Raw genomic sequence first — 113,701 nt, forward strand, 5'->3', positions numbered from 1 at the left:
GTCAGAATATTATTGTAATATTTTTTTTAATTTTATGCTCGGATGATAAGAAAAACATCCAAAGAGCACAACTATCACCAAAAATAGGCACATCAGCCTTCATTTCAAACTTTTTTCCACTACATCTCAGCGCCTCTATGCTGTGACGTCATTTAGTGCATGGAACTAAAAAATCTTCCTAAAATGTCAGAATATTATTGTAATATTTTTTTTAATTTTATGCTCGGATGATAAGAAAAACATCCAAAGAGCACAACTAAAAAAAAAAAATAGGCACATCAGCCTTCATTTCAAACTTTTTTTCCACTACATCTCAGCGCCTCTATGCTGTGACGTCATTTAGTGCATGGAACTAAAAAATCTTCCTAAAATGTCAGAATATTATTGTAATATTTTTTTTAATTTTATGCTTGGATGATAAGAAAAACATCCAAAGAGCACAACTATCACCAAAAAATAGGCACACCAGCCTTCATTTCAAACTTTTTTTCCATTAAAATGCACCTGGTATGGTCAGCGAATAAAAACACTTGTTGTTATTTCTTCAGTCAGATAGGGTAGGACCTGATTTAGTGGTGTGATCCCTTAACAAGGGAGCAAAAATTGTTTTAAAAGATCATTTTACATGATATTCAGTCTTTCTTAGCATATCTTGACCAATTAAAAGTGAAATAATTTTAAATATAATTCTGAGTCACATTAATGCAGTATGTGCATTGCTAATCATGCGCTATCTACTGAAGATAGCAACATTAAGATATGATAATCAGGCAGGGCCTATCTTTTTGCTTCTCAACCTTTCAGATGTTTTTAATTTAGTCACAGGACACATGTAAAAGTTGAGACAAATGTTTATATGGTCGAATCCAACCAAAAGTGTCCACGGGCCAAAAATATAAGTCCGAAATAAAAATGTCTCCACAATTTTTTCCTTTTGCCCATTGATTGATGACATATTGGCCTTATAGGAACCAAAGTGCCATTGCTAATCTTGAAAAATAAATCCAGGCCGTGTGATAGTAAATGTGATATCAAAACCCAATGTTACCTACGAATACCACTAGGATGCTTTCACTATCGCAATACTAATCAACCTAAAACAAATGGAATATTCCCATTAACGCTTTTTTTCGTGTAATGTAAACCACAGGGTGTCAGGAAAATGCTAGCTTAACCAGAAAATATTTGTTTTTATTTTTATAACGCGATCAATATGATCTTAGTCAATTTATGCTAGTTTAGTTTTGAAAATGAAGTTTAGGTCAGTTTCTGTATTTTATTTATCAAATGAGTATGAATCAATTTACACATTGTATTAGAACGAGTAGGATATATGTTTTCAAGAATATTAGGAATTATACGCATACACCTAACACTTTATACAATGAAAAGGTGAAGAAACCCGGGTATTCGTAGGTAACATGAGGGATTTAACAATATCTATATTGAGTTTAGAGGTTTAAATTTTGCTATTATGGTAATGAATTAATAAAATGGTAGTTTTTAGATCTCTTTCAGATGGTACGTCCAAATGAATAAATGCTATTACCTTAGATCAAAAAATTTTGATGCTTTTAGCAAGATTTTGACCACTTCATTTTGATATACAAGTAGTTAATCAGCAATTTTACATAATAAATAATTGTTGAATGAATCCGTATATGGGTAATAATAGTGTCCTGGGGTACCGCTTAAAGTTTTGACAATTAATTTCCATTGGTAGAGACACTTCATTACACATGTCATGTATTATGCTGTATTCGTAAGTAACATTTCAGTATTTGTAGGTAAGAATTAGACTTTTGGTGGATATCGCAATCAAAACTTCATTTTATTAAGCACTTTGAATGTATTATTATTTTATGTGCGTTTATTGATACTTTAGACCCTATCATGTATTAATGATGTCGGTTCACAGCGGTTGAAAGAGGATTGAAGTAAGAAACAAAGACACTAAAGTGACTTTAATTTGCTTAATTGCACACAAATCGCTTAAAACCGTTATTGCAGACTTGTGAAGTCCATCTTGGAGTCAGTTACGTCTTTGGCCTTTTGTTTGAGGGCAACTACAATTAGCTTTATACCAGGGTCCATCAATGTGTTGTCTAGATCATGAGACAATGAGAACAGTCGTTTTTCCATGGTATTCGTAGGTAACCTTAACGAAAACGTCAAAAGTTACCTTCGAATAAATCAATTTGGACACAAATTACTTAAGAAACCAGAAGGTCGGTAAACATTTAAAATGAAGCACACATGACACAGTTGACAAATCGAAGTATTTATCCCTTCTAATCTTCTTTGAATCTGATTTTTCTTTCAAATGAGCAGACCGTCGTCTATTTCAGTACATATTTTTCACCAATTAAGCCGTATTCAGTTTTGCATGGTGGGCATGTATGTGAATTCGCAACTTTCATCGACATATGATTTGATAGCAAACATACAGGCCTTTGTTATGTACCAATATGGGCATTGGCATGAATGGCGGTGTTTCACAATACTGTTATGATGTCAAATTGTATTCGTAGGTAACATTCGGTTACCGAAATTTACCTACGAATACTTGCTTTTATTGTTGACATCTCAGAAATATTTAAACGCAGGCTATTGAAACTTGGTATAAATAAAGAGTGTATTACCCTGCACCTATTGCTTAACTATTGTTTACTATTCTCTCACTTTGTGGAAATGGCACAGCTTTTAACATGTATTCGGAGGTAATGCATATTTTTTACCAAACCTACCTTTGTGCCATTTAGAATTTCTGGCATCTAAACACAATAATAAAAATGTTCGAATGCAATGCATTTCAGTATTAGACATATCAAAGCTTGTATCAATTGCGCATTTATTAGTGATTTCCATTTTTAAAAGATATATCTATAGTGCTATGAAAAATTGTATTCGTATGTAATGTAAAAAAATACCACTCGAAAAATTATCACAAAAAATTCATAATTATGTACAAATATGTGAAAAATTGAACCGGCAATCTTTGAATACACACCTTTCAGGAAATCAATTTAGATTCAATCCAATGACTTCTTTTCATAACTGATTTATATGTTTTTAAAAATACTTTAAGAAACATTTTGAAAAAATGGGTAAAAATAGCATGTTTTGGGGTCTCTGTCAGTGGCGGATTTAAGCTGTCAGCAAGTCAGCAAGTGCTGACAAGGCCCCCCTGTTATTTTGGCCAAAGGCCCCTCCCCTGCTTTTTTTTTTGCTTTAATTGTTTTCTGCAAGGTTCAAAGGTCCGGTGGGTAGAATAGTACTGAAAAGGTTATATGCCAGTGCATGCAGAGGACATTCTATTTATGCCTGCATTTATGATTCTTGAAAAGTTTCATTAAATTTAGCCCGTTTTGGCCACAGCCCCGGGGCCACAGCAAGAGATCAAAAGTCAAGGGCCCTAGCTGCCCAAATTTAATATTTGGGAATACAATTTCTATAGAATCAGGACTACGAATTGGTGCATTACACATTCTCAAAATACAAGTAGGTCATCTAGTATAAGCGTACCATCAAAGCTGGCTCTAAAACTACAACGGACTCCGTATGTGGACCGTGATGCACTTAAGCCTGAAGGTCTTTCCCCTTAGAGATATGAATTTTGCCAATTTTGGCCCGGATACCCAAGATCAAGAGTTCCCGGGGGCCCAAATGTCAATACAAAGGGTCTGTTGTTTCTCAATAACTATTCATGAGGTCCAAAGGTCAAATATTATAGGTCCCTGGGGCCTAAAATGTGTTTAAAAAGTAATTTAAAGCAATAACAGTTCATGGTTCAGCACTTGGGCAGTGTACCTTTACATGGGTATATGAGCCTCATAATGTCAAATATTATTGGGCCCAGCCAGACCCAGGGCCCCCAAAATGTGCCTCCCTCCCAATTGCCCTGTGCACCTTCCTTTTTAGACCAAAAACACCATGTTTTGGGCCAAAATAGGGTAAAATTGCATAATTTTGCCCGCGCGAAGCGCCCACTGGCCCTATATTACAGCACAATTCACCCTTTTTTCGTGCTTCACCCGCAAATGTCATAGTAAAATCGGAAACAAAATATGCCCGACTCTCTCTAAATTGTTATGCTTGCAATCTTATACGTAAATCAAATTAAACTAAGCCACTTGAGTGCATAGGGGATTTGCCATTTGGTCTAATACCATTTAGTCTAATATCCATTTCGTCTACATCCATCTCGTCTAAACCCATTAGGTCTATATCCACTACGTCCAATAATCATTTGGTCCTTTAGCCATTTGGTCCGATAACCATTTGGTCCGATAACCATTTAGTCTAATAACCAATAAGTCTAAAACCATTTAGTCTAACAACCATTTAGTCTAATACTCATTTGGTCTATAACCAATAGGTCTAATAGCCATTTGGTCTAATAGCCATTTGGTCTACACACCATTTAGTCTTACAAGCATTTAGTTTATTAATAAATAGACGAAATGGTATTAGACTAACTGCTTATTAGACCATACGAGTATTAGACCAAACGGTTATTAGACCAAACGGTTATTAGACCAAATGCTTATTAAAGAATTATTAGACCAAATGGTTATTAGACTATATGGTTAGTAGACATATCGGTTATTAGACCAAACAATATTAGACTAAATGGGCATTAGACTATATGATTATTAGACTAAGTTGCAATTAGCCTTTCTGGTAATAGACCAATTGAATATAGACTAAACGGGAATTAGACGAAATGGTATTAGACGAAATGGCAATAGACCAGTGCATATATGCCTTCCTTACAGTGAGTTTGGGCCCCTCCAAATTTGGCCGGGCCCAGGGCCCCCAAAAAGGCAAATCCGGCCCTAAGGTGCATAGGCGTAGATCCGAGGGTGTGGAGATGGGGATAAATCCCCCCTTTGCACCATATTTTAACAGTTTAGTTTAAAAATGGCAACATTTTTCGCGCGCTTCTTGCGCATTTGTCTCATAAACTTAATTTGTCGCCAAAAAGTCCTGGATTTAATGTCAAAATTCACGCGTACCAACGTATTGGCTTCGTATTCCTTGATTCATGAGATCAGATTATGACCATTAATATGGGATTTTGCTTGCTTCTTGACTATCAAGCAAAAACAGAAAAAGGAAATATTCCTTGTTCTTTAGTACCGTTTAAACACTCACAAATCTGATAAACCCTCGAATTGGGTATAGAATAGTGTGAAATTGCAAATTTTCGCGCGCTTCTTGCTAAATTTACCGAAATAATATAGGCCTATAGGCCTATCAACTTTTACTTCAAATAATTATATAGTATGAAATGGAATGAATGTTTGCGCACTACGCGCACGTATCTCATTTTTTTATAACATTGGGCCGAACTAATGATCACTATCAAATTTTGTCCTTACTCTCCTCCTTACAAAAATTCAGGTACGTTCCTGATTTCAACTCTTTACCATTGGGCCCCCAGGATATTTTGCTGACAGGGCCCTTTTCCTTAAATCCGCCTCTGGTCTCTGTGTCTAAGTTTTTCACAGAAGGGGTCTTATTATATATGGCGCGAAGCGTATGATCAAGGCGAATAAACACAATACAAAAACGAATGCCAATTGATTAATACTTTTAAGTTATGGCCCTGAACATGCCGTGTACACTTTTCATTGGATTCGACCATATACTAATATCCAGATCTAAGTAGGCAATGCCATGTAGTTGAAATTACTAATGAAACCCAGCATCCCTTTTCAGCAATTTGTGTTTGGATTGGTATAGGCCTACAACTTTAGGCCGCCTAAGTCTATATTTTTACCATTTTAACGTTTCATATAGCACCTAAATTCTCATGTGCCGTAAAAAGCATTATCTTTAGGTTAAATGATAGGCTATAGGCCTATAGTGAGTTTTTTTGCGCAGAATTTTTTTCAAAGGAGATCCATGATATTTTCTTACTAATTTTCTCACGAAAAATATTTAATCCTGTGCGTAAACATCTAGGCCTATCAGAATGCAGTTACTCACATGACAGTGATGACACATATTATCATTCATGCTCACATCCTCACATCCAAAACCAGTAGCGTAGCCAGGGGGGGTGCAGGGGGGACAGAGTGCCCCCCCCCCCGACAAAAAAATGAAAGAAAAAGTGCCCTCTGACAAAAATTGAGAGAGAAAATCAGGAGGGCAAAGGAAAAGAAAAAGGGCAAATACAAAATTTTCCGTGCTACGAGCGCACATTGTAACAATAAAGCCCTTTTTTAGCCAGATAATGGGCGAAAATAGTGTAAAATATTATATAGTGTAAAATTTTTTCCTGGCTACTCGCGCACATCATCCCAATAAGGCCCTTTTCGGGAAGCTCGAAGGCATGCAGTCTCTATGTATTGTATGGTGCAACTGCAATTTGTTTCGTCTGTGCCCCCAAAATTTTATTTTGCCCCCCCCCCCCCCGACCAAGAAAGCTGGCTACGCCCCTGTCCAAAACCCCCAAACCCAGTACAGTAGGCCCGCACCAACCAGTGCAGTGTCCGCATCAAGCTGATCAAGTCCCGTGGATTAGGCGGCAGGCCTAAACTGTAGGCCTACATGCTGGGACAAATTCGCGCAAAGCGCGAGAAAATTTTAAGCCAAACTAATAAAATAGGACGTCAATTTTACTTATTTAAACGGTGATTTTTTTTCTACCCTTGACGTGAAATCTTTTCTTTGCTCAGATGGCGAGACAATTATTTTTTCATAAAACTATCAAGCCCCCTTTATATCTTATGGTGCGTCCCTTATTGGTCTTCTCTTGCATTCGTTGCAGTGATAGAAAAAAATTGAGATACAGTTGCAATTTTATTGTTTCCCCAAAATTTTACTACAGCCCTATTATCACCAAACATGTCAATTGACCTAAATTAGTAAGATAATGTAAAGAATCAGTATTTCTGGGCCCCTCCCGATCACATTTACTGGGTTTTACCAGGGTTTTACGTAGCCGGGTATGTAGCCTACTACTATACTAGTACCACGTACGTGTGATGCCTGATACCATTGCATGGGCACTTCATGAACTGTGGATTGTGCGAGTGAGCAGCGAGGGAGAAAAATATCGTGCCAACTCTTCTAATTGTCTCTACCAATTACCTGTGCAATTACCTTGTAATATTATGAACTAGGCCTATTATTTTATTTTAAACCAAAATACCCAGCCAGAAAAACCTACTCGGAGACACCCCATCCATCGCGCGCGCGCCATGGGCGGATTTTTCTCCCTCGCTGCTCACTCGCACATGCCACTAGCTGTGTCGCCTGTCAATCAATCAATCTTGTATGACGGGCTCATTTTGCGCAGCCGCAAAAGGTTTTTTTTGTAAAATACTTGTTGATTGGTTTACACGTTTCGACAAGCGACCGCCGAGCTATGAGCGAATGGAACACTCAACATGATGACGTCGATTAGTCTCGGGCCCAGACCGCATACGGTCATCACGAACAACGACGCGACGAGTGTTAGAATGACGTATATGAACCGGCTGTGAAGGAGACAAAGAACGAGATGAGCAGCTCCTTGGCAAGTTGGCAGCTCTTTAATTTCTCCCGCGAATTTTTAAATGCTCAATCAATGGGCGGCCATTAATGAATTAGAAGCCAATTTCTCTCTTCTCCTTGCTTTAATACGTATTGCAACTTAATTTATTGAGTAATATCGCCCGGTAATATCGCATGGGCTAAGTTACATACCGCACCGTCACGATTCTGGATTCTAGGACACTCCCCCAAAATGGTAAGCTTATAGGCCTATCAAATCGTATCATTTATATACTATAGTTACACTGAGTAAAGATAAACACTTGTGCTGAGCATGAAATTGGTCACTATATCGCTCACCACCGGCGTGTCCAGGATCTTTTCCTGCGGGGGGCTCAGCCCCTCTTTCAGATTTATGTGGGGGGCTTGATGGCTAAAATCGCCAAAAAACGGCTGATTTTACATGATTTTTAACAAAGTGCGGGGGGCTTCAGCACCCAAAGCTCCCCCCTGGACACGCCACTGCTCACTGTTCAAAATGTGACATCTACACCAATTACAGTCCCCGAAACTGTCTACTTTTTAGCCGACCGCAATTCCGAAACATTTAGTGATAGTTAAAAATGCGATCCCCAACCCTTTGGACGAATTTGCAGAAATCTCCGCGGAGTCTCCGTGTCTGAAATTCCCCGGTACAAATATCGAAAATGTCGCATTCAGTCCCTGTGATGATACTATATCCGCATCGCAGTTTTCATGCTTGTTTGAGTGATAGTAGGATACGGGATGTAGGCTAGTCCCCTGTGTTTGACCTTCTCCGACGTCTGAATTCACGCGGAATTATTCGTACCTGCTTACCAGACAGCAATACTGCGTATTGCTGTATGGAACCAGACATATACTATAGTTAAAGCCATATTATAACATTTGCTGAGGAGAACGCCCTCAAAAATTTGTAGATTCTGGTTTTTGTAATGTACTTTAGTAAACAAAGATACTCAGCAAAAATCAAGACTTTTTCTTTAGGTGCTGTAGTTTTGTCAAAATCTGAGATTTTGAATAAAACGCAGGAACCATCGTTTTATTATTATGATCATGATGATGGAAATATTAGTCGAACACGTATACGATGTTCATAACGCATAAACACAGTACGTACACGATGTGTGGAACACGCATACACACACATCAGACCCAGAACAAAATATTAATTTTTGACATGATCCTGTTCTGGGTCTGAACTGTTTCCATATGAAATCTTGATGGCAAATTGGACAATAGAAGCACATGGTTCTACGTGACAGCTTTTTAATCCCTATTCATGTTACGTGAATCACGCTATTGTGGACCATCCTTCTGATACTTGAGTGTTTGGACAAACGGAATGGTCTTTTGTCTACCTCAAACCAGGAGGTCGAAATCGTCCTCCTCGCCGAATACGCAAGTCAGCGTAATAGTACGGCACTGACATTCCAGAGGGTCGTCCTGTATTACAACTGCTGCAGTGGCGTGGCTGTTGGGGGTCGGGGCTGGTGCCCCCCCTCCCGCTCGTTATGGCCGTCGGTTCATGTAAGGCTGTTGGTAGACGGAAGGCGTTGGTGAAAAAAAAAATTGTGTTAACAATAGACTATTTTTGCCCCAGGGTGACAGAAAAAAATGGGAGAATTATAAAAAAAATGATTAAAAATTGTGAATGAAATTGAATTTTACATAAAATTTGTTTTTATGTTGGTACCGCCTAAAAGGCGCCTATAATCCTGTTTTTGTTTGTTTTTCTCTTCACTTTTTCAAACCATGCAAAAAATATTTGGGTCAACAAATCACAACTTCCGTCGGTAAAAAATATTTCTGTCGGTACATTTACAAGTTGTGCCCTCTCGGTTCCAAAATCCTGCCTACGCCACTGAACTGCTGAAGTAACATGCATTGGTGCTAGTAGTAGTAAATTCCAATTTTCTTTGCTTATAATCTCACTTGTTGTTCGGCTCAAAATTAAAAGGGGCATATCTGACAGTAAACATTTTATGGAAAATAAATGCTAATCTTTTTTTACAGAAATGTTATAATACATGTATATGGCTTTCAGGCCCCTACGAGGATTTCTTTTGGGGTGCTGATTTTGAAAAAGTGGACTTTTTTTTTTTTTTGTGGGGGGCAATTTTGTGAAAAGTGGACTTTCTTCCCCAAATTTGGACTTTTTTGACCAAAAAAGCGTAAAAACCTGATTTTTAAATTTTGGGACTTTTGTACTTTAGCAAATTTGGGGAGGTGCGGGCACACCCCCTGCGTACAGGCCTGATGGCTTTAACACATTTGCTTGTCATCCAAATTGGCCCAAACCGGGGCCCTTGAAACACCCTGCCCAAACACAATATACATATTTTACATAGAAAATTATTAAAAGAAAAGATGGGTCAAGGAAAAAAAACGGGCTATTTCACTTGACCCAAATATATGATTTATTTTTCTGATGAGAGAATCGCACATGGAATTTGGGATTTTGATAGCAGTTCCACTTAGAAAAGTTGCTCAATCATGAGACTATGCTGTTTGTTTTGTTTTTTAATTGATGCATTAAATGCTGAATATTTTTGATGAAAGTCAACCTTTGACAAGATGTATAACTCTGTTTTGGCTTTCTTCACTCAAGGGCTTATAAAATGATGTAGTTTCAAACTAAGTTTGATGGCAAATTTGAATTCACCTTTCATACCTAATTCATTGAAATCATGAAATTGAATTCAGTGCTATTGTACAATTACATTGCAATTTTGCCAATCATGCTACCATTTATAATGCACGTCTATGTTTTAATTTACGCAAGAAGAAGAAGAACTAACTTTGAATTTCATGATAGTATACTAGTTATCATTTAATTCAGGCTAGAGACGGCTTTGCTGTGCTATATTGCTTTTTGGAACCGTAATTTGTCCGAAAACTGAAAACTGTCATTGTTTGTATGGGCATGTTAAATTTTCTGTTGATGTTTAAAATTGAATGTCAAGTGTTGCCTATTATTTGAACAGTCTAGCATTGAGTTTTTGATGCGTTCACACATTGTGATCTGCTGTGTAATATTATTTCCGAACATTGTTTTACACAAGTGTCATGCTTCATCAATTTCTACAAGATTTCTATAACATAATAACTTGAAAGATAGCACAGGATACATAATTTACGCCTGATGGTGGGAGGTTTGTGAAAATGGCCCGGAGAAAATGGTGGGCAGCTGTCGATCCGATGATATCACATGTGTCTCTTAACACCAGGCGAAGCCATATCCAATTGAAAAAGATCCAGGATCTGTGCTTGTATCAAGGACAACCATGCGTCAATTGTAGCCAGGACCCGCGACTTGGGTAGTCTAAAATCAGATCTACAATCTGACATTTTCTGATTGTATTTCAACTATAGAGTGCCATAAAAACCTGGGGCAAAATGGCACACTGCAGTCTGTAATTTGGTGGGTATGTTCAGCTGATAAAAGGGGTCTTTCGAGCTGCGAACAAGTAAAAATGGGTACTTTTGATGCTGCAAACAGTCAAAATCAAGGGTCTTCCTTGGCTTTCTGGTTGAAAATTGTCAGAAAAAACGTCAGAAAACATGTTGAAAATGCATGTTTTTGGCTCTTTTTTCAAGAAATTTCATTTGGCAGAACTTGATAACATTTTTTTAATCCCAATTTTTTTTTCTGGAAGTAGTGTGAGTGTTAGTATAGTGCGAGTTTAGACACAAATGTGCTCACCAATAGCTTCACTTTCAAGGCTAGAGTCCATTGCATTAGAAATTTTGTAGAAATCAGTGAAGCATGACACCAACAGCCGATCACGATGGGCAATCGCATCAAAATGTTGTTACAATTGCACTTAAAGGCCCATTCAGTGATTTGCTCATCCGGACGATCGTAAAAATCAAAATTCAGATTTTGGTACCTTTGTAATTGGCATAGATGTGCTAACATAGCCTGCTAGTGGTTCGGTCGAAAGTCGTGTATTTTAGACAAAATAAAGCATTTGCATGATTCTGGACTTTTGATACTGACAGTACAAAAGTCCGACTCGAGATCGAAAGAAGCTCACTCTCCATCGCACTAACACGGCTATGCGTATTGTTTCTACTACTTATTACATCAGTAGCTACTATTTTAAACAAAATACACAATTTTAACAGCTTTTAACTGTTTTTCATATTTGAATTGACCGTTAGTTTGCCTCGGTGACCTTTAATTGCTGATTTTGTTTTCTACTACAAAAATTAAGCGTCTGTTTTAAATCAATTTAGACTCTACTTCCCCCGTGTTAGAAACACTGGACTAGGAAGTTTTTCCAGTTGATTGGTGGCGCACTGTACGAAAATCTCGATTTTCTCGAGTCGATCTGAGTTGAAGTAGAAAACCTTTCTAAAACTTCTGTTTTTAGACTAATTTGTCGATGTATTCAGGGAAAAGTGGTTTAATGAAATTCTGTAGACTTATTCTTTATTTCTAAGCAACTCTGACAAATTTCCATTTTTTTTTATTTTCCTGTGAAATCACTGAAAGGGCCTTTAAGCTAAATTTTAGAATACAAAATAGACAATCTTTGCTCTTACCTCTACATGTATATATCCAAATTTGAACATCAATAGAATATTTTAAGCGTTGCAAAAAGTGCAATGCAGGCCTGGTGCCCTGAAAATCCTACATGCAAAATGGCAATTTTGTGTTACAGAATATTTTGAACAAATAGACCCTCGGCCCTTGAGATGCATTGCACTACATTGAAACCCCTGTTCATTTTCTTTTTTGGGGGAAGGGATATGATAAGGGGATGGTCCATATAATGTATGTGGGTAAATTATGATCAGTTGGTAAAAACCCTGTTCTTGATTTTTTTTACATTACAGACTCCGACATCGAGGACTCGAGACTTGCACATTGGGAACTCAGATCACAGGACACCAGGTTGAGGTGAATTATGCAGTACCGCTGACATTTAGTGGATGGTAAGTCACTTAGAAATCTGATCAATTAGGCCTACCACAGTACTATAAAAAAAACTTAACTCAAATAATAATAATAGGCCAAGGGGGAGGGGACAAAATATCCAAACAATCCTGCTGACCCATTACTAAAAATGACTTTATGGGCACAAAAGTGCTATTTTAATGTTATATTGAATCCAAATTTAGACAATAAATTGTGGTCTAAAACTGTTTAAGACAGTAAAGGTATACACATCCTGCACAAGAGCATTATGGAGAATGATTGGTTGCTACAAGAGGAAACCAAATATACATTGTAATTAAAACAAAGACAGTTTTACCAACCCAAAGAGTTACAATTAACAAGAAAGGAAATAAATACAATATTGTATTTGCATATATCGACTGCCTACAATGTACATTAGTACCCAGTTTCAACCACCGTGTATAAGTGGTAGCTGGTAGCTTAATGGTTAGAGTATCTGTCTAGTGACAGAAAGGTTGTGAGTTCAAATCTTGCTTTTTGAAGTTAGGTTGTGTGCTGGTCCTGATTTGTGTTTATTTGTTGCCTTGTTTAATTGTAACACATTGGGTTGGTAAAACTGTGCTTTCTCTAACACTGGACCAAATTGCACCTTACAACATTTGGTCAATGATGTCACAGTATTTTGAGGAGCAACTTGTCCAACCGTTCTGTACACCTCTGTCCTACATGTGCAGCAGATGAGAAATAATCAAAATCACTTTTTTTCTCAAAGCCTTCATCAAATTAGTAAATAATCTGTTGATCCTACCCCCCCCCCCGCTTTTTACATTCTCGAGCGCCGTGGCTCAAATAATCATGGTACAAAATGCACATTGGGAGTCGGCAAATCCCGGTACGCCTCTGTCTCACGCCCAGCAGTTCTAAAGAGTTGACAGCCCAGCGTTAGGTGATAATTTTGAACTACAATGATAATATCAGATCTTTGGATTGTACATTGAAATGGAAACCGCAGTTTCAGGTTGGTCTGAACCATGGAATTATGAAAAACGTTTTGGTCTTGTAAATTCTAAATTGTTGATCTTAAGTGTATAAAAGTATTTAGAATGAAAATGACCTGATAAATCCAACGGTGACGTCAGATTTATAAAAAAATGCTTACTTTTGGAGAAAATCATCCAAAAGTGTGATACAATTTATGTATACCGTAACTAATTATTTTTCAGTAAAAAACTTTTCTTTTGATTTTCAAAAACTAGGTATCCGATTTTTTATTTTTTTTTTTTTTAGAAATATTCGATAAAAATGGTGGAAATTTGACAGTTTCAGCCTAATTTAGGCAATACTGGTATAAATTTTGTTTTTGACAGAAATGTGATCATCTTGATTCCTACAATTTATGCAGCTCATAGTCATAATTAAGATACACCTTCCGCATATGTTTTACTAAAATCCATATATCAACCAATTATTTATCAATCAATGACTGCTCACTCAGTTAATCACTCAATTTAATTAATTAATCAAAGTTATTTCTATTTATCTATATCTTATTCTGATATTCTTGATCTGTTATAGAAACCAATTAATTGAATACTTCTTGAAACAGATTCATCAGGATCGTTCATAGTTCATTTGATTGATAAAGGTTCTTATTCAAATCCAATTAAAATGATACTATACTCACTCAGAAATATTTCAATTCCTATCAGGAATCTTGTTCACTCTGGTACTGGTGTTTCTAGATGTTTTAGAACCGCAACACTCTTGTCTGGTTTTGATGACGTCACCAAACTTTCTTGTTGCCGAGTATTTATGACCTGGTCATAAATTTTGTCCAGTCGGTAGGACATGTTGCTCACAAAAATTACGTCATTGGGTGGGAGGAGGCTCAGGTCATACTCATAGACCAAGAATCCGACAAAACTACACGTTGGCTAAAGGAAGCTATCTGGATCAGGAGTAGAGGAAAAGACACTATGAATAAGGATGAGGGGGCCTACCGACTGGACAAAATTAGTAGCAACAAATCGCTTCAATTGGGTCTTCATTTTGCAAAAGTTTCTAACTTCTGATGGGGGCACATCCCCCCTCAGACACCCCCCCCCCTGTGTCATATTGGGTCCGTCTATTGGGCACCCCACCTTTATACGCCTTGCTACGCGCCTGGCATTTACAAACTAATATCATATGAGGTAGCAATATATTTACACAATGTATACATGAGATATCATCAGATAGAGTGTTCAACACACTATGGGCAATTCCAATTGAAATCCATGCACCCCTATGGAAAAACTGACCTTAATCTCCCACTCAAGGAGCGTGAATATGGGATTATCTGACTTTTTTCACTAATAGGGCTAAAATGGTCCACCAAATCACTTCAGTTAGGTCTTCATATTGCAAAAGTTACTTCTGAGGGGAACATCCCCCTCACACACCCCCCTGCATAGTGGACAAACAAGTGGCAATTTTTGCTTCTCCTTTCGACATTTGCCAATTTAGGGGAAAGTGGGGTAATCCCGGGCATCTTTCGTTAAGGCTACACAGGTACAAGATTAAATGAAGTTCATCAGTGAAAATCATATCAATGCAAAGTAGGAGTAATGTTCTAATAGTAGCTAGTTTTTAAAAACTCAACATCTACAGTTAATAAGTTATAATTAAAAACCAAAATGGTAAAAAATGATGGGGTAATGCCGGACGCGGGGTAATCCCGGACACATGATTGTTGCCAAGAGGGAAAGTGGAGTAGGATGATAATCACCTATAATGTATTAGGTACTTCTGTTACCTCAAGCATACAACTATGGGGGCTGTTGTTGTTGTCTATATTTTGAAATAACAAGTGTCCGCATTACCCCATCTGTATAGAGACGCATGTGTGTCCGGGATTACCCCTCACGGTCCCGATTTAATTTTTCAGTGCTTGTTCTACTAATCCATTTTTAAGATACCAAAATTCATACATCCAGCTAACAATCAAGTATCAAACATAATTTTCATCCATACTTCATCTGTGTCCCTTGTCGCATTAACTGTCACCCAGCTATACTATAATCAGCTCTTAATAGGCAGGAATTATTCGGTTTTTGTTACTGCGCGAGTCAATAAAGTTCCAACTAACGTACACGTAAATCCACAAAAGCACAGGTCTTCACACAAAACGCAAAGCGCAGTTCACGTAACTGCTGCGCCTAGCTGCGTGTACGCCGTTCTATATCAATCCACGATGTTATGAGTCCCCGCCTATTAAGAGCTGATCAGAGTATAATAATCATTTTTCAGATAAAAAGTCAAAAATGACAATTTCTGTTTTTTCGTAATTTTAACAAAGAAAGACGAAACCCAAAGCACTGGTAGTATAGTACATGTGAGGTACACCTTGAGGTAGCTAATACCCTAAGGTAGTATAATAGTGCCACCCTTCTCCGTTTAGCTGCAATCAATGTGTCCGGGATTCCCCACAGTCCGGCATTACCCCACTTTCCCCTATGTTTCAACACAATTTATAGGCCTACAATAATAGGGAAAACTTTTCCACGAAATTTGCGCCAAATGCTTCATGGAACGCTCATTTCACAAATTTTTGGCTTTCTCAAACTAAAGTTTTACACAGTAGTAGTGCTAAAATGCATGGTCCAACAAATCGCTTCAATTGGGTCTTCATTTTGCAAAAGTTTCTAACTTCTGATGGGGGCACATCCCCCCTCAGACACCCCCCCCCCTGTGTCATATTGGGTCCGTCTATTGGGCACCCCACCTTTATACGCCTTGCTACGCGCCTGGCATTTACAAACTAATATCATATGAGATAGCAATATATTTACACAATGTATACATGAGATATCATCATATGAGATAGCAATATATTTACACAATGTATACATAAGATATCATCAGAGTGTTCAACACACTATGGGCTATTCCAATTGAAATCCATGCACCCCTATGGAAAAACTGACCTTAATCTCACACTCAAGGAGCCTGAATATGGGATTATCTGACTTTTTTCACTAATAGGGCTAAAATGGTCCACCAAATCGCTTCAATTAGGTCTTCATATTGCAAAAGTTACTTCTGAGGGGAACATCCCCTCACACCCCCCCTGCATAGTGGACAAACAAGTGGCAATTTTCTTGCTTCTCCTTTCGACATTTGCCAATTTAGGGGAAAGTGGGGTACTCCCGGCACCTTTCGTTAAGGCTACACAGGTACAAGATTAAATAAAGTTCATCAGTGAAAATCATATCAATGCAAAGTAGGAGTAATGTTCTAACTATAGTAGCAGTAGTATCATTATAATTTGATCTGAATAAGAACCTTTATCAATCAATCAATTAATTGAATAGTTGATTGTTTGATCATTTAATATTCAGATAACTAACAGTCACCCATCTTTCGCAGGCACCGTCTTTAGCGGTCAGTCTTTTCTTGATGCGGTACTGATATTTTATATAATTTTTTTAAACCATAGGTTTTGCAAACTTGATTAATTTATCCTTCAACTAAAAAGCTTCACTTACAAACTAATTCAATAAACAAACACTCTACTGTTGACTACAGGTTCTCCATAAAAACAGACACTGTTGAACACAGAATACATGCTAATGTTGACAAATTAGTTGATTTAACAATACATGTTAATGAGTTTCTACTATATCATGTAATAGTTGGTGCAGGGACCGGAGCAATGAGACAAAATTGAGTGTGCAAATGAAAAATGTGGCATTGTTATTTTAGGCTGAAAGGCATTTTCAATGCTTTTGGAACTAATTAACTTAATTTGACCCCTTAACGTAAACAAAAACAAAATTTGATGTTTTATTGAAGTGCGCATAACCTTGTAAGTTGTTCTTCACATCGCAAAAGTCTGTTTCCCAAAATAATTTAAACTGCAAAAGTTTTTAGCCTCACCAATTCACCAGTTTCAGTAATTTATAATTGATTTTACTGATTTATGTCATCATTGATGAAAGCCATATTGTAACATTTCCATGAGAAATAGAATTGTAGTTTTTTTGCTATTTTTATGCCAACTCATATGTCGCCATCTGCCATGTACTATACGTACAGTGTTCTGAACGTCGTGTCACAGAATTTGATTAATATTTTGATCATAAAAATTAAATGTCTTATTCAGTCATTTTATTCAAAATCTTGTCAAAACTACAACACCTAAAGTCTTGATTTTTGCAGGTTTATGTTAGTTTACTAAAGTACATAACAATTGTGTAAAAACTGAATTTTGAAAAATATTGAGGGTGTCCTCCTCAGGAAATGTTACAATATGGCCAAACTTTACCTTCGTTAATGGAAGGACTTAATGGGTTTGAAATTATGATCAATTGGTAAAAACCCTGTTCTTGATATTTTTACATTAAAGACTCGTACAAGGACATGGTGGACTTGTGACTCGGACATCAGGAAGTGGCATGCGACTTGGTAACAATCCAGCACTATCTTACATGAGATGGACTCCATTGCAGTACCGCTCACAGTCACATGGGATGATTAAATAGATGGTAAGTCATGTCTCTAATCATTGGTGATAATACATGCAGCAAGATGAGAAATTATTTAATAACTTTGTTCTCAAGACCATCTGCTGTTGATAACTCATATTGTATTTGGCCATTTGCCTATTACACGGTTTAGGTATTATGGTCTCAGGTTCTGCCATATGCGAGGAGAGCCTTGAACTGGCAATAGACATGAAAGGAAGTATTGCGTAACTCTATGCAATGTTATATTACTGGTTCAATCAATACCCATTCATGCATGCCAGATCGAGGCTCTCCTCACATATGGCGGAACCGTGCAATGGGTGAATTCCAGTTGTAATCCATATTCCCCTTATGAAAGACGTATACAGAGGCTAAACTTCAAATGGAGTCAGTCAGGTAATCCCATATTCATGCTCCCTGTGTGGGAGATTAAGGTCACTTTTTCCATAGGGGTGTATGGATTTCAATTGGAATATAGCCCATAGTGTGAAGTTGCTGAACACTCTGATGATATCTCATGTATACATTGTGTAAATATATTGCTATCTCATATGATGATATCTCATGTATACATTGTGTAAATATATTGCTCTCTCATATGATGATATCTCATGTATACATTGTGTAAATATATTGCTATCTCATATGATGATATCTCATGTATACATTGTGTAAATATATTGCTATCTCATATGATGATATCTCATGTATACATTGTGTAAATATATTGCTCTCTCATATGATGATATCTCATGTATACATTTGTACATTGTGTAAATATATTGCTATCTCATATGATGATATCTCATGTATACATTGTGTAAATATATTGCTATATCTCATATGATGATATCTCATGTATACATTGTGTAAATATATTGCTATATCTCATATGATGATATCTCATGTATACATTGTGTAAATATATTGCTATCTCATATGATGATATCTCATGTATACATTGTGTAAATATATTGCTATCTCATATGATGATATCTCATGTATACATTGTGTAAATATATTGCTATCTCATATGATGATATCTCATGTATACATTGTGTAAATATATTGCTCTCTCATATGATGATATCTCATGTATACATTGTGTAAATATATTGCTATCTCATATGATGATATCTCATGTATACATTGTGTAAATATATTGCTATCTCATATGATGATATCTCATGTATACATTGTGTAAATATATTGCTATCTCATATGATGATATCTCATGTATACATTGTGTAAATATATTGCTATCTCATATGATGATATCTCATGTATACATTGTGTAAATATATTGCTCTCTCATATGATGATATCTCATGTATACATTGTGTAAATATATTGCTATCTCATATGATATTAGTTTGTAAATGCTGCTACCATGGCTACCAAAGATGTACATTTCTTATTCAGTGGGTGTGGCTTGAATTCACATGATTTGATTGGTTTTTGGGTGTATAATGTCACACAATAATGGATAGTGATATAAGACAGCGCACACACGACCGGGCAACATCGGCGCTTGTTGATCCTCAATGATCACGCAATAGTGCATTCGCGAACTTTGAACATGGTTCTCTGGCGTAGATGTTTGTGACGGTTTCGTTCATTTAAAACAACAGGCATATCCTTACAAAAGTAACTTTATTTTTGATGCAAAAAAGCAGTTTTACTTTTAACTAGAGCAGTTACCGCACCGTAGCTGAATGAACCATGTGGCTTGGGCAGATTGTGGTATACCACTGTGCACTGTCACCCGGGGTCACACCTTGGCATTTTGAGATACACTGCGCACCCTCTACTTACCTCCCACGACCTGATCTATGCACAAAACGAAGTTTGGGACCACAAGAAACCCCCTGTACCACAGAAAAAGGTTTTGGCACCCCCGGAAGAACGGGGATGACAACGCCCAGGTGTTGGTGTCGCCCAACACTAACGAGATATCGCCCTCACCAATTCGTTTCTTGCGACCAACAAGGACGTGTTTACGCAGAGCTCCAATTTCTGTTGAGAAATATCGTAGCAGCGTGAGGCTTATTTCCGAGTAACGGTTACGCAAGTATCAGTAATCACTTCGGTGATATTTTCTGTAACTTTAGCAAGATTTTTTTTCCATTTGTGATGTTTTTTTCTTGCTAGTTTCTCGTAGTCTCTGTGGCCGAAGTGAGACCGCCCAAGTAAAATATTCATAGGTTTTCACTCGGCTCCCCCCTGGTAATTCCACTGGGAGGTCGCCGGGATTTTTTCTTGGCGATCTCCCCTTCTGGCCCGGCTACTTTGGCTTTCGGAGTCGGTGTTTTGATTCATTTTTCCCTCGCACATGTGGTAAGCCTAAAATTCGCGGTTTTTTCTCTTAATAGTGCGGGGGCCTATGTCAAAACTGTTCCCATGCGCACTCTCTCAGTAGTAGGGGATCTCGTGTTCACTTTTTTGGATCCCGTGCGCCTTTTCATGTTTTGGGTTCTCTGGCGGTAGAGGAGGGGGTTCTCCCCTTGGGGGAGTATGTGACCCCTTACAGGTTGACACTCTTGCTTATCCCCCTCCTCTTACGCCGGGGTCCATCCTCCAGTCCCTTCGGAGACGAGAGGGAGTTTACATGTTTTCTTGCCCTTTCTCCATTACAGGTAGTTATCAAAATGTCTAAAGAGAGTACTCCCTCCAAAGGCGTTGGGGACCAGAAGCAAACCTCGGCAGTGTGTTGCGTGCAAGGCATTCCTTGGGAAAGACGATGCGCATGAGGCATGCCTGCTTTGTAGGTCGTGCTCACCGGACCAACCGTGCACCATTGACCGTGACTGGTCCAAGGAGGCCTGGGCTAGGTCCCTGGCCCATAAGGTGAAACTACAGAAGTCTCACCAACGTAAGGTGGAGAGGCCTAGGGACAGGAACCGCAAACGCCGTTCTTCTTCAAGAGGAGTCGCCTGGCTCGGCGAAGAAAGTGTCCCTAGCCCCGCCAGCCAGGGAGTTTGTCCTCCGTCCCCTGGGTCCTCTAGCTCCAGGAGACCAGGTATGAGAGAGTCAATCTCTCTATCTGTCCCTCGGTCGGGCAGTCCCTAAGCCTTTTGGCTCCGCCCGCCCTTATGCTAGGAGGCTCGTGCCCTCACGGCGGCTCCCTGAGCGCTTCTGGCGTCCCGGTCGAGTGCCGTGGAGGTGGGTATCGGCCCGCATCCTCTGAGCAATGGGCTGGCTCGCGCCCGAGCGCCACTCTCGACGGCACCAGTTGCGGTCGGGTTGAGTGCCCCGGCGTAGGCGCTGCTCAGGCGTCCTCCCGTGTGCGGTCGACCTCAATGGTTCCACGGCTCGACCGTCCGGAAGGCCTCCCGTCCGTCCCAGGATGGTAGAGCGACCCCGGCGGCAGCCATGGTCCACCGGTCAACCGCTGGATCCCTTACGCCGGCCCCTGGCCAGAGCGTGTTTCGATCCCTCCTCTGCCCTAGCTGCTCCCTCGATGGTTGAGCATCCGAGATCCCAGAGCAGTCAATGCTCGGCATCTCAGGCTGAGGCACTGTCAACGCTCATCTCATCACTTTCGGACCCGTCCGGCGTTAGGGACCGCATGAACCAACTCATTGGTTTGTTAGGCAAAGATCCCGGTCAGGTGCCCTCGGCGGTAACCCGACCAGTGGGTCCAGGTTTGCCTTCAACAGGTCCGGATCCGCAGTCCGATGCGATTAGCATAGAGGCTAGCTATGATGAGCTTTCAGATGGCTCTCAGAGTCAGACGGAGGTAGAGTCTTTTTCGGGATTTTTCGACTCCCCAGGGCTGACAGAGAGGGCTCTGATATCCCGTTGGGGTTCATCGCGACCCGTCCAGTCATTCAGCGCCTTTCTCGGTCTCCCTCGGAGCTTCCCAACAACCCCCTTCGGTCGGTATTCCCTTGCAGAGCCAAGCACTTTGGCCAGACACGTTCACCGTGGCCGACCAACAGGGTCGATCCTACTCTCTCTCGCGTTTGGTCCCAGGCCCCTCGTCGTTTCCTCCGCCAGTAAGTATGACCCAGTCCTTCCTTCCGTCAGGCTCACAGGCTCAGATTCCACACCTTCCCCCGAGCTTAGCTGGCTCGACGTTCGCTGCAGAAACTCAAGGTTTCTCCTTACATTCGACCGCAGAGCGGTCGGGCCGCCTCGGTCCAGAGCGTGGCCCCAATCAGGAGCGATCTCGGTGGGGAGGGGTTCCTCAGCCCGACCCGGCTCCACCTGGACGGTACCAGTGGAGTTATGATCAGTGTCGAGGCTGGGGGGACCCTTATTCATTCCCAGCACCGACTCAAGGCTCCGAGGAGGACCAGTTGCGGAGAGGCTCCTTACTCCTAAGGTCTCGCTCCTTTTTTCGCATGCGGCCGTCCTATCGGACGCTAAGATGCGACTGGAGTTCGAGACACCTCCGCAACTGGCTTCCGACTTAGGATATGCGGCAAAGCCAGCTAAGCCCCCCAAGTCAATGCCCTTCATCCCCTTATCGCGTGACATCAAGGCACTCACCACGGCCGTACAGGATAAGGGTGAAGTAGACCGCCTCCCGTGGCTGGCACGGGCGTTCCCCCACGTTACAGAGGATGTGGCGTTCTTAGAAACCCCCCTCTGTCCGGAGGCGGCCTATCGCCAGATGGAGCGGGATAAGGGGACCAAGTGTCGCCCGGAGAGCTCCCTCCCCTCAGGAGTTGAGGGAGCCCCCAGGCAGGCTGGACCAAAGGCGCCCCACAAGGTGCCTCCTGGGATAAAGCCCGGGATGAGGAGCTACGGTCCCTGGAGTCTCTCGCCAGAGACGGGCTCCGCATTTCCAATGTCCAACAGCTCGTCAGCGCTCATCTAGCACGGAGCTTGCTGGACAAGGAAAGGTCCTTGTCTCCTGAGGCGACACTGAGGGCGGTACATGTGCTGGCTGACCTCAATCATCTCTCAGCGGAGCATTTCGCTCGGATTTCAACTCGGTCTGTCCTGGCGCGCCGAGCCTTGGTCGCCCAGGCGCTCAACTTCTCGGACAAAAGAGAGTTGAGGTCTGCTCCGTTGGTACTGATCTATTCGGCGGGGCCTTTCCCAGGCTGACCGAAGATGAACGTACCAGACGGAAGGCGGCTAAGGAGGCCAGCCAACCAAAGGCACCGGCCACATCAGCGCCCAAGCGGTTTCGGTCCAAAGGTCAGACAGCCAACCCGACCTATATCCAGGTGCCCCAGCAGCAGCAGCTGGTTGCTCAGCAATTTCAGCAGCAGCAGCAGCAGTATCCTTCCCTCTTGCAACCGTTATTTCCGCCAGCCACCCATGCCCCCTCTGGCCCCGTGGCGAGGTGCAAGAGGCGGCAGGCGGAATCACAACCGCAATCGCAGTCGCAAGGGAGGACGAGGCAAAAGTGACGGTGCCGGTCGTAACGACCCGTCCGCCTATGGCGGACGCGGTCGGGACGCCGGTTCTGACTCCTTCCGGGACCCGACCGCCCGCTCCCAGTGGGTGGTCGCCTCCTTGCCAGGGCTTGGCGGGGGTGACCTCAGACCGATGGGTCCTAGAGACAGTGTCTCTAGGCTACCAGATCGAGTTCACCTCCCGTCCTCCTCGGTTCCGGGGGTTCGAGTCACCCGTCACCGCTGGATCCCTTACAGAGGGAGGCCTTGGTGGGGGAGATCGAAGCTCTCCTAACAAAGAGAGCCATCACACCTCTCCCCAGGGCCTTCCAGACAGGCCATTACTCCACGCTCTTCCTTACCACAAAGAAATCCGGGAGTGGCGCCCAATCCTCAACTTGAAGCCCCTGAATGCCTACATCAAGGCCCCACGCTTCCGGATGGAGACGCTGGGCGGTGTTATCTGTCCTTCAGCCAGGCTGGTGGGGAGTCACCCTAGATCTGAAAGATGCATACCTCCACGTACCAATCTGCCAGTCAGACCAGAAATGGCTTCGCTTCGTGTTCGACGGTACCGCCTTTCAGTTCCGGGTCCTCCCCTTTGACCTCTCCACGGCCCCCGGACATTCACTCGACTGGTCAAGTCGGTGGCAGAGTTTCTCCGGAGGAAGGGGATCACGATCTTCGTCTACCTAGACGACTGGTTGTTGGTAGCCCCTCTCCGCAGTGTCTGCGCCAGGATGTTCAGGGGTGTGCAGGCTGGTAGAGTCCCTGGGGTTTATCATAAACCACCAGAAGTCTTTTCTCTCCCCATCTCAGTCGCCTCAGTTCCTAGGGGCGACTATAGACTTCGCCAGGGGCCGGGTTTCTCCTATAGACTCGAGGATCGCCGACGCTCGGCTCTGCGCTCTGCAGATCAGGCAGGCAGCATCGGTCCAGGCTCGGTCGTGGCTTCGCCTTCTAGGGCTGATGGCCAGCCTCATAGATCTGGTTCCAGGCTGCCGGCTATGCACGAGGAAGATACAGTTGTACTTCATCGGACGGTATCGAGCGTGGCGCCATCCTTTGAGCCTCGGGATTCCGGTCCCTCGGCATCTCCTCCTCTGCCTCTCCTGGTGGATAGGTCAGCCGAGTGTTCAGATAGGCGTTCCATTCCCGAAACCCCGCCCTTCCCACGTCCTTACCACGGATGCATCCAAGTCAGGGTGGGGAGCCCACTTTCAGGGCGCCAGGCTCTCCGGGCGTTGGTCGAGGACTCAAGCTCGGAGACACATCAATCTCCTCGAGCTATGGGCCATTTTCCTCGCCCTCCGCCAGCTGGGTCTACGGATTCACGGCCTGTTCATCCTGGTCAGATGCGACAGCATGACAGTTGTGTCCTACATCAACAGGGAGGGGGGCACCAGAAGTCCCAGCCTTTGCAAGGAGACGGTGTCCCTCCTCCTGTGGTGTCTACGGAGGGATATTTCCCTCCGTGCGGAGCATCTGGCCGGGGTAGACAACACCCTGGCCGATTCACTGTCCCGAGGGGGCTTCAGTCATCCACGCGCCTGGCCCAGAGGGGAGCGTCCAGTAGAGTGGCATCTTCATCCAGCAGTCTGCGTTCTATCTTCCAGAGGTTAGATCGCCCGCATAGTCGACCTGTTCGCGTCTCATCGAACCACCAACTTCCGACCTACTTCTCCTGGGGCCTAGACCCCAGGCGATAGGCAGAGACGCCATGCGGGAGAGCTGGGAGGGCGATTGCCACGCCTTCCCTCCCATTGCTCTGATCCCTCGGGTGCTGGAGAAGGTAGCCCGCTCTCCAGGCTGTATTCTCCTTCTAGTCGCTCCTCTCTGGCCCAAGCAGTGGTGGTTCCCCCGCCTCCTGGACCTCCTAGTGGGGGAGCCAGTCAGCCTTCCTCGCCGTGGGGATCTTCTGTCCGTTCCGTCACGCCAGCAGGTTCAGATGGGAGTGATCAACAACCTCCATCTGACTGTTTGGCGTATTTCCGCCAGTCCTACCAGGCGGCGGGACTTTCTGAGTCGGCTGCGCGCCGCTGCAAAGGCAAGGCGACAGTCGACTCGACAGACTTACGATTCGCGACTTCGCCGGTTCTACAGGTGGTGTGCCGGTCGAGAAATCGACCCCCATTTTGCCCCTGTAGGCGAAGTCGCAGACTTCCTTACAGAAGTTTTCCACGGCGGCTGTATGCCTCGGACCGCCCAAGCGTACAGGACGGCCATAGCAGCGGTCCATCATGGCTTTGGGGAGGCATGACTGTCTCCTCTAGTCCAGCCCTCTCCGCCCTCATTAAGGGCATGTTCTCGGAGAGGCCCCCAGCCCGTTCCCTGGTTCCGGAGTGGGACCTCCCGTTGGTGTTATGATATCTAGCAATCCTTCGAGCCCATGGAGGACCTCTCGCTGCAGGACCTGACACTAAAGACAGTGTTCTTAGTGGCAGTGGCCTGCGGTCGGCGTTGTTCTGATATTCATGCTCTGTCGATCGACGAGCACCATCTACGCTTTACCAACCGGGGTGTCTCCATCCTGCCTAGGACCGGTTTCTTGGCCAAGAACCAGACCATGTCATTTACTCCTTCCCGGTGTTCCTCCTGATCTGGTCCTGGTCGCAGGACAGGCGGAGAAACCGTCATGTCCCGTTAGGGCCCTTAGATCGCATTAAAGCGCATCGAGAAGATCAGGGGGACATCAGGCAGCTTTTCATTACATCGGCCAGGCCATTTAGGCCGGCCGCTAGGAGCACTATCAGCCACTGGGTTGCCTCCGTCATCCGTTGCGCCCACCAAAAACATCACGAACGGATGACGGGTCCTCAGACACAGTCACAGTCACAGGTCAGGTGTCACGACATTCGATCCCAAGCAGCATCTTGGGCTTTCCACTCTGGGGTGTCCCTGAGGGAGGTGCTCGACGCAGCAGGCTGGAAGAGCCCCACCACCTTCCAGTCGACCTACCTCAAGGACGCCCTCGCAAGTCATTCAGCTGTAGGTACTTCAGCACTGCTTGCAGGCCGCCAGGGATCGGATCGAGGACGTTAGGTGAGTCTTGGGTTGGGTGGTTTTTTTTTTTTTTTGAGCGGAGTTTGCACTGTGTGCCCTCCTTACCTCTCACGACTTTCTTCCACCTCCTTGCTCTCAGTGGTATTCTGTGCATAGATCAGGTCGTGGGAGGTAAGTAGAGGGTGCGCAGGGTATTCCCCTCTCAGAAGTGAGAGGGACATACACAAGCGCCATCGATACTTACCTCCCACGACCTGAGCCCTTCCCGCTTTTCATGCGTTCCACCCCTCAAGAAAGTCATACGTTCTCACACGTGAGGGTCGCAAGAAACGTGTGTTGGTGAGGGCGATATCTCGTTAGTGTTGGGCGACACCAACACCTGGGCGTTGTCATCCCGTTCTTCCGGGGTGCCAAAACCTTTTCTGTGGTACAGGGGTTTCTTGTGGTCCCAAACTTCGCTTTGTGCATAGATCAGGTCGTGGGAGGTAAGTATCGGGTGCGCTTGTGTATGTCCCTCTCACTTCTGAGAGGGGAATAGAGACCCAAAATAGGAATATTTACCAGAGTATAATGAGGATTAGCACCCCCGGTGGGGAAATTATTTTGAATATGTTCTGTACTTTTTGGGGCGCCCTCTACGGAGGCGCCCACAATATAGGCATGAGTTTGTGAAAAGCTTCTAATTTCACTCTTACTAGATTTACTCCGCAATTGCTTTGCTAAAATTATGCCCTTGCTCAGAAATAAAACCACAATATGCTTGGATTTTATTTTATTATTGTTTTCTGATATGCACGGGATAAAATGGTGTGAGTATATTCTTTGTTTAAAATACAAAATTAATGGATTTATAAAAACACCAAATAAATCGAGACCTTTGACCTTTGTATGGCTTAACCAGTTTAGCGCCTCTTAGAACCCCATAGACGGTGACCAACATCATGGACTACAATAACCTAATCTCAATGGCATAGTCCAATAACCTCAAATAAACAATCATAGTGCAAAATTTGACATAACTTGCAGAGTATGAGTTTATGTACCCAAAGTTTCAAAGTCATTCAATGAATGTTGTATAGTTGTCCTTGTTTAATATGCTGCAGCATGGTAGACATCTTATCAAGATCAAGATAGTGATAGTGATAGTGACATAACAATTAACATGCTTATCTTACCAAGGTCTTATCTATCTGCATGTAATTGAAAATATGTGTATTTGTTTTAAGTATGAAAGAACTGGCTCCTTTTGCATGGAAATTAGAACAAATTACTATACAAGCTGTATCAAAAAGTTTGGTACCCAGCAGTTTTGATATTTTGTCAACACTTAAATAACATTATGTTAAAATATCTGCACCTAGCAAACACAGAAATATTCTTACAATGTTTTTTACAAAATGTTTTAATAACATTTAAATGTTGGGTTATATAAAGGTCGTGAAAACATTATAAAACTTTATTTAAAATATTTTGGGCAAACCAAAATAACATTCTGTTTAGAATGATTTGTACCAAGTTTTCACAAATGTTTTTGGAATGTTATTAAAACGTTTTTATACCCTTTATATAACCCGACATTTAAATGTTTTCTGTAAAACATTTGTGTTTGCTGTGCAGTAAATTACCAACAAATGTTATTTAATGCTATGAAAACGTTTTATACTCTAAATGTACCCTTTATATAACCAACATTTAAACGTTTTCTGACAACCTTTTATAACCTTTTGCGAATGATGTTGAAAACGTTTTGTGTTTGCTGGGTAGCTACTTTTATGAAGAATGAATGTTCTGACACCAAAATTGTCTGATTTTTCATATTTTGAACCGTAATTAATACAAACATTAGAAAAAGAAGAAGAAAAAAAAAAAATCCCACGGCGACCGACCCAATTTTGACAATTCATTTGAGAGCAAGCAAACAATTTTTTTTATTGGCCTAAGATCAAACAAGGCAGTGACTATGTACCCGAACGGTTTTAGCTTCTATTTATATTATTTATTAACATAGGACTATTTGTTTGTGATATTTCAAGTGTTTTAAAAATTCAAAATAATCCCATTCAATTACCCGGTTAACGATGGAAATTTACTGAATTTAGAGAATGCACGCCATTCACCACCTGATTGGGTCATGAAGATGTTTGCTTATCTTAATGGTACAAGACAGAAAGGGCAAAGAGACAGAAATTTAGAGTTTTAAATTAGAGAGTTGACAGGAAGTTGTAAGAGTTAAATTGTTATGGACATGATTGGTGTAAGCGCTTGAAAATGTTGAATGTCAGGTCAAAGTCATCCGAGGTGAATTAAGTAATGTCGATCACAATTCTGCGCCAAAATTGTTACAGGTCATCTGAGGTGGACTAAGTATATATATTTGGATTGTCAGAACACCTTCCCCAATCAAACACATTTCTCGTGCATTTGATTATCTTCTACTCTTCCCTAGAAAAATCATTATAATACCAAATCTACACACCATGGAATTCACCATCACATCCAAGCTCACATTTAAAGGAATTTTTATTATCTTTGTCATTTCACCCCACTTGGGTGGGGGTTCATACCTTCTTGACATTTCAAGATATGAAAAGGACCCACAATATGAATATTAAACCAGGTCTAACGAGGAGTGTCACCCCGGTAGGAAAATTATGTTTATATATTCTATTCTTTACTATTTTCTCTTTCATTTGACACCACTCGGGTGTCATATATGGAAAAGGACCCAAAATAGAAATATTGACCTGGGTCTTATGAGGAGTGTCACCCCCGGTGGGGAAAATAATTTTAATACATTCTTGCATATATTCTTGGCATTTTGAGATATGAAAAGGAACCAAAATATGAATATTGGCCCAGGTCTTATGAGGAGTGTCACCCTGGTGGGGAAAGTATTTTATTATATTTTTTACTCTGTTCTCTTTCATTTGACACCGGTACATACTTTTTTTTTTTTTTTGAGATATGAAAAGGACCATATGAATATATTGACCCAGGGCTTAATATGGGTGCCACCCCCGGGTGGGAAAATAATTTTATTATATTCTTTACTTCTTCCTCTTTCATTTGACACCACTTGGGGGTTCATACCTTGGCATTTAAAGATATGTCCATTTCAGACCAAAAGGTTGGTAGTAAGTAACATGCACTAATATAGGCTGATACCATTTCATGGTTTAGCAAAAATTCCACTAAAACTGAATAAGAATGAGAATGAAAGATAGCATTTTGTCTTTTGCCTATCCAATATCGTGTCAAAATGGATGGGATGGACAATATTTTGAGTAGTGGATGCTGGCGCAGTATATACCATCTACTGAAGATAGCTCAAATTACATCATGTGCATGCTTTTATCTACTGATGATATCCTGATACACAACGTGGACAAAAGTTCAAATTGGGTATCACTGTAACAAGGTTCATGAATTGAACAGTATTGCTGTTTATACTTTTACCACTGAGAATGCTCATTCATATAAATTGTCACAAAATGAAAGGTTCATCTTGTATAATCATAGGCCTATTACTTTTTAAACTTTTAATTTGAATTTCTTTGATCTTTACAAAAATGTCTCTATGTGAGTTGACCCCAAATAATGTTGGGCTTATGTTATCATTTAAATGGTTGCCTGGTTATTTCTTTCATTTTTTGCCTGTCTGGTTCTTTGGCTGTCCCGTTCTTCGGCTGTTCGGGCAGAAGCAAATTCATTAATCCACTGTGCAGCTCCAATGTAATAACCAATCAACTTAAGACTTGGTGTATTGTGATAGGATATGGTGGCCTGATAATTTGCTGTATAGTTTTGTATCATGTTATCAGCAATAATTATGTTTATGAATTAACGAGCTTATTTGCATATTGTATTTACAAACCTTTGTTATTACACACCTTTGTGTGGGGCCACCTTAATTACGAACCACTTAATTCTAGTTTAAAGTTGTGTGTGTACCATTCAGTGGCAGCGCGTAGGGGGCATTGGGGGCAAAGTGAATTTCAGGGGTGGGGGGAAATCATCAAATTTTGCGCACAAATGCCGTAAAGTGGAAAGTTTTGTAATTTTGGGTTTTGCTGGGGGAAACAGGGGGCAAGAGTTCTGACTGGGGGCATTAACTCTGAAATTGAACATGACAATGCAAATTGCACCCAAATTGTAAATTACCTATATGTTTGAGATTTTTTATGTTTAGAATAAAACGGACCATTTTTAAATTTCGTTTTGACCTATTCAACCTTATAACTCCTGAACTAAGCACCGTAGAAAAATATGACATTGACTTTTTTGTACCCTGTGAAGAGAGGAACAATTTGAGATACACTACACATGATAGGACTATTTTTATTTTTTTTCCCCTTGTGGGACTACCACAGGGGCATAGGAATTGTATCCTTTCAGGTTTAAGGATGTCAAAAAAACATTGGTTCCACAAATGTAGCAAAAGAAAATTCCAAGCCATAGTGCCCTATACCTGGGGGTGCAAAGCAAATCAGTGTGCTATCTCCTGTCTATAGGATTAAATCTAGACAGATTTCAATGGAAAAATGGCCAGGCTAAATTTTTGGGCAAAATGTTCTCATATTCAAAGCCCGGGGGGGTCACTCTTGCACAAAAGTGCTACCCACCAGCGTTCGACCACCTCTGAAATGCACCCTTAATGGCGAATTTTCACATAACCAAATTGCACCCCTTAATGGCGAAACACATGCAAAATCCTACACTAAATGGCGTAGCACTTGAAAAACCATACCCTTAATGCCGTCAGCTGAGAAATATCTACCGTAATTAATGTCAAATTGTATTATATATGCTATTTAATTGTTTTTTTATATTGTGCAATGTATTGGCTGCGATATGCATTTTAATAAACCTTGAATAATAATAATAATTATACCCTACGTGGCGTAAACAGGAAAGTGAGCTAATTTGATACCCAAGGTGTCTTTTTGATGTTGCAGACCTAGAGATACTAAAGAAAATATGCACAAAGGTAACAAGAATCAATTAAAAAAGTGGTGATTTTTCTCAAATTAGTGCAAACTCACTCAAACAATAATATTACTAACCCTAAACGTCTAAGGATTTTGGTGAAAAACGACCCCTAAATGGCGATGCCTACTGAAAAAGTACCCCTTTTTCAAAAAGACGTTGATGACGCTGTGTAGTCAAAAACATACCCTTTTAGATGTTTTTCTTGTACGCGGGTGTGTAGCAAGTCAAGTAGTGAGTGACCCCCACCCCCGGATTCAAAGCTCTCGCAGTTAAACGCCAACAATACCAGATGAATCTAATGATTTAGATGCCAAATTATCGAAATAGGTTGACCTGAGAATTTTCTTTTTTAAAGGCACTCAACCGTTAATAACTTAAAATGGCATGGCTACATCACTGGAGGAGGAGCGGGGTATGAACAAAGGAGGTAGTTATATTTCTTTTGCTGCATATTCAAGTCGACTTCCTCACAGGTCAGATTTAGTTTCTGATAGTTGTATAATTAGCATATCATTCAATCACTTCCGGGATCACTCTGTGATTCAGTTTTGGTTTTAACAGTAAGGTGACAAAAAATAAAACCATGTTCTACAGGCCCGACCAACCCAGAATTTACATTTTCCTAAAATCATGTAAAATCTGCTGTCTTTGGGCCACTTGAAAGGTCCGTCAGTGCATGGGAGCAGATGTACGGTGTTTTGTGTATTTAGTATGCTCAGAAATTGGCTGGAAACTCTTCACTATATAGGCTGCACCAATCGGGAGGGAGGTGAGGGTTTGGACCAAACTTGGGGAATACAAAATCCTGGTTTGCAAAGGTCAAAATATTTTGTACACAAAAAAAATCAAATTTGCTCACCAAAGTAATTTTGAACATTCACTTACTACCCGCAAACAACTAACATATAGCATTATGGACTCATGCCCTCAGTTCTCACCCTCCCCAGTTTCTTTGACTAGGTGGGGAGGGCTCAACATTTCCATTCTTAGCAATTTTTTTACAATGTCACTGAAAGATTGTTTCAGTCAAAATCTGTCTCAGAAACGGAATTCTAGATATGCATCAAGGTGTGAAGGTGTTATCATCTCATCCCCAGTTCTGGCTCACTTAATAGATGGGCACTTGACTCTTGAGCTTGAATAAAAAGCCTTGCTAATGTTCTTTACATCTTTCTAGTTTAGTTTGTTACGATGTTATATAACAGCAACAAGCTGCTAATACTACCCATTCAGCCATCTTCTTTCTTTAGATCCATCCAATCAGGTTCTTTCTTATGCCCCATAACTTATCAGTTGTTTGTTGTTGCTGATGTGATATCAGTAGTCAAGTCAACAGAAACAAAAACTGTTGGCCCAGCTCTGCTCTGTTGTTATTCTAATAGCACTGTGGTGTCAAATCATAGATAGTGAAGAAAAATTTATGGTCAAATGCATGTAGTTCAGGCGTGCCAATTATAAACTATATACCAAAATTCTTCAGTGAAGGATACCAATATTGACAGGATTGAAACCCAAATTGCCCGGCATTCATAGTCTAGAGGAGCACGCAATTGGGCTTTAATATCAATTAATGGAATCCAGCTGAATCAGCTACATTGTATATACTTTTCTTTACAAGCAGGCAAGTACATATCCATCAAATATCTCTTTCATCAGTTTTGTGTGGGATAATATTTCCATTTTCATATCTCAGCTGTTATAACATTATTCCAAAGATGCATCTCATTATTACATCTATGTATATTTTGCTAAAGATTGGTTAAATGTGATACTTCTTCTTCTTCTTCTTCCTTAACATGCTTATCTTACCAAGGTCTTATCTATCTGCATGTAATTGAAAATATGTGTATTTTGTTTTAAGGATGAAAGAACTGGCTCCTTTTACATGGAAATTAGAACAAATAACTATACAAGCTGTATCAAAAGTTTGGTACCCAGCAGTTTTGATATTTTGTCAACACTTAAATAACATTATGTTAAAATATTTGCACCTAGCAAACACAGAAATATTCGTACAATGTTTTTTACAAAAAGTTTTAATAACATTTAAATGTCGGGTAAAATAAAGGTCGTGAAAACATTATAAAACGTTATTTAAAATATTTTGGGCAAACATTTTTTGTAAAAAAAATTTTCAACCCCAAAATAACATTCTGTTTAGAATATTTTTGGAATGTTATTAAAACGTTTTTATACCCTTTGTATAACCCGACATTTAAATGTTTTCTGTAAAACATTTGTGTTTGCTGTGCAGTAAATTACCAACAAATATTATGAAAAAGTTTTATACTCTTAATGTACCCTTTATATAACCGACATTTAAACGCTTTTCTGACAACCTTTTATAACCTTTTGCGAATGATGTCGAAAACGTTTTGTTTGCTGGGTAGCTACTTTTATGAAGAATGAATGTTCTGACACCAAAATTGTCTGATTTTTCATATTTTGAACCTTAATTAATACAAACATTAGAGTTTGCTAGTAATAAAAAAAAAGAAATCCCACGGCCGACCAACCCAATTTTGACAATTCATTTGAGAGCAAGCAAACAATTTTTTTATATTGGCCTAAGATCAAACAATTAGGCAGTGACTTTGTAAACATGAACAAGGCCATGTTTTTGAGTAGTATACTGATAATGATAATTGCAGTCACACACAGCACGCTAATTAAATCTGCATAAAAACCGCTTATTTTGTAAACAGATAATACTCTGTGATTATTTATGGAAGAAAGTTAATGGAACTGCTCTCATTGTTATTTATTAACATAGGCCTATTTGTTTGTGATATTTCAAGCGTTTTAAATATTCAAAATAATCCCATTCAATTGCACGGTTGACGATGGAAATTTACTGAATTTAGAGAATGCACGTCATTCACCACCTGATTGGATCATGAAGATGTTTGCTTATCTTAATGGTACAAGACAGAAAGGGCAAAGAGACAAATTTAGAGTTTTAAATTAGAGAGTTGACAGGAAGTTGTAAGAGTTAAATTGTTATGGACATGATTGGTGTAAGCGCGAAAATGTTGAATGTCAGGTCAAAGTCATCCGAGGTGAATTAAGTAATGTTGATCACAATTCTGCGCCAAAATTGTTACAGGTCATCTGAGGTGGACTAAGTATATATTTGGATTGTCAGAACACCTTCCCCAATCAAACACATTTCTCTGGCATTTGATCATCTTCTACTCTTCCCTAGAAAAATCATTATAATACCAAATCTACACACCATGGAATTCACCATCACATCCAAGCTCACATTGGGCGTCACAAAACAAAAATAAAGGAATTTTTATTGGATATACAATGTGATGAAACCATGCCTGCTTCAATAGTGAATCAGACTTATGCCCTGTATTGTAATTGACAATTGACAAATACACTATTTGATTGACAGTTGCTGGGCATTTTCAGTACACCAAATTTATCCAAGCTGATTTAGCCAGAGCCAAAATCACCTGCTTCATGCAACACCAAGCACGCAAACACGCTGTTTATTATACACAACAAATTGATTATTATTTAGTAATTAGTGCAGTATGGCTATATCGATCAAATCCTTATATGATATTACAATTACTTAAAATTACTACAAAGATTTCTTTATGCTATGATTACTAAGCCTGGAGATCTTGATTGGCTGACACATTCTGATGAGATTCCGTTGATGATCTCAGTTCCTTGCCCGGGTTCCTTGATCTAAGATCCGGCAATGTCCAAGATCCTGTTTATCCAAGGTAAACCCTGGTTTACCACAAAGTTCGATGTCCTGATGTCTATGGTCTCACTATCCTAGCTGCTGTGCTTTTGTTTTCCAAATGGTCTTCTCATATGTTGACCATATGCTCGTCTCTCTGAGATCTCTTGAGTAAGCTTTCTGCCCGGGATTTCTGCTCCACTTGTTAGTCCAGCAAAATACCACAGTTCCTTGATGGAGATTTTTCAGTCTGTCGCTTATTTGAGTTTCCGTAATTGAGCACTATTGGCTCTACTACCACCTCGACTGGATTATTTAATTCTCTCCAACACACACACAAGAACTGTGAACCGAAGTTTGAAGACTTCACACAATATTGGTAACTTTGTACCAATACTGCCCTGGCTAACATTAGTTTCACAGGGTTCCCTCTTAGAATTTCAATCTCCCATCTTAATCATTTCCAATCCAGGCTTTATATATCATTTCTTACTATTCTAGAATAATCTTCCCTAATTATAGCATATTACAGCATATTTATTTGTGTGTATAAATGTGACCCGCTCTGACGAAACCCGCCATAAGTTGCACTTAGCCATTTTGAGATGCGGCGAGTCAAATTTGGGAAAGGCTAATGATTAAAATTGATATTTTTGAAATTTAACAGTTCTCGAAGTAAATTGTATAAATGATATATACTTTAAGTGTTGTGTAGCTGGGATGAAAAGTGTACTGAAAATGTTGACCTTTTGTATTGAAGATTTTCTTTTAGTGTGTAAACTAGGCAGAATTTGTGTGTATGTGTATAACCTAGGAAGAAGTTTTTTTTAGTCAAGTGGGTGAAATAATTTTTTCTTTGCATGCATATATTCAAAGTTTTTTCTTCAAAAACCATGCCGCCTTAAAATAAGGAGCGCCCCTTATGATTGGTTTTCGTGTAACTTTCATGACTTCTAATATTGAGTCTCTTTGTATCATTACAGATCCATCACTTGCAGTGGAAGCAGTATTTGTTGTTGAGATGAATCAAATGAACAGGGATGTCTTCAGTATACCAGGACAATTAAAAGTAAGTGCACAATATATATATATAGCCACTCAGTGGTTTCACGGCAGTGGCGTAACTAGGGTTGGTAGCGCCCGCAAAATTGGTGCCCCTAGCCCCCCAGGGCTAAGGATACATAATGGCGCCCCCCAATTCTTGAATCAATTGCACAAATTTTTTGGACAAATAAGGCCTACCACTAATTAAATTTGATTACTGGAAGTAATTTTGATTTTCATTGCTTGTAGGGGAGCAGAATCGATGCTGAAATGGTCAATTTGGCGCACCCTAAGGGTGGCGCCTGGGGCACATTGCCCCCTGCCCCCTAGTTACGCCACTATTTCACAGGCTATCCAATTTCTCTGAGAAAATTTAGAAACATGTGCTTATGGAAATTTGGCGAAAAATGAAAGCTATTAAATTAAAGCCCATTCAGTGATCCCAGTGAAGTGTAAACAATTTAAATCGTTTATAAATTCAGAAAAGTAAAGGATATGTCAATAAAATTGTCATTGACAAAGCTGAGGCCCCATTCAAATACATGTAGGTAATTTCTCATTTAAATAGTTGTTAGACTAAAAGCTCTTACCCCAATGTGTAATGGATTTATTTTTTCTCATTTTTTTTCAATCGATATGGACAAGTTTTGGGGCAAGTTTGCTAGTAAAATTATATCTGTTGTGAAATGTTTAGTGCCATGCTTTTTATGGGAAAGATTAATGGACTTGTATTTTTCTTTTCAGTAATTAAATAAAAGAGGGGAGAAAAGTATAATGTGCATGATTTTACTAACGGGCAGGAGAGCTTGAGTCAAATGGTTTAATTAAGATAATTAAGATTGCATGGCCTGAGGTCTATCCTCCCGACAACGGGCTAGACCGGCAGCAGTAGTGTAGTCGTTAGGGAAAGCTCACCTGAGGTCTATCCTCCCGACCATCGGGCTAGACCGGCAGCAGTAGTGTAGTCGTTAGGGAAAGCTCACCTGAGGTCTATCCTCCCGACCATCGGGCTAGACCGGCAGCAGTAGTGTAGTCGTTAGGGAAAGCTCACCTGAGGTCTATCCTCCCGACCAACGGGCTAGACCAGGCATAATGCCACAGCGTAATGTAATGAAGTATATTTAATGTAAGAGAATATTAGGAATATCTATGTCTGTCAGACCAGTTATGAAACAACTGCCATTGGTATGTACATGTATCACCGAACCAATGCTGTCTGTGGTGAGGAAAATTAGTGGGCGGGCGTTAAATTTGTTTACTTTTACGCAATGTACCTATATGGTTTAGAAGATCCACATTTTGGTAAACTTATTCTTATTTCTTAAGCTCACCTGAGGTCTATCCTCCCGACCAACGGTCTAGACCGGCAGCAGTAGTGTAGTTGTTAGGGAAAGCTCACCTGAGGTCTATCCTCCCGACCATCGGGCTAGACCGGCCGCAGTAGTGTAGTCGTTAGGGAAAGCTCACCTGAGGTCTATCCTCCCGACCAACAGGCTAGACCGGCAGCAGAAGTGTAGTCGTTAGGGAAAGCTCACCTGAGGTCTATCCTCCCGACCATCGGGCTAGACCGGCAGCAGTAGTGTAGTCATTAGAGAAAGCTCACCTGAGGTCTATCCTCCTGACCAACGGGCTAGACCGGCAGCAGTAGTGTAGTCGTTAGGGAAAGCTCAACTGAGGTCTATCCTCCCGACCAACGGGCTAGACCGGCAGCAGTAGTGTAGTCGTTAGGGAAAGCTCACCTGAGGTCTAACCTCCCGACCAAAGGGCTAGACTGGCAGCAGTAGTGTAGTCGTTAGATAAAGCTCACCTGAGGTCTATCCTCCCGACCAACGGGCTAGACCGGCAGCAGTAGTGTAGTCATTAGGGAAAGCTCACCTGAGGTCTATCCTCTCGACCAACGGGCTAGACCGGCAGCAGTAGTGTAATCGTTAGGGAAAGCTCACCTGAGGTCTAACCTCCCGACCAAAGGGCTAGACCTGCAGCAGTAGTGTAGTCGTTAGATAAAGCTCACCTGAGGTCTATCCTCCCGACCAACGGGCTAGACCGGCAGCAGTAGTGTAGTCATTAGGGAAAGCTCACCTGAGGTCTATCCTCTCGACCAACGGGCTAGACCGGCAGCAGTAGTGTAATCGTTAGGGAAAGCTCACCTGAGGTCTAACCTCCCGACCAAAGGGCTAGACCGGCAGCAGTAGTGTAGTCGTTAGATAAAGCTCACCTGAGGTCTATCCTCCCGACCATCGGGCTAGACCGGCAGCAGTAGTGTAGTCGTTAGAGAAAACTCACCTGAGGTCTATCCTCCCGACCAACGGGCTAGACCGGCAGCAGTAGTGTAGTTGTTAGGGAAAGCTCACCTGAGGTCTATCCTCCCGACCAACGGGCTAGACCGGCAGCAGTAGTGTAGTCGTTAGGGAAAGCTCACCTGAGGTCTATCCTCCCGACCAACGGGCTAGACCGGCAGCAGTAGTGTAGTCGTTAGGGAAAAGCTCACCTGAGGTCTATCCTCCCAACCAAAGGGCTAGACCGGCAGCAGTAGTGTAGTCGTTAGGGAAAGCTCACCTGAGGTCTATCCTCCCGACCAACGGGCTAGACCAGGCATAATGCCACAGCGTAATGTAATGAAGTATATTTAATGTAAGAGAATATTAGGAATATCTATGTCTGTCAGACCAGTTATGAAACAACTGCCATTGGTATGTACATGTATCACCGAACCAATGCTGTCTGTGGTGAGGAAAATTAGTGGGCGGGCGTTAAATTTGTTTACTTTTACGCAATGTACCTATATGGTTTAGAAGATCCACATTTTGGTAAACTTATTTCTTCAACTAATTTTTGTAGGTATAATGGGAAGTTAGACACATATTGCAACAAATCTAATTGCTTCAACTAGAATTCCTAAACCAAATCAATATAATTGAATACCTGAGTGGAAGAAGAGCCCAACTCCATCAAAACTGTTTTTGAGATATTAAGGAAAAAACTTAATATTTGGACAAGTTTTATAGACAGAATGTTTTCATCTTCAGGGACTTTTAATACATGAACATACAGTATTACATACATTCAAAATCATTTATGTTTCCATGGCAACTGTACAGGTCTTAATAGGAGCTGGAGTTGGGCCCTTCTTCCACTAATATGCTGCAAGTGTCAGTTCGTAAGCAGATGTGTTATAAATAGCTACAGAAATTTGGAAATTATCCATTAATTGCACAAGTATAAGCATGTAATATGTTAGCAAGAAAGTTTATTGTAGTGAGAAGCAGATTTCATGGATGAACAAAATTCCTCTTTTACCCAATATTTGTGGAAGAAGCTTACGAAAATGGCACGCAGTTTTTGAACGCATGCAGCATGCAAGCAGCATGCGTGCCGCACCGCATGCAGCACGCGTGCAGTTGGTAGCGTGCGGCTGCGTATATTTGGAACGAGGCACGCATGCAGGGAAGCGTGCAGATGCTTGCTGCATGCGTGCAGGTCATGAGCGTGTGCAGTTTGCATGCAGCATGCAAATCCATTAGCGTGCACTGCATGCGTGCAGCACGTACTGGCCATATATATGCGAGACAAAATCATGAAAAAAAAATCAAAAATAATGGTTAACAGTGTATACTGTCCTTACAATTAGTCTTATACAATCCTGGCTATCCATTTTACAATGAACTAAAATTGCCTAGCTTAATTTTATACAAGTCACCTATCTAACTTAACCTACCTGATTTTGAACCTGGGACCTTCTGCATGGGAGTCTGATGCTTTACCATTTGAGCTATTGTGATATACACATTTGAATAAGTGTTTAAGTTAATATAAGCAATATTTTGATGACTAAACCGGCCAAAGTGCATCATTTTATGAATATTGATCAAATTTACTGTGAATATTGATAACATTCACTATAAAAATTTTGAATTTTGTTTTAATTTTTTGCAGTGCCAATTAACTGTTGATTCATGAATGGCATACCAACATTGGCCCCATATTGCAATGTCAACTATTGAAAAAGAAATGGCATTCCAACATTGGGCCAATGATGCAATGCCTACTATTGAAACAGGAATGGAATTCCAACATTGGCCCAATGTTGCAATGTCAACTTTCGAAACAGGAATGATATTCCAACATCAGCCTAATGTTGCAATGCCAACTATCGAAACAGGAATATGGCATTCCAACATTGGCCCAGTGTTTCAATGCCAACTATCAAAACAGGAATGACATTCCAACATCGGCCTAATGTTGCAATGCCAACTATCGAAACAGGAATATGGCATTCCAACATTGGCCCAGTGTTTCAATGCCAACTATCAAAACAGGAATAGCATTCCAACATTGGCCCAAAGTTGAAATGCCAACTATCGAAACAGGAATTTGCTTATCATGCCCTCCCCTCTATACCTGCCAAAAAATGCTTGCCCCCCCTCCCCTGTTGGCCTGCCAAAAATTGCTTGCCCCCCCCCCCTCTTGGTCTGCCAAAAAATCTTGGTCGGAAGGTTAAATACTTAGAAAATTTTGGTCCGAAGGCTAATTTATTTATTCAACATTTAAATATTTTCACTTCTAGATCATTGCCAAATATTGTGACTTGATGTCAGTTGTGAAAAGGTGAATTAGTCATTGAAAATCCTGCATGCATGCAGCATTTTACCTTCACTGCTTCTGGAAACCCGACGTATGCGTGCAGCATTCTAACTTAGTGATCTGAAAACCCTGCATGCTGCAGCAATCGATCCGGCTTGTGATCTGGAAATCCTGCATGCATGCAGCAATATGCGTGCTGCATGCAAGATGCGTGCAATTTGCATGCAGTCCTACAGTCCGCACACAAGTGTAGTCTGCACGTAATTTGCGTACAGATTGGTAGTCTGCACGCAGGTTCTGCAAGCAAATTGTGTGCGCGGTGGATATTTGTGTGCGGTGCCTGCATGCACACAGCTGGTTCGCACACATGAACACGCTACTAGCAGGCCTTGCATGCATGCTGCACACATCTGCACGTGTGCTGCACACTGCCGCACGCGTGCTGCATGCTGTCGCACACATTTTTCATTGCTACCTAGTGCCCAACTCCATGGAGTTGGGCCTTTCTTCCATGAAAACCTGGATTAAGTGTACATGGAAGACTATTTAAAAAGTGGATTTTGGCTCATCTTTCACACACGAGGAAGAACAGTCTGCTGGCAATAAAATGCTGGGTCTAACTCATTTTTGTAAAAAATTGGAGTTGGATTCTTCTTCCACTCAGGTTGCTTTCAGCGTGGTTCCTGATAACAAGTCAATATACAAACATTTAATGTTGTGCAGGTTCTTGATAGCCTTGTGTTGCAGCTTGCGCATACTGAATTCAGTGAGCAGTGAGGAGTGTTCAGAAATACTTTGCTGTTGTTGGAGAATTATCTAACCTGGCCCTTCAAAAATATAACTGACCCTTACAGGAGCTTGAAAAAAATCCTTTCCCAGGCTCCCTCCCTGAGAAGGCCGGCCTAGACATGAAAAAGTATCAGGTAAATGAAAAATAAATAATACATATAATAAACAAAAAAGAATAAAAAACATAATAAAAGAAGGAAACAAACAGAAAATAGTTTAACAAACAAAATCTGAAAGCACTGTTCGAATAGGACCGTCTAAGGCATTATAGGCCTATCGAGCAAATTACAGGAAATTGCTAATATAGGCCTAAGTCGTTTTATTAGTCAGTATTGTTATTAATGAAAGTTAAGACTAGTAGTAGTACATATAGTAATAAAACGAAATCGGATTTTAATGTAAAAAAGGGATTGATTACAAGTCATTAATTTACAGGCTCACTATTATATAAGTGCATGGTGCAAATTTAAATTTAGAGAATATTATTAGGCCTAGACATCAAAAAAATAAAGTGAAATAAGATCAATGTTAGTTTATTACTAATACATTTTTAATAAACAGCAAAGTTACAAATCTCAAAATGTAGCTGAATGAAAAACTTAGGCCTAAGGCTGAGTAAAAAATAAAAATAATGACCCAAGTTTAATAGTTTAGTTTAAATTATGAAAAAAAGCCCAGAAAAATGAATAAATAGGCCCAGAAAAATGAATAAATAAAACATATAATAAACAAAAAAGAAAAAACATAATAAAAGTAAGGAAACAAACAGAAAATAGTTTAACAAACAAAATCTGAAAGCACTGTTCGAATAGGATCGTCTAGGGCATTATAGGCCTATCAAGGAAATTACAGGAAATTGCTAAATATGGGCCTAAGTCGTATTTTCAGTCAGTATTGTTAACATCAATGAAATCTAAGACTAGTACATATAGTACTAAAACAAAATCGGATTTTAATGTAAAAAAAGGATTGATTACAAGTCATTAATTTACAGGCTCACTATTATACAAGTGCATGGTGCAAATTTAAATTTAGAGATAGTTATTAGGCCTAGACATCAAAGAAAAATTAAAGCGAAATAAGATCAAAGTTAGTTTAGCTGGTTTATTACTAATACATTTAAATAGAAAAGTTACAAATCTCAAAATGTAGCTGAATGAAAAACTTAGGCCTAAGGCTGAGTAAAAAATAAAAATAATGACCCAAGTTTAATAGTTTGGTTTAAATTATGAAAAAAATTATTAGGCCCAGACATCAATATTATGAAAAATAACTCTATCCCCACCAAAGTATTTTTGGACAATCCCGAGTGGTATATGAAGAACCCCATAGCTTCATTCTCTTCTCCTCTCTTTGGCTACCTTTGCAGCTGCTGCATCTTTTTTTCCTCTCTATTTTTATGTAGGTCGTGCATTGCACCACCTGTATATTGGGGAAACCCTCTAATCTACTGCTTCTGCTTCTATCTAATATTTCTTTTGTCAAACCCACTTTCAAAAAATGCTACTAGTGTCAGACCAACTCTAATATTCAGGTCAGGTCAAATTGTTCCGGCAAGCTGAACTTGCAGGAAATGATCCCTGATATTTCAGGAGTATGAAACCGCAGTCATCCGAGGTCAAAGGTCAAATATAAAGTTGCTCTGATCAGGCTGTAACTTGCAAAAAATGATCCCTTTGGGGATATGAAACCTTAAAGGTCATCTGAAGTCAAAGGTCAGGTCAATTTTTAAATTGCTCTGCTCAGGCTATAATTTTCAGAAAATGATCCCAGACACTTGGGAGTGTGAAACCACAAAGGTCAAAGGTCTAATGAGGTCAATCAGAATGATCCGTGACATTTTGGGAGTATGAAACCATAAAGGTCAGATGAGGTCAAAGGTCAGGCCAAATTTTAAGTTGCTCTGCTCAGGCTGTAATTTGCAGAAAATGATCCCAGACACATGGGAGTGTGAAACCACAAAGGTCATCCAAGGTCAAAGGTCAGAAAAGGTCAAATGAGGTCAAATGTTAAAGTAAGCTTGGTTGTGGATTATCCTTGATTTGAGAGAGCATGAGTAGTTAATCTGAGTTTACCCAAGGTCAAAGGTCCAATGAGGTCAATCAGAACGATCCGTTACATTTTGGGAGTATGAAACCATAAAGGTCAGATGAGGTCAAATGCCTGGTTGTGGATTATCCTTGATTTGAGAGAGCATGAGTAGTCAACCTGAGTTTACCCAAGGTCAAAGGTTTAATGAGGTCAATCAGAAGCCATCGCCTGATATTTGTGGCTCGTGAGCCATAGTAGCTCTAGTTCTATTATTTCTTTCTTTCATCAACTTCATGGGGTTCTATTAGGGGCTGTGCAATAATTATGAGACCTTGGGGTACAATTTCCAAACAGTGTGCACAAAATGCTTGCCCCCGCCCCCCCCTCAACAGGTTTGCCCAAAATTGTTTTCCCTCTTTTAGCTGGCCAAAATTTATTTCCTTCCCCAATTCCCCACAGGCTCACAATTATTGCACAGCCCCAAAGATTACCACAAGTGGGGTGGGTTGTATTTATGTCAGGCCAGTTATGAATCTTACTGCCACTGGTATTTTTCACCAACCCAGTGTTGCCTGTGGTGAAGGAAATATCATTATTGATTTTGGTTTTATCATCATGATAGTTCTCATCTGATTCTCATCGTCGGATCATTATCTATGGCGTGTCCAGGGGGGGGGGCTTTGGGTGCTGAAGCCCCCCGCACTTTGTTAAAAATCATGTAAAATCAGCCGTTTTTTGGCGATTTTAGCCATCAAGCCCCCCACATAAATCTGAAAGAGGGGCTGAGCCCCCCGCAGGAAAAGATCCTGGACACGCCGGTGATTATCATGTATCATCATTATTCGGTATCCATGTCAAGGCATTCTGATGTATTCTTCCAATAACCCAATTTGTCTGGTAGAGTACCTTATTTGGTCGATATCAAGAACCAGGGAGGATTGATCCTGCAAAGGTGTGTTCTTGAAAATGGTAGAGATACGTCTCGTGTCACAGACATGGGAAACTCATAGACTAACCTAATCTGGGATAGCCGTGTAGTAGGATAACATCAGGCGAATTGAACTACATGTGAACTGTGTTCATCCTAGTCGGGATACTCTTGTGTTGATGGCTTGTGGCTCACACTAATGTACTTGCGGTTCGCATAGATGCGCTTGGCTTGCACTTTGCACTCGTGCCTCACAGACCGAGCCAGACTGAGCTTCTGTCAAAGGCTTGGTAGGGATGTGATAGGGGTACCTAATCAGGATGCTGGAATCTAGTGGGTTACCCACATTTGAGAGCTACATTTACAGGAATGTTGCTGCCGGGGGGGTCTCAACTTTGGTTTGGGTAGGGATGAGCAGCTGATACTTCAAAAAGTACCCGCCCGTAAACCAAATGACTCGAAATTCTACCAATTTTTTATAAATTTTTGCAAATTTGTGTAAAGAAAAATTTGGACTTTTTTGAGAAAATTTTGAAGAAAAAAACACCCTTTCAAATTTTCATGAAATTCTGGCCTTCAATAAACCAAAATGGATGAAAATCTAACCAAGTCTAAATGGCTGAAAATGTACCCGAATCTGCCACACATCACCATACCCTCATTTCCAATAAGACCCCCCCTCGGTTTTGCTGTCCAAGTAGGTCGTCAAGGTTTTCATAGAAAAACAACTAGGACCCTGTTCACATTAGAAAATTTCTTCATTCGACGAAGATAAGTTAATCTTGATTAACTAATTAAGCATGCGTACACATTACGCTGAACGAAGACCGAATGAAGACATTGCACTGTACACATTTCATGAAAATTACAAATCTCGAACGAAGCTATTAATGCCCGGTTATTATTAAAACCGGCGAAGGTCACTTGTCACATGCTCACTTTCCTTCGTTGAATGAAGCGAGCGTACACATTACAAAATTAGCTTCATCGAATGAAGTATTCCTTCGTCGAAACAACATTTTTAGCTTTGTTGAACGAAGCAATTTTAATCTTCGTCGAAGGAAGAAAAGTGCGTACACATTAGGAAAAAACGATTTTTAATCTTCGTTCGAGGTTCGTCGAAAGAAGAAAATTTCCTAATGTGAACAGGGTCCATGTGACAAAAATAAAAAAATTCTGCGCCGGGGCAGCCACACTTGGAAGGGTCTTGATGACCATAAAAACACCAGAACTTCAAGCTTGACAAATGTAAATAAAAATCTTATCCTGCAAACATATTGAAATTTGTTTGAATTTTTGTTCCAAAAAGTTCCAAAATAAATCTACTTTGATCAAAAAGCATCCATATTATACATGAGCATTGGATCTACACCTTTTACCCAAAATAGGAACAAATTAAATAACACAATTGTTATTGATCATTCATGCAGAACTACTCTCAATGTGGAGTAAATGAGCCCCTCAATTGAAAAGTAACTTGTACAAAAATACAGGAAACTACAAAACTATATTTTCTTTTGATTGGTAAATGTGAATAGGCGTGGGTTTTAGGGACGCACCATTAGATGTTTTCGGGGAGGCTAGGGAGTTCTTTGAAAATAAATGTTATGCCTCACTTTGATAAAAATAATGTTATCCTTGATTTAATACTTTGTATGTGGGGTATCGCAGAATATGTTATGGCACTCTTTCATCATTTCAATTTTATTCATATTACACATAAAAACAGATATATTGAAAAGAATACATTTAAGGCCAGACAAGAGGGTTGAGAAGGTACATGACCAGGCTCAAACATCCGCAGGCATATTAAACAACAGGACAATACAAGATATAAATGCAGTTTATAAAGGAATACAACAATAATATTATATTATAAATTAGAGATAATATTGCATAAAAAAAGTTGACAGGGACCTGCCCCGTAAATTTAACTGAAAAAGTAGTGTGTTAGTGATTCGTAGCTAGGGCTGCATAAGTTCTCAAATTCTGGATATCAGTATTGTTTTTTAATAATTTTGGCTATGAAATACTGGTTGTTTGTTGATTGACTGTAGGATTGGTGTCACTTTTTAAAACATTAGACTTGGGATAAAAATAAATGACAGAGTTTCTAATTTTTCATTGAAAAGTATTCCCCATAGGATTATGCAGGGGGTAAAGTTCATTAAGTCCTATTATCAATTCAAAGTATATCTAATAACTGGTGTTTTATTATTAAGGCCAAGTATCTTTAAAAAGTTACCTGGTAACATTATAAGTAGTTGCACTGCATATTACAGTACAATCTTGCAGTTCCATGAAAATGTTGAGTCCTATTAAAATTTTATTTTGAAGCCATTAAAAAGTGGAAGCATGTTAAGTCAAGTTAAGCAAGTTTTAATATAGAATGATAATTAGCCTTTTGAATATGAGACTTGAGAGCTTAGGGCTTTAATCCCTTTGTTTCTCAAACCATATGCAACAAATGATAATTAGCCTTATCGAATAATAGGGCTTAGGGCTTCAATCCCTTTGTCTCTAAAGCCACGTAGGCAACAAGTTTATGCAACGTATGCAGCTTAAGTAACTTAACTTTAAATTTAAAATGATAATTAGCCTTTTAAAGGGGATCATTACCCCTAAATGGCCTTTGATCACAATTCACATTTTTATTCTCCATGTTTTTTTGATGTGGATAAGTATTGTTATGAAATTCCATCAGATTTTGACAAGAAAAAATCACTGCTCAATTTGCTCATTTGGTTGAGCATCGGTAGGAAAACCGAAGGTCCCAGGTTAAAATCCTGGATTGTCAGGGGTTTATTTTCATGTTTGACATTGTTATATGGACTTTATGACCTAAAATAAAAATAACAATACTTATCTACATCAAAAACCACATGGAAAATGAAAGATTGCAATCCCAACATTTAAAAATTACTTGCTTACCAAGAACATTCAGGTCAGTTTTATTTTGCATGATTAAGTCTAACATATGACACCTGCATGTATGCAAAAAATTTAAAAAAATAAAATTAAGAAAAGGAAGATCTTAGCACATGTCCTACCCCCATCGAAATGAAAATAATTAGACCCCGGTTATTAGAAGTGATAATAGCACTTAATAAATTTTGCCCTCCTGCATAACCCTATGGGGAATAATTTTCCATGGAAATGTTGAAACTCTTTGTGCCATTTATTTAAAAATGTTCAAGATTAATAAAGGCATGTACTTCATGATGTAATTGTAAAATATTTTGATTGAATGAAGATCTGATATTTATTAGTAATTTAAATTGATTGTAATTTTAACTACTATATTATTAACTTGATACCTAATCTATAGCAGAAAATTTGTAAATGCCAATAATATTATAATTTTACACACAAGTAACTTAAATTCTGGAGTGAGGCGATGAATGCCCTCTACTTTAGTTCAATACAAAAGGTCTCATAAGAATAATTTAAAAATCATTATCAAATGATTAATATCATGGACTAATTGTATATGCATACTTGTGTATCCAACATGCACTTACACCTTAAATTTAATTTATGGAATACAGCAACCCGGTACAGCAATTTCCCAAAAATTCTTGTGCATGGATGATTAACTGGTACACGCACACACGACTAACTAACGTCGTATGGCGCGCTTGTGTGTGTAAGAGATGATCATCTGTGTACATTAATCCTTAGAAACAATAAGTAAATGCAGTGATTCTAGTTATTTTGCCAATTTTTAAATCATTCTTATAAGATGTTTTGTATATAGCCAAATATTGAGCATAATTCTGCAAATCTTTCATAATGTCCCATCCTGCAATTCTCTTTTCATCATTCCACAATGTGACCTAGTGCTGGAAAATTTGGCATAAAGAGACAATGCCCATGATTTTTACAAATGGATAATGATAGTTGTTAGTTTACATCCTAAGATGTACACCAAGTGGCAAGTTTTATTTACCAGATTACTAAACTCACAATTTGCCAAAAATGTTTTAGTGGAGAAAATACTGCTCCTGTGCACATTATTCCGCAACACAGAGTTTGCATATATGCAAATTAGGATGGTTTAGAAAAGCTTCTCCTACCTTAATCATGTACCGTAATTACCAAAAATAGTTTACTATTATACAATTCACCTTGTGCTGTTAGTACATGTGTGGCTGCTGTAACTGAAAAAATCAAACAGTGATCTATGCGGTAGGTCTATGCCGCAAATCCAATTTCACACACCAATGCATGCGCCATGCAGGTTTCTGAAAAAAACTTTTGGGGGCCTTAATAACCCTAACCTGCTAGGAGCTTTTTGGCGACAGGAAGGGAAAGAAGGAAGGAATAAAGAGAGAAAACAAAGTAAGGAGACCCCTCGTATGCCCAGCACATACTGGGGCGGTGACACTTTGCCACAAGTCTTGGGGCTTCGCTGGCCAGCGAAACCGTGCCTATATATCACTTAGGGCGATTGCGTCATCACACCATGTAGGATATTGCATGCACAAACAGCGCATATATCAAGTAGTACCTGGGCGCGTAAACTTTGTGAAAAAAGCAGGAAATAGTGTGAATGTCCTAAATATGTGATAAATAATTAATAATTATGTCTTTCTATATAATACATCCCAATATTCTATTAATGTTACAAAGAGTATGAAATCAACAGCTATCGGAACATTGGGAAAAGAAACAATCAGTCTGGCCAATCTGGTAAAACCATAATGATTGCTAACTGTAAGTGCCGGAGACAGTACAGCCAGCGACGTGCATAGAGGTAGAGGGCCCCTATGGTTTAAAGCTTCAAGATTTTCTAGTGGTGCCTTTTTTTCCAACCTGGGAGACATTTCATCGTCAAGCTCTTTCCATATGCCAGGGCTGTTGAAAAATGTGGGGCGACCATCACAAATGCCAAAATACAAATATATGGAAATGAAGATATAAAGAAAAACATAACAAATTTTTCAAAAAGTGGGCGTCCATGGCATGCCCGGCCGCCCCGCTTGCTACGGCCCTGCCATATGCTCTGTATTTCCAGCTTTTGGACAGTTTATAATCTTTAAATAGGAACACCTGTAGAGCAACAGGTGTTGTATGTTAGACTTCATCATGCATGCCTAGGAAAGAAATTTTGAAATGTTGGGATCACAATCTTTCATTTTTATTCTCCATGCTTTTGATGTGCTATAATAAGTATTGTTATTTTGGGATATTTTTAGGTCCAAAATACCATGTACATCAATGACAAGAAAAAATTCACTGGTCATTAGCTCATTTGGAAGAGCATCGGCTTGATAACCGAAGGTCCCAGGTTCAAATCCTGGATGGTCAGTGGGTATTTTCACATCTGACATTGTTGTATATGAACTTTATGACTTAAAAATACCCCCCAAAATAACAATATTTTCTTATTCGCATCTAAAGCATGGAGAATAAACATGAAATATTGCTATTTCAAAATTGCTTCTCAAGAACATGCATGATTAAGGGGAGACGAGGTGTTGTTGGTCGAAGCAACCAAAAAAATCGATTTTCATTCTCTAGATCAATAAATTATTGACAAATAACACCTTGATGTTTTGCAAAAGTTCATTCTACAAATTATATAATTTAAAAACTTGCTTAATTTATTGTTGTTAATGAGTTATGTACATTTTACAAAAGTGTTGTTGTTTCAGCCCTCTTTACAACATAACTCAAGAACCACAGGACCGATAAAATTATTTCTGTGATATTTGAATTCTTCTACATGCTCGCAAGGAAATGAGCAATGCAACTTTTGCCAAAGCTCATTACCATTCGCAAGATGTTGTGAACTACCAAATCGCAACACTTTAAAATAGTGTATTACCTTAAAGTCAAACATAATAAATGGCACCTGAAAAATTAGAGCTGCACTGAGGTGCTGTATTTTAGGACCAATATAATTATGATAATTTTTTTCTGTAATCAATCTACACTTAAAATGTTGAAAGAATACATTATCTGTTTTGTTTTTGTTGACTTTTTTATACTTTTTACACCACCATCCAATGGTAATTCTACATGCCCCACATTGTTGTAAAAAAAAAAAACCTTGTCATTAAGAATTGGCGAAATAAACGTTTTAATTAGGCCTATAGCTTGGGAAATAGGTCAATATAATTCAGGTTGGTCATATAGTGTCAAATTCTAGTAAATTAATTTACAGTCTTGGGTGCAAAATACTGAGTAATACCAACATTTACACAGAGAAGCTAGCCTGTAAACTTTGTGAAAAAAGCATGAAATAGTGCCTAAAAATGATGATGTACCAGACAAGCAATATCTGGACATGTAAAACCCGGATGTAAAAGTTGCAGGCCTTTTCGGTAAGCACAGGGCCTGTTGAAGAAATGGTGCAGCTCTAATTAGCATGTATTATTAGCGCTTTAAAAAAAGTTACATCAAGCTACTAGGGCAAATCAACATCAGAGTGCTAGGTACCACTAATGATTGGTATTATCGCTAAAATGCTACATTACACTGATTAGCTTTATAAGCGCTAATTACGCCCACTGACCGGAGCATTTTCAATGGATCAAATTAGTGGCAGAGTGCTAGGTAGCGATAATTAGCATTATTAGCGCTAAAATGCTACATCACGCTAATTAGCACTAGGTAACGATAATTAGTGTTATTACCGCTAAAACGCTACATCATACTAATTAGCATATAGGTAACGATAATTAGTGTTATTAGCACTAAAACACTACATTACACTAATGAGCCCAAGGTACAGATAATTGCATGGTGTTATAAAGTGCTTTAGATGATTAGTAGGGCTGATGATGCATTCAGGATTGGACATGAAAATTTCCCACTCAAAAATAGTAAGTCCAGTTGACTAGATTATAGTTCATATATCATTATTGTTTACTACCTGGATGAATGATAATTACCGCTCATTGATATTTTAAGCATTAGCGCTGGTGCTAACTATCGGCGTTATTAAGATGTACCTACCACTTTCCATTGAAATGAAATTGAAATCGATGACTTGGGGACACCTTAGAGCTGCACTGAGGTGTTGTATTTTAGGACCAATATAATTCATGATAATTATTTCCTGTAATCAATCTACACTTAAGATGTTGAAAGAATACATTATCTGTTTTGTTTTTATTGACTTTTTTTACTTTTTACACCACCATCCAATGGTGATTCTACATGCCCCATTGTTGCAAAAAAATAAAATAAATAAAAACCCTTGTCATTAAGAATTGGCGAAATAAATATTTTAATTAGGCCCATACTTGGGAAATAGGTCAATATAATCACAGATATTGGAACACAATATCTGTGATATAATTCAGGTTGATCATATATACTGTCAAATTCTTGTAAATTAATTTACAGCCTTGGGTGCAAAATACCGAGTAATACCAACATTTACACAGAGATGCCACTCAAGAAGCTAGCCTGTAAACTTTGTGAAAAAAGCATGAAATAGTGCCTAAATATGGGATATATAATTAGAAATTACATGTTTGTTTTCCTATAATACATCCCAATATTCTATTAATGTTACAAAGAGTGTAACATTGGGAATGGAAACAATCAGTCTGGCCAATCTATAAGATTTTAAATGTCTGAAGAATATATACTGTAAATTTTTATTTGGATGTTGCTACATGAATGCTTATAAATCATTACATGTTCTGAGTATGAGTGCTTCAAGTTCATGATTTTTATAGTTATAAATACCTATTTCATTAATTTCATGTGAAACATTATTTGGGATACTTCCAGACTCTTATAATTCTTAAAAAAGAGGAAAAACTAGAGGGCTTTGTATTTGATCATGCTCAAGTGCTATCAGTGTACCAAAACTGAGCCCCAAAGCTACTTGTATAAATAGCCAGCCATTTCTTTTAATATTCGGGGCCCATTATATTTGACCTATGTGGCTCATGTACATACAAGGACATATAATGCTCACATGCAATCAGAAACAGCCAGCCCTTTGTTCTAACATTTGGGACTCTGGGCCCAATTATGTTTGACTTCTGTGGTCCATGTACATATGCTAAGATATAATGCTCATACAATGTATGCTATCAGTACAACATAGGGCATTTGTAGCTGCTCGATTTACTAAGTAACGACTGGCCCTTTGTTTTGGCCCATAATAACATATGGGGCTCATATATATTATATAACAATATGATTATTAGGTATATACAATCTGTGCACAATCTCTGAGCTCTGAAGAAAATGACTGGCCCTTTTGTTTTGTTTTTGACATTTGGGGCCCTTAGGCTCACGTAGGATCCCGGTAGGATCAACCCGATCATAGAGGCAAATGATAAAAATCCTCCAGAAAAAACTATTCCCTACATGACCTCTAAGTCTCTTGAAATAGAGTGCATAAGGGCCTGGCTTCAAAGCTAGAACCCTTGAAGCTACCAACACAGGATCATTGCCTTCAAAATGGATGCACTATTGGAGTTTGTTCCATCTGATGTCCATTTTTGGTTCTTTCCCAGCCTAGCTATCTACCTTGTTGTGCCGTCAGATAACTTTCTGGAAATATTGCTTCATTTTCTGTATATCTCCTACCTCCTACCCTATGTTCTCAAGCAGCAGCCCGGCAGTACACTAGATCCACTGCATGAAGGCACAGGAGAGTCCAAAGGAGTATTTTAAGCTTCTAAGGTCTGCACTCCACAACTTGAGGTCAAATGGTTGTTGCACAGAGTACACTTAACTATGCCATTTCATGGAAATGAGATTCCTAGCACATATAAAATTTATTTGGATTTTTAAAAATATTTAAAAAATCACTGAACCATTAGCTCAGTTGGTAGAGCACCAGCTTCATTCAAAACTGGTGGTCCTAGGTTCAAATCCTGGATGGTGACAGTGGATTTTTTTTGTAAAATCTGAATGAATTTCATGTGTGGTAGAAATCTCATTTCCATGAAATGGCATAGTTCAGTGTACTCCATGCAATAACCATAGCTCAAAATTTGACCTCAACTTGAGGAGTGCAGACCTGAGCGCCAACTACTCCTTTGGACTCTCCTGTGCCTTCATGCAGTGGATTTGGTGTGCTGGCCGGCTGCTGCTTGAGAACATAGGCCTTCCATGTTGAGAAGCACTCTTTGCCACAGGTTTCACAGGTATACTAAATGAGCAATCCACTCCTGGCTATCTTTGATCCATGGTAGCTTATAATGGTCTTTCCAGCTATCACCTGTCTTTTCATGTGATGTGTGTGCATGTTCATTGATAGACATATGTAACCCTGTTGACTGAATGATTTACTGTGGTCAGCTTCCCAAATACAAACATTTTAAAGCTTTTTTACAAGTATATTATTGTTAAATTATGTTTTACAGGTCGTACTCACGTTTTAGATATTTCATCTTCCAATTTGAAGAGTCATCAGTAATAACAAAGTAGTGGGTTGCATTGTATGTCAGGATGGGGGAGGCAAATTCTATAGTAAAATTCATGTTTTTTTCTCTGAAGAATCATCAAAACATTTGGATTTCAGAAATTTTCATTGATCTGTTTACCATCTAGGCAAACCCTGTAAAATTGATCACTTCAATATTGGAAAGCTTAGCATAGTCTTCTATTTTTATCCAAATTTCTGAAGTAGGGGATCTAATTCACTCTTTGCTCCGAAGTTCATTATGCAGTAGTGTTTCAAACAGATGGTTATAAAATTTAATCATTACTACAATTTATTTTGATTTTTCTGCTTATGCAGAAGGGTATCCTAAAAAAAAATGCTAATCTTAAAGGCTCCCTGTGAACAAAAGGGGGGTGATTTTGACAGTTAGGGTAAACACCCTACTCTTTTTGAAACTGACTGCATTGTATATGATACATGCTTTAATCTCCTTTGTTAACACACTCAAGACAGTGCTGTGCACTGTGAATTTGGGTATTTTTTAAACTTCATTTTTGATACAGTAACATCACATTCAAAAATAATTGAAAAATGTTATTGATTGTTGAAAGGTATACCAAAAATATGGTCTTTGTTGCATAGAAATACTACAAGATAGATTATTCTTCAAACTGTGGTAATGATATGGTTTACTGGTGATAAGTTGTTGGCACTTTGGCGTAGTCTATATATATATATATATATGCATGCAGAATAAGATGTAAAATAAAAACAGAAAAAAAAAAACAAAAAAAAAAAAAAAAAAAAAAAAAAAAAAAAAAAAAAAACAAAAAAAAAAAAAAAAAAAAAAAAAAAAAAAAAAAAAAAAAAAAAAAAAAAAAAAAAAAAAAAAAAAAAAAAAAAAAAAAAAAAAAAAAAAAAAAAAGAAAAAAAAAAAAAAAAAAAAAAAAAAAAAAAAAAAAAAAAAAAAAAAAAAAAAAAAAAAAAAAAAAAAGAAAAAAAAAAAAAAAAAAAAAAAAAAAAAAAAGAAACCCCCAAAAAAGAAAAAAAAATATGTAAAAATATTCTGTGAGGCAAATTCTCCAAACCCTTATCGAAGTTATTATTGTCATGCAGAAGTTAATGTTCAATGTTGCTTTTGGATCGGTCACATGCAGCTTTATGATGGATATACATGATTTAAAGTGCTTTCAAAATTAAATGATTCAAATCGTCCATAAAAATAATGCCAAAAGTCACACAATATTTTTACTCATTTTTCCATATTTACCATTTTTTGTCTTGATGTGGCAGTGACGTCAATGCATTGAGACAGCTGCTTTGCGCTTGCATCTATTCGGCGTCTTTAAGCATGTGCATGTCTATGCCAGTGCTTTGACCGAACACTAGCAATTTGTAGCCGTGCTCAATGAAATATGCACTGAAGTCACTGCCACATCAGGGTGAAAAATTATATAGATGTTATGAAAAAATATTCCTTATAAGATGTGGTTTGAATATTCTTACCATAAGTGAGGAAAATAAATATAAGTAGGAAGCTTGCATTTGATTTGTGCAGATACTGACTATTGGCCTCACATGGAAATATATGTATCAAAAGACACATTTGTTGTAAAACATGTTGCACCTTTCTCAGGCCATGATCTTGTGCAGATACTGACTTTTGGCCTTGCATGGAAACATCAAAAATTATATCATACAACATGTGTTGTTGAACATGTTGCACTTTTCAGGCTATGAGCTTGTGCAGCAAAATGTGTCAATTTTTAATTAACTTATGACTAAAATAAGGTGAAATCTTTTAAATACAACAAAGAAGCACTTAGAAGTTGGCTGCTGTTTAAAAAAAAAGGCCCAAGTGGGCACTACCATCAGCCGGGAGAATATGATCTGTGAGTGTTCAAGCCTTAGGTAAGAATTCTCTAACTCTCCCAAATAGTCAGTTATTATTGTCATGCAGAAGTTTAATGTTGCTTCTGGATCAGTCACATGCAGCTTTATACATGATTTAAAATGCCATTAATTAAGTCACACAATATTTTTACTTATATTTATGACTTTTCGCCCTGATGTGACAGTGATGTCAATGAGTTGAGACGGCTGCTTAGCGCTCGTATCTATTCGGCATCTTTAAGCATGTGCACATCTATGCCAGTGCTTTGACCGAAAGCTAGCAATTTGAAGCTGTGCCCAATGAAATGTGCACTGACGTCACTGCCACATCTGGGTGAAAAATGGTATTATAGATGTTATGAAAAAATATTGTAATCATAGACTCAAGTGAGAAAAAAACTATTAGGGATGCACCATTAGATTCTCAGGGTGGGGGTAGGAAGTTTTGAAAAAAAACTTCACCCACTACATGAGGAAAAAAACTTTCCCCACCAACACTAAAAAACCAACTTCCCCACCTAACTGTGTATAATGCATGAAATTAAACAAAAAAAACTTGCCTTTGGTGGCGAAAAAAATTCTTTCCCCGATCCCAACTTCCTACCCCCCTCCCCCCGAGAATCAAATGGTGCGTCCCTTAGAAGGAAGCTTGCATTTGATTTGTGCAGATACAGACTTTTGGCCTTACATGGAAATATAATTATAATCAAAAAAACATCAAAAGACACATTGTTGTCAAAGCTGTCGCACCTTTCTCAGTCCATGATTTTGTGCAGCAACATTGTCCATCTTTAATTAACTTGTGAATAAAAAGCAATAATGACATACAACAAAGAAGCAGTTGGTGGCTTTCTGTGAATGGTGAAGTGTTGATAGGAATTACCATTGTGAATGGATAGCAGTGACTCAATGAAGCCATTGCATATAGCCATGTATAAAGGGCAGCATGATTTGTAGCTGAAACTTGTGCAATATCCTAATTGGGATATCATTGTGACAGGAGAGATACACTGTGGTGTAGTCATCATTGGAAAAAAAGGACTGACTGGCATGATAGCCAATAATTACACAACTTTGGATGCTGATGTTTCAAAAAGAATTGAAGACCCTTGTCAAATTATGAACGGTTTCATCTTTGAAGGGCAACACTAACAATCTTAGTGTACCACCACAGAACTTATGAAGGATGAATTACTGCAAGATTTTTCAAATTGGAGTGAAAACTTAACAAATCCTGAAGACTATCCTGATGATGAATTCAATTTCATCCATTATGAAGTAAAACACTCACTGACAATAACACTGAACTGAACTGAAAAACTACAGAATATCACCATTTCATCACCGTTTTCATTGGCAACTTTACAGTCTCACCAAGATCTTGAGATTTGAACTGATAGCGTGGGCAGTTCTAGCAGCAATCAAAAGATAGGAATTCTGCATAATATTGATTTATTGACTGGAGTTCTGCACCTTTTCAACCATCTGCCCAAGACTTTAGAACATCACTGGAACTTGGAACCTTTCATCATTCACCATTCACCATTTCTGAAATGATGTACACCAAACTCCTTCGCACCAAACATTGAATCTCTTGTAACTTGTTACTCATTCAAATTCATATCAAGGAAGATGAGGTAACCATGGAAATCTTTAAACATGATTTCCAAATCTTTATCAAAGTTGTTATTGTCATTATTGTTTAATGCTGCTTCTGCACCAATCAAATAAAGCTTTATGATGGGTATACCCTGGAGTATACTTTAAGCACTGATTCCGACTGCCAAAATTCACAGCCTGGGCCATTTAGGTCCACTCGACTACACTAAATCATCACTGTATATCTAAGGCTGTGTGTCATGGCAGTCTATAAAGCACAGATAGAAACATCTATTGAGAGGGCGAGATGGTCGAGCGGTCTAAGGCACTGAGCCGTCGGCCGGGATCTGCGTGGGTTCGAGCCTTGGGCTTGCCTTTGGTGAGAATTCAACTGCAATTATGTTCAGTTACTGCGAGGTAGTGTATCAGAGATATTTTTCTGAAAGTGTGAAGCAGCTCTGCTTCGAAGCAGTATAGAATATAATTGTAGAATTCCTTCTCGCCCCCATACACTACGTAACACAAGCAGAATATGTAGTGTATGAACGTTGTCTCGCGGTTCGGAAGTCACGTAAAGCTGGTGGTCCCGTGTACAGGAAGAGTCGAATCCTGTGCACGTTAAGTGTCAGAGCTATTCGAAAAGAGAAGGGGGATCATCCCCGAGTACTAGAAATGAAAGGAAAGGACATGCAAATCACTTAATCAGTGTTTAAAGTATACTCTAGAGTAAAGCAAAACATCCTTAAAAACATGTTTGTTTCCCATAGGCTATACAATTTAAATATGATGGTAGGCCCTAAATGCCTTCACTCACTTGTGAGATGAAAAATACAATTTTGCCTCAACCGATGAGTAAAACAAAATGTTCCCACCCAACTCTGTATAAAGGTGTACATTAAAATTAGGAAAAAAGCATGTCCACTGTCTTTGGCAGCCAAAAAAATATGCCTGATCCAAACACCCTACCCTTGGCATCTTGGGAGAACAGTGTTTAAAAAAAATTTTCTACCCAGGTTAAATTAAGATGTCAAAAAATTAAGATGTCAAAAAAAACTCCATTCAAATCTACATCCTGCAATCTGTGTGGGAGATTAAGGTCATGTCTACCATGCATAGAGGGTGTATGGAATAGCCCAGTATTTTGATGCATAGACAATGCCAAAAGTCACACAGCATGGGATATTTAGGTCCACTCTACAACAAATCATAATCACTGCCTTTGAAATTAATCTATCTTCATGAACGTTTCTATCAATTTTGTTGAAAATAAACTTCAATATTCCTCACTGCATGCACAGATTCTATAGTCATTGAAACACTACTTTTAAGGATTGATAGTACTTTGGAATACACAAAATGTATCAAACTTCAAAGTACGCAACATTGGAATAGGGAAATCTACTGACAGTGAAAATTGGCCAAAGGGCTTTCGCCCACTGCTATTCTGGCCAAGATGCCCTTCAAAAGTATGAATTACAAACATATATGGGTAATCTTATTGAGGTGATCATTAGGACTTGATTAGTAACAGCATTGTAGCTAGGATATTTTTAGTGCTGGGTGGCATTTGATGAAAATTTTGCATATTTGGCCAAAATTGAAAATTGGCCAAAGGGCTTTCGCCCACTGCTACTCTGGCCAAGATGCCCTTCAAAAGTATGATTTACATACATGTAAGGGTATTCTTATTGAGGTGATCATTAGCACTTGGTTAGAAACAGGGTTGTGGCTAGGATATTTTTGGTGCTGGGTGGCATTTGATGAAAACTTTGCATATGTGGCAATTTTTTGCCAAAATGGACCAAATTCTTGACTAATTCACTCAAATGGTGCAATTTTGGCCTCTTGAGTGGTGGACTCCAGTGCTAAAATTGCAGCTGAGTGGTGGGCTCCAAAACTGAGTGTAGCCCACTGTAGCTACAACCCTGGTTAGTAATTTTTATTCAAATTTGATGACTCTTTAATAAACAACTTGAATTTCTAAGTTTTTAAACATGAATTAATTCATACACAAATGGCAACCCACCACTTTGATGGATGGCTTCCTCAAGTACATATCTTTATGCTGCACTGGTGGATGATATTGCAATATTAAATAACAAACACATTCTTACATTGTAACATTTCATTAGTATGTTCAGCAATGTTTGTTCTTACGTTTAAAAGTCAATACCCTAAGATTTTTCAAAAACATTTTTACCCAGGTTGGGAATACATGGTTTACTGATGTCGACCTAATATGCATATGTGTATTATGTTATGTGTAGCTGTTATTGAAGACATCCTTCTCATCCAATATCTAATTTTGCCTTAAACATTGGGATATGAAAGTGCACAAACCACTTCTTCCTCATGGATCCGATATCTCTGATATCTGGGTCCAACTTAGTAGCTCTCCTTTGAACTTTTTTCCAGAGTGGCGATCTTTCTTTAATCCAGGACTCCAATCTTGAACACAGTATTCCAGGTGTGGTGTGATGTAAGCTCTGTTGGTGACGCCGTCTCTGTTAATGAATTTGAATGTATGTTTAACCCGCATATAATTCATGGCCTTATATAGGCAACAGGGCACTATTATTAGTAATCATTATGGGCTAATCAATGATTCACAGCAGCTTAGAGAGTGACAAGAACCCTCTACTAAATCATCATCCTGAAAGATGAGCTCCATAAACAGTGATCTCTCCAACTACACTGTCTGGGAGTCCATTCCAAACATGGACTGCAACATGGACGAAAGTTCTGCTGGTTCTTGAGACTGGCTCAGTCAGTGCATGACTTGGCATTGAGAGACTGGTGCGTGTGGCTCGTCTGTTCACATAATGCTTGGGCAGCAATGCTTTCAAGTCTGGTGGGCACAAGCTGGTGTGCATCTTGTAGAGCACAGATGCAGCAACCACCTGTTGTCTGTGATGTTAAGAGGGGATGTTAAGATCCATTCTTGCCTGCTGCTCGACAACACCAATAATCCTCAATGCTTTGCTCTGTATGAAGTCAAGGAGCTTCAGGGTGGTGGTTGAGGCACTCATCTAGCATACTCCATAACACTCTGAACCTGGCCTTTGTAAATTGTACATCAAACTTGTACACTTTGGTACATTGACTTTGCAGTCCCTAGTCAGATAAACACCCAGGACTTTCTCTTCCTGTATGGCTTCAAGTGTTACACCTTGCATTATGTAATTAACTTCGGGGTTGGTGTTTTCAAAATGCACAGTTTTGCATTTCCCTGTGTTGAATCTAAGGAGCCATTTTGTAGGCCATTTCTGCAGCTTCACTTTGTAGTTTTGTAACTAATCTGCTGAATGTTTGGCAAGATTGGGAAAGTGAGGAGCTTGGATTTGGCTGTAGTGACATGTAACATGTTGTCTGTGTCACATATGATGTCTGCTCTTTGACCACATCTTTATCTATGTGGTCTGCTAATTGTTCGTTCACTGGGTCTCATGGAAGAACAGAGGAAAAATTACTTAATTATTCACTGAATGAGTCTTTGTTGAAGTTGAGCAAATGGTATTGTTATGGATTGCAACAACCCAAGGCCAAAAAATTTCATTAATGTTCAGCAATGTTTGCTTTAAATTTTAAATTCAATACCTAAAAGATAATTCAAAATAAGCAATTTTTAACCAGCTTGGGAATACATGGTTATTGTTAGTGATATATGCCATTCTGTGATAACTGTTCTTGTTTGGAGGTGAAGCACTTTATATACTCAGATCATATTAATAAGTATTCATTGTATACAATTTACTTTGAACATTTAAAAACCTTATCAATTTAGAGGGGCATGGTTTGATTTCTTCATGCTTTGAGTTGTATTTATAGCTCTGTATAAAAGTTATTAACTTGAAGTACTTATACTCAGAACATGTTAAATAACAATAATAAGCATTCATTGAAAGGGGTGTGATCCCGGGCGTGGTCCAATTTGTTCATGCTTTCAGTTGAATTGCTCCAGCGGTTTTAATATGAAAAGCAAAAAAATGTAATTGCACTGTCTTCCTGTTGTGGTTACCGCAATTGCCACATTTTTGTTCAAGGTATCTAAACGAAACACATGTCAAGTTTTTTCACAAAGTTTTGAGGGGTTACTAAGTGCAGGGATATTGACATTTCCTGCCCAAGTTGGGAGATGAATTCACTAGCAATGTAGCCTCTGGCATGTAGCAGTAAATGGCCAAACCTTTATTATGTTTATTTATTTCCCCAATATAATTAAAACACATAGGCCCCAATGTTGCTCAAAATAATTAACAGACCCAGGTAGAATCAGTCGATCGAGATCGGTCAGGTCAAGAAATTGCTACTGGTACGACGTAACCCAGTACTACCTGTCACGCAAGGGGTGGAGGTATATTTAAGTGCTGCACCCCACCCCACCATGGTTAGATGCACATACCTCAGGGGTCATTGCAGAAACGTCCACGTAGCGATCCCTGGCAGATATTTTTTATCTGTACAATTCTGCAACCCAGTGCAACTGCACGTTGGTGTATCTTGTACATAACGCAAGAAGAAGGAGCAGACAGTCAGAAAGACATTTAAAAAGTAACAAAGAAACAAAACACATGGATTCTTTCAGCATTTAAATATATTTTTATTTATTTGTTATTTAATTACTTGTTATTCAACTTTTAAAGTGTAGATTGATTGAAATCAAAATATATATTATTTTAAATCATGTTTCAAATATATAATTCAAGATTTCAAATTTATGGGCTTAATTCTTTATCTATGTGGTCTGCTAATTGTTCGTTCACTGGGTCTCATGGAAGAACAGAGGAAAAATTACTTAATTATTCACTGAATGAGTCTTTGTTGAAGTTGAGCAAATGGTATTGTTATGGATTGCAACAACCCAAGGCCAAAAAATTTCATTAATGTTCAGCAATGTTTGCTTTAAATTTTTAATTCAATACCTAAAAGATAATTCAAAATAAGCAATTTTTAACCAGCTTGGGAATACATGGTTATTGTTATGCCACAGCTGTTATTGAAGACACCCTGAAAAAGGGAAACTCCAAGGCATCTCATTTTAAAAAACATCCAGTCTGTGATAACTGTTCTTGTTTGGAGGTGAAGCACTTTATATACTCAGATCATATTAATAAGTATTCATTGTATACAATTTACTTTGAACATTTAAAAACCTTACCAATTTAGAGGGGCATGGTTTGATTTCTTCATGCTTTGAGTTGTATTTATAGCTCTGTATAAAAGTTATTAACTTGAAGTACTTATACTCAGAACATGTTAAATAACAATAATAAGCATTCATTGAAAGGGGTGTGATCCCGGGCGTGGTCCGATTTGTAGCATGTAGCAGTAAATGGCCAAACCTTTATTATGTTTATTTATTTCCAAAATATAATTAAAACACCTACAATCAAGTGCAAATTTGCTGGGACACTTTCATAGTTCAATGACCCTCCCCGCACCCCTTATTCAATGTTGTATACCAAACACTTCATTTTTTAAATGGCCTATATTTTTGCTCCAACATTGGTTGGTGGGGAGGGAGGGGATTCGAAATAGGTTGGAAACAATACAAATAAAATATCACATGGTGAACTTCATATGACCGGTTTTATTGAACAGAGGGCGCGAAATATGAACAAGTGTCCCAGGGAAATTTGCACTTGATTGTAGGCCCCAATGTTGCTCAAAATAATTAACAGACCCAGGTAGAATCACAGTCGATCGAGATCGGTCAGGTCAAGAAATTGCTACTGGTACACGTAACCCAGTACTACCTGTCACGCACGGGAGTGGGGGTATATTTATGTGCTGCACCCCACACCACCATGGTTAGATGCACATACCTCTGGGTCATTGCAGAAACGTCCACATAGCGATCTCTGGCAGATCATTTTTTATCTGTACAATTCTGCAACCTAGTGCAACTGCACTTTGGTGTATCTTGTACATAACGCAAGAAGAAGGAGCAGACAGTCAGAAAGACATTTAAAAAGTAACAAAGAAACAAAACACATGGATTCTTTCAGCATTTAAATATATTTTTATTTATTTGTTATTTAATTACTTGTTATTCAACTTTTAAAGTGTAGGTTGATTGAAATCAAAATATATATTATTTTAAATCATGTTTCAAATATATAATTCAAGATTTCAAATTTATTGGCTCAATTCTTTCGGGTTATGTTTAAATAAATTGAGCTTCTAGGGCAAGCTTTGTGGAATGATACAAAGTTTTGAGGGGTTACTAAGTGCAGGGGTATTGACATTTCCTGCCCTAGTTGGGAGATGAATTCACTAGCATGTAGCCTTTGGCATGTAGCAGTAAATGACCAAACCTTTATTATGTTTATTTATTTCCCAAATATAATTAAAACACATAGGCCCCAATGTTGCTCAAAATAATTAACAGACCCAGGTAGAATCACAGTCGATCGAGATCGGTCAGGTCAAGAAATTGCTACTGGTACGACGTAACCCAGTACTACCTGTCACGCAAGGGGCGTGGGGGTATATTTATGTGCTGTACCCCACACCACCATGGTTAGATGCACATACCTTTGGGTCATTGCAGAAACGTCCACATAGCAATCTCTGGCAGATCATTTTTTATCTGTACAATTCTGCAACCCAGTGCCACTGCACCTGCACTTTGGTGCATCTTGTACATAACGCAAGAAGAAGAAGCAGACAGTCAGAAATACGTTTAAAAAGTAACAAAGAAACAAAACACATGGATTCTTTCAGCATTTAATATATAATTAAAACACATAGGCCCCAATGTTGCTCAAAATAATTAACAGACCCAGGTAGAATCACAGTCGGTCGAGATCGGTCAGGTCAAGAAATTGCTACTGGTACGACGTAACCCAGTACTACCTGTCACGCAAGGGGAGTGGAGGTATATTTATGTGCTGCACCCCACTCCACCATGGTTAGATGTACATACCCAATGCAGAAACGTCCACGTAGCGATCCCTCACAGATATTTTTTATCTGTGCAATTCTGCAACCCAGTGCAACTGCACTTTTGTTTGGTGTATCTTGTACATAACGCAAGAAGAAGAAGCAGACAGTCAGGAATACGTTTAAAAAGTAACAAAGAAACAAAACACATGGATTCTTTCAGCATTTAAATATATTTTTATTTATTTGTTATAAAATTACTTGTTATTCAACTTTTAAAGTGTAGATTGATTGAAATCAAGATATATATTATTTTAAATCATGTTTCAAATATATAATTCAAGATTTTAAATTTATTGGCTTAATTCTTTATCTATGTGGTCTGCTAATTGTTCGTTCACTGGGTCTCATGGAAGAACAGAGGAAAAATTACTTAATTATTCACTGAATGAGTCTTTGTTGAAGTTGAGCAAACGGTATTGTTATGGATTGCAACAACCCAAGGCCAACAAAAGTCATTAATGTTCAGCAATGTTTGCTTTAAATTTTAAATTCAATACCTAAAAGATAATTCAAAATAAGCAATTTTTTTAACCAGCTTGGGAATACATGGTTATTGTTAATGATATATGCCACAGCTGTTATTGAAGACACCCTGAAAATCATGTTTCAAATATATAATTCAAGATTTCAAATTTATGGGCTTAATTCTTGCGGGTTTTGTTAAAATAAATTAAGCTTCTAGGGCAAGCTTTGTGGAATGATGCAAAATGCCTTTGTGCAAATTTGTTTTTAATGTATAGCAGCAGAACATGTATATTAACAGCACAGGTTGAATAGTATAATGGTAAACTATTTTTGGTAAGTGAATGATTAAGGTAGGAGAATCATTTCCAAACCACCATAATTCCTAATTTGCATATGCAAATTTGGCGTTGCTGAATGATACACACAGGAGCAGTATATTCTTCTCTAAAACGTTTTTGGCAACCTCTGTGAGTTCAGTAATCTGGGATATTATATTTGCCACTTAATATAAAGCTAAGATGTAAACTAACAACTATCGGTATCCATTTGAAACAAAATCATGGGCATTGTCTCTTTATGCCAGTTTTTCTAGCACTAAGTTGTGGAATTATGCAACTTGAATTGCAAATTAGAACTACTTTCCTTGAGTTGCTGAACTATCATATACATATCTTACTTGTCACCAATTTTTGAGAAAAATGCAAAAATAGGCACAAAATCGGCCAGGGGTGTAGTAATTAAATAAATTGGTAATTAAATAATGCTGACTGGAGTTTATTTGAGTTACTTATTCACATGCATAATTTTTCCAAAATTTTACAGTACAGCCGAGCAGCTGCTGTATTGCTTTTACCAATCAAAAAATATGCATATAGGACGTATATCTGACAATGAACACCATTTCCTCAGAAAAAAAAATAAATATCAGAAAATATAAACTCTCAGCTACAATTAGACCAAAATCCAATAAATAAATGAAAGAAAAAGTTTTTAGTAGCTAGTGTGTTGGCCCTATATGATTAACACAATTTCTTCAGAATTGATTCAGAGTATTTTTCTGCATCTGGAATTCAATCATATTATTGTGGTCAATCTTGTGTATAAGTTGGAACGTTCCTAACTCTACCCTGGTCTGCCAGGGTCAAGTGAATGGTTTATGATTAAAGAACCAATCAGTGATCCCAGCTGCGCAAGTATAAAAAAAAATCAAAATTGATAATAAGTTGCTTAAAAGTGAAGGATAAGTCATTCAAATTGTCATTTGGTATTTTTGAAATGAAAAATTTGGCAAAAAATGAAGAGACGGCAGTATTGACAAAAGTTGAAGCCCCATTCAAATACTTGTAGTTAATTTATATACTGTCAGTAGGCCTATATAAATTACAGATTACATGTAAATCAGGGTTTTTATGGGTTTCATATCAAAAAAGGTCCATATTTTGGAAAAAAAGTCCACTTTTCACAAAATCGCCCCCTTGAGAAAGAGTATGCTTTTTCAAAATCAGCACCCCCAAAACAAATTCTGCATATGGGCCTGATCCATGTCAAGGTTTTGGCAAATAAACCTATTTGGATTAGCACATCCCTATATATGTTTTCCCCAAGTGTGGGCACCCCTCTAGATCCCACCATCTTCATTGGTCATCAAGTCTGGCTGCCCGGCGTAGTGCTTGGTCATCAAGTCCGACTGCCCGGCGTAGAATTTTTATGTTTTTGGCACCTAGTCGTTTTTCTGTGAAAAACATGACCCATTTGGACAGCAAAAACCAAGGGGGATGGTCATATTGGAAATGAGGGTATGGGGATGTACGACAGATTTGGGGTACATTTTCAGCCATTTAGACTTGGGTGGATTTTCAGCCATTTTGGTTTATTGATGGCCATAATTTCATGAAAATTTGAAAGGGTGTTTTTTTTCTTCAAAATTTTATCAAAAAAGTGCAAATTTTTCTTTACCCAAATTTGCGAAAATTTATAAAAAAATTGGTAGAATTTCTAGTCCTTTGGTTTACGGTCGGGTACTTTTTGAGGTATCAGCCGCTCATCCCTACCCAAACCAAAGTTGAGACCCCCCGGCAGCAACATTCCTGTAAATGTTGGTCTCAAATGTGGGACTACCCACTAGATTCCAGCATCCTGATCAGGTACCCCTACCATACCCTTACCTAGCCTTTGTCAGAAGCTCAGTTTGGCTTGGTTTGTGAGGGGCAAGTGCTTGGTGCGAGCCAAGGGCATCTGTGCACTGCAAGTGCATAAGTGTCTTGCTGCAAGCACATCGGGCGCAAGAGATTCCTGACTTGTGTGAGCATGGTTCACTGTAGCTCATTTCAGCTGATGTTATTCTCCTATGCTTAGCTTGGACAGGTTAGGTTAGTCTCTGAGTTTCCTGTCTGTGATACAAGACTCTTCTATACCAGTTTCAACAACATATCCTATTGTCTTGATTAATCTTACTGGCTCTTATGGAGACTTTATAAGGATCTCTCACAGATAAATTGGCAAGTTGGAACAAGATGACAGAATATTTTGGCAAGGTGATGATGAAGGTGATATGACTCTTGGGGATGGTGTTGAGGATGGTGACTTGATTAATGATAACACAAAATCAATAATGAAACTTTAGGAACTGCATTTTATTTGCGCGACAACTATCATAGTTCATGCACAATAAGGTTTCGGACATTTTGAGGTTGGGCACAATACCTGAATTGAAGAAGGGCCCAATTCAATTTTTTTTACAAAAATGAGTTAGACCCAGCATTTTATTGCCTGCAAACTGTTCTTTCTTGTGTGTGAAAGATTAACCAAAATCCACTCTCTAAATAGTCTTCCACAGACACTTAATCATGGTTTTCATGGAAGAAAGGCCCAACTCCATGGAGTTGGGCCCATCTTCCACAAATATTGGGTTAAAGAGGAATTTTGTTCATCCAAGAAATCTGCTTTTCACTACAATAAACTTTCTTGCTAACATATTTTCATGCTTCTACTTGTGCAATTAATGGATGATTATCAAATTTCTGTAGCTATTTATAACACATCTGCTTACGGAACTCGCACCTATAATATATTAGTGGAAGAAGGGCCCAACTTCAGCTCGTATTAAGAACTGAACATTGCCATGGAAACATATAATTTTGAATGTATGTAATATTGTATGTTCATGTATTAAAAGTCCCTTGAAGATGAAAACATTCCGTCTATAAAACTTTGACAAATATTTAAGTTTTTTCTTAATATCTCAAAAACAGTTTTGATGAAGTTGGGCCCTTCTTCCACTTAGGTATTCAATTATATTGATTTGGTTTAGGAATTCTAGTTGAAGCAAGGCTGTTAGCTGTCAATATGTACCCAAATTTAGAAAATACTGTAAAAGTAAAAAAAATAAGCAAATTCAAAATTAGTACATTGCTATGGTACGTGCATCCTCCTATACCATATATGTTAGCGTTTGTATCGTTTGTCTGGGAAGATGCCGTGAGAGTACGATGCCTCTATTGAATGTCATAGTGCCAGCGAGGGATTGGTTTACACGATGTCCTTCGTCTATGTCACCTCCGAGGGGACTGTGCCACTTGGTTACCCGCTATGGTGTGGGGCGAGAACATAAACAGATGCACAGCGTGTTCTCTAACGTGCGCGGCCCTCTTGAGCCTTTGTAAGCTGGGCCAATGGCCATGGGGTGTCTTGTCTTGAGGAACGAGGCCCTCAACATTCGTCTTGTATCCGTTAAGTGTTCCCGACTCAGTAGTCCAGCTGCAAAGAAAGGCATATATGATGGTTATGACAGTTTTATGAAACATTTTCTTTTGCTGATTATTGTTCTACGGGTGATGCAGAATGAATCTGAACCACCATGTACAATAAAACCAAATATGCAAGTTAGGGTAAGGGGTAGTCTTTTGCATATTTGGGACTGGAGTATGAGGCACAACTATTATCACCTGTGGGATATTTAAGATAATACAGGGGTCAAAATTCAAAATTTTGTTAAATCAGGAAGGTTGAGAAAGAATTTGACATCAATTTGAATGAAAATTGATTAATTTGGATTTCCTGATGTAACCTTATAAAAGAACAACTTGCAGCTGGACTATGCACCTACCTTGAAGTGGTTTTCGGGCTTACGATTGTGACTTGATCTAAACATACAAAATTTACCGTCACAAAACAAAAACCAGTTGGTACAGATGTTTTCTGTTTCAGTTTATGTTAAAGCCATATTATAACAATTCCGTTTTTTGCACGATTGTAATCTACTTTAGTCAATAAAGATACTCTGCAAAAATCAAGACTTTAGGTGCTGTAGTTTTGTCAAAATCCGAGATTTTGAATAAAACGATGGAACCAGTGTTTTATTATTACAATAGAAATATTAGTCGAACATGTATGCACAGTACGTACACGGCATGCGGGATACACATAAACACACCCAGAGGATTGTATCGTATTACAACAGTGGGAGTAACCCGGGGAGTAACATGCATGGGCGCTAGTAGTAAATTCCAATTTTCTATGCTTTACCTCACTTGTTCGGCTCAAAATCTTGTTTACATCTGGTCACAATTAACTAAAGGGTGCGATATTTGTTTGTTTGTTTTATTTGTTTGTTTGTTTGTTTAACCAGTCAGGCTGGATGAACACATGCTTTGGTCCTGATGGGACCAGGCTATTGCTTAAACCAAGCTGTCAAGTATGAAAAGAAAAGAAAGAAGGAAAAGAGCAAGGAAAATAATGTCCATTCACAACAAATCTGTACAATTTTGCTCTTGGCATTTGGGTCTAGATGTGTGTGGTGGTGGGGGTGTAGGGGTGTGTGTCTTATATCGGTTTAGACGGGTTAGAGAACTTGAATAACCTGGTATCTGGGTCTAAACTATTAAGATTCCAGATGACAATCTGTGAGCTAGCTTCTGTGTCACTACATTGTCATATCAAACACTCCATATTCATTAAATATGTGAAGGATATTATTAACACTGGATCCACTCAACTTGTCTTCTTGTAACCCTTGTGAAGTCACATGATTAAAAGTATCCATTCATTCAACTAATTCAACCATTATCTCATTTTTGGGATTTTTGCAGGTACACTGAATATCAACAAAATACAACTGCTTTTGCTGGACTCCTTTGCGTAGCAGAAATATGATAACAGAAATCATAAAGTGAAGCTGTATGACCCAACACATACCATAACTAGAAGTAGTAATAGAAGAGAGAGTCCCTAGCTCCTGAACCTCATCAGTGGATACAGCCTTTCACTACCTGCTACATGTACATCACTGTTGCCTGTTCAAAAGATGATCAAGATTGAAGAGGAGGTCAAGACAAATAACAAAAAGAAACTGAGGTAAGACATACCTAGAAAACATTGGTTTCGACATTGTTCACAAAACATCTCATCTGTTATGTTGGGTTATATATACAAAGGGTATATAAAAAGGTATGAAAAGTGTTCTTGACATCTCCCTGGCGATCCCCAAAAAAGGGAAAAGAGAAAGGAAGAGAGGAGGGAGGAGGGGGTGTGGTACAAGGGATTAAGAGTATGAGTGTCTCTCACATCACCATGAGAGCAAGGGGATAAAAACTACAATAAGTTTGTAATTTGGGCCGCTATATTGTTGGCCTACAAAATGTTGGCCAGGCACGTTGAGCTGATGTGGATAAAGAAATTTTGCGCACACTGGCTCTGTTTTTTTTACCTTTATTTTTCGCTTAAATTGTCTGAAATATAAAATTTTCTGTGTACTTCACGTGCAAATGTCTCAAATAGGAATAAAATATGCTTGTCTCTGCCACTATTGATCTTAGGCCTCTAAAAGTATGCACCCTTATCTTTAAATCAAAACCTGGCTGCTTGAATACATATGCCTTCCTCACGTGGAGATTGGGGGCCTCCGAATTTTGGCCTGGCTTAGGGCTCCAAAAAAGGTATATCCGGCACTGCATGTGTCAGTGTCCTCTCCTACTCTATATTGATAGAAATGTTCTGACAAATTTTATGATTTACATTTTCCTATTTTAGACCAAAATGAACTGCATTTTGGTCTATTAACCCCAACACCCAAAAAAACGCCCACAAAATACCACAATGAAAAATGCCGCGCATTCGTGAATCCAGGGTCTGCGATGACACAATCACCCTAAGTGTTATATGCTCACGGAATTGCTGCCCATGCAGTGATAACATGTGTAGCTACCGGTCCATAATCATGTGCATGGTTGGCATGCGAGAGGGGGGGTCAAAGGTTCGAATCCCGGGGGTGCCAAGTGACTTCGTTGTTCATCTGCTCTCCTTTTTCGTATCTTCTTTAACTTATCAAAAGTGTTAGGGTTTTAAAATGCCAAATTGCCGCAAAGTGCATTTATCTTGGTAAAGCCATTCTGTCAGTAGATCTGTGAGACGTCCCATTGGAAATTCCTTTTTTTTTTATCTCAAACTTAAACATGCATCTTAAAAATATTATAATTCCATCCTTTCTATATGTAAGCCTTAATCATTATGAGTGCTAGGGCAACTCCTCTCATGCCTGAAAAAACCTCCTTAGCTGGATCAAAATAACGGGACAAAAGTAACCAAAGTTGTAAAACGCCTATGCATTTTCCTTTGGCACGATTTCAGCATTTAAAATTGCCATTTTTTCGCGCGTTTCATGCACATTTGTCCTGTTAATGTTCTTTTTATTAGTAGCAGATCAGTGTACTATTTGGAAATTTTGATCACTGACTCGGTGAGTCTGGTTCATCTCCAAATTTTAACATTGAAATAGCAAACTTTCGTGCACTATGCACACACTTTTTCAAATTTTCGTGTGCTTTTCCTGGCAGTGGGACAGCTTGGAAAAAACTTGGGTTACAGTTACAGTTGTGGGGGAGGGATGTCTTCAATCCAATTAGCCAGGGCGGCAATTATGTTGCCATGCACAGGTGCCAGCAAAAGGTAAATCGGGCCATGCCAGCAAAATTTATTTCTGAACACCCCTGATGTTACACTGTGAAAGCAGCATTTCAGGTGGTTATGTTAGCAAATGTACTATGTTATTAGTAAATCACAATCACACACAGGGACCGAGCTTGCTTAGTATTAAATACTAACTAATCTTTGCAATAGAAAAAGCAAAATTATATGATGCATTACTTCCAAATTTCCTGTAATACTTAGTTTCACTTGTCATGTCTAGTTAGATTAAAACTATTAATACACTTTGAATTATTTGAAATTACAGGTTTAATTTCCTCAGGCAGGCAATCCCAGTATTGATGAAGATGACAATCTATAAAAAGATGACAAAGATGACTGGCTTGATATGGCAGAGTATGATGCAGCAGTGAACAACAAACACAGCATTCAACAACTGTTTTTGCTATAGCACTCTACATGCAGTTAACCAATAGATACACTAAAGGCGATTGACTTTAAGGTATACAAAAATGTTCATAGAAGATGTTGGGCCCACCGTGGCTAAATAAAGTTGAATCTGAATCTGAATCTGTTGTTGAAAACAAACAAGTTGTTTAATTGTGTACTCATAACTAAGCCAATGATGCATGTTCTTTACGTGTGCAATAATTATGAGCCATGGGTCGTTAAAATTGGGGATCTTTATTAGGCAGGCTGAGAGGGGTTTCTGGCAGGCCCATAGGGGTATAACATAACAGCCTTTGCATCTGGGCTTGAGATTGGAATTCCAATTTCCTTTCTCACAAAGTAAGGGGTAAGAGTAAACTTGTACAAAATTGTGTTCGGGAGTGGCCTTCTCTCCTTCCTCTTGCAAGTATTTCAGTCAATTTGAAGATGAACAAACACAAGGGTGTGTATCTGTAAATAGGAATCTCCTGATATGACTTTCCAGACAAAACTTTAAAATGGGAAACTTTAAATTCAAGAAATACATTTGAAAAGGCTTAAAAACAAAGAATTGCTTAATTTTTAGTAGTAACAATTTGCTTAATGTTTGGTCGTAATATAGGCCTATGCCTGGACATTGGATTGTATCAAAAATGAGTAGGTTCTGGCTTTGACTGAGCTTTCCAAATGTTTTGGGCTAAGGTGATCTAGTCAGCATTTTATCTATGAAATCTTATAGGACTCTGGGTTTTCTATGCATCAGATGTCTAAACTAACTTGTAGACAATATCATCCCCTGAAGTTCCGGTCCATGAGAGTATCATCAAATGTGTACAAATACAGTTTCTTTCTAAATACCATATCAGAGTGGAATAACCTCCCATCATCTGTTCTAGAGTCTGGTAGCATTCAAAACTGCACTATGTAATAATGTAACTTAATGTTTAATCTGTATTCACATATAAATATTTGTGTTTTCATCATAGGCCATTTTTCTTAATTAGATGCCGCTTTTGCAATTTTTATTTGTTATTTGTTTAGATTAAATTTAGATTCTCCTGACCCTAATCTTGCAGAAAGTGTATGCTTTAAAGTGCTGGGAGGCTTAACAGTATACGGGGAAGTATACAGATATGCCTTTGATTTGATATGACTTTGGTTGGGTTGCATGCCTGATGTTGAACCATGTCATTCCAATAAATCTAATGAGATTTTAAAAGTTGAATGAAAAGATAAATTCAAATGGTAAAACTTTTGACAATTGCTTTTTGTCAAAAATGAGCAGCAGGTGTTAAATGAATTTTAATGTTCTTTTCTATGTAGACTGTGGAGGTAAATGTGGAAACTTTGCACTGAGAATGGCTATTGATGGGAGCGAAGAGGAGCTAGGATTCCACCTGGAAAAGAGGTGAAGCAGGAGAGTTGTACCGGTGGTGGTGATGGTGATAGACTTGCACTGTTGTCTGAGGAAAACAACAAGAACTGCTTCACAGAGTTGAGACTTTAGCTGCAATAGTGGGCCTGAAGATGAATGGAAGTAAAACAAAGTTCATGTCTTACAATAACAAGAGAGAAAGCATCACAAGAAATGACGGTGTAGTACTAGAGGGGTTGATGATTTTAAATACCTAGGAGATCTTCCCAAAATAAGCCACAAGATCAGTAGAAGTGAGGAGCCTGCATTAAAAATGGTTCATTGAATACCCAAGCATGGGAGGCAGAAACCTGGAAGACCCACTGTAACCTATGTAGACATTCTGAATGATGACGCTCGATTGGAAGCAGCAGACTTCAGGATAGCAATGGAGAATAAAAAGTTTGAGGACACCACTCAAAATAAGTCAAGTAAGTAAGTTAAGGGATCTGGAATGAGCGTTTTGAGCGTTTCGAAAGTATTTCTTGTGGGACATGAGAGCACATCAGACATATCAAATTGCATTCTAAATACGAAGAATGTCTTTCTGATATCAAATAATTTTCTTTTTTTTGAAATTTTATGACAAATTATAAAAATTTGATATTTTTCACATTTTTGATATATAACAGTCCTCAAAGTAAATTTTATAAATGTAATGATATATTCTTAAAGTCTATGTAGCTGGGAGGAAAAGCCGACGATCAATTGAAAATTTTGACCTTTCATATTGAAGAAAACAAGTTGTTTAATTGTGTACTCATAACTAAGCCAATGATGCATGTTCTTTACGTGTACAATAATTATGAGCCATGGGTCGTTAAAATTGGGGATCTTTAGGCAGGCTGAGAGGGGTTTCTGACAGGCCCATAGGGGGTATAACATAACAGACTTTGCATCTGGGCTTGAGATTGGAATTCCAATTTCCTTTCTCACGAAGTAAGGGCTAAGAGTAAAATTGTACAAAATTGTGTTTGGGAGTGGCCTTCTCTCCTTCCTCTTGCACTATTTTTTTCCATTTCTTGCTTTGTTTATCAAAGCTATCTGGGCCAGCATGGTAGGTAGAAATATACTGATAAAAGAATACATTGTTTAATATTGCTTTTTTCTTTCAATCTTTCATTTAGGGCCTACAGGCATCTTTCCACACCTTTTGCTAAGGCATCAAAATAAAGGAGTTTGCTACACACCTCAACAGTGTTCAAGAAGACTGATGACCTAAGGAGCATGATAGTTTCACTGCTCTCTCTCTTTACTATATAAATGGACAAAACCGGATGAGGTAAAAAGCATAATCATAAGCATAATCATAAGCATAAATTTAATCATTTGTCTTAAATTTTGCAGACCAAAAATGCTTGCAGAAATATTACTAATCTTTCTTTGATTGTATTTTGATTCAAAGTATTTCAGTCAATTTGAAGATGAACAAACACAAGGGTGTGTATCTGTAAATAGGAATCTCCTGATATGACTTTCCAGACAAAACTTTAAAATGGGAAACTTTAAATTCAAGAAATACATTTGAAAAGGCTTAAAACAAAGAATTGCTTAATTTTTAGTAGTAACAATTTGCTTAATGTTTAGTCATAATATGTGACGTGTCATGTCAAAAGGAGACACTTTTGGGCAGGTTATCAATTTTGAGGTTTTTACATATCTTATAAATGGAGATATTTTGCTCCACAACGCCGTTTTCCCCAATGAAATCAGGCATTCCTAAGCGAAGATATTGAGTTTGTAAGTTATGGTATCATAAAATTGGAAATTGAGATATCGGCCTTTAAAAATATTATTGACAATGATGAGAGTAGGAATTACCTAGAAAAATGTCTCAAAAAATACAAGATGCCAGTTATATTCCGGTCTGAAACTATCAGACAATATTTTTAACATTAACAACATCACAAATTCGCAACAAATCCAAATTGTGAAAAAATCACCCTCGGGTTGATTTTTGGCTATTTCTCCATTTACGATCCTGCCCAAAAGTGTCTCCTTTTGACATGACACGCCACATATATGCCTGGACATTGGATTGTATCAAAAATGAGTAGGATCTGGCTTTGACCGAGCTTTCCAAATGTTTTGGGCTAGGGTGATCTAGTCGGCATTTTATCTATGAAATCTTATAGGACTCTGGGTTTTCTATGCATCAGATGTCTAAACTAACTTCTAGACAATATCATCCCCAAGTTCCGGTCCATGAGAGTATCATCAAATGTGTACAAATACAGTTTCTTTCTAAATACCATATCAGAGTGGAATAACCTCCAATCATTAAAATTGGGGATCTTTAGGTAGGCTGAGAGGGGTTTCTGGCAGGCCCATAGGGGGTATAACGTAACAGCCTTTGCATCTGGGCTTGAGATTGAAATTCCAATTTCCTTTCTCACGAAGTAAGGGCTAAGAGTAAAATTGTACAAAATTGTGTTTGGGAGTGGCCTTCTCTCCCTCCTTCTTGCACTATTTTTTTCCATTTCTTGCTTTGTTTATCAAAGCTATCTGGTCCAGCATGGTAGGTAGAAATATACTGATAAAATAATACATTGTTTAATATTGCTTTTTTCTTTCAATCTTTCATTTAGGGCCTACAGGCATCTTTCCACACCTTTTGCTAAGGCATCAAAATAAAGGAGTTTGCTACACACCTCAACAGTGTTCAAGAAGACTGATGACCTAAGGAGCATGATAGTCTCACTGCTCTCTCTTTACTATATAAATGGACAAAACCGGATGAGGTAAAAAGCATAATCATTTGTCTTAAATTTTCCAGACCAAAAATGCTTGCAGAAATATTACTAATCTTTCTTTGATTGTATTTTGATTCAAAGTATTTCAGTCAATTTGAAGATGAACAAACACAAGGGTGTGTATCTGTAAATAGGAATCTCCTGATATGACTTTCCAGACAAAACTTTAAAATGGGAAACTTTAAATTCAAGAAATACATTTGAAAAAGCTTAAAACAAAGAATTGCTTAATTTTTAGTAGTAACAATTTGCTTAATGTTTAGTCATAATATATGCCTGGACATTGGATTGTATCAAAAATGAGTAGGATCTGGCTTTGACTGAGCTTTCCAAATGTTTTGGGCTAGGGTGATCTAGTCGGCATTTTATCTATGAAATCTTATAGGACTCTGGGTTTTCTATGCATCAGATGTCTAAACTAACTTCTAGACAATATCATCCCCTGAAGTTCCGGTCCATGAGAGTATCATCAAATGTGTACAAATACAGTTTCTTTCTAAATACCATATCAGAGTGGAATAACCTCCAATCATTAAAATTGGGGATCTTTAGGTAGGCTGAGAGGGGTTTCTGGCAGGCCCATAGGGGGTATAATGTAACAGCCTTTGCATCTGGGCTTGAGATTGAAATTCCAATTTCCTTTCTCACGAAGTAAAGGCTAAGAGTAAAATTGTACAATTTTGTGTTTGGGAGTGGCCTTCTCTCGTTCCTCTTGCACTATTTTTTTTTCCATTTCTTGCTTTGTTTATCAAAGCTATCTGGGCCAGCATGGTAGGTAGAAATATACTGATAAAAATAATACATTGTTTAATATTGCTTTTTTCTTTCAATCTTTCATTTAGGGCCTACAGGCATCTTTCCACACCTTTTGCTATGGCATCAACAAATGACGGTGTAGTAGAGGGGGTCAATGATTTCAAATACCTAGGCGCAAGTGACATATGACAAATGCAGACCTATATGGAGATCTTCCAAAAATAAGCCACAAGATCAGTAGAAGTGAGGAGCCCGCATCAAAAATGGTTCATTGGATACCCTAGCATGGGAGGCGGAAATCTGGAAGACCCACTATAACCTATGTAGACATTCTGAATGATGATGCTCGATTGGAAGCAGCAGACTTATAGCAATGGAAAACAAAAAGTTTGAGGACACCACTCAAAATAAGTCAAGTAAGTAAGTTAAGTGGAAGATATTTCCAAAATCTTTCACAGGAGGTTTGGATTTTAAATGGAATAGCCCATTGCATGCTTTCACTTTCAACAAAGTGGAGTTTACCACTGATCATGGTTCATGATTACACGCTTGAACCAGTCAGTGAGTGTAGAGGTTTGTTGATCATATACGTGGCATTGTGTTCATGGACAAATAATTTGTATAGGAAAAATAGCAAATTGTGTGGAGTTTTACACATAAAACACACATGAAACACACAGGAAGAAGAAAAAACGTAGTATATTCTTTTAACATTATGATACCTAAATCACACAATTTGTGGCAATTTTTTAGGCATTTTGGTGGCCATTTTGAAAAAGCGCCTCTATTTGGAATGTCCCTACATTTGACAAGGTTGCATACAGAATCACTATTTTCACCCCTACTGTACATCCCCAACTAGTATTAAATGCACTTGTGTGCTGTTCCAACAGATCAAAGTTTCTTCATACATGTGAAGACAAACATTATTTTGGCATGATGATTCATTAATACGCAAAACTATAAGAATTAGCAAATGATTGGCATGGCTGTGACGCTTCAAAAAATTTGAAGATGAACAAACACAAGGGTGTGTATCTGTAAAAGGAATCTCCTGATATGACAGAAAAAATCCCTCAAGCATTTTGACTATTTACAAGAAAACCGCCTCAAACAAGAAAAGCCTTTAAAATGGGAAGCTGTGTTTCATGGGTAAGTCCAACTATCCCTTTGCCTACTTGACAATAGGTCTGGATATAATGTTTGTTTCAACTTTAACATGTGTTATGTGACTCAATTAAAAACATCTGAAAGGCTGAGAAGCAAATGATTAGGCTCTGCCTGATTATCATATCTTAATGTTGCTATCTTCAGTAGATAGCACATGGTTAGCAATGCACATGCGGCATTAATTTGAGTCGGCATCAATACTTAAAAGTGAGTTTAACGGTCAAGATATGTTGAGAAAGGCTGAAGATCAAGTAAAATGGGGTTTTTTAGAAAACATTTTGATCCTATAGAGTCCACACCACCAAATCACACCACCAAGGTAAATGGCTGGTAAAAAAATCGAGTGTTTTTATTGTGAGAACCACACCAGGGTTGCTTTAATGGGAAAAAAAGTTAGAAAAGATGCTGATGTGCCTATTTTTTTGTAATAGCTGTACTTTGTGGATGGTTTTCTTATTATCTAAGTATAAAAAGATTACATTTGTCACAATTCTGAAATTTGAGGCACATTTTTGTTCTTCTTCGCCAGATGACGCGTCACTACATAGAATCAGTGTGCTGTAAGATTGACAGGATGTACATAGCTTTTGACGCGTCACTGCGAAAAATCAAGCTGCTTACCTACCCAATATGTGTTGGTTATATGGTAGAAGATATCATAGACATTAAGTAAAATGGTGTTTTGAATGAACCAGGGAGGTTTAACAATGAGAAAACGACCAATTCCGCCATACCTTTTAACACATAAATGAATAGGAACTCTATTTGGTGGCGTGGAACCTATATGGAGATCTTCCAAAATAAGCCACAAGATCAGTAGAAGTGAGGAGCCCGCATCAAAAATGGTTCAATGGATACCCTAGCATGGGAGGTGGAAACCTGGAAGACCCACTATAACCTATGTAGACATTCTGAATGATGACGCTCGATTGGAAGCAGCAGACTTAAGGATAGCAATGGAGAACAAACAGTTTGAGGACATCACTCGAAGTAAGTTAGGTAAGTGGAAGATATTTCCGAAATCTTTCACAGGTTTGGATTTTAAATGGAATAGCTCATTGCATGCTTTTACTTTCAACAAAGTGGAGTCTACCACTGTTGATCATATATGTGGCATTGTGTTCATGATTACATGCTTGAACCAGTCAATGACTGTAGAGGTTTGTTAATCATATATGTGGCATTGTGTTCATGGACAAATAATTTGTGTAGAAAAAAATAGCAAATTGTGTGGAGCTTTTACACATAAAAACACACATGAAACACACAGGAAGAAAAAACATGTCAACTATTCTTATTACCATTATGATACCTAAATCACACAATTTGTGGCAATTTTTTTTAGGCATTTTGGTGGCCATTTTGAAAAAGCGCCCTCTATTTGGAGTGTCCCTACATTTGACAAGGTTGCATACAGAATCACTATTTTCACCCCTACTGTACACCCCCAACTAGTATTAAATGCACTTGTGTGCTGTTCCAACAGATCAAAGTTTCTTCATACATGTGAAGACAAACATTATTTTGGCATGATTCATTAATACGAAAAACTATAAGAATTAGTAAATGATTGGCATGGCTGTGACGCTTCAAAAAAGGACCGTTTTCATTAACATTTCATAGAGAATTGCATGGAAAACCTAAAATTTGTGAAATTAAATTACGCGGGGAAAGGAAAATTTCGTGGTGAACGAATAGCAAGTTTTGCACATAGCTTCCTCATCCATGGAGAAATATGGAGAAAGCCATGCACCTCTAGCAAACTTTGGAATATTTACATATTTACATACTCAGTGACAACAACACCACATAATTATATTGGAATCATCAGCCTGTCTTGTATTAAATGTACTTGTACTATGGCTACTGACAAGCTTTGTATTTTTTTGCCTTGCAGCATTCTTCTACCTGAGAAATTCCATGGGTTCTGGGTAAAAGAACTGCACCAACTGCAACATTGGCATCTTTCTGTTAGGCGGTATCCATTAACCTTGATCATTTTGTTAGAATGATCTGTGGAATTCCTGGTGAGATACATGTAGTTTTTGCAACTTTTTCAATTCAGGTTTTTAGGCTTAGAATCTACAAGATTCTTTCCTATTTTTTGTGTCAAAGTTAATCAAGGCATTATCTATGTATTAGGATATATATTCCATTCAATATCCACACTACCCCTGTGGAAGATTTTGGAAATATCTACCACAAGGGGGTTATGAATTTCAAATGCCAGAAACATGTACATTAGCAGCTCTATATTTTGAAACTCGTCCTCCTTCAGTGGAAGATTAATCTTTCTCAGAGGGTGTATGAAATCCAAATGGAGCTGCTGCCGAATGTGTTCATTCCATTTGAAATTGATATCCCCTGTGGAAGATATTTGCAAAATCTAACAGGGGTGGTGTGTATTTGGGTTACTCCTTCATGTAATTATACACGCAATTAGGGTTAGGGTGAGGATTAGGGTTTGGGTTAGGATTAGGGTTAGGATTAGTTTACACGAAATAATTACATGAAGGATCGATCTGGATTTGGATAAAGGTTGCTTTCCAAGTGACTAACATGTAAACTATACCTAATACACAGTACATGCATAAACTTGTTTAATATATTCAGTTTAGTGCTGATGGAGTAAAATATATCAATTCTAAATCATTCCATTCAAACTAAAAATCAGAACACTGAATACATTTTTAATTTGTTGAAATATCCAACAAATCAGTTAATGAGGCAAGTGATAATTTATAAATTAAAGTGAAACACAATGTCTTCCCCAGTCCCTTCAAATTCAATAAATGAAAAACAAAACCCACAAGAATCATGCAGTTGTTTGTCAAATCCAAGCAATATTTTAAAATTACTTTGTATTATTCAATACATAAGAAAAATATTTATAAATAAAGCGGAAAAATGCAGTAATGCATCAAGCTAGTGATGTGTAATTTGTCATTGCTATCAGCAGTAGATAGCAAAAAATACTGCAAATGATACCATGTTAATTAGCTGTTTGCAAAGTCAAAATAGTTTTAAAATGGAAACAAAACAGTTATTATAGCAACTAGTACAAGGATCCAAATTTATGATATATGATACAAAATAAAAATTGTTGATGTCTGCAGAGTGCATCTCTTGATACCTTCCAAGCAAACAAGAATTTTAAAAATGAAAAAGTGGCAAGATTCTTAAAGAAATACATTAGAAAAGGCTAACAGAAAATATATGGTCTTCATTATTAATCCTTATACAAATATGAACTGGATCTGACTTTTTTAAATAAAAATTTGACTAAGCTTTTAAAATGTGTTTTATTTCAGAGATGCCTGGCGTATAGGGTGATCTACGTTGTATATAGTTGGCAATTTTCTGAAAACTTTTTTTTCTATCATGCATAAGGTGCCTTCACCTGACCTTCATCATTGCAAAAAGTGGAAAGTGAAAAGTTCTGAAGTGCTGATAAAGTTAGTCATTGTACAAGTTGTCTGAGTCAGTGCACAAGGTTGAACAACAAAAAATAAAAAGGAAATGGTAAGACTGCATGGGAAAAATGCAAATATTTAGGCACTCATCTGGACACATCAGATGATATAAAGAGGAGAAAGAGACTAGCCATGGCAGCAAATGTGGAGTGAAATAAACAAAGCAAGAGACCAAAGTGGTTTGAACATCTAACGAGACTACCCAAAAGAAGCAAATCAAGTCAAATCAAGTTTTGATTGGATCAAAGCAGATGACAAAAGCATTTTGACCTCTGACCTAACTGCCAAGAGAGTTGTCATTGGCTGGGATGCCAAGTTTAGTGTAATCGATGATGATTATAGTTGACGTTCATGAAAATGAAAGATTTTGAAATAAAGGGTTCACCAGTTCCCTCATAATTGTTTTACCAAATTACCAAATTATTAATTATCATAAGCATTTTTGGCCACACATTGTTTGGTCACAATGTAAGAAAATCCAGCAGGTCTGACATACTGTAGAATACATTCTGCACGCTTTGTGAAATTAAAATGTTCCAAACTTTGATGCAATGTTTGACATTGTGGATTGGACCATGTGTAAAATAAAACCGACCACCAATAATTTATTTTTTACCCTCAATAAAGAGAGATTACTATAATAATTTGTAGAATATTTTCAAAGTTTATGAACAACTTAAGGGAACTTAGAACCTGTGAACCATTTATATGCAATGTGATCACAATAAAGAATTGTCAGCAACTCGCCACTTCATTTTATTTCCTGACATTCTCATCATTGTGCTTGGATCAAGTCTTCAACAACTCTTCCTACGTTTGTACAGGAGCCAAGCGTTGTTAATTGGTGATGAATCCACAGTCCAATAGCATATAAGTGAACACCAGGTTGCATATTACGCATTAGCACGTAAAATTCATCATGCCTGGAACTTTTGCGTAACATGGAGGTAGCAGCCAGCTAAACATTACTGCTTTGTTCAGTTTTATTGCTATAATATCAACTGATTGAGTGGCAATGACAAGCTGAGTGAAAGAATCATGTGAATTTAATGATCTTTAGCTTGTTTTCGTTGTTGAAACTATGTTTCACCATTGTTCAGCACAGATTAACAACTCGCGTTCGCCGCGTCTGTGTGGTTTACTACGAGCTAAAAGCTGCCCTCGCTGAAGTAAACCATGCGGATGCATCATTGTTAATCGGTGATGAATAACAGTGAAACATGATTGAATCCCGCTTTAAATGTATAGTAAACTAGAATTGGTATTCAAGCATTTTAGTATATTTGAAGAAGTAGTTTGGAACATATTTTTGTTAGTTCCTACAACTTACATTAATATTAAAACCATAATGTACAATCTTTTAAAATGAATTGGCTAATTTTTTTTATACTTGATATTTCAGCATATTGTAATGCTAATTGGATTTAGCCAATTTCATTGGACTAGTAGGAAAACAGCAATTTTGTAATTAGTCTTAACCCTAACCCCTAAGGGCTTTTTGCGAGACCCCTCGCATGCCAAGCACTCGGTCGGCGACACTTTGCCACGGGTCTTGGGCTTCGCTGGCAGCTTAAAAACGTGCCTATATATCACTTGGGGCGATTAAGTCATCACACCACGTGGGATGCATGCACGAACAACTTATATATAAAGTAGTATTTTGTAGTATTCAGGCGGGTTAGGGTTAAGGAAGCCTATACTGAGTTTCGATAGTGGTACCCTAACCCCCTAAGGGCTTTTCGGCGACGGGAAGGGAAAGAAGGAAAGAATAAAGAGAGAAAAGAAGGAAAGAAGTTGTTTGCTCTGGGTGGGATTCAACCACCCAGCTTAAACTGTGCCTATATCACTTAGGGCGATTGCGTCATCACACCACGTGGGATGCATGCACGAACAGCGCATATATCAAGTAGTATTTTGTAGTATTCAGGTGGGTTAGGGTTAAGACATTAAGTGGCATATTTTCTAATTTGCTGCAGACGTGAAAGATAAAGGTCGGCTGCCATCAATAATATTTTGGGACATTGATAGGTTTTGATAACACTTTTCAATCACGACACTAAAAAATTCTCTGGAGCCCCCCGTTAAAAAATATGACCACCCCCTAAAAATCGCTCCAAAATCACTTAAAATATGTTTTAAAAAGCAGTTTTTCACGGCATTTCCAGGAAACTCCATAATTCAACAGGTCCAAAACAAATTGGTATTGAAAATACATATATTGGTGAACCTCCTCACAAATTTGCAGAAGCCAGCAATTTCATTAAGGTGGATTTTTCATAAACTCAATATAGCCATATTTTCAAAATGTCGAAAATGAGAAAAAATGCAAATTTTACCTAATTTCTAACTTAATTATTGCCTTTATTCAGGCTGAGTTTGATATGACCTTTTTAGATAAACATTTCCCATCCTTTGCCTGTAGAAAAATGCTTTCTCTATTGTGGTATCTTTTTCCAATTTTTCCAACAACTGAGTGCAAGTTTTTACCTAGAAGTGGCTTTTTAATGTCCAAATATCCCATTTTTGGATGTATTTGGTCAATAATTTACATTCATTATATGCCTACATACATGGCGCTACCTAACGGCGCGCTTGATTGTTTGAGACTAAACAACGGCGATATGGCCCAGCGTTTAGAACCGGCTGATTGCTGATCTACGTAGGGATTTCAGTTGAAGAAATAATGGTATATGATAAAGAAATAGTATAGTATCACAAAATGTTCTGGTTTTCATGAATGAATCCCTAAGTTAAATTTGATGATGCGTGAGAATTTGTTAGATTTTACTACATCCACTTGGTCCCATTACCATTTATAAACCCTGTTCAATGGGCCTGACCGACCCAGATTTCACATTTTCCGGATTTTTTTATTCAAGACAGTATTTTTTTTGGCCGAAACAAAACAAACACACAATTTGCATGCTCACAACTACTATATTTTGTACATCATGTCCATTCCATAATTAAGCATTGTCAGCTATTCATTTTTTAAATTAAAGGTAAAGTTAAAATTGTAGTTTTTTTTTAAATACCCGGTACAGATTGTACAGATGGATTTAAATAAATAAGTGACTGAGTTTACATCAGTTATTTTTAGGGTATTGTGAAAAATAGAAATATTTTGCTTGGATATACTTCGGTTCCAAAAGCAAAATTTAGATTTTTCACAATACCCGCAAAACAAATGATGCACAGTCATTAACGTCTAACATCATTATAACATCTAATTTTAAATGAAATATTGTTAAATAGAATGCTCATTGATCATAGGTCAATAAACATGTATCACTTGTTGGGAGTGAAATTGTACAAAATAATGCATACATACTGAGATGTTGATGCATCTAATGCAGGAGTCCCGAAGGTGCATTGGGCGTGCATTGAACCCATCACCATCTGTACAAGTGCATTTTTTGTACCATTTCTCGAATGAGGTTGTCATATTGCACAGAAATAAAAACTGCTTCAAATGCATTAAGGGATCTGGAATTGGCGTTTTGAGCGTTTACGACAGTATTTTTGTGGGACATGAGAGCACATCAGACATATCGAATTGCATTCTGAATACGAAGAATGTCTTTCTGATATCAAATAATTTTCATTTTTGAAATTTACGATATAATACAAATTTTATGACAAATTATTAAAATTTGATATATAACAGCCCTCGAAGTAAATTTTATAAATCTAATGATATATTTTTAAAGTGTATGTAGGAAAAGCCAATGAACAATTGAAAATTTTGACCTTTTGGGGTCTTTTTCCCAAAAGACCCCCTTTTGGGGGGTTTTGGGGAAAAATCCATATCCTCAATACGAAAGGTCAAAATTTTCAATTGATCGTCGCCTTTTCATCCCACTTACATACACTTTAAGTATAAATCATCAGATTTATAAAGTTTACATTATGAATTTCAAAAAATCAAAATTATTTGATATCAGAAGGACATTCTTCATATTCAGAATGCAATTTGACGTCTGATGTGCTCTAATGTCCCACAATAAATACTGTCCAAACATTCATACCCCATCCCTTAAGGGGGTGGGGGGGGGGGTAATTACTCTTTCGTAGATGTTTATGATGACTTTTAAGCTCCACAACTGTATAAACCTGCTATAATAGAATTGCATTACATGAAATCATGTTTCTCCACACATTTCCTGCTGCACATAATAGTACCATACCAAATAGGAAACAAAGCTTCAAAACAGTTTTCATAACATATCCATATTTGTATGTAAATATTTCAAATATTGTTTGTGTTTATAAACGTTTACTCTTATTTTATGTAATAAAATATTCATGTTAACTTGGCATAATATCCTATTGTGATTCTTATGTGTCGCCTCCAATTTGGAATAATATGCATTAAATCCCATCTTCAGTGTTTGAAAAATTACAAAAAAAATGCAGATTTCTAGGCCCAGTTGGCATAATTATTTAAATTTATGCATGATTGTTATATTTCTGCTCATTTTTAATTATGTAAATTTATTCATGATTATGCCAATTTCTGCTCATTTTAATGGTTAGTTTGATTGAATTTTTAGGCCGATTTTGAATAATTTTCTATCCCCACAATTATGTAAATTTATGCACAAATAATAATAAAAAAATGCTTCAATTTCTGCTCATTTTAATGAATATCTTTAATTCAAATTTTAGGCAGATTTTTTTTAATTTGTATGTGTATAACATTCATATACAAGTTTCTAGGCCCATAATTATGTAAATTTATGCATAATTCATGATTATGTCAATTTCTGCTCATTTTATTGAAATTTTAGGCTGATTTTTATTCATTTGTATACATACATCATTCATATACAAATTTCTATCCCCATAATTATGCAAATTTATGCTTGATTATGATAATACCTGCTCATTTTAATGGTTAATTTAATTGAAATTTTAGGCTGATTTGGAATAATTTTGTATACATACACCATTCCTATAGATTTCTAGACCCATAATTATATTAATTTATGCAAATTTATACAGGATTATGCCAATATCTGCTCATTTTAAATTTTAATCTAATTGAAATTTTAGGCTGATTTTTATTCATTTGTATGCGTACATCATTCGTATACAGATTTCTATGCCCATAATTATGTAAATTTCTGCACAATTATGCATGATTATGATAATACCTGCTCATTTTAATGGTTAATTTAATTGAAATTTTAGGCTGATTTGGAATAATTTTGTATGCGTACACCATTCCTATAGATTTCTAGACCCATAATTATGTTAATTTATGCACACTTATACAAATTTATGCATGATTATGCCAATATCTGCTCATTTTAAATTTTAATGATTATGCTAATTTCTGCTCATTTTAATGTTTAATGCAAGTTTATGCATGATTATGCCAATATCTGTTCATTTTAAATTTTAATCTTATTGAAATTTTGGGCTGCTTTTTATTCATTTGCATACGTACAGTCGTACATATACAGATTTCTATCCCCATAATTATGTAAAGTTATGCACAATTATGCAAATTTATGCATGATTATGATAATTTCTGCTCATTTTAATGGTTAATTTAATTGAAATTTTAGGCTGATTTGGAATAATTTTGTATACGTACACCATTCCTATAGATTTCTAGACCCATAATTATATTAATTTATGCACACTTATGCAAATTTATGCATGATTATGCCAATATCTGCTCATTTTAAATTTTAATCTAATTGAAATTTTAGGCTGATTTTTATTCATTTTTATTCGTACATTATTCCTAAAAAGATTTCTATCCCCATAATTATGTAAATTTGTGCACAATTATGCAAATTTATGCATGATTATGATAATTTCTGCTCATTTTAATGGTTAATGCAAATTTATGCATGATTATGCCAATATCTGCTCATTTTAAATTTTAATCTTATCGAAATTTTTGGGCTGATTTTTATTCATTTGCATGCGTACATCATTCCATTCATATACATATTTCTATCCCCATAATTATGTAAAGTTATGCATAATTATGCAAATTTATGCATAGTTATGATAATTTCTGCTCATTTTAATGGTTAATATAATTGAAATTTTAGGCTGATTTTGAATAATTTTGTATGCGTACACCATTCCTATAGATTTCTAGACCTTAATTTATGCACACTTATACAAATTTATGCATGATTATGCCAATATCTGCTCATTTTAAATTTTAATCTAATTGAAATTTTAGGCAGATTTTTATTCATTTGTATACGTATATCATTCATATACAGATTACTATCCAAATAACTGTAAATTTATGCACAATTATGCAAATTTATGCATGATTATGATAATTTCTGCTCATTTTAATGGTTAATTTAATTGAAATTTTAGGCTGATTTGGAATAATTTTGTATGCGTACTCCATTCCTATAGATTTCTAGACCCATAATTATGAAAATTTATGCACAATTATGCAAATTTATGCTTGATTATGATAATTTCTGCTCATTTTAATGGTTAATTTAATTGAAATTTTAAGCTGAGACAAATGTTTATATATCCAGATCTATTGTCAAGTAGGCAATGCCATGTAGTTTAAATTACTAATGAAACCCAGCATCCATTTTTAAAGGCTTTTCTAGTTTGCTGTTTTCTTGATTAATCTTGCATGTAAATAGTTAAAAATGCTTGATGGTCACACAACTGAAAAAAAAACCACAAAATTGAAATCAGACGTTACTGCAACTGCCAGGCCTAGCCTATAACCGAACTCCTTGATTACTCTTGCTTGTAAATAGTCAAAAATGCTTGAAGGATGGATGCCTTCTTTTACTCCATCCATGATACCATGATGGTCACACAACTGAAAAAAATACACCACAAAATTGAAATCAGACGTTATTGTAACTGCCAGCCTAACCGAACTCGGTCTTAAGGGGTCACACCACTAAATCAAGTTCCTATTCTTTTATGTGTTAAGAGGTACCTAAGAAATCGTCATTTTCTCATGGTAAGAACGTGCTAGGGCATTCAAAACAAAAAATTTCTAAAAGATTGTGATATGTGACCGTTCACGGCGAATGAGCCGTAAATTCCTCCCCCGGTCAATTTTGTTTTATTTCATGTTCAACAAATATACATCATAAGCTTTAAAATGGTATATCATTTGACTTCAAACGATACCCAGAAGCGGGGTTATAGTTTGCTAAACTTTGCTCCTTCAACGACATTGAATACGACATTCGTACACATTTTACGCTGTAACTCAGAATACAATTTAGGGAATTTACGGCTCATTCGTGCTGTACGGTCACATATATTCTACCCTAAAACCACCATTATGTTGGTAGTTGAATGGCTCGATTTTTCGCAGTGGTGCATTGAACATGATGTAAACCATACCAAAGCCTACATCTCAGCGCCTCTATGCTGTGACGTAATTTGGTGCATGGAACTAAAAAATCTTCCTAAAATGTCAGAATTGTAATATTTTTTTATTATTTTATGCTTGGATGATAAGAAAAGCATCCAAATTGCACAACTATCACCAAAAAATAGGCACATCAGCCTTCATTTCAAACTCTTTTTTTTCCATTAAAATGCATCTGGTATGGTCTGCGAATAAAAACACTGGTTGTTATTTCTTCAGTCAGATAGGGTTGGACCTGATTTAGTGGTGTGATCTCTTAAGGGAGCAAAACTTGTTTAAAAAGATCATTTTACATGATATTCAGTCTTTCTTAGCGTATCTTGACCAATTAAAAGTGAAATAAGTCAAGTTTAAAATATAATTCTGAGTCACATTAATGCAGTATGTGCATTCCTAATCATGCGCTATCTACCGAAGATAGCAACATTAAGATATGATAATCAGGCAGGGCCTAAGTTTTTGCTTCCCAACCTTTCAGATGTTTTTAATTTAGTCACAGGACACATGTAAAAGTTGCAACGTTGAGACAAATGTTTATATATCCAGATCTATTGTCAAGTAGGCAATGCCATGTAGTAGAAATTACTAATGAAACCCAGCATCCATTTTTAAAGGCTTTTCTTGTTTGCTGTTTTCTTGATTAATCTTGCTTGTAAATAGTCAAAAATGCTTGAAGGATGCCTTCGTTTACTCCATCCATGATACCATGATGGTCACACAACTAAAAAAACCACCACAAAATTGAAATCAGACGTTACTGCAACTGCCAGCCTAACCGAACTCGGTCTTAAGGGGCCACACCACTAAATCAAGTTCCTATTCTTTTATGTGTTGAGAGGTACCTAAGAAATCGTCATTTTCGCATGTTTAGAACGTGCTAAGGCATTCAAAACAAATGTTCTAAAAGATTGTGATATATTCTACCTTAAAACCACCATTATTTTGGTAGTTGAGTGGCTCAATTTTTCGCAGTGGTGCATTGAACATGATGTAAACCATACCAAAGCCTACATCTCAGCGCCTCTATGCTGTGACGTCATTTGGTGCATGGAACTAAAAAATCTTCCTCAAATGTTAGAATTGTAATATTTTTTTTTTTTATGCTTTGATGATAAGATTAACATCCAATTAGAGCACAACTATCACCAAAAAATAGGGACATCAGCCTTCATTTCAAACTCTTTTTTTTCCATTAAAATGCACCTGGTATGGTCTGCGAATAAAAACACTGGTTGTTATTTCTTCAGTCAGATAGGGTTGCACCTGATTTAGTGGTGTGATCTCTTAAGGGAGCAAAAATTGTTTAAAAAGATCATTTTACATGATATTCAGTTTTCTTTTTATAGCGTATCTTGACCAATTAAAAGTGAAATAAGTCAAGTTTAAAATATAATTCTGAGTCACATTAATGCAGTATGTGCATTGCTAATCATGGGCTATCTACTGAAGATAGCAACATTAAGATATGATAATCAGGCAGGGCCTAAGTTTTTGCTTCTCAACCTTTCAGATGTTTTTAATTTAGTCACAGGACACATGTAAAAGTTGAGACAAATGTTTATATATCCAGATCTATTGTCAAGTAGGCAATGCCATGTAGTAGAAATTACTAATGAAACCCAGCATCCATTTTTAAAGGCTTTTCTTGTTTGCTGTTTTCTTGATTAAGCTTGCTTGTAAATAGTCAAAAATGCTTGAAGGATGCCTTCGTTTACTCCATCCATGATACCATGATGGTCACACAACTAAAAAAAACACCACAAAATTGAAATCAGACGTTACTGCAACTGCCAGCCTAACCGAACTCGGTCTTAAGGGGTCACACCACTAAATCAAGTTCCTATTCTTTTATGTGTTGAGAGGTACCTAAGAAATCGTCATTTTCGCATGTTTAGAACGTGCTAAGGCATTTTGTGATATATTCTACCTTAAAACCACCATTATTTTGGTAGTTGAGTGGCTCGATTTTTCGCAGTGGTGCATTGAACATGATGTAAACCATACCAAAGCCTACATCTCAGCGCCTCTATGCTGTGACGTCATTTGGTGCATGGAACTAAAAAATCTTCCTAAAATGTCAGAATAATATTTTTTATTATTTTATGCTTGGATGATAAGAAAAGCATCCAAATTGCACAACTATCACCAAAAAATAGGCACATCAGCCTTCATTACAAAATTTTTTCCCATTCAACTTCACCTGGTATGGTCAGCGAATAAAAACACTGGTTGTTATTTCTTCAGTCAGATAGGGTTGGACCCGATTTAGTGGTGTGATTACTTAAGGGAGCAAAAATTGTTTAAAATATAATTCTGAGTCACATTAATGCAGTATATGCATTGCTAATCATGCGCTATCTACTGAAGATAGCAACATTAAGATATGATAATCAGGCAAGGCCTAAGTTTTTGCTTCTCAACCTTTCAGATGTTTTTAGTTTAGTCACAGGACACATCTATTGTCAAGTAGGCAATGCCATGTAGTTGAAATTACTAATGAAACCCAGCATCCATTTTTAAAGGCTTTTCTTGTTTGCTGTTTTCTTGATTACTCTTGCTTGTAAATAGTCAAAAATGCTTGAAGGATGCCTTCTTTTACTCCATCCATGATACCATGATGGTCACACAACTGAAAAAAATACACCACAAAATTGAAATCAGACGTTATTGTAACTGCCAGCCTAACCGAACTCGATCTTAAGGGGTCACACCACTAAATCAAGTTCCTATTCTTTTATGTGTTAAGAGGTACCTAAGAAATCGTCATTTTCTCATGGTAAGAACGTGCTAGGGCATTCAAAACAAAAAATTTCTAAAAGATTGTGATATATTCTACCCTAAAACCACCATTATTTTGGAAGTTGAATGGCTCGATTTTTCGCAGTGTTGCATTGAACATGATGTAAACCATACCAAAGCCTACATCTCAGCGCCTCTATGCTGTGACGTCATTTGGTGCATGGAACTAAAAAAATCTTTCTAAAATGTCAGAATTGTAATATTTTTTTATTATATTATGCTTGGATGATAAGAAAAGCATCCAAAGAGCACAACTATCACCAAAAAATAGGCACATCAGCCTTCATTTCAAACTTTTTTCCACTACATCTCAGCGCCTCTATGCTGTGACGTCATTTAGTGTATGGAACTAAAAAAATTTCCTAAAATGTCACAATATTATTGTAATATTTTTTTTAATTTTATGCTTGGATGATAAGAAAAACATCCAAAGAGCACAACTATCACCAAAAAATAGGGACATCAGCCTTCATTTAAAACTTTTTTCCACTACATCTCAGCGCCTCTATGCTGTGACGTCATTTAGTGCATGGAACTAAAAAATCTTCCTAAAATGGCAGAATATTAATGTAAAAATTTTTTAAATTTTATGCTTGGATGATAAGAAAAACATCCAAAGAGCACAACTATCACCAAAAAATAGGGACATCAGCCTTCATTTCAAACTTTTTTCCACTACATCTCAGCGCCTCTATGCTGTGACGTCATTTAGTGCATGGAACTAAAAATCTTCCTAAAATGGCAGAATATTATTGTAATATTTTTTTTAATTGTATGCTCGGATGATAAGAAAAACATCCAAAGAGCACAACTATCACCAAAAAATAGGCACATCAGCCTTCATTTCAAACTTTTTTCCACTACATCTCAGCGCCTCTATGCTGTGACGTCATTTAGTGCATGGAACTAAAAATTCTTCCTAAAATTTCAGAATATTATTGTAATATTTTTTTAATTTTATGCTTGGATGATAAGAAAAACATCAAAAGAGCACAACTATCACCAAAAAATAGGCACATCAGCCTTCATTTCAAACTTTTTTTCCACTACATCTCAGCGCCTCTATGCTGTGACGTCATTTAGTGCATGGAACTAAAAATTCTTCCTAAAATTTCAGAATATTATTGTAATATTTTTTTTAATTTTATGCTTGGATGATAAGAAAAACATCAAAAGAGCACAACTATCACCAAAAATAGGCACATCAGCCTTCATTTCAAACTTTTTTTCCACTACATCTCAGCGCCTCTATGCTGTGACGTCATTTAGTGTATGGAACTAAAAAATCTTCCTAAAATGTCAGAATATTATTGTAATAATTTTTTTTATTTTATGCTTGGATGATAAGAAAAACATCCAAAGAGCACAACTATCACCAAAATATAGGCACATCAGCCTTCATTTCAAACTTTTTTCCACTACATCTCAGCGCCTCTATGCTGTGACGTCATTTAGTGCATGGAACTAAAAAATCTTCCTAAAATGTCAGAATATTATTGTAATATTTTTTTAATTTTATGCTTGGATGATAAGAAAAACATCCAAAGAGCACAACTATCACCAAAAAATAGGCACATCAGCCTTCATTTCAAACTTTTTTCCCACTACATCTCAGCGCCTCTATGCTGTGACGTCATTTAGTGCATGGAACTAAAAAATCTTCCTAAAATGTCAGAATATTATTGTAATATTTTTTTTATTTTATGCTTGGATGATAAGAAAAACATCCAAAGAGCACAACTATCACCAAAAAATAGGCACATCAGCCTTCATTTCAAACTTTTTTCCCACTACATCTCAGCGCCTCTATGCTGTGACGTCATTTAGTGCATGGAACTAAAAAAATCTTCCTAAAATTTCAGAATATTATTGTAATATTTTTTTTTATTTTATGCTTGGATGATAAGAAAAACATCAAAAGAGCACAACTATCACCAAAAAATAGGCACATCAGCTTTCATTTCAAACTTTTTTCCACTACATCTCAGCGCCTCTATGCTGTGACGTCATTTAGTGCATGGAACTAAAAATCTTCCTAAAATGTCAGAATATTATTGTAATATTGTTTTTAATTTTATGCTTGGATGATAAGAAAAACATCCAAAGAGCACAACTATCACCAAAAAATAGGCACACCAGCCTTCATTTCAAACTTTTTTCCCATTAAAATGCACCTGGTATGGTCAGCGAATAAAAACACTGGTTGTTATTTCTTCAGTCAGATAGGGTAGGACCTGATTTAGTGGTGTGATCCCTTAAGGGAGCAAAAATTGTTTAAAATGATCATTTTACATGATATTCAGTCTTTCTTAGCATATCTTGACCAATTAAAAGTGAAATAATTTTAAATAAAATTCTGAGTCACATTAATGCAGTATGTGCATTGTTAATCATGCGCTATCTACTGAAGATAGCAACATTAAGATATGATAATCAGGCAGGGCCTAAGTTTTTGCTTCTCAACCTTTCAGATGTTTTTAATTTAGTCACAGGACACATGTAAAAGTTGAGACAAATGTTTATATATCCAGATCTATTGTCAAGGAGGCAATGCCATGTAGTTGAAATTACTAATGAAACCCAGCACCCCTTTTTAAAGGCTTTTCTTGTTGGCTGTTTTCTTGATTAATCTTGCTTGTAAATAGTCAAAAATGCTTGAAGGATGCCTTCTTTTACTCCATCCATGATACCATGATGGTCACACAACTGAAAAAACACAAAATTGAAATCAGACGTTACTGCAACTGCCAGGCCTAACTGAACTCGGTCTTAAGGGGTCACACCACTAAATCAAGTTCCTATTCTTTTATGTGTTAAGAGGTACCTAAGAAATCGTCATTTTCTCATGGTTAGAACGTGCTAGGGCATTCAAAACAAAAAAATTCTAAAAGATTGTGATATATTCTACCCTAAAACCACCATTATTTTGGTAGTTGAGTGGCTTGATTTTTCGCAGTGGTGCATTGAACATGATGTAAACCATACCAAAGCCTACATCTCAGCGCCTCTATGCTGTGACGTCATTTGGTGCATGGAACTAAAAATCTTCCTAAAATAGTCAGAATTGTAATATTTTTTTATTATTTATTTATGCTTGGATGATAAGAAAAACATCCAAAGAGCACAACTATCACCAAAAAATAGGCACATCAGCCTTCATTTCAAACTTTTTTCCCACTACATCTCAGCGCCTCTATGCTGTGACGTTCTTTAGTGTATGGGACTAAATAATTTTCCTAAAATGTCAGAATATTATTGTAATATTTTTTTAATTTTATGCTTGGATGATAAGAAAAACATCCAAAGAGCACAACTATCACCAAAAAATAGGCACATCAGCCTTCATTTCAAACTTTTTTCCCACTACATCTCAGCGCCTCTATGCTGTGACGTCATTTAGTGCATGGAACTAAAAAATCTTCCTAAAATTTCAGAATATTATTGTAATATTTTTTTTAATTTTATGCTTGGATGATAAGAAAAACATCAAAAGAGCACAACTATCACCAAAAATAGGCACATCAGCCTTCATTTCAAACTTTTGTCCACTACATCTCAGCGCCTCTATGCTGTGACGTCATTTAGTGCATGGAACTAAAAATCTTCCTAAAATTTCAGAATATTATTGTAATATTTTTTTTAATTTTATGCTTGGATGATAAGAAAAACATCCAAAGAGCACAACTATCACCAAAAAATAGGCACATCAGCTTTCATTTCAAACTTTTTTCCACTACATCTCAGCGCCTCTATGCTGTGACGTCATTTAGTGCATGGAACTAAAAAATCTTCCTAAAATGTCAGAATATTATTGCAATATTTTTTTAATTTTATGCTTGGATGATAAGAAAAACATCCAAAGAGCACAACTATCACCAAAAAATAGGCACACCAGCCTTCATTTCAAACTTTTTTCCCATTAAAATGCACCTGGTATGGTCAGCGAATAAAAACACTGGTTGTTATTTCTTCAGTCAGATAGGGTAGGACCTGATTTAGTGGTGTGATCCCTTAAGGGAGTAAAAATTGTTTAAAATGATCATTTTACATGATATTCAGTCTTTTTTTTTTTTTTTTTATCAATTAAAAGTGAAATAATTTTAAATAAAATTCTGAGTCACATTAATGCAGTATGTGCATTGCTAATCATGCGCTATCTACTGAAGATAGCAACATTAAGATATGATAATCAGGCAGGGCCTAAGTTTTTGCTTCTCAACCTTTCAGATGTTTTTAATTTAGTCACAGGACACATGTAAAAGTTGAGACAAATGTTTATATATCCAGATCTATTGTCAAGGAGGCAATGCCATGTAGTTGAAATTACTAATGAAACCCAGCACCCCTTTTAAAGGCTTTTCTTGTTGGCTGTTTTCTTGATTAATCTTGCTTGTAAATAGTCAAAAATGCTTGAAGGATGCCTTCTTTTACTCCATCCATGATACCATGATGGTCACACAACTGAAAAAACACAAAATTGAAATCAGACGTTACTGCAACTGCCAGGCCTAACTGAACTCGGTCTTAAGGGGTCACACCACTAAATCAAGTTCCTATTCTTTTATGTGTTAAGAGGTACCTAAGAAATCGTCATTTTCTCATGGTTAGAACGTGCTAGGGCATTCAAAACAAAAAAATTCTAAAAGATTGTGATATATTCTACCCTAAAACCACCATTATTTTGGTAGTTGAGTGGCTTGATTTTTCGCAGTGGTGCATTGAACATGATGTAAACCATACCAAAGCCTACATCTCAGCGCCTCTATGCTGTGACGTCATTTGGTGCATGGAACTAAAAATCTTCCTAAAATAGTCAGAATTGTAATATTTTTTTATTATTTATTTATGCTTGGATGATAAGAAAAACATCCAAAGAGCAAAAAAAAAAAAAAAAAATAGGGACATCAGCCTTCATTTCAAACTTTTTTCCACTACATCTCAGCGCCTCTATGCTGTGACGTCATTTAGTGCATGGAACTAAAAAAATCTTCCTAAAATGTCAGAATATTATTGTAATATTTTTTTAATTTTATGCTTGGATGATAAGAAAAACATCCAAAGAGCACAACTATCACCAAAAAATAGGCACATCAGCCTTCATTTCAAACTTTTTTTCCACTACATCGAAGGGCCTCTATGCTGTGACGTCATTTAGTGCATGGAACTAAAAAAATCTTCCTAAAATGTCAGAATATTATTGTAATATTTTTTTTTTATTTTATGCTTGGATGATAAGAAAAACATCCAAAGAGCACAACTTATCACCAAAAAATAGGCACATCAGCCTTCATTTCAAACTTTTTTTCCACTACATCGAAGGGCCTCTATGCTGTGACGTCATTTAGTGCATGGAACTAAAAAATCTTCCTAAAATGTCAGAATATTATTGTAATATTTTTTTTTATTTTATGCTTGGATGATAAGAAAAACATCCAAAGAGCACAACTATCACCAAGAAAAGGGCACATCAGCCTTCATTTCAAACTTTTTTCCACTACATCTCAGCGCCTCTATGCTGTGACGTCATTTAGTGCATGCAACTAAAAAACTAAAAAATCTTCCTAAAATTTCAGAATATTATTGTAATATTTTTTTTAATTTTATGCTTGGATGATAAGAAAAACATCCAAAGAGCACAAGTATCACCAAAATATAGGCACATCAGCCTTCATTTCATACTTTTTTTCCACTACATCTCAGCGCCTCTATGCTGTGACGTCATTTAGTGCATGGAACTAAAAAATCTTCCTAAAATTTCAGAATATTATTGTAATATTTTTTTTAATTTTATGCTTGGATGATAAGAAAAACATCCAAAGAGCACAACTATCACCAAAAAATAGGCACACCAGCCTTCATTTCAAATTTTTTTTCCCATTAAAATGCACCTGGTATGGTCAGCGAATAAAAACACTGGTTGTTATATCTTCAGTCAGATAGGGTAGGACCTGATTTAGTGGTGTGATCCCTTAAGGGAGCAAAAATTGTTTAAAATGTTCATTTTACATGATATTCAGTCTTTCTTAGCATATCTTGACCAATTAAAAGTGAAATAATTTTAAATATAATTCTGAGTCACATTAATGCAGTATGTGCATTGCTAATCATGCGCTATCTACTGAAGATAGCAACATTAAGATATGATAATCAGGCAGGGCCTAAGTTTTTGCTTCTCAACCTTTCAGATGTTTTTAATTTAGTCACAGGACACGTGTAAAAGTTGAGACAAATGTTTATATATCCAGATCTATTGTCAAGGAGGCAATGCCATGTAGTTGAAATTACTAATGAAACCCAGCACCCCTTTTTAAAGGCTTTTCTTGTTGGCTGTTTTCTTGATTAATCTTGCTTGTAAATAGTCAAAATGCTTGAAGGATGCCTTCTTTTACTCCATCCATGATACCATGATGGTCACACAAATGAAAAAACACAAAATTGAAATCAGACGTTACTGCAACTGCCCGGCCTAACCGAACTCGGTCTTAAGGGGTCACACCACTAAATCAAGTTCCTATTCTTTTATGTGTTAAGAGGTATACCTAAGAAATCGTCATTTTCTCATGGTTAGAACGTGCTAGGGCATTCAAAACAAAAAAATTCTAAAAGATTGTGATATATTCTACCCTAAAACCACCATTATTTTGGTAGTTGAGTGGCTTGATTTTTCGCAGTGGTGCATTGAACATGATGTAAACCATACCAAAGCCTACATCTCAGCGCCTCTATGCTGTGACGTCATTTGGTGCATGGAACTAAAAATCTTCCTAAAATGTCAGAATTGTAATATTTTTTATTTATGCTTGGATGATAAGAAAAACATCCAAAGAGCACAACTATCACCAAAAAATAGGGACATCAGCCTTCATTTCAAACTTTTTTTCCACTACATCTCAGCGCCTCTATGCTGTGACGTCATTTAGTGCATGGAACTAAAAAATCTTCCTAAAATTTCAGAATATTATTGTAATATTTTTTTAAATTTTATGCTTGGATGATAAGAAAAACATCAAAAGAGCACAACTATCACCAAAAAATAGGCACATCAGCCTTCATTTCAAACTTTTGTCCACTACATCTCAGCGCCTCTATGCTGTGACGTCATTTAGTGCATGGAACTAAAAAATCTTCCTAAAATTTCAGAATATTATTGTAATATTTTTTTAATTTTATGCTTGGATGATAAGAAAAACATCCAAAGAGCACAACTATCACCAAGAAAAAGGCACATCAGCCTTCATTTCAAACTTTTTTCCACTACATCTCAGCGCCTCTATGCTGTGACGTCATTTAGTGCATGGAACTAAAAACTAAAAATCTTCCTAAAATTTCAGAATATTATTGTAATATTTTTTTTAATTTTATGCTTGGATGATAAGAAAAACATCCAAAGAGCACAACTATCACCAAGAAAAAGGCACATCAGCCTTCATTTCAAACTTTTTCCACTACATCTCAGCGCCTCTATGCTGTGACGTCATTTAGTGCATGGAACTAAAAACTCTTCCTAAAATGTCAGAATATTATTGTAATATTTTTTTTAATTTTATGCTTGGATGATAAGAAAAACATCCAAAGAGCACAACTATCACCAAAAAAGAGGCACATCAGCCTTCATTTCAAACTTTTTTCCACTACATCTCAGCGCCTCTATGCTGTGACGTCATTTAGTGCATGGAACTAAAAATCTTCCTAAAATGTCAGAATATTATTGTAATATTTTTTTAATTTTATGCTTGGATGATAAGAAAAACATCCAAAGAGCACAACTATCACCAAAAAATAGGCACATCAGCCTTCAATTCAAACTTTTTTCCACTACATCTCAGCGCCTCTATGCTGTGACGTCATTTAGTGTATGAAACTAAAAAATCTTCCTAAAATGTCAGAATATTATTGTAATATTTTTTTAATTTTATGCTTGGATGATAAGAAAAACATCCAAAGAGCACAACTATCACCAAAAAATAGGCACACCAGCCTTCATTTCAAACTTTTTTCCCATTAAAATGCACCTGGTATGGTCAGCGAATAAAAACACTGGTTGTTATTTCTTCAGTCAGATAGGGTAGGACCTGATTTAGTGGTGTGATCCCTTAAGGGAGCAAAAATTGTTTAAAATGATCATTTTACATGATATTCAGTCTTTCTTAGCATATCTTGACCAATTAAAAGTGAAATAATTTTAAATATAATTCTGAGTCACATTAATGCAGTATGTGCATTGCTAATCATGCGCTATCTACTGAAGATAGCAACATTAAGATATGATAATCAGGCAGGGCCTAAGTTTTTGCTTCTCAACCTTTCAGATGTTTTTAATTTAGTCACAGGACACGTGTAAAAGTTGAGACAAATGTTTATATATCCAGATCTACTGTCAAGTAGGCAATGCCATGTAGTTGAAATTACCAATGAAACCCAGCACCCCTTTTTAAAGGCTTTTCTTGTTGGCTGTTTTCTTGATCAATCTTGCTTGTAAATAGTCAAAATGCTTGAAGGATGCCTTCTTTTACTCCATCCATGATACCATGATGGTCACACAACTGAAAAAACACAAAATTGAAATCAGACGTTACTGCAACTGCCAGGCCTAACCGAACTCGGTCTTAAGGGGTCACACCACTAAATCAAGTTCCTATTCTTTTATGTGTTAAGAGGTATACCTAAGAAATCGTCATTTTCTCATGGTTAGAACGTGCTAGGGCATTCAAAACAAAAAAAAATTCTAAAAGATTGTGATATATTCTACCCTAAAAACACCATTATTTTGGTAGTTGAGTGGCTTGATTTTTCGCAGTGGTGCATTGAACATGATGTAAACCATACCAAAGCCTACATCTCAGCGCCTCTATGCTGTGACGTCATTTGGTGCATGGAACTAAAATCTTCCTAAAATGTCAGAATTGTAATATTTTTTATTATTTATTTATGCTTGGATGATAAGAAAAACATCCAAAGAGCACAACTATCACCAAAAAATAGGGACATCAGCCTTCATTTCAAACTTTTTTTCACTACATCTCAGCGCCTCTATGCTGTGACGTCATTTAGTGCATGGAACTAAAAATCTTCCTAAAATGCCAGAATATTATTGTAATATTTTTTTTAAATTTATGCTTGGATGATAAGAAAAACATCCAAAGAGCACAACTATCACCAAAAAATAGGCACATCAGCCATCATTTCAAACTTTTTTCCCACTACATCTCAGCGCCTCTATGCTGTGACGTCATTTAGTGCATGGAAATAAAAAATCCTAACGATGTCAGAATTTATTGTAATATTTTTTTAAATTTTATGCTTGGATGATAAGAAAAACATCCAAAGAGCACAACTATCACCAAAAAATAGGCACATCAGCCTTCATTTCAAACTTTTTTCCACTACATCTCAGCGCCTCTATGCTGTGACGTCATTTAGTGCATGGAACTAAAAAAATCTTCCTAAAATGTCAGAATATTATTGTAATATTTTTTTTAATTTTATGCTTGGATGATAAGAAAAACATCCAAAGAGCACAACTATCACCAAGAAAAAGGCACATCAGCCTTCATTTCAAACTTTTTTCCACTACATCTCAGCGCCTCTATGCTGTGACGTCATTTAGTGCATGGAACTAAAAAACTAAAAAATCTTCCTAAAATTTCAGAATATTATTGTAATATTTTTTTTAATTTTATGCTTGGATGATAAGAAAAACATCCAAAGAGCACAACTATCACCAAGAAAAAGGCACATCAGCCTTCATTTCAAACTTTTTTCCACTACACATCTCAGCGCCTCTATGCTGTGACGTCATTTAGTGCATGGAACTAAAAACTAAAAAATCTTCCTAAAATTTCAGAATATTTTTGTAATATTTTTTTTAATTTTATGCTTGGATGATAAGAAAAACATCCAAAGAGCACAACTATCACCAAAAAAGAGGCACATCAGCCTTCATTTCAAACTTTTTTCCACTACATCTCAGCGCCTCTATGCTGTGACGTCATTTAGTGCATGGAACTAAAAATCTTCCTAAAATGTCAGAATATTATTGTAATATTTTTTTTAATTTTATGCTTGGATGATAAGAAAAACATCCAAAGAGCACAACTATCACCAACAAATAGGCACATCAGCCTTCAATTCAAACTTTTTTTCCACTACATCTCAGCGCCTCTATGCTGTGACGTCATTTAGTGTATGGAACTAAAAAATCTTCCAAAAATGTCAGAATATTATTGTAATATTTTTTTTAATTTTATGCTTGGATGATAAGAAAAACATTCAAAGAGCACAACTATCACCAAAATATAGGCACATCAGCCTTCATTTCATACTTTTTTCCACTACATCTCAGCGCCTCTATGCTGTGACGTCATTTAGTGCATGGAACTAAAAATCTTCCTAAAATGTCAGAATATTATTGTAATATTGTTTTTAATTTTATGCTTGGATGATAAGAAAAACATCCAAAGAGCACAACTATCACCAAAAATAGGCACACCAGCCTTCATTTCAAACTTTTTTTCCCATTAAAATGCACCTGGTATGGTCAGCGAATAAAAACACTGGTTGTTATTTCTTCAGTCAGATAGGGTAGGACCTGATTTAGTGGTGTGATCCCTTAAGGGAGCAAAATTGTTTAAAATGATCATTTTACATGATATTCAGTCTTTCTTAGCATATCTTGACCAATTAAAAGTGAAATAATTTTAAATATAATTCTGAGTCACATTAATGCAGTATGTGCATTGCTAATCATGCGCTATCTACTGAAGATAGCAACATTAAGATATGATAATCAGGCAGGGCCTAAGTTTTTGCTTCTCAACCTTTCAGATGTTTTTAATTTTGGCTGTTTTCTTGATTAATCTTGCTTGTAAATAGTCAAAATGCTTGAAGGATGCCTTCTTTTACTCCATCCATGATACCATGATGGTCACACAACTGAAAAAACACAAAATTGAAATCAGACGTTACTGCAACTGACAGGCCTACCCGAACTCGGTCTTAAGGGGTCACACCACTAAATCAAGTTCCTATTCTTTTATGTGTTAAGAGGTATACCTAAGAAATCGTCATTTTCTCATGGTTAGAACGTGCTAGGGCATTCAAAACAAAAAAATTCTAAAAGATTGTGATATATTCTACCCTAAAAACACCATTATTTTGGTAGTTGAGTGGCTTGATTTTTCGCAGTGGTGCATTGAACATGATGTAAACCATACCAAAGCCTACATCTCAGCGCCTCTATGCTGTGACGTCATTTGGTGCATGGAACTAAAAATCTTCCTAAAATGTCAGAATTGTAATATTTTTTATTATTTATTTATGCTTGGATGATAAGAAAAACATCCAAAGAGCACAACTATCACCAAAAAATAGGGACATCAGCCTTCATTTCAAACTTTTTTCCCACTACATCTCAGCGCCTCTATGCTGTGACGTCATTTAGTGCATGGAACTAAAAAATCTTCCCAAAATGTCAGAATATTATTGTAATATTTTTTTAAAATTTATGCTTGGATGATAAGAAAAACATCCAAAGAGCACAACTATCACCAAAAAATAGGCACATCAGCCATCATTTCAAACTTTTTTCCCACTACATCTCAGCGCCTCTATGCTGTGACGTCATTTAGTGCATGGAACTAAAAAATCTTCCCAAAATGTCAGAATATTGTAATATTTTTTTAATTTTATGCTTGGATGATAAGAAAAACATCCAAAGAGCACAACTATCACCAAAATATAGGCACATCAGCCTTCATTTCATACTTTTTTTCCACTACATCTCAGCGCCTCTATGCTGTGACGTCATTTAGTGCATGGAACTAAAAATCTTCCTAAAATGTCAGAATATTATTGTAATATTGTTTTTAATTTTATGCTTGGATGATAAGAAAAACATCCAAAGAGCACAACTATCACCAAAAAATAGGCACACCAGCCTTCATTTCAAACTTTTTTCCCATTAAAATGCACCTGGTATGGTCAGCGAATAAAAATACTGGTTGTTATTTCTTCAGTCAGATAGGGTAGGACCTGATTTAGTGGTGTGATCCCTTAAGGGAACAAAAATTGTTTAAAATGATCATTTTACATGATATTCAGTCTTTCTTAGCATATCTTGACCAATTAAAAGTGAAATAATTTTAAATATAATTCTGAGTCACATTAATGCAGTATGTGCATTGTTAATCATGCGCTATCTACTGAAGATAGCAACATTAAGATATGATAATCAGGCAGGGCCTAAGTTTTTGCTTCTCAACCTTTCAGATGTTTTTAATTTAGTCACAGGACACGTGTAAAAGTTGAGACAAATGTTTATATATCCAGATCTACTGTCAAGTAGGCAATGCCATGTAGTTGAAATTACCAATGAAACCCAGCACCCCTTTTTAAAGGCTTTTCTTGTTGGCTGTTTTCTTGATCAATCTTGCTTGTAAATAGTCAAAATGCTTGAAGGATGCCTTCTTTTACTCCATCCATGATACCATGATGGTCACACAACTGAAAAAACACAAAATTGAAATCAGACGTTACTGCAACTGCCAGGCCTAACCGAACTCGGTCTTAAGGGGTCACACCACTAAATCAAGTTCCTATTCTTTTATGTGTTAAGAGGTATACCTAAGAAATCGTCATTTTCTCATGGTTAGAACGTGCTAGGGCATTCAAAACAAAAAAAAATTCTAAAAGATTGTGATATATTCTACCCTAAAAACACCATTATTTTGGTAGTTGAGTGGCTTGATTTTTCGCAGTGGTGCATTGAACATGATGTAAACCATACCAAAGCCTACATCTCAGCGCCTCTATGCTGTGACGTCATTTGGTGCATGGAACTAAAAATCTTCCTAAAATGTCAGAATTATAATATTTTTTATTAATTATTTATGCTTGGATGATAAGAAAAACATCCAAAGAGCACAACTATCACCAAAAAATAGGGACATCAGCCTTCATTTCAAACTTTTTTTCACTACATCTCAGCGCCTCTATGCTGTGACGTCATTTAGTGCATGGAACTAAAAATCTTCCTAAAATGCCAGAATATTATTGTAATATTTTTTTTAAATTTATGCTTGGATGATAAGAAAAACATCCAAAGAGCACAACTATCACCAAAAAATAGGCACATCAGCCATCATTTCAAACTTTTTCCCACTACATCTCAGCGCCTCTATGCTGTGACGTCATTTAGTGCATGGAACTAAAAAATCTTCCCAAAATGTCAGAATATTATTGTAATATTTTTTTTAATTTTATGCTTGGATGATAAGAAAAACATCCAAAGAGCACAACTATCACCAAAAAATAGGCACATCAGCCTTCATTTCAAACTTTTTTTCCACTACATCTCAGCGCCTCTATGCTGTGACGTCATTTAGTGCATGGAACTAAAAAATCTTCCTAAAATGTCAGAATATTATTGTAATATTTTTTTAATTTTATGCTTGGATGATAAGAAAAACATCCAAAGAGCACAACTATCACCAAGAAAAAGGCACATCAGCCTTCATTTCAAACTTTTTCCACTACATCTCAGCGCCTCTATGCTGTGACGTCATTTAGTGCATGGAACTAAAAAACTAAAAAATCTTCCTAAAATTTCAGAATATTATTGTAATATTTTTTTTAATTTTATGCTTGGATGATAAGAAAAACATCCAAAGAGCACAACTATCACCAAGAAAAAGGCACATCAGCCTTCATTTCAAACTTTTTCCACTACATCTCAGCGCCTCTATGCTGTGACGTCATTTAGTGCATGGAACTAAAAACTAAAAAATCTTCCTAAAATTACAGAATATTATTGTAATATTTTTTTAATTTTATGCTTGGATGATAAGAAAAACATCCAAAGAGCACAACTATCACCAAAAAAGAGGCACATCAGCCTTCATTTCAAACTTTTTCCACTACATCTCAGCGCCTCTATGCTGTGACGTCATTTAGTGCATGGAACTAAAAAATCTTCCTAAAATGTCAGAATATTATTGTAATATTTTTTTTAATTTTATGCTTGGATGATAAGAAAAACATCCAAAGAGCACAACTATCACCAACAAATAGGCACATCAGCCTTCAATTCAAACTTTTTTTCCACTACATCTCAGCGCCTCTATGCTGTGACGTCATTTAGTGTATGGAACTAAAAATCTTCCTAAAATGTCAGAATATTATTGTAATATTTTTTTAATTTTATGCTTGGATGATAAGAAAAACATCCAAAGAGCACAACTATCACCAAAATATAGGCACATCAGCCTTCATTTCATACTTTTTTTCCACTACATCTCAGCGCCTCTATGCTGTGACGTCATTTAGTGCATGGAACTAAAAATCTTCCTAAAATGTCAGAATATTATTGTAATATTGTTTTTAATTTTATGCTTGGATGATAAGAAAAACATCCAAAGAGCACAACTATCACCAAAAATAGGCACACCAGCCTTCATTTCAAACTTTTTTTCCCATTAAAATGCACCTGGTATGGTCAGCGAATAAAAACACTGGTTGTTATTTCTTCAGTCAGATAGGGTAGGACCTGATTTAGTGGTGTGATCCCTTAAGGGAGAAAAAATTGTTTAAAATGATCATTTTACATGATATTCAGTCTTTCTTAGCATATCTTGACCAATTAAAAGTGAAATAATTTTAAATATAATTCTGAGTCACATTAATGCAGTATGTGCATTGCTAATCATGCGCTATCTACTGAAGATAGCAACATTAAGATATGATAATCAGGCAGGGCCTAAGTTTTTGCTTCTCAACCTTTCAGATGTTTTTAATTTTGGCTGTTTTCTTGATTAATCTTGCTTGTAAATAGTCAAAATGCTTGAAGGATGCCTTCTTTTACTCCATCCATGATACCATGATGGTCACACAACTGAAAAAACACAAAATTGAAATCAGACGTTACTGCAACTGCCAGGCCTAACCGAACTCGGTCTTAAGGGGTCACACCACTAAATCAAGTTCCTATTCTTTTATGTGTTAAGAGGTATACCTAAGAAATCGTCATTTTCTCATGGTTAGAACGTGCTAGGGCATTCAAAACAAAAAAATTCTAAAAGATTGTGATATATTCTACCCTAAAAACACCATTATTTTGGTAGTTGAGTGGCTTGATTTTTCGCAGTGGTGCATTGAACATGATGTAAACCATACCAAAGCCTACATCTCAGCGCCTCTATGCTGTGACGTCATTTGGTGCATGGAACTAAAAATCTTCCTAAAATGTCAGAATTGTAATATTTTTATTATTTATTTATGCTTGGATGATAAGAAAAACATCCAAAGAGCACAACTATCACCAAAAATAGGGACATCAGCCTTCATTTCAAACTTTTTCCCACTACATCTCAGCGCCTCTATGCTGTGACGTCATTTAGTGCATGGAACTAAAAATCTTCCCAAAATGTCAGAATATTATTGTAATATTTTTTTAAAATTTATGCTTGGATGATAAGAAAAACATCCAAAGATCACAACTATCACCAAAAAATAGGCACATCAGCCATCATTTCAAACTTTTTTCCCACTACATCTCAGCGCCTCTATGCTGTGACGTCATTTAGTGCATGGAACTAAAAAATCTTCCCAAAATGTCAGAATATTATTGTAATATTTTTTTTAATTTTATGCTTGGATGATAAGAAAAACATCCAAAGAGCACAACTATCACCAAAATATAGGCACATCAGCCTTCATTTCATACTTTTTTTCCACTACATCTCAGCGCCTCTATGCTGTGACGTCATTTAGTGCATGGAACTAAAAAATCTTCCTAAAATGTCAGAATATTATTGTAATATTGTTTTTAATTTTATGCTTGGATGATAAGAAAAACATCCAAAGAGCACAACTATCACCAAAAAATAGGCACACCAGCCTTCATTTCAAACTTTTTTCCCATTAAAATGCACCTGGTATGGTCAGCGAATAAAAACACTGGTTGTTATTTCTTCAGTCAGATAGGGTAGGACCTGATTTAGTGGTGTGATCCCTTAAGGGCAAAAATTGTTTAAAATGATCATTTTACATGATATTCAGTCTTTCTTAGCATATCTTGACCAATTAAAAGTGAAATAATTTTAAATATAATTCTGAGTCACATTAATGCAGTATGTGCATTGCTAATCATGCGCTATCTACTGAAGATAGCAACATTAAGATATGATAATCAGGCAGGGCCTAAGTTTTTGCTTCTCAACCTTTCAGATGTTTTTAATTTAGTCACAGGACACGTGTAAAAGTTGAGACAAATGTTTATATATCCAGATCTACTGTCAAGTAGGCAATGCCATGTAGTTGAAATTACCAATGAAACCCAGCACCCCTTTTTAAAGGCTTTTCTTGTTGGCTGTTTTCTTGATCAATCTTGCTTGTAAATAGTCAAAATGCTTGAAGGATGCCTTCTTTTACTCCATCCATGATACCATGATGGTCACACAACTGAAAAAACACAAAATTGAAATCAGAAGTTACTGCAACTGCCAGGCCTAACCGAACTCGGTCTTAAGGGGTCACACCACTAAATCAAGTTCCTATTCTTTTATGTGTTAAGAGGTATACCTAAGAAATCGTCATTTTCTCATGGTTAGAACGTGCTAGGGCATTCAAAACAAAAAAATTCTAAAAGATTGTGATATATTCTACCCTAAAAACACCATTATTTTGGTAGTTGAGTGGCTTGATTTTTCGCAGTGGTGCATTGAACATGATGTAAACCATACCAAAGCCTACATCTCAGCGCCTCTATGCTGTGACGTCATTTGGTGCATGGAACTAAAAATCTTCCTAAAATGTCAGAATTGTAATATTTTTTATTATTTATTTATGCTTGGATGATAAGAAAAACATCCAAAGAGCACAACTATCACCAAAAAATAGGGACATCAGCCTTCATTTCAAACTTTTTTTTCACTACATCTCAGCGCCTCTATGCTGTGACGTCATTTAGTGCATGGAACTAAAAAATCTTCCTAAAATGCCAGAATATTATTGTAATATTTTTTTTAAATTTATGCTTGGATGATAAGAAAAACATCCAAAGAGCACAACTATCACCAAAAATAGGCACATCAGCCATCATTTCATACTTTTTTCCCACTACATCTCAGCGCCTCTATGCTGTGACGTCATTTAGTGCATGGAACTAAAAAATCTTCCCAAAATGTCAGAATATTATTGTAATATTTTTTTAAATTTTATGCTTGGATGATAAGAAAAACATCCAAAGAGCACAACTATCACCAAAAAATAGGCACATCAGCCTTCATTTCAAACTTTTTTCCACTACATCTCAGCGCCTCTATGCTGTGACGTCATTTAGTGCATGGAACTAAAAAATCTTCCTAAAATGTCAGAATATTATTGTAATATTTTTTTAATTTTATGCTTGGATGATAAGAAAAACATCCAAAGAGCACAACTATCACCAAGAAAAAGGCACATCAGCCTTCATTTCAAACTTTTTCCACTACATCTCAGCGCCTCTATGCTGTGACGTCATTTAGTGCATGGAACTAAAAAACTAAAAATCTTCCTAAAATTTCAGAATATTATTGTAATATTTTTTTTAATTTTATGCTTGGATGATAAGAAAAACATCCAAAGAGCACAACTATCACCAAGAAAAAGGCACATCAGCCTTCATTTCAAACTTTTTTCCACTACATCTCAGCGCCTCTATGCTGTGACGTCATTTAGTGCATGGAACTAAAAAACTAAAAAATCTTCCTAAAATTTCAGAATATTATTGTAATATTTTTTTAATTTTATGCTTGGATGATAAGAAAAACATCCAAAGAGCACAACTATCACCAAAAAGAGGCACATCAGCCTTCATTTCAAACTTTTTCCACTACATCTCAGCGCCTCTATGCTGTGACGTCATTTAGTGCATGGAACTAAAAAATCTTCCTAAAATGTCAGAATATTATTGTAATATTTTTTTAATTTTATGCTTGGATGATAAGAAAAACATCCAAAGAGCACAACTATCACCAACAAATAGGCACATCAGCCTTCATTTCAAACTTTTTTTCCACTACATCTCAGCGCCTCTATGCTGTGACGTCAGTAAGTGCATAGAACTAAAAAATGTTCCTAAAATGTCAGAATATTATTGTAATATTTTTTTAATTTTATGCTTGGATGATAAGAAAAACATCCAAAGAGCACAACTATCACCAAAATATAGGCACATCAGCCTTCATTTCATACTTTTTTTCCACTACATCTCAGCGCCTCTATGCTGTGACGTCATTTAGTGCATGGAACTAAAAAATCTTCCTAAAATGTCAGAATATTATTGTAATATTGTTTTTAATTTTATGCTTGGATGATAAGAAAAACATCCAAAGAGCACAACTATCACCAAAAAATAGGCACACCAGCCTTCATTTCAAACTTTTTTTCCCATTAAAATGCACCTGGTATGGTCAGCGAATAAAAACACTGGTTGTTATTTCTTCAGTCAGATAGGGTAGGACCTGATTTAGTGGTGTGATCCCTTAAGGGAGCAAAACTTGTTTAAAATGATCATTTTACATGATATTCAGTCTTTCTTAGCATATCTTGACCAATTAAAAGTGAAATAATTTTAAATATAATTCTGAGTCACATTAATGCAGTATGTGCATTGCTAATCATGCGCTATCTACTGAAGATAGCAACATTAAGATATGATAATCAGGCAGGGCCTAAGTTTTTGCTTCTCAACCTTTCAGATGTTTTTAATTTTGGCTGTTTTCTTGATTAATCTTGCTTGTAAATAGTCATAATGCTTGAAGGATGCCTTCTTTTACTCCATCCATGATACCATGATGGTCACACAACTGAAGAAACACAAAATTGAAATCAGACGTTACTGCAACTGCCAGGCCTAACCGAACTCGGTCTTAAGGGGTCACACCACTAAATCAAGTTCCTATTCTTTTATGTGTTAAGAGGTATACCTAAGAAATCGTCATTTTCTCATGGTTAGAACGTGCTAGGGCATTCAAAACAAAAAATTCTAAAAGATTGTGATATATTCTACCCTAAAAACACCATTATTTTGGTAGTTGAGTGGCTTGATTTTTCGCAGTGGTGCATTGAACATGATGTAAACCATACCAAAGCCTACATCTCAGCGCCTCTATGCTGTGACGTCATTTGGTGCATGGAACTAAAAATCTTCCTAACATCAGCCTTCATTTCAAACTTGTTTTCCACTACATCTCAGCGCCTCTATGCTGTGACGTTATTTAGTGCATGGAACTAAAAATCTTCCTAAAATGTCAGAATATTATTATGTAATATTTTTTTAATTTTATGCTTGGATGATAAGAAAAACATCCAAAGAGCACAACTATCACCAAAAAATAGGCACATCAGCCTTCATTTCAAACATTTTTTCCACTGCATCTCAGCGCCTCTATGCTGTGACGTCATTTAGTGCATGGAACTAAAAAATCTTCCTCAAATGTCAGAATATTATTGTAATATTGTTTTTAATTTTATGCTTGGATGATAAGAAAAACATCCAAAGAGCACAACTATCACCAAAAAATAGGCACACCAGCCTTCATTTCAAACTTTTTTTCCATTAAAATGCACCTGGTATGGTCAGCGAATAAAAACACTGGTTGTTATTTCTTCAGTCAGATAGGGTAGGACCTGATTTAGTGGTGTGATCCCTTAAGGGAGCAAAATTGTTTAAAATGATCATTTTACATGATATTCAGTCTTTCTTAGCATATCTTGACCAATTAAAAGTGAAATAATTTTAAATATAATTCTGAGTCACATTAATGCAGTATGTGCATTGCTAATCATGCGCTATCTACTGAAGATAGCAACATTAAGATATGATAATCAGGCAGGGCCTAAGTTTTTGCTTCTCAACCTTTCAGATGTTTTTAATTTAGTCACAGGACACGTGTAAAAGTTGAGACAAATGTTTATATATCCAGATCTACTGTCAAGTAGGCAATGCCATGTAGTTGAAATTACCAATGAAACCCAGCACCCCTTTTTAAAGGCTTTTCTTGTTGGCTGTTTTCTTGATCAATCTTGCTTGTAAATAGTCAAAATGCTTGAAGGATGCCTTCTTTTACTCCATCCATGATACCATGATGGTCACACAACTGAAAAAACACAAAATTGAAATCAGAAGTTACTGCAACTGCCAGGCCTAACCGAACTCGGTCTTAAGGGGTCACACCACTAAATCAAGTTCCTATTCTTTTATGTGTTAAGAGGTATACCTAAGAAATCGTCATTTTCTCATGGTTAGAACGTGCTAGGGCATTCAAAACAAAAAAATTCTAAAAGATTGTGATATATTCTACCCTAAAAACACCATTATTTTGGTAGTTGAGTGGCTTGATTTTTCGCAGTGGTGCATTGAACATGATGTAAACCATACCAAAGCCTACATCTCAGCGCCTCTATGCTGTGACGTCATTTGGTGCATGGAACTAAAAATCTTCCTAAAATGTCAGAATTGTAATATTTTTATTATTTATTTATGCTTGGATGATAAGAAAAACATCCAAAGAGCACAACTATCACCAAAAATAGGGACATCAGCCTTCATTTCAAACTTTTTTCACTACATCTCAGCGCCTCTATGCTGTGACGTCATTTAGTGCATGGAACTAAAAATCTTCCTAAAATGCCAGAATATTATTGTAATATTTTTTTAAATTTATGCTTGGATGATAAGAAAAACATCCAAAGAGCACAACTATCACCAAAAATAGGCACATCAGCCATCATTTCAAACTTTTTCCCACTACATCTCAGCGCCTCTATGCTGTGACGTCATTTAGTGCATGGAACTAAAAATCTTCCCAAAATGTCAGAATATTATTGTAATATTTTTTTAAATTTTATGCTTGGATGATAAGAAAAACATCCAAAGAGCACAACTATCACCAAAAAATAGGCACATCAGCCTTCATTTCAAACTTTTTTCCACTACATCTCAGCGCCTCTATGCTGTGACGTCATTTAGTGCATGGAACTAAAAAATCTTCCTAAAATGTCAGGAATATTATTGTAATATTGTTTTTAATTTTATGCTTGGATGATAAGAAAAACATCCAAAGAGCACAACTATCACCAAGAAAAAGGCACATCAGCCTTCATTTCAAACTTTTTCCACTACATCTCAGCGCCTCTATGCTGTGACGTCATTTAGTGCATGGAACTAAAAAACTAAAAATCTTCCTAAAATTTCAGAATATTATTGTAATATTTTTTTAATTTTATGCTTGGATGATAAGAAAAACATCCAAAGAGCACAACTATATCACCAAGAAAAAGGCACATCAGCCTTCATTTCAAACTTTTTCCACTACATCTCAGCGCCTCTATGCTGTGACGTCATTTAGTGCATGGAACTAAAAAACTAAAAAATCTTCCTAAAATTTCAGAATATTATTGTAATATTTTTTTAATTTTATGCTTGGATGATAAGAAAAACATCCAAAGAGCACAACTATCACCAAAAAAGAGGCACATCAGCCTTCATTTCAAACTTTTTTCCACTACATCTCAGCGCCTCTATGCTGTGACGTCATTTAGTGCATGGAACTAAAAATCTTCCTAAAATGTCAGAATATTATTGTAATATTTTTTTAATTTTATGCTTGGATGATAAGAAAAACATCCAAAGAGCACAACTATCACCAACAAATAGGCACATCAGCCTTCAATTCAAACTTTTTTTCCACTACATCTCAGCGCCTCTATGCTGTGACGTCATTTAGTGTATGGAACTAAAAAATCTTCCTAAAATGTCAGAATATTATTGTAATATTTTTTTAATTTTATGCTTGGATGATAAGAAAAACATCCAAAGAGCACAACTATCACCAAAATATAGGCACATCAGCCTTCATTTCATACTTTTTTCCACTACATCTCAGCGCCTCTATGCTGTGACGTCATTTAGTGCATGGAACTAAAAAATC

General features: G+C 37.2%; 2 long non-coding RNA genes across 2 annotated transcripts; both read left to right on the plus strand.

The window, feature by feature from the left end:
• The first annotated feature begins 12,377 nt into the window (after positions 1 to 12,377).
• On the plus strand, positions 12,378 to 69,847 carry LOC140142757 (uncharacterized). Its single transcript, XR_011857575.1, has 4 exons — positions 12,378 to 12,468; positions 17,820 to 17,958; positions 35,970 to 36,055; positions 69,713 to 69,847. It is a non-coding gene; the product is annotated as an uncharacterized lncRNA (long non-coding RNA).
• A 47-nt stretch (positions 69,848 to 69,894) lies between these two features.
• LOC140141880 (uncharacterized) lies at positions 69,895 to 82,012 on the plus strand. The gene is made up of 5 exons (XR_011857478.1): positions 69,895 to 69,977; positions 71,854 to 72,048; positions 76,985 to 77,314; positions 79,966 to 80,095; positions 81,380 to 82,012. It is a non-coding gene; the product is annotated as an uncharacterized lncRNA (long non-coding RNA).
• The last annotated feature ends 31,689 nt before the right edge of the window (positions 82,013 to 113,701 follow it).

This window comes from Amphiura filiformis, chromosome 20 (genome assembly GCF_039555335.1).
Source record: "Amphiura filiformis chromosome 20, Afil_fr2py, whole genome shotgun sequence".
NCBI lineage: Eukaryota > Metazoa > Echinodermata > Ophiuroidea > Amphilepidida > Amphiuridae > Amphiura > Amphiura filiformis.